At 40.2% G+C, this 143,636-nt stretch overlaps 2 protein-coding genes across 4 annotated transcripts; both read left to right on the top strand.

Annotated features, from left to right (window-relative positions):
* Positions 1-7,144: 7,144 nt before the first annotated feature.
* LOC308427940 (myosin regulatory light chain RLC-A-like) lies at positions 7,145-7,699 on the top strand. The gene has a single exon (XM_080926218.1). It carries the CDS (start codon positions 7,155-7,157, stop codon positions 7,671-7,673), a length of 519 nt encoding a protein of 172 aa, XP_080782344.1. The 5' UTR covers positions 7,145-7,154; the 3' UTR covers positions 7,674-7,699.
* Positions 7,700-28,459: 20,760 nt separating this feature from the next.
* WAPL (WAPL cohesin release factor) lies at positions 28,460-88,608 on the top strand. 3 transcript variants are annotated; one of them, XM_080926713.1, is made up of 19 exons: positions 28,460-28,889; positions 31,577-31,872; positions 44,558-45,610; positions 48,310-48,428; positions 63,974-64,069; positions 66,125-66,277; positions 66,548-66,684; positions 67,348-67,459; positions 70,473-70,700; positions 73,630-73,741; positions 74,402-74,499; positions 76,797-76,873; positions 79,826-80,001; positions 80,442-80,557; positions 80,674-80,838; positions 81,874-82,081; positions 83,477-83,565; positions 87,237-87,332; positions 88,020-88,608. In XM_080926713.1, exons 2-19 carry the CDS (start codon positions 31,599-31,601, stop codon positions 88,083-88,085), a joined length of 3,375 nt encoding a protein of 1,124 aa, XP_080782839.1. In that variant the 5' UTR covers positions 28,460-28,889; positions 31,577-31,598; the 3' UTR covers positions 88,086-88,608. The 3 variants fall into 3 exon arrangements, with proteins under 3 accessions (XP_080782839.1, XP_080782838.1, XP_080782837.1); XM_080926712.1 differs by having other exon boundaries at positions 31,577-32,097; positions 48,328-48,428; XM_080926711.1 differs by having other exon boundaries at positions 31,577-32,097.
* Positions 88,609-143,636: the final 55,028 nt, after the last annotated feature.

Here is a 143,636-nt window from a genome sequence, read left to right as displayed (position 1 = left end):
GATTGGGTTATACAGTGAGTCTCTGACTCAGAAAAAGAAAACAGTGGAATTCAGTTCCCTGTTTCTTGCCTACAAGCTGTCTCTTGTAATTTGCTCCTAACTGAAAGCAGAGGCTCTCAGCAGCATGAGTCTCAAGACTGGGCCCTAAAGCCGGAACTGCTTCTGCCTGACTCTCCCCTTCTGGGGAAACTGATTCATGGAATCTAACTGTCATGGGGAGGCCACACAGTAATCTGAATCTCGGCCTGTAAATCCTTTAGTGGGGTTGACAATTGCTTGGGAGATTCCAACAAGAACTGCTAATCAGAGCTCAGTCATCTTCAGGAGCAAAAGATAACATGGTTGCTATTCTCATAAGTCACCAAGCTTTGTGTGTTGTTTGCACAGTATTAAAATTGAGTTCTCAGCGTTACAGGCCTGGTAAGGGTATGTCAGATGTCTTCTACGGAACCTCTCGAATTCTCTTTAAAAATCTCATTGCTGAACCTTCAGTTGATTAATAGTCCTGTTCTCTGTGTGCAGTTAAGTAGAGTGTGGGTATGCATGTATGCACATGTTTGTATGAGCATGTGGAAGGCAAAGGACAACCTCAAGTGTTGTTACTTGGGAGTCACATACCTAGTCTTTGTTTGTTGAGACAAGGTTTCTCTGGCATAGAACTTGCCAAGTAGGCAGGCTGGCCAGCAAGAATCAAGTATCTACCTTTTTCTGTCTCCCCAGCTTGGAATCAAAAGTATACATGCCTGGCTTTTTAAAAGGGGGTGGAAGGGGTTGGGGATCAAACTTTGGACCTCATTCTTGCAAAGCAAGCATTTTACTATTGCTGCTGTTTCTGTACCCACTATGTGCTAAAAGCAACTTCATAGTCAGGGCCTCCAGGGCTTAAGGCTTTCTAAAACTAAATATACCACCAGATAACATCAACAACTAGAGACCTAGTTCATTAATTTATGCATTCAAAGCATACACATATATACTTAGTGGTTGCTTTGGAGACTATCAAGAACTTCTAAAGAACTATTTAGAACTTTCAGGGGGCTTGAGGAATGGTTCAGTGGTTAAAACATATGCTGTTCTTCCCAAAGGCCTGAGTTTGGTTCCCAGGACTTGTGTCAGGCAGCCCAGAACTTCCTATAACTCTGCTTCCAGGGGTCTGACACCCTCTTCTGGTTCCCATGGGTTCCAACTCACATGTGATGTGCACACACACACACACACACACACACACACACAACTAAAAATAACAAAACCAAATCTTTTTTTTTTAAGATTCATTTATTTATTTAATGTATATGAGTACACTCTAGCTGTCTTCAGACACAACAGAAAAGGGTATTGAATCTCATTACAAATGGTTCTGAGCCACCATGTGATTGCTGGGATTTGAACTCAGGACCTGGAAAAGCAGTCAGTGCTCTTAAGCACTGAGCCATCTCTCCAGCCCAACAAAACCGAATCTTAAAAAGGAACTTTTTAGAACTCTAAGCCTTGTAGAACAGGCCTTTGACTCCAGCATTCAGGGGGCAGAGGCAGACAGCTCTCTGAGTTTGAGATCAGCCCAGTTACAAAGTTCTAGGACTGTCAGGGCTACACAGCTTGAAAGACAGAAACAAACGAATAAACAAATAAAAACAAAAAACAAACAGGCAAAACAAAACTCCAAACCTATTTTCACTTACATTAATTTGAGCTGGCTTTAAATTTTGCAGCTAAGAACCTTGAATAGAGCCGCGGTTTATATTAAGCACTGAGGGGAAATCCTCTTCCTTGGGAAGGGTGGAGAGTAAAATGGTGGCTCTTAAGATCTCTGCCTCTTGGTCTTCAGACCTGTGACTGGCTTCTAACATGCTACTGAATAGGACTGAAGTGACAAAGTATCACTTCCAGATCAAGTTACAAAAGCACTGTGGCTTTCTTCTTCCCTTTCTGCTTTCTACATTTGCACAATCTTGTTCTTCTCACCCTACCCCTTTTGAGATGGGGTCTCATATATTTCAGGCTGGCCTTGAACCCCTGACTCTGCTGCCTCCACTTCCCAAGTGCTGGGATTATAAGCCTAAACCAACACTCCTGGCTGTTTGCACACTTTGCTGAAACAAGGTGGCATATTGTAAAGTTCCAGATGTGAAGGAACTGAGAGTAATTATTATTTTTTTAATTGAAAATACAGTCTTTTCTCATATGATGTTTCCTAATTATACTTTCCCCTCCCTTTACCCGGTTCCTTCCCACTTTCTCTCCCCTTCTTATCTATTCCCTTTCTGTCTCTCACTAGAAAAGAGTAGGCTTCTAAGAGAACAGCCAAATATGACAAGATAGAATCTAATAAAATGAAGCAAGCATTTTTATACTGATGTTAGACACGACAACCCGAAAGGAAGAAAAAGGCCCCAAGAGCAGGCACAAGAATCGGTGACCCACTAGGTCTTAATGTCAGGAGTCCATAAAAATATTAAGCTTGTAGCTGTAATATATGCACAGAGGAGCCAGTGTAGACTCCTGTAGGCCCTGTGCTTACTGCTCCGGTCTCCATGAGCTCATATGAGCCTTGCTCTGTTAATTCGGAAGGTTCTGTTCTCCACGTGTTCTTCTGTCCTCTCACAATCTCCTGTGGGATTCCCTGAGGGGATGATGGAGACCTCCAATTTAGACTTTCTCTCTGCATACTGTCTGGTTATGGGGTCTCTACATCTGTTCTCATCTGCTGCCAGAGGAAGCCTCTCTCATGCTGACTGGATGATGCACTGATCTATGAGGATAGCAGAGTACTATTAGGAATCAATTTATTGTTTCTTTGTTTAAGCACCTCTGGGCCAACAACTTGATTGAATGCAACCCAGACCCTCCACTAAAAGCCTCAACTGGCTAGGAGAAACAGCTAATTGAGATTCCATATCCCCTAATACTAGGAGTCCTTATTAGGATCACCTTCATAGATTCCAGAAAGTGTCCACTGTACTAGGTGACCACATCAACCCCAAGTCACCACCCCCCCCCCCAATTCCAGCTATCTCTCCCAGGACTCTCTCCTCCCATCCCATCTCTCCCCTACACTTCTGCTTCTGTCCCCACCTGTCCCAGTCCACCTATGAAATCTATTCTATTTTCCCTTCCCAGGGAGATCCATGCACTTCCCCTAGACCCCCTCCTCTTTATCTATCCTTTTTAGGTCTACCAATTGTAGCTTGGCTCCCATTTACTTAATGGCTAATACTCACTTGTAAGGGAAACATAAACGATATTTTTCTTTCTGGGTCAGAGTTACCTCACTCAGGATAATTTTTTTTCTAGTTCCACCTATCTGCCTGCAAATTTTATGATGTCATTTTTCAAACAGCCGAGTAATAGATAATCCAGTAAATGTATCTCATTTTCTTTATCCATTCTTCTGATGAGGGACATCTAGGTTGTTTCCAGTTTCTGGCTATTATGAATAATATTATGGATACATTTGAGCAAATGTCTTTGTAGTCGGGTGAAGTGTTCCTTAGGTATATGCCCAAGAGTGGTATAGCTGGGTGTTTTGTTTTGTTTTTTCAGATGGGTTTCTCTTTGTAGCCTTGGCTGTCCTGAAACAGGATTGTCTGTCCTGCTTGTCTGCAGACCAGGCTGGTTTCAAACTCACAGAGATCTGTCTGCTTCTGCCTCCTAAATGCTGGGATTAAATGTGTACCCCACCCCCACCTCCTGCCCCAGCTGGATCTTGAGAGAGATCGATTCCCAATTTTCTTAACAAGCACCATATTGATTTCCATAGTGTCTGTGCAAGTTTGTATTCCCACCAGCAGTGGAGCCATGTTCTCCCTGCTCCACATCCCTGATAGTGATTATACACCAACACTTCTTAAGCAGGTGAATTCTGCGAAGAACCCTGCTTAAACATGGCTCCTTCCCCAGCCAAGTTCTCAGATGAGATTACTGTTACAACTATACCCTGACTGCCACCTTATAAAAGACCCTGGTATAGATGTCACAAACTGTCCTCAGACTTGTAACCTGTCCCTACTGTGATAGCAAGGATGTATTCTTCCAAGTCCATATGGGGTGGGAAATTTGCTATGCCACAATATGTATGTGATTGTTTGTGCATGCTCAGCCCAGAGACTGGCACTATTAGGAGGTGTGGCCTTGTTGGAGTATGTGTGTCACTATAGGTGTGGGTTTTAAGATCCTCATCCTAGCTGCCTAAAAGCAGTCTTCTGCTAGCAGCCTTCAGATGAAGATGTAGAACTCTCAGCTCCTCCTGCACCATGCCTGCCTGGATGCTGCCATGTTCCCACCTTGATGATAGTGGACGGAACCTCTGAACCTGTAAGCCAGCTCCAATTAAATGTTGTCCTTATAAGAGTTGTCTTGGTCATGGGGTCTGTTCACAGCAGTAAAACCCTAACTAAGACACTATGATCTAATGTGATCATTATTTTGGGATGGAAGTTTGTGAATTATAGCAGATGGCAACGAAATAAGTAACTTTATCATTGCTTGCAACGAACTGCCTTTACTGAAGTCACTGAAGGAAAATTCTGGGAGACTCAGCCACTGTTACAAGAAAACAACTTTTAGGGAATGAGCAACTCAAGGATGACTTCGCTCTGAACTCTGCTGGACAATTTAAGGGAAGCGCTGGACATGCATGAGGCCATACATTTCTTCTTCAATTTTTATTCACTGCTGCCTTTCTTTCCTCTCTCCCTTTGCCTCTTCTTCCTTCCCTTCGAAGTTCAGTCTTGAAGGTGTTAAGCAGAGCAGAGAAAAGAAGGCGTGAGCGGCTGGAGGGAGGGGTTGGTGAGGCACAGGGTAGAACAATGAAGACCCGACTGGCTAAGAGGGACATTTAGGTTAGTAGGGCAGCCTGCCTAAGTGAGCCAAATGAGGACATCTACATAAGACTGTGACCTAGTACAGGGTGAACACAACTGGGAAGAGGGTATTGTCCAAAGAAGTAGGCAGCTCAGGCAGACTGTCTGCTCTGTGCTGCTGAAGCCAACCTAGGAATAGAACTTTGTTTCTCACGTTTCTGAATTCCAGAAAGTCCAAGATGAAGATGGCTGAACTTGATGAGGTCCCTCTTCCTGCACCTTCATGTGGCTTGGAGGCAAGAGACCTATTCCCCAAATACTTTTAAAATTACTTTTTATTGTTTTGATTTATTGTTTTGGGTATGCATGTGTGTGTGCGCGCGCACGCCTCATGCACACGCCCGCAAAGTGAAGGTGCCTGCAAAGGCTTGAGATGTTGATGATTGAGAACCAGCTGATGTGGGTGCTGGGACTTGAACTCGAATCCTCTGAAAGAGTGGTACGTGCTCTTAACTGCTGAGTCATCTCTCCAGCTTCATCCCTAAATGCTCTTTCCTAACTGCCTCAATTCTCTCATGAAGGTGGAGAGCTACAACGTAACCACTTTCTGAAAGACTCCATTTCCCAACAGTGTGACACTGATGATCTTGTCTACAATATACTAATCTTTGGGAAACTGAGACAGTAGAAACCTGGGTGAAGAAATGAAAGTGTGTTCATTATGTTTCATAACTAATTACCTGAGAATATAACAGGCTCAAACAACAACCCTTCAGCATCTCAGCTGTTCGTGAATCAAAATTCAGAAAAGGGAACTACAGGGATTGCTCATCAGGTAAGAGTATTCCCACACATAGACACACAGGCACACACACACACACACACACACACACACACACACATTTCCACACATAGACACACATGCACATAACTAAAAGTAAAAGAAAGATTTTTTAAAAATCACACACACACACACACACACACACATATTCCTACACATAGACACACATGCACATAGTAAATCTTTTTTTTTAAAGTAAATCTTTTTAAAAATCATATTTTTTTTCACTGATATCTGGGAATCTAGGGACAAGTTTTTTTTCCCCTCCTGGGCCTTTCCACCCAGGGTTTTCAAAAGATAGCCTAGTGTTCTCACAGCTTGGTAAGGAGTGTGTGCTGGAGTGAGTGGTCCTAGAGGGTGAGCCAAGAAGAGGCTACCTCCTTTGCAATCTAGCTACAAGTTCAGATAGCATCATTTCTGTCATATTTTATTCATCGGAAGTGAGTCACTAAACCCAGCCCACAGTGAACAGGGAGCGGGGTTCAGTTGCACCTTGCGAAGGGAAAACTATCATTGCGTTTGTGGATGATTTTAAGACCGCTGCAGAGTGCATCACATGGAGAGCTGGCCCAGTGTGGGATTTCAGGGTCCAGGATAATGAGGAAGACACCCATGTGGGACAGGCAGACAGACAGGGGATCTGGATCCCTGCTGTCTTTGATGAGGGCATCTAAGCTCTCGCCAGCCAGGTCGACAGCGGTGCCGGGTGATGGATTGTTCACAGGGGACTGGATTCATGAGGAAATAGACGAAGAACCGCTTTGATGGAGTGGCGGATAATAGCTTAATTAGTGAAGTGCTTGCCTTGGAAGGAAGAAGCCGAGCTTAAAAAAAAAAGCTAGGCACAGTTTATAATGCCAGTCCTGGAGAAATGGGAGGAATGTCTCTGGGCTTCAGCCTAGTCAACTTGGCAAATGAGCTTCAGACCAATGACAATGAGAGACCCTGTCTCAAAAAGAAGATGGTAGGCTCCTATTGGATAACACCTAAGGCTGTCACCTGTTGTCTACAGGCACAGGTACAGGGACACAGGCACACAGGCACACAGGGACACAGGCACACAGGGACACAGTCACACAGGGACACAGTCACACAGGGACACAGGCACACAGGGACACAGGGACACAGGCACACAGGCACAGGCACACAGGCACAGGCACACAGGCACACAGGTACATATGCACTACCCCACCACAGATAACACACAAACTGAAACAAAACAAAAGATGAATAACTGGGGATTGGAGATGTATCTGAGTGGTCGAACAGGTGCTTAGTATGGTCAATGCCCAGTGTTCAATTTCCAGAACACACCAAATGATATACAAGAAGAAAAAGAAGAGCAAGAGGAGAAGAGGAAGAAGGAAGAATTTAAGCCACGTTTCTCAAAAGGAGAAAAATAACAATCCTTGTGATAGAGGTATAAACTCATTGTTTATAAAATATAGGAACGGGGGGGGGGCCGTCGGGAGCCGTGGCTGGGGAGCGCCCCTGGGCAGGATTTAACCGCCACCATGCCAAGCAAAAGGGCAAAGACCAAGACCACCAAGAAACGCCCTCAGTGCGCAACCTCCAATGTGTTCGCCATATTTGACCAGTCCCAGATCCAGGAGTTCAAAGAGGCCTTCAACATGATCGACCAGAACCTGGATGACTTCATTGACAAGGAGGACCTACACGACATGCTGGCTTCAATGGGAAAAAATCCAACTGATGAATACCTGGACGCCATCATGAATGAGGCCCCGGGCCCCATCAATTTCACCATGTTCTTCACCATGTTTGGAGAAAAGTTGAACGGCACCGACCCTGAGGACGTCATCAGAAATGCCTTCGCTTGCTTTGATGAGGAAGCGATCGGCACCATCCAGGAGGACTACCGGAGGGAGCTGCTGACCACCATGGGCCACTGCTTCACAGACGAGGAAGTGGATGAGCTGTACAGGGAGGCCCCCATCGACAAAAAGGGGAATTTCAACTACATCGAGTTCACACCCATCCTCAAGCACGGAGCAAAAGACAAAGATGACTGAGGAGCTGCGATGTCCAGCCACGTGCTCCCTGTCGCCGTTGGGGTATTTCCGCCATCCCTCTCCTGGAGCCTATTGTATGCCCCAGCTTTCCTGCTCTTTGCCCGTCTTGTTTTGTATTTATTCTCAGCCACTTTGGGCCACATGTACCTTTATAATCAGACTGGAAATGGGACTTTCTGCCATTCTTGGATGAGAAAGTAAGGTAATTTAACTTACAGGCAGTCTTGACCTTTGTAATAACTGCAACCCAGAGTCAATATATTTTTTCAGAGAAAGTTTTCCACTCAATTTTTTTTCTGAATGATAATTAAACTTTCTGATAAAAAAAAAAGATATAGGAACATAAAAAGATATAGATTGTGTGTGTGCATGTGTTTCCCACTATTACAGTTCACTAACAGAACCTGAGAGGAGCAGAGTCTTGATAGCAATGAGTGCTTAAAGCTTAGCTTGAGTGTACTTAGCACCTACAAATATATTACCCCTCGACAAAACAAAGAAAACCCAAAAGCTTCTTAGAAGAGTGATGAGTTCCGGGCTTGAATCTGGGTATTTATGATGTGAGCCCGAAATGTCTTCTTGCAGTGCAAAGGCAAGTGTTTTCTCTAAGAATGTGAAAGGCACATCTTAAGTGCTTACGAGACAGATACAGAGGAATGCCTCTAGTCCCAGCTACGGGGGACACAGCACCTGGAGGACATCTTGAGTGTGAGTGGAGTCAGCATGGTGCGACTCCACTCACTGGAACAAAGGAAAGGAGGGCAGAATTTAATAGTGCCATGAGCCAGCTTGGAGCTACTTCCATTTTCGAAGTCTGAGACAACTGACTCAGCCAGAATCCATTGTCAAGGGGTAGGTATGAGGCTTAGCGGTGAGAGTAGTTATACAGCATGCGTAGAGTCCAGGGTTTGATCCCAACCACCAGATAAGTCAGGCCTAGCGAGCATACCTGTAGTTCCAGTTCTTAGGATGTAGAGACAGAAGTATCAGAGGTTCAAGGGCATCCTCATCTACATAGTTTGAGGCTAGCCTGGGTTATGTAAAACTCTATTTTCAGGGGACCTGATGGCCTCCGTGAGTGAAAACCTGCACACACTTGGTGCACATAAACTCATACAAGGGACTCATGCGTAAACACAAAATAAGGAAATAGAGATCAAGAGAGTGAGAGAGCAACAGAGAGAGAGAGGAGGGAGGGAGGGAAGAAGAGAGGGAAGAAAAATAGAGAGAGAAAGAGAGAGAAAGAGATAGAGAAGAAGAAGCCCTATCTCAAACAAAGTGACAGATAAGACTGAACTCTAATGTCTTTCTCTAACCACCATACATGCATCATAGTTCAGGCATGTGTGTGTGTGTGTGTGTGTGTGTGTGTGTGTGTGTGTGTGTGTGTGTGTGTATTGCCATGGCTGACCTGTGAACACACACACCATGAAAACTAGATGTAATAGCTGTTCTAAATTGGATCCTGTTTCCATAAAGGACTTGTTGGACATTTGCCAAAAGTTGAATGGGGTTTGAGGATTGATGTCTATTTCCTGACTCTAGTGTGGGTAGATTCCTCATAGGAAACACAAACAAGCTTATGTTTCATAATAGAATTAAGCCCTAATAGTCTAAGACAGCCATCATAAAAAAAAAAAAAAAAAAAAAACTTCTTTCTCTGTGTAATGATGCTACTTATAGGGCACTAGAATAATAATTGTTCATGTTGTTCTCTCTCTCCCTGTCTCTGTCTCTCTGTGTCTCTGTCTTTCTGTCTGTCTTTGTCTCTCTGCTCTGTCTGTCTGTCTGTCTGTCTCTCTCTCTCTCTCTCTCTCTGAGACAGGGTCTTGCTATGTAATAGAGCTGTTCTTGTTGAACACACAGTCCTCCTGTGTCAGCCTCTGGGATTTCAGGTTCATTCTACCACATCCAGCTTCATTTTTTCTTCTCCTGTGGTTTATATGAAGAACACAAGTAACTGTCTGGGCTCAGTCAAGTTGCTACAAACCAAATGTTGGCGCACAGGCCTTTCCCAGACGAATGTGAACTGGAGGAAGAAGGTAATTTTAGTTGAGATTGATGGAAAGGAGTTCTAAGCAATAAATCTATTCACGGGGGCCCCAGAACATTTCTTTGATCTACCAGTAGGAATTGGGCATGATACTCAGATGATTAATAAAAGTTTAGCTCAATTCTGATGTACTGGATCATGCCTATTCTACTGAAATTCATCCAGGAAGTAGGACAATAATCAGAAACCAGAAGGCCAACTGGGCTATCCTGTGTTACTACCTTGTGAAAGGACTGTATGTCCCTCCCCTGTGAGGAGATACTTATTTTGGCCAATGCAGTGTATGAATGACTCCTGTCATTTGGGGCCAGGATTTTTAAGAACCAAGATAGTTTGCCTTGGCTATTTTCCTAGCAACATCTAGATGGATCTGCTTAGTCATCCTGGGTCCCTCCTCTTAAAGACCTGGAATCACTCAAGAGGGATATTCAAGAGAGAGAAACTCTGACTGTTTCAAGCCACTGAAATCTGGGGTCATTTGTATAACTCAGCCTAAACTGAGTGATACATAACCCAAATCTGTCCTGTAGTTTTTCTCCTAGCTTCTGAAGAGCTATTTTTATCCACGGGGCAAATTCCCACAATAGCTTCTTGATCCATGGAATGAAGACATTCAAGTAGAGCTAATTCCCTACCCCAAAGCTCGAAACAGAAACCAAGCCCTGTGTTCCACCACAGCTTTCCTCTTCAGTTCTCAACCTTCAATTATTAAGGTGTGTGTGTGTGCGCGCGCGCATGTGTGTGTGTATGTGTGATTTTCCTAATTGTTTCACCTTTTTCATTTATTCCGTATATACTTTGGAATACCAATTATGTAGCATATATAAACATGCATTACATAAAACATTACTAAAAATAAACCCAGATTATCCTGATCTCGAATAAATTGGATTAGAACTAAGACTAGATAGGGTCCAAACATGTGCTTTATATAATAAGCTTCATGAGCAGTGTTTTAGACAGACAGACAGACAGATCAGCATTTCAAACAAGTCAGAATCTGTTGGTCACACTTTAAAATCAGATGTCACATGAAAATCTAGATGAATTGTTTCTTTGAAGTATGGAATTTGAAGTAGGGAAAGATATGGAAGTCTTGGGCCCTTTCTCCCCGTGGCTATGGTCAGCTGAGCAAGATCATCTGCCGACTCTTTCAGTAGAACCAGAGTTTTCCCAACTCCCATCGGGTTCTCCCCACCACTGAAGGACAATCCTGACATAGCTCATGAGCAGCTCCTATAGCTTCAAGTCCTATGGACGACTTTGCCCTTCTGTGGATGCCGAAAACAAAGAAAACCTAAATGCCAGTCATCTAGAGGGAGGCTGTACTGCTGAAGTGGTGGTGGTGGTGGCACTCTCCTGAAGCCCAGCTCTCGGGCTGAGGCAGGTGGATCTCTGTAAGTTTGAGGCCAGCCTGGTCTGCAGAGTGAGTTCCAGAACAGCTAAAGCTACACAGAGAATCCCTGTCTCAAAAACCAAAGAGAACAACTGAAGTGGAAATGGGCTCTTTGGAGAGTCAGTTGTGCTGAATGGCGTTTTGCTGGGGCAGACATGTAAAGGAGTGTTTTCCTGAAGGGGACACAGGTGAAAGGCTAAGGCAGACTCGTGAAGGAACGTTTTATTCCCAGTACCACAAAAAGAAGGAAGGAAGGAGAAGAGAAAGGAAAGGAAGGAACTACATATTCATAAAAAACCTGCACATGTATATTCATAGCACCATTCATAATAAAAGGGAGAAGGTATTTTGAGTGTGTACTTACAGATAAGCTTAATGAGCAAAGAATTATTCTATATATGAAGATCAGTGGCTCTAAGACTTCTCTCTGAGTTCTACTTCTTATGGTTTCAACTGCCTCTTCATAGTGCCAATACGTGGGCCTTTTGGAGACATTCTACATCCAAACTATAGCTTACAGTACATTTTAATAATTAGTGGGCCAATATTGACACAGGGTCAGTACCTAAATCCGTACTTTATTCAGATTTTTACCTACTTGCTTTGTTCGGCACAAAGATCCCATCCAGGATATCATGTCCCCAAGCCCTTTTCATTTTTCTTTCATTTTACTTCAGCCGTAGCCTCACGAGGCAACCAAAGCTGACCTCGACTCACCTTGTGGCCCAGGCTAACCTCAAACTTGGACCATCTCTGCCTCTGAGAGTGTTCTATACTGTGATTAAAGGTGTGCTCTCTGCTGCCCACCTCCAGGGCAGCAGTCGACATTCACCATTGTGCCTCCTCTGATTCTTAATCTTCACTGTCAGATGGACAGAGTTGAATTGCCTGGAAGACATACCTCTGGGCAGTGTCAGTAGGGGTGTTTCTAGAGGAATGTAACAGAGTTAGGAAGACCCACCCACTTTTAATGTGAGTGACGCCATTTTGTGAGCTGAGGTTCCAGAGTCAATAGAAAGGAAAAGGGGAGAAAGTGAGCTGAGGGCCAGTACTCAATTTTGTTTTTTCTTTGCAGACGTAATGGGACCAACTTCCCCATGTTCCTGCCCTGGGGCCTTCCTTCTACATCACAGTGGGATAGACCCTCAAACTGTAACCCCAAATAAACAAATCCTCCTCTCTTCAGTTGGTTTTGTCAGATTGCTGGTCATAGCCATGAGAGAACATATATCTCTGGAGGGTCCTGTGATGGTTTGAATAGGCTTGGCCCAGGTGATGGTTCCTCCCTTACCACTTGTAGTCTCAAAAGGATGCTACTCAGTCTTATATGAAGGACATTATCTGGACTAACTGGGATTATTTCTTAACTATTTGGGATTATTTCTGCATGAGAAATTTGTCTTGAATTAATCCCCATTTATTTTTAAATTTTTAAAAATTAAAATGTATGTATGTATTTACTTATTCAACTTTATGGCTCACTCACTGCCCTCTTCCTGGTCATCCCTCTCACAGTCCTTTCCCCTTCCCCCTCCCTTTCTCCTTTTAGTGAGTGTGGTCCCCACTGATGTCCCCTTACCCTGTTACTTCAAGTCTCTGGGAGGCCAGGTGAATCCTCTCCCTCTGAGGCCAGACAAGGCAGCCCAGCTAGAAGAACATATCCCACAGACAGGCAACAGCTTTTTGGGATAGCCTCTGCTATAGTAGACCAAGCTGCACATCTCCTACATATGTATCAGGAGGCCTGAGTCCAGCCAATATTTGTTCTTTGGTTAGTGTTTCAGTTTCTGAGAGCCCCAAGGGTCCAGGTTAGTTGACTTTGTTGGTTTTCCTGTGTAGTTCCTTTCCCCTGTGGGCTCTGCAATCCTTCCTCCTATTCTTTAGCAAGAGTCCTCAAGCTCCGCCCAGTGTTTAGCTATGGGCCTCTCTATCAGTCTGAGTCAGCTGCTGGATGGAGCCTTTCAGAGGACAGTCATGGTAGCCTCCTCTCTGCAAGCATAACAGTGTCATTAATAGTACCAAGGATTGGTGCTTGCCCATGGGCTGGATCTCAAGTTGGGTTGGTTATTGGTTGGCCATTCCCTCAATCTCTGGTCCCTTTAGGGCTTCTCAGTGGTGGAGGTGGATTTCTGGATGTGGATCTAAACGTGTTATATAACCCTCTCAGTTTCCAGTGTAGATCTCTGCTTCCTGGTCCTGACACTATCCCAACCCATGGAAATGTTGGAATTCAGACTCAGGACAAACAGCTGAGGTATGTATTTAACATACCAAAGTGTTCTCCCAGGTTTCCCCAGCACCCCCAGACCTTACCTGGCATACCTGCCCTCTATCCTGAACTTTCCAGTCCAGGAACTGGGCTTCCCTTCCCCTAGAGGCTCTTCCCTATATAACCCAGAGACTTTTCTCTGTCTCTCCTCTATATCCCCCCCCACTTCTACATGCATATTCTCTCTTCCTATGTGAGCATGCTTTCTTTCTTCCTCCCTTTCTTTCTTTTAAAGTTTATTAATTATATGTGAGTACATTGTAGCTGTCTTCAGGCACACCAGAAGAAGGCATTGGATCCCATTACAGATGGTTGTGAGCCACCTTGGGGTTGTTGGGATTTGAACTCAGGACCTCTGGAACACCAACAGCAGTCCTTGCTCTTAACCACTGATCTCCATCCCCCTACCCTCACCTCCCTTCCCCGTGGCAACTTCCCTGGCCTTGTTCCTTGGGATCAGTGAACCCGCCCCGGGAGCGGCTTTCCAATAAACCTGCCTTTCTATACTCTAATCTGGCTTTGAATTAGCTCATTTTGCTGGTGGAGAAACAAGGTATCAGGAACTACTCTGCCTGACCTTCCCTGCCATAGTGGGATGGACCTCTGAGACTTTAACTCAGAATAAGTCCTTCCTGCTTCAAATGGCCTTTGTCCAGTGTTTTGTCACAGACAAGAGAAGTGTAATCTATACACGGGCTGTGAGAAGCTAAGAGGCCAGAGGGAGCCTTCACATTTCGCTACAGTAAAATACATGGGGACTGGGCATGCAGCTCAGTAACAGAAAGCTGCCAGGTAAAGAATGCCCTGGATTTCATGCCCAGCACCAGAAAAGAAACAAAGAAGCAAACTGAAATCCGGTTGTGGAGGTTCTGTTGAGATCTGTCAGGTCTACATTTGTCTCGGGAGGCTAAGCAGGAAGGTTTCTTAGTTCAAGGCAAACCTCAGCTACATTGCAAGACTTGGTCATCAAAACATGCCAAACCCTCCAGTCCTTTTCTTCCTGCTTTTTGAAGGTGGTCACACTGTTGTATTTAATAAAAAGATAGGAAAAGGCAGGGATATGTTTGGTGGAGGCCTCGTATGGTGTGTGTGGGGGGAGGGGGTTCCTTTGCGGGTCTGTGCTGAGGCATCATCCCCCCCACCCCACCCCACCAGGGACCAGCCAAATGGTGGTATAGTGAATAGAGTTTGTTTAGGGCATTCAGGGCATGAGGAGGGGAGTTCAGTAAAAGGGGGAGAGAGAGAGAGAGAGAGAGAGAGAGAGAGAGAGAGAGAGAGAGAGAGAGAGAGAGAGAGGTTGAGAGGGAGAGAGGGAGAGAGGGAAAGAAGGAGGAGGAGGAGGGGGGAGAGAGAGAGAGAAGGAGGAGGAGGAAGAGGGAGGGAGAGAGAGAGAGAGAGAGAGAGAGAGAGAGAGAGAGAGAGAGAAGAGGCTGTCCATGAGCACGTGGATGGGGGAGGGGAATGGGGAAAGAGGGGAGCCAGAGAAAGAGAGAAGGGAAGGGGCAAGCAGTCCCTTTTATAGTGAATCAGACATACCTGACTGTCTTAGTCAAGGTTTCTATTCCCGCACAAAACACCATGACCAAGAAGCAAGTTGAGGAGGAAAGGGTTTATTCAGGTTACACTTCCATATCACTGTTCATCACCGAAGAAAGTCAGGACTGAAACTCAAGCAGGTCAGGAAGCAGGAGCCATGGAGGGATGTTGCTTACTGGCTTGCCTCCCCTGGCTTGCTCAGCTTGCTTTCTTGCAGAACTCAGGTCTACCAGCCCAGGGATGGCATCACCCACAATGGGCTGGGTCCTCCCCCCTTGATCACTAGTTTAGAAAATGCCTTACAGCTGGATCTCATGGAGGCATTTCCTCAAGGAAGACTCCTTTCTCTGTGATAACTCCAGCTTGTGTCAAGTTGACACAAAACCAGCCAGTACACTGGCCTTCCTTGGGAAGGTACCAACCAGGTGGGTCAGGTAGGCTCTGATGCTCAAAGACACACACACACACACACACACACACACACACACACACACAAGCAACAAACAAAAACAACCCAGATGCACAAAGATTTCAACAACCATGAAGACAGACAAACCAGTGGGGACAAAAGAGACAGGGTGTCAGAAGGCTTGGGAGTTGCCAAGGCAGCTGTGGCTGCAAGGAGGGTGGGGGCAGGGGAAGGAGTTGGTGGGGGAAGACAAGAGTAAAGGAGCACTCCCATGAACAAGGTCATTGCATCTGTCAGCCCTGGTACTGCAGTGGGGTGGCAGCGAGGCTAGCCTGACAGGAGCCCAGTGTAGGTCTGGAAGTTGGGCCTGGAGAGAGTTCACCGTGGAGTCTGATACAGTGCAAGACTGGAAGGCTCTGAACATTTCCCCAGACACGGAGAGTTAATTTGTTTTATATAGAGAGCATATATGTTTTCTGAAGGTCAAGAAGGTCAGAGCCACTGCGGTTTCTGGCAGCCCCAGATAATAAGAAGGCTGCCTGGGGTGAGACCTTGTAGCTTATCAACCCCGCCCTAGGTCTCCCGGCCCTTAAGTCACTTGTGCCTCTAAAGTCCTTGTGGAGAGATCTGTTATAATTGTCCTTATCACCTAGCAAGACGCCTGTTTTTTTTTTTTTTTTTTTTTTTTTTTTTTTTTTTTTAAACCATATCTAGGACTTTCTGGAAGAAACAAAATGCAGACAGATAAAGTGGTACACAGCCTACATTTGGGTGGAGAATGAAAATGTTTATCCATTCAACTAAAATATCTTGGGTTAGCAGCCTTTCGGAAGCACCGGATGCTGCCCCCAAGAAAAGGCGTCGCACAATAGGACAGTGATTACCATCACCCTACACTTCTTTGTTTTCCCGGAACCCTTGAGAGGGAGGAGGTATAGCAGATCCCTTTGGCTCAAGGCGTGGGTGGGAGGATGTTTCTTTGGGAGCCCCGGGACAGCGCAGAGGCCACCTCACGCTTGCCGGCTTCCTTCAGACCCCATTTGGTTGGCAGAGCCAGTGTACTGAACCAACGTGCCATCCCTTTATCTCAGCTCTGGGCAAGGCAGGGACAGCCTAGCAAAACAGCTAGGCCTCTCATCTGGCCAGGAAGTGTCCCTTAAGTCATCGGCACTACAAAGGAGGCCCTTGCTGGCACCTTTTTCTTCTAAATTCTAGGTCAGGTCCCATGTGCAAAGCAAATCCCCCGGGGAGAAGCGACCAAACGCGAAGCTCCCCATCCCACACACTCCGGCAACCGGGGGCGCATTCATTTGAAATGCTAATATTTTCAATGGTCTCTCAGCTCTCGGACCTAGTACTACCAGTAAGCAAGCTAAAGCCTTGGTGAGATTGAAAAGCCCAGCGACTTTGGCTGGGACAGGAAGCCGCAAACATCTGTTGATTTAAAGGAGGGAGGCAGGTGTTTTTAGATAAACGACGGAAAATTATTGTAGCTCCCATAGCTCAGGCCGCTCGCTTTAAAGTCTCCTTTGTGCGTGATTTCGGAGTGGAGGTTTTCCGAGTCCACTGACCCTTATGTGCACCGCTCCCTGTCACCTTTTCGATCGGGACAGCGGGCAGTTTGGTATCCCGTCTCGGGGTAGGAGGGCGAAAGCAGGTCGCGGGTGGAGGGATCGGGTGATCCAAATTCAAGTCCCGCCCAGGTCGCTGGCCTTTTCTGGGTACTGATGGACTGGGTCTCCTCTCAGCGAGGAGTTGGGTGGTAGCCACGGCGCCCTGGAGAACAGAAAGGTGACACAGAGGCCGTTGCTGTCGCTCATATTCTCTCCGTCTCTGTCTCTGTCTCTCTCTCTCTCTCTCTCTCTCTCTCTCTCTCTGTAACTCTTTCTCTTTGTGTCTGTCTCTCTCCCCTACCTCCCTTCTCCATCTCCAATTCTGGCTTGCGTTTCTTTGTCCGCATTCGAAAGTTTGTGGAGTTTTGCCAAAAGTATCCAGTCCTATTCCTTGCCCAGCCCAATTGCCATCAATGGTAACAGTACCCGCGAACACCTTGGGAGCTGCTGACACTGCCAGCCCCCAAGCCTTTCAAAGGGGTTAACTCTGCAGGAGGAGACGAAAGTCACGTCTGGCGGCTTTCCAGACGCGGTGCAACACTTGTTCTTCACTGTCTGGTGGCATGTGATAAATTGGGGCACACTTCCTGTTTGGATACGGGTCGGAATTTCGCAGATGGATCGCCTAAGGGCCTAGAGTTTCTGGGTGCTGGAGAGGGCTGCACAGGAGGTCAGCGGTTCTGGAACGTTTCCAGGTTCCCCACAATTCTCCAACTTCAGTGTTCTTTAATCCACTCAGTTCTCCAAGCAAGCACACTCCCTTATCTTTCACAAATTTTTGCCTCGAGCTGGGAAAACTCAATACAGGAATGATCAGTTTTCAGCTTGTGCAGTCAGCCCCCATACACAAAGAAGTGATAGGAAGGACAGAATTCATTCCCACTCTTCTCCTGGGAGATGCTCAGGGGTTCAGGGGTTTTTCAGGGAGGCTTGAGCTGGGGTGAGGGTGGGGGAAGGGTGGGAGGTTTCATACAAAGGGATGGGGACTTATGGGGAGCTTTTCCCCCCACCCAAAGGCTGGAGTTACTTACTGGAAGAAAGCCAATCCTCTTTTTCTCTGTCTTTCTGGGATGCTAAGAGAACTGGAGGGAGTGGAAAGCCGGTGGCAGGAACTTGTTTGGGTGCTGTTTGAGGACTCAATTAGTAAGGCTGGGAGGGCAGAATTCACTTCTTGGCCAAGACCTAGGACTGTGGTCTCAAACTCAGAAGCCTGGCATTGGAGAACAGTGGTTCTCAACCTTCCTAATGTTGTGACTCTTTAATAGAATTCCTCACGTTTTGCTGACCCCCAACCAGAAACTATTTTAATTGCTATCATAACTGTTTATGAACTGTGGTGTAAAATTCTGTGTTTTCCAATTTTCTTAGGCAACTCCCTATGAAAGGGTCCTTTGACAACCCTAAAAGTCATGACCCACAGGTTGAGAACCACTGTTGTAGACTGTTTCTCCATCCTTGCCTTTTACAAACAAGCTGATCTCCCAGCCAGACTGAACTTGACCTCTTCAATCTCGATTGTGTTTGTGGAGGTCACAGGACAACTGTGTGAGTTGGTTATCTTCTTCCATCACACAGAGCCAGGGAATGACCAGGCTCTGACCTTTTTCTTCAGACAAGCAGGAAAGTCTCAACCCTCATCCTTGTTCCTCTGTGCAAACTCAAGCTTGCAGGTTGGAAGGGCCAGGCAGTGGTGGCACATGTCTGTAATCCCAGCAGAGGCAGGTGGATCTCTGTGAGGTTGAGGCCAACCTGGTCTATAGAGCTAGTTCTAGGACAGTGAAGGCTACACAAAGAAACCCTGTCTCCAGAAATAAAGGAAAAACAAAACAAAACAATAAAAACTTTCAGTGCCTGTGACAACACAGGATTCATGCTTCTAACCTCTGGAAACAGACAGACGTGGGTTAAAACTCTGACTCTGTCATCTGGTTGGTGACTTGCTGTGTGGCCTTGGGAAGGTCATTTACCTGCTATAGTTGAAAGACCCCCACAGAGGGGAGACCCCCACTCAAGTCTCGGGATAACACAACCCCCCCAAAAACTCATGAGAGACTGTCCTTGCTGCAATTATTCGAGGTTTATTGATGAGCCAGTGCGCTGGGGTTGAGACTCATATTCCACGCAGGGGTAGAGGAGTCTGACCCCGAGTGTCTGGGAGAAGGGGTTTTTAAAGGAAGAAACCACAACCCAAGGGGGGAGGGAGTATGTTATTGGAAAATGCCAAAAATACCAGTGAAGAATCATAAGGGAAACACCCAGTTTCTCAAGATTGTTTATAAGGTGTTATTTTAACTTTTATGGTTTTATGGTCAGTCAGTTCCTGAAACAGAGTCACTGAACCTGCTATCCTACATTGTTGGCTCTACTCTACCAGCTGGGATCTTCTACTTTACCTGTTAGGGGGTCAGGATTTATCATGGTCTTTCATAGTGTCCTTCAGGTTTCCTCTTAATGGAACATAGGATAGTACATTAAGCCCTGAGAAGGAGATGATGAGATGTTGGCAGTGTCAGTGACAACACAGGCAAATATGCATTGTGGTTGGCAAAGACAATCAATAAAGGTGTGGGGGAGGGTCTTCTTTCTTGATGAGAACAGCACAAGTGCATCTGGGAAGTGGCTGCTCTCCTCACAAGCTCTCTGCAGTTCCACAGTGGCACGGGAGAAACTGTAGTGTTATTTTGTTTGGTCCTGGCATTCTAGCTTAGGTGTGCAGGAGGCAGGGGCAGACTGGCTTCTGGAACAGGTAACTCCAGGGACCTCTAGCTGGAGTCAGCTAATACATATCCACACTGCTGGAATCTTGTCCCAAGCAGGGTTTTCTGCTGCTTCCAGCTTTGGGAAGCCCTTGGAGGTCATTCAATTGCCTTCTGTTACTTCTGATATTATCACCTCAAGGTTATTAATCTCTTCTGTACAACACATTCAAGATCAATCAATCTACCTACCTACCTATCTATCTATCTATCTATCTATCTATCTATCTATCTATCTATCTATCTAATATCCATTTTTTCCATTTTCTTTCTAGAAAGAGCCATACCTTACTATAATGCCATGTGCCTGAGTTTTAAATATAGACCATATGGAATAAGACTCCAGGCTGATTAATTCACATTCAGCAGGATGTGTGATCTAGGAAAACGAATCATAAGTACAGAGGGGGAAAGATGTTCTGGGCAGAGGGGACTGTAGGAATCCAAGCATGGAGTGTTGATACCCTTATACTATTTTACTGTCTGGAGTCAGGTGAAAGGAAATGAAGGTATTTAAGGTAACAAGCAACCATATGGAGTTATTTGTGGGCACATCCACAGGTTATTACATTTTGGCAGCAGAGAGAAGTGATTTGTCAAATGTAGGACTTAAAAGTATCATTCTGGGGGCTAAGGAAAGGTAAATTCATTTTTTTAAATAAGAAAATAGGTTGGCACACACTTGCAATCCAGTTCACAGCAGGCAGAGTCAGGACTAGTTCAAATCTGAGGCCAGCCAGTGTAGGCTTAGATTTTCCAAAACCTACTTTAACTAGAGTTCTTAAGCTCTTCAACCTCCCATCTAGCCCACTGACTAGAGGTAGGGGAGAAAGAAGATTTATAGGAAAAGAGGGTTGTGGACCTGTTTAGTAGTTACTTGGGGCAATTCCACTCTTTGTTGTCAGGATACCAGCAGTCCAGTGCAATAGCAAACACCAAGGAGTATCCAACAGAAACAGCAAGGCTCTGCCATCTTGACACAAGTCAGTGGAAGTGTCCAGAATCAGCCGGAATACCATGGGAAGTTCTTTGGTGCCTTTCTCCCTACTAAGTGAAGACATGAGGAAAGAAGCAAAGTACTGCATGGTAGCCATGTAAGAGTCCTCTCGCTGTGGGGTTCTATTTGTATCTTTTTGAACGTTCTGAGATCCGTAAAGTGTCTGTTTTCAGTAAAACATCACATGCTCTCTCGAAAGACAGGTTCCATAAAGACATCACATGACACAACTAAGTTTTTTAAAGTTCCACTTTAAGCTGGGGCTATATAGCAGGACTCTGTTGGGACAATTAAATTCTTTCACTATTCTTTTCAGGTCAATGAGTGACCTGCAGTCATATGAGAAGACAGGAAGATTATATAGTAATTCACAGATTTGCTTTATTCTTTTCGACATACAATAACATGACATGTATAGAGCAGTGTTATAATTTAATACATGTATGAAATGTGTAATGATAAGACCAATGTAATTAACATTTCTATTCTCCTCAAATATTTAACATCCACTTGTACTGGGAAATTTCAATCTTTTCTTTTTAATGTAGAAAATAAAAAATTCCTGTAAACAATGGCCATATATTGTTCTTCATAGTACTAGGCTCACTTTACCTAACAGTAAGTATCAACTTGCCATCCAATCTTCTCTAACCCTCATGTCTGATGACCACAATTTCAGGAAATCAATGGCGTTTCAAGAAGGGTTTGTTTTTATTGTTTTTAATTGTGGTGTGTGCACACCCACACCCACAGAGGTCAAAGTCCTTGCATCCTCTGGAGCTGGAATTACAAGTGGTCATGAGCCACCCAACATGGGTGCTGGGAACCAAACTTGAGAAGAGCAATCTGTTCTCTTACTCCTGAGCCAAGTCTCACCCTGTGAGATCATTTTCTTAAGCTTCCTCATGAGGTATTGTGTTGAGAACATGAGGTATTTGTCTTTCTGAGTCTAACTTATTGCACTCATGATGTCCCCAGTTACAATGTTTGAGATTCAGAAAAATTATATATATATAGTTTTTATATATATAGCATATAGTGTAGAGTTCCCACAAACCCCCTCCCCTAACCCCACTCCAAATGCACCTATTATTAATACACCAATGTGGTGTGCTGGTTTCGGTGAAACAACATTAACTAGGTCTACAGTGAATGCTGGAATCACTAGTGTCACACAGTCATACATTTTGACACATAGACCTGTTACAGCACTATAGAAAATGTCACTTTCCTCAGTCTTCTGTGTAATAGGTCCCTCTCCAGCCTCTGTTTCCTCATTCCCAGCTGATTCTTTTTAAAAATCTCTGTTGTTTTGTTGTTTCCACATGTCACGCAGCTGGAATCAAAGTATTTGGCCTTTTAGATTGGGTTCTTGCACTTATCTGGTTGCATTTAAGGTTCTGCTATATCCTTTTACAGCTTCTCTATATACCTAGAGTTTTTCTATATAGCCCAGGCTGGCCTCAGATTTATGGCAGCACACCACAAAACAAAACAAAACAAAAAAAAAAAAAAAAACCAAAAAAAAAAAAAAAAAAAAAAAAAAACAACTAAATGAATGAATGTGAAATTAACTTTAATAGTGTACTCTATTTTTCCCAATGCATTCAAATATTATCATTTAAGTGGTTAATCAGTGAACAAATTTAAACAATTATATAACTGTTTTGTAGCAAGCCTCTGAAGTCTAGCATTATCTTACATTTTCAGCACGCCTCAGGTTAGACTAAACACATGTCCAACACTCAGTAGACACAGCTATGGCTGCCACACTGGACAGTGTTCTCTACCAAAATAGTGACAATCTAGTGTGGGAGTCAGAAGAAACAAGCAAATACTTTCGGAGAGCTTTATTAGGAAGAAAATATACTAATATTACCAAGAGATTAGAAGGCTGTTTTAGACTGCCTAGTAATCCAGAAAACCCTGTGCATACAGTGGCTTCAAGTTATATATGGGGAAATCACTGTTGGATCACACTAATGTTAGGTAACAAGCGGCTCCAGAATTCAGCTTAGTACAAAGAGTCATTGCTCATGAGAGAGATTACAGGTCAGTGGGGCAGCTCACAGTCCCAGGTGGGCTCATGCATGTGTCCGAATAGCTGCAGGCCAGAGAGGTGGCTCTGTAGGTCAGCTTTGGGGCCTGCTGTCTGTTGACTGGAAGTGGATGACTTCAGCTCTTTTCCATGAGGCTTCTCATCATCTAACAAGCAAGCCTCAACCTGCTCTCTGGGCAGAGGCAGCAGATCCAAAAGACAACATGAGAGCTCTAGGCTTCTTAAGCGTCAAATGTAAAATGTATCACCTCTGCCCTTTTCTTTCGACTAAGGAAACTTATAGGGTCTGCCCAGATCCCGAGAGGAGCTGCGGAGTCACACTGCAAGAAGTGTGACTTCAGAAATAGTCAACAAATTTAGGCAATATTCATTATTGACTGCTTCAGCTATATAAAAGGTTTTCAACCTCACCAGCTGTGAAAATTCTAAACCAGGGATAGGCATGTCAGCTCAATGGTGGCATGCTTACCTGGCATACAAAGGGTCCAGAGCTGGGTCTCTAGTACTGCATACATAAAGAAAATTCTAAACTATGTCCAGAAAGATAACTTTAGAACACAGAAGCAAAAACAGAACACTGTGGTTTAAAAGAAAAAAATTAAGCCAAAAACTTTAATGTATCTTTTGCAATGATCAATCGACCAAACAGGCAAAATATTAGTTGAGCTTTAGAAGCTGTTAGGATTTAAGGTAACTTAATGTCAGTATTTGGCTAGCAAATATTTATAGCCTACTTTCTGTGTCTGGCACTATGTCTGTATTGCCCTTCCTTCATACAGTTTATGTTGTAGTGACAGAAAACATACTAAAGGAAAATGTAAGAAAACCACAGTGACAGCTATGGAGAAAAACAACAGGAAAGGAGATACTGAATGCTGAATGGAAGATGAAGAAGAGATAGTAGAGTTGAGGGTTCGAGTCACATGATTTGAGATAAGTTGCAGAGGTTACAGTAAGCACAAAGGCCTGGAGCAAGAGCTGGTTTAACAGTGGACAGAAGGTAGGTGTGGCAAAGTGGGAAGGACTGGAGGTACTCAGGGACCCATCATGCAGAACCTTTGGGCCATGATAAGGATTTAGGAGGTTTAGTTTTAATAATGGGGAAGTATCCAGGCTTTTTGATCAGGTATCCTGCAACTTTACTGGTGAGGGTCCCAAGAAAAAGGCTGTTCGCTGAGACATAGGTCAGGAACTAAGATCAAGACCTCTTAGAGCTTGCTGGGTACCCAGTTTTGTTAGACAATAGTTCAAGCAATTTCCATTGCTGTGTCGTTTAACTACCTAGACAGTAGTTTATTCCCCAAGGGATGTTTCCCTCTCTAGAGAACAGATTCCAATTATCTTGGAAAACAAGGTAATTGGAACTATGATAGCATTCATCATCTCAGTTCTCACAATGAAAACCAAATGGAGCCACTAAATTATCTGAAATGACTGTTAATGTCTAGTTGCTTTTCTTTCAAGGTCCAACCCTGCAGGAAAGGAGGGCTTTAGTCAACAGCTAGTTAATGAATACATACTATGTGCAGACACTCTTCTATAGGGATAGAGCAGAAAACAAGATTTGATGAGGGCAGATTCTGGTCCTTCTCAGAACAGACAGTCATGCAAGATAAATAAGTGAAATAGGGTATGTTATGGGGCTATATATGTCCGAGGGGGAAAAATAAAACAAGCAGTGGATATTTGGGAATGGAGGACTATAGCAGTTTAAAATAGGCTACTTGGGCTTGGGGAGACAAGCTCATTGGAGGGACAGTTGCTTAGCATTTGTTAGACCCAAGCACTGCTTCCTCCACCCCGATTCATTGAACATCTAGTGGAAATGATCCTGGTATGAGACAAGCCACATGTAGGGGGAGTAGGAGCTGCTGTGGAACACTGGAGGTGTGTGAAAGGAGCTGTGTGTCGACAGGTAAGGGCAGGGTCTAGCACACATCCTGTAGCACTTTGCAACCTGAGCACTACACTACACAAATGCACACTTCACAATTTTCCCCCACATCCCAGAGCAAAGGAAAAATGGTGTTCATGTGGTCACTTCTGGTTTCAACATACTTTACTAGACTCTTTAAGTTATATTTTATGACAGTTTTCTGGAAAGGGCTGAGGATCGATTTGGTAAGGGTGGTTCTGCCTCTGCTTGTGCAAGAGCTAGATCATGGGCACAGAAACAGAAGAAATGCCTTCTGCTAGTTTTCTTTTCAGGAGAGAGTCTAAGAGCACTCAAGTAGAATTCCAGGCAGCGGGAGGGTCTTGTCGTCCCCAGGCAGCACACAGAGGGGCAGCCTGAAGCATCAAAAGATACAAACTGGGCTCAGTCTGAGGATTCTAGTTTGTTACATAACTATGACTGTGGGGGGAAAGAGACCCTCAGATATCTGAAGGGAAGAGGAGCATTAAGATGAAGGTGATGCTTAGTTTTTTTGATCAGGTGAGCATCACATGTCATCTGGGTGAGGACTGTAGAGGTAAAAAAAATCTGTTTCTAAGTCAAACATTGTCAGAGTATAGCAGTACACACCTGTAATTCCAGAATTTGGGAGTGGAGGTAGAAGGGGCAAGAGTCCAAGGCTGTACTGTGTGGCTGGCCCTGTCTCAAAACCAACCAGCCGACGACCAGCTAACCAAATAAATGAAGAAATATGTCAGGACTCAAGCAATATAACAAAAAGCTTCTGGCCTGTAAGCCATCCACCATCCCATTCTGGTGTGGCACTCAGGACCACAGCAAGGGAGCATTTGCCTTCCATGGAACGGAGGAGGTAAAGTTGTGGTACAGTCTTCTGGGGCTGAAGAGTTGGAACTCTCCTCAAGAGGAGCCCTATACGTGGCACAATCTGTCAGTCGTGATATGAGCCCCAGTGCAGTGCTGCTAGTTGTCACGTGTCTAACTTCACAGATCATGTACAACTCCTTCCCCCACTTCCCCAACAGCTTCCTGAATGCTGGCACTGCAGGCGTGTGTACCCTTACCCGGTTTCTTGTATAACTTATTGCTGTGTTTAAGAATAGCCACACATGGGGGCTGGTGAAATGGCTCAGCAGTTAAGAGTACTCACTGGCTGCTCTTCCAGAGGTCCTGAGTTCAATTCCCAGCAACCACATAGTGCCTCACAACCATCTACAGGGTCCTCTTTAGGCAGGTGGATGTATATGTGGCAGAGCACTCATATGTTAAATAAATATATTTAAAAAAAGCGCCATCCAATAAAGTTGAGGTTCCATTGTTAGCTGCAGTACATTAAGCAAGTGCCAGCCTTTCCTGTATAATCGGGAAGATGGTCTAGGGCACAAAAATCTCCAAAAACCCTAGCCTAGCCTCATGCTTGATGTGTATTAGATTCTTTATTCTCTTGTGCTTGTTTATGACAGGCAAGTGCTCTATTACCAAGTTATATGCCAAGCCCTGTTTTCCTTTCAATATCTTAGTCCTGACTGGCCTGGAAAGCTCAAAGCTCCTGCCTCAAACTCAGAAGGATTGGGATGGCTTGCCCCTTCCTCACCCAAACTCAGTGGATTATATGATGTGTGTCTACTATAAACCAGTGCTTGTCAAACTTTGATGTGTGAGCCGACTGCCTGGGGGAATCCCACTAATCTGCGGATGCTCATGTCTGGGGTTGGGGTGAGGCTGGGAATTATTCTTTCCCAATAAAGTAAAGGGTTATACCTAGATACTATATGGGGCATTCTTTCAGTAGTAGAAATTAAAACACAATTAAGCTCTATCACTTAAAACAAACCCTATAAAATGGTGGCAAATACTGTCTCTTAAATAATTAACCTTTCCACATTCCTTTCATTCAGCTGCAACACCACACTGGTTGCCGAACGCTAGCAGGGCTAGGCCAGAGGATATTTCTCTTGGTCTTGGAACCTCCTCCAGGAAGATCTTCCAACTGCCTCTCTCAACCTCTTTCGGCTTTTTGATCTTACCTTTTGCCTCTGATGATAATTACCCTCTAATTGGTACCCACCACCGTGTCATCTAAATAATTAACCTAAGTGCAGACTGCACCTCTGCCAGCCATCTTCAAACAAAAGATAAAGCAATATCCCAAGCTGATTAAAAAGACAAAATTGACCCAAATAAGTTGTATATGTCTACCATATATAGTGCAAGACCTGTTAACTGGTTCCTTAGGGTAAGTTAAGTTGGGCAGGTGGCTCACTGTGAAGTTAGTCTGAGAAAATACATACACCATATTAGGGAAATTGCAAACGCAAGAATGTAAGTTATGAAACTTAGCATCAAAAGGAAAACAATTCAAGTGTGTTGAAAATCCACCTTAAATTCCTACTGGGAAGGGCTCCCATTTTGTTTTTAAGAGGGTGGCAGAAGGAGTGCCAAGGGTGTCTAACCAAGGGCATACTGGAGAAGTGCTCTACCATTTACTTACCCTCCCATCCTCAAGTTTTGATTCTTCCTCTCTAGGATTTTCCTGACTACACTGGAGGGAGCCTCAAACTTGAGGAGACCTTAAAAGCAAAGAGAGGTTTGTCTTTTCACTAAAAGCAATTAGTAGTTTTCTAATTTCTCAGATGAGTGTCTATTAACTGCAAGGCTGATTGATGATTGACCACTCACTTCTCCTTAAGAGAAACGGACTGTATAGTGTTTAGAAAGCTATTTTCACATTGAAGGCTTAAAATAAAACCTCTCCAAATTTCTCAACTAGGTAATCAACGGACATGGGAAAAAAAGTCTCTGCAGAAGAAAACTTAAAATACTTCTGCACATCATTTATTACCTTCCTGTCCTGGACTAGTTAGTTAAAAACCAAAATCAAAACAAACAACCCACACCCCCAAACCAAAATTTTATTAATAACAACTTGAGACAAACACTGGTATGACAGCGTATGTGTACATATCCCATAGCTTCAACAACGAAGATCATCCTCATTTAATTTATTCCCTTCTTTCCCAGTTTTCAGAGGTTAGTCTAAAACAAAATACGCGCATCGGATCATTTTACCTATTAACAATTTTGTATGCCTTAAAAAAAAAATTAAAGCCACATTACCGTAAGCAATTCCTTAGTAACATACAATACTTGGGAGCGGGGAGGGGGGTTGTCACTGCTAACAGGTAGGGGAGAGTAGTGGGGACTGACAGGTTAGGAAAGAGAGGATGAAGCGCCGGGCTGACATGGATCGCGGTCGCTGGAAGACCGGCACCGACTGTTCCTGGTTTCGGTCCTCATTTACCTGCGTTGGCTCGTTCGCACCGGCAGACCAGGTCAAAGGCGGCCCCAAGTTCCCCGCCTTCAAGGTCCCGGCGGTGGCCCAGCAGGGTCGGCGCAGCTGCACAAGTCACAGTCCCCAGACACCAGAGGGTCCCTGGAGGGGAAACGATTGACACAGCTGCCTGCACTGTACCGCGAGCCTTTCCGCGCCGCACCTGCGTCTCGTCGCGTGGCTAGGAACTGGAACTGGCTCCCGAGTCGGTGAAGTCCAGCAGGCCCCGCAGCAAGAACTCACAGGGTTCGCCAGCTCCGGAACAGGGCTTTAGACACCAGGACCTTGCGGAAGAGAACTACAACTCCCGTCGGGCCTCGCGACCCAACCAATAGTGGTAGCCGGCGCGTGCGGGGCGCGGCGCCTGCGCGGCGGTTTGAGTAAGCGGCCGTACGATTGGCTGCGGGGTCGGGCGGCCGCGCGGGGCCTGTGGGAAGCGGAGTGACGGAGCGAGCGGCTGTTGGAGGAAGGAGGTGGGGGCCGGGAGCGCAAATGGCGTTGAGATGGTTCAGGGCCCTGTTCAAACTCCAGCGCTGACCATTCACCGGCGGAGGCGGCGGCGCAGGAGGCGGCGGCGGCCCAGCGGAGGCACGTAGCAAGCTCGGCACCGGCGGCGGCCGCCAGGGAGGCCTAGGCCCTGTCCGGCCGGCGCGACTGAGGTGGGGAGGGAAGTTGCGGGGCCGCCGCTTACCCCCCCTCCCCCGACTTGGCTTCCTATTTACCGAAGCGGAGCCACGGACTGTGACGGCGGCAGAGCCCCTCGCCTCTCTTGGCGCACCGGTCGGCACTGTTCTCTCGCGCGGGGCTCCCGCGTCCGCCCGTGGGCCGTTGGGAGCGGGAGAGGCGGAGGCGGCCCGAGGCCAAAGCACCCGCCAGGCGCCGAGGGTAAGTGAGGTCTCGGGCGGCTGCCTAGGCCCGGAGTGAGTTGGGGCGGGTGGAGGAGGCAGGGGCGGTGCGAGTCTCGTTGCTCACCTGGCTTCTAAGGAAGTTGGGCACTGGAGGATCTGAAGAACTCTTTCCCTTCCCACCTCGTATTTTGCTTTTTGAGTTCTTTTCCGGGCGGCTACTTGATTGACTTCTCTCCTCCAAATCCGGTCCGGTTGATTTGAGTCCTGAATTCTTTTCCCCCGTCGTTTCCTTCGCCTCTGGCCGTCACCGAGGCCTTGCTTCGGGGACTCGGTAGCAGAAGCTTCCGGGGCGTCCGAAGCGACATCCCTTTCCTAGGCGGTGGGGGGTTGGGAGGAGAAAAGTTTCCTGAGTGTCCAGCCCAAGGGGTGTCTCGGCTACTGCCTCCGAGCGCACTCGCAGCCTCAGGTGAGAATTTCTGTTTGCCTCTATTTGCCCCGTTCCACTTCCCTCTCTTAATTGAAGCCCCCTAATGCTTTACCTTGGATGTCTTTCCTGGGAGAGGCTGGGTTTCTTTACAGCTTAAGTGTAAGGAGGTCGTTTGTTTTGTATCCGCTTTCCCTAATTTAAATCCCTATGTACGTCCGTCAAAAGTCCGCTGGACTTTGGGGTGAGGCAAAGACCTCCCAAACCGAAATCACTTAGTTGTGAATCTTCATTTCCTTTTTAGTTAGGACTGTTGGTGAAATTTGAAGCCCAAACAAGATCAAGATAGTGTGTACGTAAAACGTCTTGCCAAATATATACGATGAATTTGTTCATATGTTATGCTTAGATAATGCCATCTCGGTAGTCCGCTGACTTTTTTTAATGGACCTTATGGAAAACAGTAAAAGCAATCATATAATGAACTCTCGTACTCATCTCTCTTGGATTCAGTAGATAATAACTCAACCATATTTTTGTAATTGGTACACTTCCCATTCCTTACTATTTAAAAAAAAAAAACCACTGATATTTCATCAGTATTTAATGGTGTTAATACAGCAGTGTATATTTATGAGACCTGATCTTTTAAAAATACAGTTGTCTTATCACTTAACACAGTATCAGATATTTATTTGCAGACCTTAATCTTGCACAGTGAATGCTTTGTGGTTTTAGAACTGTTTTTACCGTGAGTTTTTCAGATGTCGTAAATAAGATCCAAGTCTATATTTTTGATTTGGCTTTAGTCAGCATTTTTAGATGATTGCCATGTATGTGTGCCCAAAACATCCCAGCTTTGTTGGAATATATGTGTGTAGGTCTGCATATCACAGCTTAAAGAAATGACTTTATTTTCTTGCCTTTGGCAGCTGCCCAATTATACTTGGTTTTGTTTAATAGGCTATACTTAACAAGAAAGACAATAAAGCTTGTTAGTGTTCAAAACTACAAAATGGAAACTCTCTGAGGAAAGCTAAATTTTCTCTCAGCACAGATGTGTATGATGACTAAATTATTATTTTGTCCAATCAGAATTTGTTTCCTTTCAAACATTAGGGTGGTGGTGAGTCTTCTACTGAATATTTGCTGAACTAAATTGGATAGTGATTCATTAAGTTGTAAGAACTTAATAAAAATACTAAAGTGTGTCTTAAAAACATTTGAAAATATAAGTTAAATATTATTCTTATTGTAAATTTCCAAGTAATGAAGATTTTCCAAGCTCTAAAGTAATTGCTTACCTTCCTTCCCCCTAGAATTGATAAATTAATACTTAAACTGCAGAAGGTCAAAGTGTAAAGAAATGGATAATGATAAGTTGTGCTATAAAAGTACTATACCTTGTATTTTTAAAATATTTGATTTTTTTTTTAACTTGGAAAATTTTTTAGTATATTTGTAGGTAAACCAAGTGAGTGGGTTTGTAAGTTGAGAAAAAGAAAGGCTATATATTTTTATTTTATAATAATAAATCATGTACTTTTGTAAAATAGAGTTCTCCAACTTGAGAAAAATGTTACTCAGCGATGAGTAGAGCACTATGGAGATAAATGGCAGAAGAATTTACCTGTGTTTAAAGGAGCTTTTTTTAAAAAGATTTATTTACTATATATAAGTACACTGTCACTGTCTTCAGACACACCAGAAGAGGGCATCAGACTTTATTGCAGATGGTTGTGAGTCACCATGTGGTCTTAACCACGGAGCCATCTCTAGTTCCTAAAGGAGCTTTTTAAAAGTCAGTTAAATCACTTTAGTCTAAGAATCAGAATCTTTAAGCTTGGGTAGAAGCTACAGATTGAACCATATGAGAAAATAAGTTTTTCTGACCTTTTATGAAAAGTTGTAAAAATTTCAAAGAACCAAGTTTGGTCAACAGATATTGTTTAGATCCTGGAAACTTAATATATTGTGACAAGAGATTTTGTATTCAGGTATTTACTCTAGATTATTTTTCTTATTAAATTTGTATGAGGATATGGAATTTGAATGTTTTAAGTTAGATTCGTAGGTATTGCATTATAAGTTGGTTTAGTAGTAAGCTTTTTAAGGAAAAAACTTTGTAAGTTTCGTATGAATATGTCCTTATTGTAAAAACGACCGAACCTGATGTATGGAAGTAAAGGATGGAAAATTAACCTCTTCAGCTGATTTATTTAAACTAGGATTTTATTTTTATAGGATGCTTAAGACTTTAAAAATTTGCTGATTATATTTTCTTAAATTTCTTTTCACAGGGAATATGAAACAGGTGTCAAAATGACATCTAGATTTGGAAAAACTTACAGTAGGAAAGGAGGAAATGGCAGTTCAAAATTTGATGAAGTTTTTTCCAACAAACGGACTACTCTTAGTACAAAATGGGGAGAGACCACATTTATGGCTAAATTAGGGCAGAAGAGGCCCAATTTCAAACCAGATATTCAAGAAATTCCGAAGAAACCTAAAGTAGAAGAAGAAGATACTGGCGATCCTTTCGGTTTTGATAGTGATGATGAGTCTCTACCTGTTTCTTCAAAAAATTTAGCCCAGGGTAAGGGTTCATCTTACTCAGAATCTAGTGAAGCTGCTCAGCTGGAAGAAGTCTCTTCTGTACTTGAACCTAATAGCAAATTTAGTCATGTGGTGGGTGAAGACAGTTTTGCTTCTGATAGATGCTTACTTACGGAGGATACTTTAATTGGGAAAGAAAAGAGCACAAATAGAATTCCAGAAGACAATGCAAACAAAAGTAGTTTCGATAAGTTGATAACTTCAGGTAAGTTTTGATGATTTTATAAGCCCAGAAAGCCATTTTAAAGCCATTTATGTGATAATGAAATTCTAATTTATTTCTTGTGTATATTCATGTGTTTGGAAAGAAAAGAACAACTTTGTACAATAGTTACTTTCCTTGTTTTTGTGAGTTCTAGAGATAAATAAATGCAGATTGCCAGGCTTGCTTTGCTAGTCTCTGTACTGAGCCATCTCATTTGCACTTAAAAGGTGTGAGTGCTTGATGGGTGTGGTGGGGCATGCTTTTAATTCCAGCTTTTGGGAGGCCAAGGCAGCAAATCTCTGAGTTCTAGGTCAGCCTGGTCTGCAAAGTGAGTCCAGGACAGTCAGGGCTGTTACATAGAGAAGTCCTGTCCAGAGTCCCCCCACTTCCCCAAAAAAGGGTATGTGTGTGTTTTATTACCACTTGGGTTTTTTCCCCTGCATTTATGATTAGTTGAGGAAATTGATAAGTTTATTTTGTGTGTGTATGTCTCCTGCATATATGTTTATACACTGTGCATGCCTGGTGCCTTCAGAAGCTAGGAGCTACTGGAGTTAGACACCATGTGGGTGCTGGGAACTGAACCTGGATCCTTTGGAAGAGAATTCAGTGTTCTTAAATGCTGAACTATTTCTCCAGTTTTCTTATAAAAGTGTTTAAAACTTTAAAGAGATCAATCAGATTTAAATTTTAGTTCAAACAACATCTTAGAGACTTCTTACTTGGTATCTTTTGGGAACAGTCTTTTATACCCTGTGTTTGCTGGATAGTATTTTTATAATACTGTAAATTGGTTGGCTATCTATAAGGAATTTGTCTGTTATAGTCTTAATGTAAGATATATCAAGTAGTATAATGAAGTGTGACTTGTGTAGCTTTGCTAAAAATGCTGAGCTTTTCTACTTTTCTCACCTTTGAGTGAGAGTGAGCTAGCTTTTGTTGTCATTCTCTTGATCATCTGGGCTAATACTCATTAGGTTGTTGCTTTGTTCATATTTCTTCTAAAGCATTGATCTTAAGTGAAGCTTAGATTTAAGAAAACAAATCAAAAGAAACCTAAAATTGTTTCCAAATCAACTTCTAAAATTTATTAGACAGACACAATTTCTGAGCTAAAATGAATTTTTACTCAACTCTCCGAACTTTGTAAAGTTCAGAGAGATTAGGTGACTTTTTAAGATCGGCTTGTGGCAAAATTGGAATGAGTTTTTTTTTTTTAATTAATTACTTTTAGATTATTTTATGAGTCCTGTGTGCATTTATGTATATGCATACTTACCACCAAGGCTGGAAGAGGGCATCTGATTGCCTTGGGACTGGAGTTACAAACAATTGGAAACTATGATGTGAGTTCTAGGAGTTGAACTAGATCCTCTGCAAGAACAACCACTTAACTACTGAATGAGATTTCTTGATTGCCCAGATGTTGCTGAGCCTACTGTCTGAATTGTGAATTATTTTGTCATTTCTTTTTGATTTCAGATAGTTGTTTTACATAGGAGGCAGGTGGCCTGTAGAAAAAGAATGAAGGTGGCAGGTTGTTAAAGTTGTCAATGAAAGACCAAGAGAGTATGGGGCACCATTGACAGGAAGAGGTCTTGGTGGCAGAGGGTTGAGAAAAAAGAAATGTTTAATAAGGGGAATATAAAGAAGCATTTGTAGGAGGTATTTAATTACTATGTTCCTATGTTGATAGTGTGTTTTTACGTTTTACTCCAAATTGCTGTTGGAAGTTACTAGAAACTGAAAATACAATAATCTGTGGAATGAAATAACTTCCCACTTCAACCGTAGCTAGATTATAGTTCTGATGCCTGTACTTGGGTTGATCCTGATTTCAGACTCCATTATAATAAAATTTGAGGAGAAAATACATACATAAACGGGTATTTCAGAAAAAAAAATCTTGTTTTGCTTTTCTTGTTATAAATGTACACTTAGTGGTGAGGGACTAACACCTCAGAATGAGTTTATTTTCCCTTTTTCATTGACTTTCTAAAGCTGTAAACTCTGTCAATTCCTATATGGTAGGAAGCAATCTTGAAGTGTCTTTACTTTTTGTAATGGTGTTAACCTATTCTAAATGTATATAAATCAGTTAATTTTATACACTATGTATAAGTTCATGTATTTAAAAGTTGGCTCTGGGAGGGCTGGAGGGATGGCTCAGTGGTTAAGAGCACTGACTGCTCCTCCAGAGGTCCAGAGTTCAAATCTCAGCAACTACATGGTGGTTCACAACCATGGAATGAGACCTGATGCCCTCCTCTGGTGTGTCTGAAGACTAACAGTGTACTCATATAAATAAGTTAGTTCTGTAATAGTGCTTTTGAGCTTTATAGATTTTCTTTTTATCTAAACTTTTGGGATCTTCCTGGTTTTGCATTTTTGTCATATTGCTAGTATCTTTAATTTTACTCAGAAAGCTATTAAAAGTTTTATCAACAACTTGTTCAGACTGCAGGTTTAAATTAAGTTCCATATTTTCAGTGAGATATTTGTTCAGTCACCAGTTTCTGCAATGGAATTTTTAATCATTTTATAGTACACATTAAGTGCATCTTTTCCTTTGTAGAGAATTATGTGATTTTTTTAAAAAAATGATAATACATACAGTTCTTTGTTTTAAATATTTCTTAGTGGGTAGTACTTTTAAAAATTATGGTTAATATGGAGAGGAAATTCAGAGCCAAGTCTAATAAAACAGTGGTTTGAGTAGTAAGCTAGTCTAGTGAGTAAAACCTAAAAACCTGAGTTTCCATCTCTGGGAATCACCTAATAGAAGGAAAGACCCAACTCTGCATGTTGTCTTCTGACCTCTATACACTCAGTGTTCACCGTGATTTGTGTGTTCCCACCTGTGCACGTGCTCACACATAAATAGATATGTGGGTAAGTGTAATAAGTTTTAAAAACATCAATAGTTTCTATTTTGTAAACAGATGCTTAATAGATAAGGAAAGAAGTAGAAGGTATTACAAGCTATGTCTAATAACTCTAGGGAAAGGCTTAGTTGTTAAAGTGCCCTCCCTCAAAACAAGACCACAGAATTGCCAGTTTCAGAAAAATAAAGAACCTTGTGTATTCAATAGTTGGTATATGGCTGGGCATCTCTTCTCTCCTTGTGTCTGCTGTTTGTATTCTGATGTTAATTCTGCTTCCTCTGAAGAGGTTGTCCTCTGGAGCAGTGATCTCCTGTGAACCTTTTTCCCATTTTAACTGGTCTATAAAGGCTAGAGCCTGTGATTGGGCAATGGAGGGGGAAGGGTGGGACTGGAGGTTTGAGAGAGGGGAAGGAGGACTGAAGAAGGAGGAAGCCATGATGGATCAGAACCATGTGGCCAGGAGAAACCACAAGTAGCAAGGGGTCTAATAGCTGGGGAATAAGTTAATATAGTATAAGATTGGCCCAATCTAGGCATATAGTTTATAGTTATAATAACTGGATTGTATTTTTTTTTTAATATGGGCTTTTTGGGGTTGGAAATTCTAGGAACATGTGATACCATGGATTGAACCTAGGGCTTTATGCATACAAGTTAGTCATCTACCATTGAAAACCCCCTAGCTCAGTACGTGGCAAATTGTGTGTCATCCTTTTCTACATATTATTCATGTATGTATTTATTTTCAAGTAAATTAAGTGGTTCTGGTTTTATCTGCAAATTCTTATTTAATTTTATAAGCAAAGCATTCTGATTTCAGTTTGTTTTTTAAGCTAGTTCTTAGGTGTGGCACTAAAATGACTTTAAGCAGGAGCTAGAGTTCATCTTTTTAAAGATGTGTGTGTGTGTGTGTGTGTGTGTGTGTGTGTATATCTATTATGCATCATTTTACTCGACCTTTATATTTTTATTGTTTTTAAAAAACACAGTCTCACTATATAATCCTAGTTGTTCTGGTAATTGCTGTGAATACCAGAATTTGGCCTCTGCCTTCTGAGTGTTAGGGTTAAAGGATATACATCCATTCCTGGCTTAAGATTTATCTTTAATTATGTTTATGTGTGTGTCTGTGTTATGTGCACATGAATGCAGGTGCCAGAGGAATTGGATCCTTTGGAGCCTGTGTTACAGGCAGTTATGAGCTATCTGACATGGATGCTGGGAACTGAACTCAGGTTCTCAGGGAGAGTAATATTCACCTTTCCAGAACCCCTCCCCTTTTTAAAATTTATGTATGTGTTTGCACATGAGCATGATTAGAATGTGGAAGTTAGAGTACATTATTTTGGAGTCAGTTCTGTCTTCCTACCAACAAGCACTTTTACCAGCTAACTCAACCCACTGTGGAGTGAGGGGGTTGTTTTGTTGAGACAAGATCTTGTATATCTTGGACTGGTCTTGTGATAACTTCAGGAACAAGGATGACCTTGAACTTCTGATCTCTAGCTTCTACTTTGAATGCAAGGATTCAATGCGTTCTGTACCATACCTGGGTTATTTGGTGTTGGTTGTTGAACCACGGCCTTTTGTTGAGCAGGCACTCTATTACCAATCAATACAAGGGACTGGATTAAAACATTATTTATACAGGGTGGTTGTGGTGTGAACCTTTAATCTCAGCACTTGGGAGGCAAAGGCAGGTGGATTTCTGAGTTTAAGGATACTCCAGGACAGCCAGAGCTATACAAAGAAGCCCTATCTTGAACGGAAGGAAAAAAAAAACCTATGCACCATATGTGTACAGTGTCTGTAGAGGCTAGCATAGGGTGTTGGATCCCCTGGGACTGGAGTTACAGTTGGTTGTGGGTGCTGGAGCTTCTGGAAGAGCAGCCAGTACCTCTGAACCATCTTTTTACCCCAGGACTTAGAAAAAGGTTGCTGTTGCTTTTTCTATGGGGTTACTTTCATTTGTCCTCTTTGTTAGTCTGGACTCTTAAGAAAAATTATGTAGAGACTTACAATTCTGCTTGGCACACTTTCCTTGACAGCCTGCTGGGATTCAGTCTACATATCCTGCCAAATATTGAGATAACCATAGCATAGGCTCTTAATTTGCATGGTTGGTTACATAGCCGATAATTTTTTTCCCATTTGCTTAAATCTGTAGTGAGTATGTGAGCTTGATGGGGGTATTATCGGGACATTCTGATATTTGATTTTAGAAACAAAGGTAATTTTTAGAAAAGGGGAATGAATAGTTCTACTTTGGACAGTTAAAAGTAGGCTAGAATTGGGTTAGAGTGGTGGTTCAGGGGTTAAGAGTGCATATGGCTCTTGGAGAAGACCTAGGTAGCTCCCAGCACCTCCCAGTAACTACAGTTAGAGGGGAATCTAACACCTGCACTGTTGTGTATTTGCCCACACAGAGGGATACAAAATGCACATATTTAAGAATATTTTTTTAAAATGTGCTACAAACTTATCTGAGATGACAATTTTAATAATATCAGGAAGCTATTTATTAGCCTTTAGATAGTGAGTGTTTTTGGTATAAAATAACACCTGCCATGTTTCAAGTTTCATGAAATGTGGGTAGGAAGTCTATTCTGTTTACAGTTCCAGTTTTGTGCTAAGCCTTTTATATATCAGTCAATTATTAATCATAGCCTTGTAAATCTGGCTTAACTCCAATTATATAAAGAGTAAAGAATCATTCAGAAGTTGGATAACTTGAATTAAGTGGAATAGCTGTAAAGCATCCAAATTGCTCTTTTCATATGATATTGTTATATTCTGGTAGGAATGACCTTAATAGTAAACAATACATGATTTTAGAATAAAACAGCTGTCATAAGATCGATTTATCTTTTTTTTTTTTAAAGATCAGTTTATTTATTTTATGTATGAGTACAGTGTAGCTGTCTTCAGACAGACCAGAAGAAGGCATCAGATCACATTACAGATGGTTGTGAGCCACCATGTGGTTGCTGGGATTTGAACTTAGGACCTCTGGAAGAGCAGTCAGTGCTCTTAACTGCTGAGCCATCTCTCCAGCCCGATCGATTTTATCTTAATGTTGAAACAAATTAAGGTTCTTATTTGTTTCTACTTAAATAATTCTTTAGAAAGATTTATTTTTATGGGTATTTTGCCTGGCATATACATTGCACCGTGTGTTTGCCTGGTGCCATGGATCCCCTGGAACTGGAGTTAAAGACAGTTGTAAGCTACCCTGTAGGTGCTGAGACATGTTCCTCCCTCTAGAGGAATGTCCTGTGTTTCTAACCATTGGGCCATTTCTCCAGCCCCCCAATTTTCTTTTCAAAATAAGGCCAGAATTTTTAATACTTACTGAATAAAATGGATCTTATTTGTGTAGTTAATCCTTTTTGTGTGTGCTGTATACAACAGAACTCAACATACTCAAATTTTGAGGCAGATTTTTTTACGTGCTTTTGTTTGTTTTTGCAGTTGCTGGAGATTGTATGCAGGGCCTTCTACATCCTGCCACATTCCCAGCCTTCATTTATTTATTAAGTAGATTTTGATTTCTATTTCTCTCTGGAGACTTTAGTACAGACTGTTCTCACGTTGAAGATATATTTGAAAATGGTTTTCCTGCCTCTACCTCCAAAGTTCAGAGGATTATAGAGGGTGCCATCATAATTTTGTTTCTTATCTCTACCACCACTCCTCCCAGTCCCTCAAGGAAAGCCAGGATTTTTCTCAAAGGTAAGATGAAACAAGAACACAGGAGGCCATTAGCGAGTTTTCCCTCACATCCAAGAGAATACCAGCTATGTGGTAATGAAAACTGTAAACATATTGTCTTCTTGTATACTTTTTAGGAGGTGTACCATTGACTTGTGCTGGTCATGAATAACTACTTTTAGCACAATGAGATTTATTTTTATAGTACTTCACAGGACAGTCCTCCTCTATACCCCAATATATATATTCTGTTCCCTCAGCCTTAGAGCCATGAACAGTCAACCACACCTGGTTTTTGAGAGGGAGATCAAGGATGGAGCTTAAATAAGAGGCATTGATATGAAATAATACAAGTGAGACTAAGTATACAAATATTTGAAAATGTGGGATTACATGAAGTAATTAAGTTTGAATTGAGCTGTGAAAAAAATTTCTATACTTAAAAGGGGTGGAGAAAAGAAGAAGAAACTAAAAAAGAAAGCTAATAAGAAACAGCCAGAGCTGTTGAAAACTCAACTGAGTCTAGTTGGATTGCTGATCCAAAAGTTAACTAAAGGAGGATTTCACAGAATGGTTGTAGTGACCTAAGGACTGAGAAAATTCACATATGTAAATGTGCATGTTTTAAAGAGAAGAACTGGGACAGCTGGAAACAGATGGCAAGCCCAAATTAGATAATATGAGGAGGGGTTATTTACAAAAAAATAGGCAGGATATAGGAAAACCACCCTGGGTTGAGGCCCCAATCTTGGTTCTTCACAGTGAAGCTATTATTACCCTGACCCAAATGGATTAGGAGTTGAAGAAGCCTGCTTTATAAGGAGCAGTATCTTCTGTTCAACCTAATTATGCTGTCCTGGGGGCAGCAGCTCTTTCCTGGTAGAGAACCCTATGTAAGCCTAAAGATAAGGGCTGTTTTGTTGATGGGAAAGATAGGAGGTTGGTTTAATTTTGGCCATTCTGTGTAGTAGACCTACTACTGGTTGTGCTGGCAGTGCTGCTGTTGGTGGTGGTGCTAATAATAATGATAATAACTAGTAAGTTTTCTGTGTAATCCCATCTAGCTCCCAAGTGTTGGATTACAAATACACTACTAAGCCCAGTTTTTGAGTAGTACTTTTGAAATGGTTTTTGGTTTGTTTTTCTTCCCCCTCTCTAGTTCTCCCCCCTCCCTTCTCTCTCAGGGTTAAGTATTAAACCTAGAACCTGTAGTTAAGCACTGTACATTGAGCTACATCCTGAATCCTCACTTACTATCTTTAAAATGATATATAATCTCCTGTTTCATTAGAGTATTATATATTCCAGTTGAAAGAAGATGCTTTACCTTTCAAATCTTGATATAAAGTTGATTGAAGTTGGGAGCTTTTTTATTTTTTTGAAACAGTCTAAGTCAGGCTGGCCTCAGACTCTTTCTGAAACAGCAAATGACCTTAAATTTCCTATCCTCCAATCCCCATCCTGAGTGCTAGCATTACACTCAGGTACTATTCTGCCTGTATTTATTTAGTGCTTGAACTTGAACCAAGGTCCTGGTATGTGCTAGGCAAACTGTCTATCAACCAAGCTATATCCTGAGCTCCTGGTTCACAAATAATAGTTGATTCTCTGGCTTTTTAGGTACTTGTGGTTAATAGCCACATGTTCTCTTGACAGTGAAAAGTTGATTTTCTTCAAATTTCATTAATACTGTCTATTGTTTAGAGCCAGAACCCAAGACCTTGAGTATGGAAATGTACATTCTATCATTGAACTATACCTTCAACCAGCTTATATACTATGTATGATCCTAAAAACCTAAACATGTGCTGAGTGTAGTAACATAATCCTAGCATTTAGGACAGCAAGGCAGGGCAATCTCTAATTTGAAATTAGTCCAGGCTACATAGTTCCTGGCTAGTCTTGGTTACACAGTGAGGTTACACAAAAATAAACACAATGTGAGATATAAAATGCTGGAATGTATGTGTATGTAAGGTATATCATGCTTTTTTTTTTTTTTTTTTTTTTTTTTTAGTACATTTAAAGAATAGTTTTAGGATGTCCATCACTCAGTATTTGTAGATACACCTTGTTCTTTTTAGGAGGCTAACAGTTTCCCATTGTGTAGGTGTACTTCAACTGCCTTGTGTTTTTGTTTTTGTTGCAAGTAAATGTTGCATTAAACATCTTTGTAATTTTTGAGTACCATGTCACCTGTGTTAGTATAGTGGTCAGAGTTATTTCTAAAAGTAATTTTGAAAAGGTATATATATATATATATATTTCAAAGTTACAGCTTTATTGCTTTAAATTATATGTTAGGTATGTGTGCATTTGCATTTGGGTATGTACATATAAGTGCAGGTGTTGAGGAGGCCAAAAGCTTAGGACCCCTTGCAGCTGAAGTTACAGGTGGTTGTGAGTCACCTGGTAGGTGTTGGGGTTGGAATTAGGTCCTTGGGAAGAGCAGCAAGTGCTCTTACGCTGGACCATCTCTAGTCCGGGATATATACAACTTAAATTTTAAATGATACCACATTTCTTGCTAATAGTATGCACCCCTTCTCCCAAACTTGGTATCATTTTCTATCAAATTTTGTACCTGGATAAAAGTAGACAAATGGCTACTTGTTTCTTTATGTTGGATTGTTTTCACTTAAGAATATATAGTATCTTTTACACGTTTTTATTTGCACTTTGTTGATGATGATATTGGCTTCCTATTTAGCCCTTTTCTCAGCCAGCTACCACAATTCCCCCTAGAATGACAGTATATTGTTAATTGTTGTAGCTTTTTAGATATATATATATATATATATATATATATATATAGTTTTTAGGAACAGTTATATTGTAAAGTATCTATTTGGTTTGAGCATAAAATCCAAGGTCCTAGAATCTTACATAGTATCATCTTTTAATGAACTGAAGGCTGACAGTTATTAAGGCGCTTTAGGATAAATGGTGTTCACTAAGTAGATGCAATAGAGATTACAGGGTTGAGACTTTCAGAGTTACCCCTACCTGGAACCTCTAAGGAAGGGAAGAGGGCACAAGGGTTAAGTTGGTTATTTATGGCAGAAAGGCCAAGTTTTAAAGAGCTTCCAGATAACTGATTACGAGGTTTCCTGGAGGATGGTGTACCCTTACCCTCATGCCTAGTTTGTTCATCTTTCTATCTGGCTTTATTTAATTGTTTACTTACTCAAGGTTTATGAGACAGTGTCCCATATAGCCAAGGATGACCATGAACCTAATCATCCTGCCTTTACCTTTCGGTGCCACTATACCCAGCAACTGTTTTCTTCTCCTGAGGGATGATTTTGTTTAGAGACAGGACTTCCTGTATAAAATTAAGAATCTGTTAAATAAAAGTGGTCAGACTCTTTAGAGGATGTGAGGGTTGAGACAGTCTGTGTAACATGCCAGTTTTGAATTCACAATCTTGGTTGCTTTGCCTTGTGAGGGTTAGTGTCTGTTTTTTTGTATCTTTCTTGTGCCTTGTTTGGCTGATTTCCCTGGGAGGAGGTGTTCAGTGGGTGGAGTGGATCTGGAAGGAGAGGTAAGATGAAGAGACTGGGAGAAATGGAGGGAGGGGTAGCTTCAGCCAGGATGTATTATATGAAAGAATAAAACAAAACAAAACAAAAAACCCTCAAATCTAGCCATCATACTGCCCTCTCCAACCCCCTTTGGTAAATGGATTTTTTGTACAAATGGGTTTATCTGTTAGGAAATGGTTTTGATTTGGGAGGGTAGTTAAAAGCAATTGTAATCTGTAGTTTTGGATAAAAAGATGATAACCTTTCAAAAGCAAGTTAAGATTTTGTTGTTGTTGGGAAGTTAAATAATAGAGGAGTATAGGACACATTTTACGTGCTAAAATACTGCTGTAGAAAACACGGGCAGTTTCCCAAGTGGAACTCTATTGATTAAATTAGCTTTTACCTAAAACTATTTAAGTTTTAGGAGTTTAAAAATGTACTAGAGTAATAATTGACTTTGCTTTTGCTATATATCATATGTGGGTTGTTTGCTACCGACTGTTACTGTATGCTCTTATTGAATGCTGCATACTGAAACCATTTCCTTACAGAACTCCTTATCACTCTTCCTTACAAGTTTACAAAGATAGGCTAGCAGCAGTTACTACTTAAGTCACATAAAAGGCACCTTCTGAAATGCATAAACACAACACATATAGGAGAAATGAGGGCAATAAACTTAACCATAGTGTTTTTTAAAACTATAATGAAGTTTATTTTTAGATCTGTCTTTAAATCAGAATAATGTTTGAGATATGAAGATAGTAGAAGCCAGGTATACTGCACATGAAGAAGAAAGATGAATAGTTTGAGGCCATTTTGGGTTCCTAAAGGAACCCTGTCTCAAAAAACAAAAACAAGCTGTGTGTGGTAGCATGTCTTTAATGCCAGCAAAGGCAGGAGGATCTATATGATTTAGGGCCAGCAAGTTGTAGGCCAGTCATTGCTACATAGTGAAAACCTGTCTCAAAACCAAAACATACTACATCATTATTAACTCACCCCCCCCCAAAGTCCCCTCAGTGGAATATTATACAGCTATAAAATAAGCTAAGGGTTGGAGAAGTGGTTCCCAGCATTATAGCACATGTGTACTCACAGATACATTAATCAATAAACATGAGGTAGTTTAACGTAGTTACATCTTAGACAAGTTAGATAGGTGTTCTAACCACCAAGTTAAATTAGTATACTATTTTTTATCTTTTTCTTTTTAGCCAGTGTCTTAAGTTTCCTAGGATTGCCATGAACTTTGTATCTTGTTGGGATTATAGGCACACAGTTAAATTATATTTAAACTCATTAAGTAGCATCAAAATTATATAGTGAATTCATCCATATAAAACATTCCTTTTGACTGTATTCGAGAGTGTATTCGTTAAGACCTGCAAATAAGAAGAGTGTTGTAGCATATGATATGACTTTAATCTCAGTACTAGAAAGCACAGGCAGGCAGATCTCTCTGAGTTTGAGGCCAGTCTGGTCTACATCATGAGTTGCAGGACAGAATTATATAGTGAGACTCTATCTCAAAACAAAAGATTTGTAAATACCTTTTGTTAAATGTACATGTATTTTTCTTAAGACAGTTTTTTGTTTGGCATAGAGTAAATATTTGCCATTAATACTCAGGGAATCATGATACTAGTTTGAATCATATTGCTGTCTTACTTGGAAAGTAAAAAAGTAATTGCTTTTCTGATATTAAGTAATTCTGTTAAGAATTTAAGGCAACAAAAATGGAATTCCCACTTATAAAATAGGTTAAATTTGCAATACGGGTTGGTATTCATAAATAGGTGCTATAGACTACATAGGTACCGGATCCACTACTAAGAAGTTGTGTGGCTGTTAGGATTAAAGAAATATAGAGATACCTAGAGAAACTTACTGCAGGCAGGTTTCTTGACAAAATTAACATACTGTATAAGCAGCAGGTAAGTACAAATGCCCCTTTAAGACATGTGACTATCATTGTTACATGTGTTTAAGTTCTACTAAATTTAAGTATAGTTACTTGAAAGCATAAATATCATCTGTTATCCTCAGTTGATTCAATTTCTTAATAATGTTAGAATCTCTTCTGAGTTCAGCATAACAGTGTTAAGAGCCTGAGTGTCCAGACACAGGCTACTAGAAGACATGGCAGCTGTACCTGCTGACAGAGTAGGAGAGTCTGATGTGTAAACCTGTTTTTTTGGCTTTTCTTGCAATTTGAAATCTTAAAAGGTATTTCAAGATTATTTTATTGTACTGCTCAGATAGCCCTGCTATTTGCTAATGTACATACTGATGACATTTATGTTTTTAACCTGACAATTTTTTTCATTTTTATAGATAAAGTGGAGAATTTTAGTGATGAACATGAAAAAAATAGTCACCATTTTCACAAAAATGCTGAAGATAGTACTAAGAAACTCAACGCAGAAACCACAGTGGCTTCTGATTATAAAGCTGATGAAACTAAAGAAACAAATAATACTTGGAACTCCCAGTCTGGAAAAAGAACAGCGTCTCCATCTGAAAGTTGTCCAGTCAAAGGATCTGTAAGAACTGGTTTATATGAATGGGATAATGATTATGAAGATATCAGATCAGAAGACTGTATTTTAAGTTTGGATAGTGATTCTCTTTTGGAGATGAAGGATGAGGATTTAAAAAATCGGATTGGAGGATTGGAAAATCTAAACGAAGCCTTTGAAGAAGATATTATACAAAGTGTTCTTAGGCCAAGCAACTGTAGGACGTATTGTAGGGCCAATAAAGCGAAATCCTCACAGGGAGCATCAAATTTTGATAAGCTAATGGATGGCACCAGTCAGACCTTAGCCAAAGCAAACAGTGAATCAAGTAAAGATGGCCTGAATCAGGCAAAGAAAGGTAGTGTAAGTTGTGGGACCAGTTTTAGAGGAACAGTTGGACGGACTAGAGATTACACTGTTTTACATCCATCTTGCTTGTCAGTTTGCAATGTTACCATCCAGGATACTATGGAACGGAGTATGGATGAGTTCACAGCATCTACTCCTGCAGATTTAGGAGAGGCTGGCCGGCTCAGAAAAAAGGCAGATATTGCAACTTCCAAGACCACTACTAGATTTCGACCTAGTAATACTAAATCCAAAAAGGATGTTAAACTTGAATTTTTTGGTTTTGAAGATCATGATGAGACAGGAGGTGATGAAGGGGGTTCTGGAAGTTCTAATTACAAAATTAAATATTTTGGCTTTGACGATCTCAGTGAAAGTGAAGATGATGATGATGACGACTGTCAAGCAGAAAGAAAGAAAGACAAAAAAAGAACTAAAACAGCTCCATCACCTTCTCAGCAGCCTCCTCCTGAAAGCAGTGACAATTCCCAGGATAGTCAGTCTAGCACTAATAATGCAGGTAAGAGTTGCAAAATGTATATATAATGTAAAATAGTCTGTATTTAATACATAAGTTGTTTTTAGGCCTTAATTAAAGGGTAGGCTCTTTCCTTAATACGTAGTTTTAGTTTATTATGTATATGGGATTTATTTTTAATTATATGTTGCTGTGTGTGCCTGCATGTGGGTATGTGTGTGTGAGTGCAGGTGCCATCTGAGACCAGAGCTCTGGAGCTAGGTTTGTAAGTGTGACCTGGGTGCTGAATATTGAACTCAGGTTCTTGGGAAGAGCAGCAAATTTTCTTAACCACTAAGCCTTAGTTTGTTATATTACACTTTAGGAGAAGCATAGATTGCCTTATGCATAAATATAGCATTTTACGTGTAAATGAATAGGTCTTAAATTGTGTGGTAAACTGGGAAGTCTTAAATGTATTAAATTGGTAACTGTCATTTAAAGTTTTTTTTTATCTTGAATTGGGTTTTAAACCCAATCCAAATTACATATAAGTAAGCTCTCCCACTGAAACGCAATCATATGCCGGCATATGGGAATTTATGTGAGAATTTTATACTGTTGAGTCTTTGGGACAAAGATACTAAACATCTTGTTTTAGCTTTGGAAATTCAAATGCAATGCAGACATACGGATAGATTTTTGGACATTTAGAACTGTACTGATAACAGATGGTTTTAATGGGGGAAATACTCAAAAGAAATTAATTAAACTCTTCTTAAGTAGCACAAAACTGAAAAAACATTTAAAACATTCTCCAAGCTAGGTCTGTTTTTGCATCTTGGAGTAATAGAACTTAAATTCGGGAATAGGAAAAGTAAGATTCACTTTGAGAAATAAAGTTGATATTGAATAACATTTGAAAATTAAAGACCACTTGGATGAGAAATACCAAGTTACATTTCAGTTTTAATGTAATGTAAGAACCAGTAATCATTTTTAAAAGTTGATGCTCTTTTACTTTTAAATTAGAAGAAATGTTTTTTTTTAACTATTTGAGAAGTGATGTAATCCTTTAGTTTTTATGTGAAGACTCACTCACAGGTCATTGAACTTCATTGTACTAGCCAAGGATAGCTATGTTTGTTGTTTTCTTTCCCTCCAGACTCAGCCTCCCAAGTGCTAGGCTTAGGACTGTACACTGTGCACTGTGCACCACAACCAGAGATTATGCTTTATAAAATTTTATTTTCTTTGGGACTGGAGAGATGGCCCAGGGGTTATGTGTGTTTGTTGCTCTTAGTTCTCAGCAGCCATATGGTAGTTCATAACTTGAGTTCCAAAGGCTCTGATGCCTTATCATCTCTGCAGTCTCCCCAGTCAGGCATGTGGTTCATAAACATACATATAGGCAAAACTTTTGGGGGATGGTTTTGTGCACTGTGTATTCAAATGCAGATTTCTATACCCAGACATCTGCAGTCTGGACAATGTCATGGTCAAGCATTTCCAGTTTTAATGTCCTATATAAAAATTGTTTTCCATCACCTCTAATTGGCTAATAGAAAGAAAGTTGGTCAGCTAATTAGCTAGACAGAAGAAAGTAGGGTAGGACGTCTGATCTCAGTCGTGGTCCTGGAGACTGGATAAAAGAGAGAGGGAGAAGAAAGTGAAGAGACCATGTGGATGGATCAGGAGGATTCTCCATTAAGGTCTCTGAGATAGCAGCCATGGGGACAGACATGGACAAGACTCAGATGCAGGTGAAGGACCACATAGCTGGGAAATATGCAGCATGACAAGGTTAGAATAGCTTAGGACCTGCCCAGCTTAGTGCTTGAAGCTTGTTAATAAAAATACCAGGTCTCTGTCTTTTATTCGGGAGCTAAAATGGGTTAGAACAGATCCTGCGGTTATGAGGGAACAAAAGGTGTAAGAACCCCCTCCCCAAAGAATTAGTTACACAGAACACTTATACATAATCTTTAAAAATAATAATCTTTAAATTTTTTTAGAGTGGTTATTTTTGTAGAAGTCAGAGCCTCTTACACACTTTGAACTATATCTAGAGTGTTTAAATAACTTTGACTTTTGAGAATCGCACCAAAAGTTACTTACCTTGTATCATAGAATTTTAAACTCCCAGTTAGCACAGTTACCTACAGTAGGTACTAGAAGCATACAGCATTGACACCAGACTTCCTAGGTTTGGAATCTGAGTTTGCTTCATCAGCTCTGCCTAACTGCCTTCCAGCAAATATTCTTTTAAGGCAACATGATTTATGAACTTAAAATGTAGAAAAAATGTAAAATTTAGAGGAATTTGATATTTTTATGAATTTGTAAATTATATATCAGTGTTAGTATCTATAGATATCTGGCAGTTACATTATCTATGAAGTTCAAATTTTATTTTGGAAAAAAATTTAAGCCAGGCATGGTAATGCATGATTGTAATTGTAGTGTTTAGGAGGCTAAAGCAGAGAATTATTATTAGTTTGATCCCACTTTGGGATATATAGTGAATTCCAGGCTTAAAGGCCCATTCTCAGTAAAAGTGAAAATGATTGATTTTTGCTGTTAATACAAAAGACAACCAGAACACATAGATTTTGAAGTAGAGGGTAGGGTTACATCAGCCATTACTACTTTTAATCCTTTATTACTTTGCCCAACATTAATCTTTTTTTTTTTTAAAAAGCCTTAAACTTTCTGATAACTTGAAACAGTGGAACGCTAGCTAGTTTTGATTACCATTTCAGAAAACTTGGATTTTACAGAGGACTTGCCTGGTGCGCCTGAGAGTGTAAAGAAGCCCATCAGTAAACAAGGAGATAAATCCAAGGAAAATACCAGAAAGATTTTTAGCGGCCCCAAACGGGTAAGTAAAGCATTGGTGATTTTAATTAAAAAAAAAAAAAAAAAAAAAAAAAAAAAAAGTGAGTGTGTTTATTTGTATGTGTAAAAGGCTCAACCCTTAACTTTTTATTGGGAAGTATTTGTAAGCCATTTTGATAGTGTTTATCACAGATTATCTGTTCTGTAAATCTTTTTTTTTAAAGATTTGTTTATTTTATGTATGTGGGTACACTCTTCAGACACAGCAGAAGAGGGCATCGGATTCCATTACAGATGGTTGTGAGCCACCATGTGGTTTCTGGGAATTGAGTTTAGGACCTCTGGAAGAGCAGTCAGTGCTCTAAGCCGCTGAGCCATTTTTTGGAGCCCCTAAATCTTCTATAAACCAATATGCCGTTATAAAAAATGTAACTATATATCTATATAGGTATATATGACGTTAAAAATAATTTTTCCATACTCTAAAAACCTTGGTTGTTTAAACTGACAAGAGGCTGGTTGGGAGCTGAGACTTGTTGCTGTTCTGTCTTGTAATAATATTCTGCCACATATCGCTAGTCTGGAAAAAGACCAAAATTCAAAATACAGTTTTTACTAAATTCCAGTTGCTTTCATGTCATCCTCAGATTGAACATTTGTAAGTCTTCTGTGTATCTGTCTTTTTTACTTTTTCAGTTCTTTTAGCTATATTCCTACAGTTATACCATTTGTCAAGCTTGTTCAGTAATTGGGAACTATTTTGCATTCCATTTTATATTCTAAGCAACAATACATACTATCAATTTTCCCCATGTCCTAGCCAACATTTACTATTAGACAAAAGCTTCTATAAGCCTGTTGTAATGGTTCATGTCATGCTGAGATGCAGAGGCTGGCAAGTCTTTTAATTTGGGGCCAACCTTGTCTATTTATCTAGTTGAAGGGCAGCCAGAGATACATAGTGAGATCTTGTTTAAAAAAAAAAAAAAGTTACCATAATAGGTATAGAGGAGTCATGCTTTGTTCTTCATTTCTATAATAGCTACCGAGTTAGAAACTTCTTACATGATTTCTAGTCATAGTTAGTGAGTCTGTACATCATGTGTGTTTTTTTAAAATGTTCGTTCATCATGTGCCTGTGGATACCTCAAGACCCTATGAGGCATCTTCTTCCACTGTTCCCTGCCTTATTTTTGAGACAGGGTTTCAGTCAGCCTGGAGTTCATAGATTCAGCTAGACTACTACTGGCCAGCAAAGCCCATGGAATCTTTCTGTCTCTACCTTTGTAGCACTAGGATTACAGTAAAATTAAGGGTTATTTTCTTATGTTTAATTGTAGAAATAAAGTAGATTTTTCAAAAAATTAAAAGAACTACCATATGGGCCTTCTGTCTTACTCCTAGAGAACTCCTTACCTGCTATGGGGATGTTTGTACCCCCGTGTTCATTGCTGCTTTATTTACTGTAGCAAGGAATTTGGAATCAGCATAGTTATAGTTGTCCATCAAAAGATGAATTAATATTTGGGGAGGGTGTGTATAATGGAATAATACTATTTAGCTGTAAAGAAAACTAACCAACAATTGTAAGAAAATAGATAGACTTGGGTTAAAATATATAATATTAGCGTAGGCCATCCACTCTCAGAAAGAATAAACAAACATATTCTCTGAGGTCTAGCCAATAATACGTATATATGTAAACAAACGTGGGCACACAGTATAACATGTAAAAAAGAAAAAAATGCTAAATATTAGGGGATGAGAAAGGACTGAGTTTTTATTTTATTCTATATAAAAGAGAAGGTCCCTGAATTGTATAATCTTTGGGGCTAGTTTATTGTTTGATATTTTCTGTCAATTGGCAGTGTTTTGCATAATGTAAAATTTAGTCAAAAGAATTTTTTATTAGATATATAATTTGCAAATATTTTGTCCACTTAATGTTACACATCCCACTTTTCCAAATTAAAATTTTTTTCATTTTTTCCCCCCTTTTGTTGTCCCTGGTTTTGATGTCACAGGCATGAATTCATTGCCAAATTCAATACAGGTTTTCAAAACTGAATATTTTGTTCAGGGTTTTATAGTTTTATTTAGCTTTTTGGTCTATTTGAGTAATTTTTGTTTGTTTGTTTGTAAATAGGGTTTGGATCCTATGTGTTGTTTTTTGTCCTGGCTGTTCTGGAACTTGCTTTGTAGACCTGGCTAGCACCAAACTCTCAGAGATCTTGCCTCCCCACTTATTTATTAAAAATACGCGCCAGCACTGCCTAGCTTAGTGAATTGTGGTATATGCTATAAGATGGTGATGGTGGTCCATCTTCATCTTTAGGCATTGCAGCATGTAATTTAATATGACCTATTTGATGGTACTAAGAATATTTCTTAAATTTAGAATGCCTGCTGTGTTTTGTTCTTGAACTTGCAGCTAAAAGTTTTCTTCTTGCTAAGTGAATTAATTTTATGTAGCTAGGATGTAAATATATTTTTATTGTCTTATTTCTTTTTCTTTTATTTCTGTTAAAGCTCATTGGGTATCTTAAAAAATATAATTAGAGTTGTTCAGATGCACTTTTAGTTCTTACAAAATGGTCTATAATATATGTTTGTCTTAAGAGCAATATTTGTCAGTGGATAAGGGTGGCTTCAATCACAACATTTTTAAATGATTGTTTACTTTTGGGAAGAGGATTTCATATATAAGTACTGTATTTATATAGTTTCTACCTCACTTCCCCCTCCTTTTTACTTTCCTACTCCTCAACGTCTTGACTTCTTTACTTACTGATATATACACACAAAATATTTATGTATATTTAAATATGTCTTGCTGAGTCCTTTAGACTTGCTCATATGTATGTGTGTTTAGGGTTGGTTACTTTACATTCTTAACCTGTATCAAGGACCCCAAAGAACTTTTAATTACATGGTCATTATTAGTATTAGGTTAGATAGAGCCAAGTGTGGTGGCATATATTTATGGTCTCAGCAATTGGGTAACTGATAACAGGAGCATTACAAGTTACAGCTTTATGATTTTGGGCCACATAACAAGACCCTGTCTTAAATAAATGCAGTAAAATAGAAAAACAAACAAAAACACTGACTGAATATATTAGAAATGAAAAACAGACTTCATTTGTGTTTATTTACATTTCTTTTAAAATAATAAACTAATGATGTAACAATTTATATAAAAATTATTTTCAAACCAAAAATGTAGAAGAAAGAATTATACCTTTATTTTTGTAAATCTCTGTAAAGGCAGGCTTTACAAAAGAAAAGACACTTTTGAAGGCTTGGTGGGGTGAGTCATGCATTTACCAGCACTGGGGATGTAGAGATAGGTAAATCTCTGAGTTTGAGGCTCGTCAGGACTATCTGTGTCTTGGGGGAGAACAGTTGTATTTTCATGTCTTTGCATTCTGTATATGTTATTGTGCTATATTGGTTGAAATATTTGAAGAAAATCTAACCTAAACTTGCTATATCGTTATATTTTAGATAAGCTTTTGAAATGTATTTTATATTTGGTTCACTGCACCAAAACTTAAATGTCTTAAGCCTTTCAGACTGTTTACATTAGAATATTGCTTCTTCTTACATTTTATTCATGCAAGCTTTAAAACTATATATGTTGGCCATTTGAAAAACACTAGCCACCCTGAGGTATGCAGACTTTCTAAGGCAACACATTTTGTTATGTTCAATCAAAAATTCATGTTAATATCATCAAGCCAAAAAATTTTGTCAGTACTGGGAAGCAGTCAGATTCACAGTAATAATAGATCAAGGTCTCCAGAATTTTAGTTTTTGCTGGAGTTGATATTTTTTTCTCATTGGCACCAAATGCTTTAAAGGGACAGTGAGAGTCTCACTTTATTCTTTACAAAAATATTTTTGTCAGATACCTGTCTTAATAAGGGTGTTTGTCAGTCTTTGAAGTAAAAAAAATTTTTTCTGGTAAACATAACTAGATTTATACAGTTCAAAAGGTTGTTGTATGCACAAGTATTTTGTGCATATTTGTCATGAAATATTGAGACTTAATAAAATTGATAATTCTTAGGCTTTATACGAAGCTGACATTTATGGTTTGTGGCGGTAATGAGCAGAGGTAAAATTTGTAGGTTTTACAGATTCTTGCCAAGACACCAACAAAATGGCTTCAGTATTATCCATAGGAATTTCAACACACTGAGAAAGGCAAATAACATAATACTGAAATTATGAAAATAGTTTGGAATTTGTAGTCTCCTGAAAGAGTTTGATACATCTCTTCTGTCAATGGCTTCTACTTTGAGACCTGATGATTGATAGTATTCTACTTAGTTCTGTTTTCCAAATTTTTTATTGTGAAAAACTTCAGATGGCAAAACTCTGGAGTTAGTTCTTCCATTATGTGATCCAGGAATTGAACTGAGATTATCAGGTGTGCATGGCAAGTGCTTTTATCTGCTGAACCATTTTGTGAGCCCTGATATGACATTTTTTAATTTGGCTTACTTGTGTAGCCTGTGCACACATAAAAACCACATTGTAATGGACTAGTGATTGTTTCTGGGAATAATAAATAGTGAGTGAGGTTTAAGCTATATTTGCAGTTCTTTTGGCCATCAAATTGTATCTTATTAAGTCTTACTGCTCAGAAAGTGGTCAACGTAGCACTTGACCTGAGATGGGAGAGTTGGTATGAGTTTGAAGCTAGACTTGGGTACATAGCAGAGACCCTCTCTGAAAATTTTTTAAAAGCTGGGGATGATGACACAGACCTTTAATTCCAGTAGAGGAATGTGGATTTCAATGAGCTCAAGGCCAGTTAGTCTACAAAAAGTGTTTTAGGCCCATGTAAGTGAAATCCTATCTCAAAACAAAACAGTTACCTGTTAATTTTATGTTTTTTACTTATATAAGTTCAATATTTTAATTAGTTGAGTTCGTCGTGTATATTTATTTGTATTTAATTTTTTGGTAGCATTTTGTTTTTGCCTTATTAGTGATTTAACCTAAGGCCTCATGCATCCTAGACAAGCACTCTACCACTGAGCTACATCTGCATCCTTGTGTTCAGTTTTTAAATTTAGCTTTAAACTTAATCTTGAGAGATTTTACTTTGCTATTCAGAGTTTAAAACGGTAATAGTGTACATGTACTTGACCTGATTTTGGAATAATTTATCTGGCCTAAAGAAAATCAGGTCATGGAAAACAAGTTGGCAGCAGATCTATTAGTTGCTGTGTTGATGGACATAATATTATAGTGTCAGAAAAATTAAGGAAAGTACTGCTGATTTGTTTAAACTTAAAAAAGCTATATATGGGGTTGTACATACTTTAAATATATAATGTGAATAAAACGTTCTTTTAACAGTAGTTGTCTTTTATTCCCTGAAGAGACTTAAATGCTCTCTACTTTCATATGAGTAATTAGGATTCACAGTATACTAACTTCTCCAAGAAATTTTTATGTACACTGTCTTCCAGATACCCTAGGAGAGAAGTGGGTGTGAGTGGTTATATGAAATATTCTCAGCAGTTGTAGAGTGGACTCAACTTACATTTTGTCTAATGCTTCCTCTGATTCAATTTAGTTGCCATGGTTTTGGTATGAACACTAGAGGAGTTACTGTGTTCTGATTGCTTCAAGACCCTGTTTAAGTACACAACTGTGAAATGTAAATATACATACACTTTTTATTGTTAAAGACTAAGGACTTAAATAATGCCTTGTACTTAGGGCCTTGCTCGTGCCAGGCAGTCCCTCTCTTCTATATATATCTATCCCTACCCCATTATGCTGTGTTTTTGCGTATGATTTCATACCTAATTTTATAGAACCTAGAGTTCACACTGGTACTTTCCCTTCTGGTCCAACACCAGGGTTTTTTGTGTCCTTCATGTTTTTGTATTTTATTTCTCAACTACGATGAGAAATCTGGTTGTCATTATTGTCAATATGTTCAACCATTTAGTTAGCCCTAGTAATATTTGTCAATAAGTTTCTTGATCACATAGGTCATCTCTTTGCTTCAGTGATACAGACAGCCTAGCCAAGAGTTTCCTTTTCTCTACTTCATATTAACTTTCTTTAAAAATCTTAAATATTTATTTTATGTGTATGAGTGTTTTACCTGCCTGTATATACATATACCCACTTATATGCCAATTTGCCTAAAGAGAAATTGTCAGAAGAGTTTGTCAGATTCCCTGGAATTGGAGTTACAGAAGGCTCTGAACCACCATGTGATTAGTGGGAATCAAACTAGGTCCTCTTGAAGTGCTTTCAGCTGCTGACCTATCTTCTCCAGTCCCACATTAACTTTATTAAATATGTTGTCAAGCTGTAGAGATAGATGACTCAATGGTTAAGAGCTCTAACTGCTCTTACAGAGGTTCTGCATTCCATTCCCAGCAACTACATCGTGGCTCACAACCATCTGTAATGTATCTGAGGACAGCGACAGTGTACTCATATACATTAAATAAATTTAAAAAATGTTTTAAACACATTGTCAATACACTTTTTAACTTTACTGGGAATATAGGCAGGAGTTGTGTATAATAGAATTGAGGGCTGGCTGGGAGGTTATATGCCACAGAAAAATGAACAGCATGAAGACTTTTTAAAAAACAGTTTAAATAATGGCTTTAAAAAGTCATTTTCTGGGCTTGAGGATTGGCTCAGTGGTTAAAGGCATTATTGTTCTTTCAGAGGAAGGTTTGATTCCGAGCATCCACATGGGTTCTTAGTTCATTATTAATTCTAGGGATCTGACACTGTCTTTGACATATGCAGGCTCCAGGCATACATGTGGCACATATAAATACAAGAATGCAAGACAGTCAGTATACATGTTTATAAACACATTCATTCACACATCCCAAAAACTTAAAGTCACTTGCTAGTTAGGAATACAAAGGGATTTTAGGAATTGGACTTGAACATAACTGAATTTAAGTAACCTTGGTTTAAGTTTTAAGGATTGAACACTTGGAAATTCTGGTGAAATGTTCACCCATTTCTGATTTCTGGCTAACATTTCTCTGCTTTCCCCTTTTTGCAGCTGTCATACATGTGCTGATTTAGAGAGAACTGCTTGCTCTGCTCACTTTACATTCAACTCCTACTCACCCCTGTCTGTTGCTAAGACAATGTTTTTATAAAAAAATCAGCCAAAATTACCTTCAGTACTTGGAAGGTTGCATTTTTCTTGGAATGCTGGCTACCTTGTTTTGCAATTAAGACTGCTTCTGGGTCTTTGAAGAAACTAATGTAAGATCAGTTGTGGTTTCAATTTTCAAATATTTCTACCACTGCTTTTCAGTGTTTCTCTGTAGTTTAAAACTGGGCCCATCTGGCCCTATCTTTTGTCTGACTTTCTAAGGAACATTTTGGACTTAATTTTTTTTTCTTTCCTTCTGTCATTCAATATGACACTTGATAGTAAGCTTCTAGGCAGTTTGGATTAAAATTTACTTCTCTTTATAAGTCAAGAGTACATACTAATTTCTAGTATAAAACCGCAATTATATGAGCCTGCAATTTTAAAAGTTGTATAGCTTTATAAGTTCTTTTTTGTTTTCTGAAATTAATTTATATAGGTTGTTAATTTAAAAACAGAATCTCATAACTGAAGCTACTTTAAATGACAAGTACTCCCACATCTCATGCAAGAACAAATGTTCTTCCATACATTGCTTGTTTTAGTAGTTAGAATTCACTCTCCCCAAACAGCTTGTTTTTGTCCAATGTATTTAGTGAGTGTTGCTTTTCGATTTGAGGATTTACCTGTATTTGTATTTTGTATTTGAGGATTTACCTCCTATTTTTGGGTTCAGACATCTAGGTGATTGTGATTTCTAACAACTAGGCACCTGAGATTGAGATGTTAATGCATGTGAAGCCTGAATGAAAGGAAGCCTGGAACCCGTGTGATGAGGAGGAATGCTTGAGGAGTATAGAAGTTAAATGTTATGACTGCCTATTTATATTTGGTATATTGATCCAGAGTTATTAAGAGTCGTCAGATGGGTTTTAGTTGACTCTGGCCATGGAAGAAAGTCAATTCCTTTGTCTCTAGTTAATGTATGATGTTCTGTGTACTAGCTGATAAGGCATACCAGAAGAATTTTTTTAAAAGTCACTAGAATGTTTCTCTAAACTGGAATTTTAAATAGTTTTAGCATTATCTTTCTCTTATAGAAGTAATACTTGGATACTAAACTAGGCATTCTAAATTGTTGATCTGTGTAAGTAATGAGGTAAAAATACTTTTAAAAAAAGTTAAAATATTTTTTCTATATAATTTTCTTATTTAAAATACTACTAAAGTATTACTACTTTTAGTTTTCATTAGTTCAGTGTTCTTTTGTTTTTGAAGTGTGTGTGAGTGGTTTTTTTTTTTTTTTTTTGCTTGCATGCATATAAAGGGATTTTGTGTATGCCCAGTGCCCACAGAAGCTAGATCCTTTGGAACTGGAGTTAAGAGATAGCTGTGAGCCATCATGTGTATCCTAGGAATGGAATACGAATCCTCTGAAAGAGCATTTAGTGCTCTTAACTGCTGAAGTATCTCTTTAGCCACAGTTCAGGTGCTTTCAAAATTAAAAATAGGACCTGGAATGATAGTTCAGCAATTAAGATTACTGGCTGTTCTTTTAGAGGACCTGGATTTGATTTTCAGGATCCATGTGGAAGCTCCAGCTAACTGTAACTCCAATTCCATGGATGCCTTCTTTTTTGTCTCTCGGGTAACAGGCATGCAAGTACTGGCTGTTTGGTCTTCATGGCATGACTCTGTCATTCTGGAGAAATTCTTTACTTTTCTGAATAACTCAGCTTCATCTTATACATTCCTGAAAATTGGTTGGAGATGTCCCTAGGTATCAGGTTTTATGCACTAGGTATGCTTTCATTAATTACAGTCCCTTTAACAGAGATAGGGAACATGCATGTATGTTCATGCATGCTCATACATATAAAATACATACTCATGTAGATTCAAATTCATGCACATGTCTTGAGTTCATAGACATATCTTCAGTACCAACCCATCCCCACAATTATTTTTATTTCTTTTGTTGACAGTGAGCATTAGCATCACATTATTTAAACCTGTAATATTTCATAAAAAGTATTTGCTTATTTCACTGCAATAAAGCCATTAAGATATTCAGGATTTGGGGCTGAGGAGATGGCTCAATGAGTAAGTACTTTCTGGGCAACTAACTATAGGGATTAGACTTTGGATCTCCATCATCTGGGATAGGAGGGGCATGCATGGTAGTGCCTATAACCCTGTAGAGTTAGGAGTTGTGTACATCCCAGGAATTTAGTGGTCAGCCAGTCTTTTCAATTGGTGAGGTCCAGGTTCATTGAAAGACCCTGTCTCCTAGAAGATAAAGCAATAGAGAGGAACACCTGACATTGATTTGTGGCCTCTATAAACATGCATGTACAGGCACATATACTGCACATATATTCAGTTATTCAGAATTTGTTCACAGTCATGCCATTGTCTTGTTTGCACTAAGATCAATGATGTAATGTCAAACTGTTCACAAATTACTTGTGATTAGTTCTGTCTGCCTGCCTGCCTTTTGATCAGTTGGTCTGTCCTTGATTTATTTGAAATATTAGTAGGTTTCTTGCTGCTTTGCTTTAAATTTTAATTTTTCCCATTTCCATTTTTTATTAAATATTTTTTAATTTTAATTTTATTTATTTTATTTTATATGAGCACACTGTAGGTGTCTTCAGACACGCCAAAAGAGGTCATCGGATCCCATTACAGATGGTTGTGAGACACACCTTGTGGTTGCTGGGAATTGAACTCAGGATCCTTGGAAGAGCAGTCAGTGCTCTTAACCACTGAGCCATCGCTCCAGCCCCTCTGTTTCCATTCTTAGTGAATGATATGAACACCATTAACATTTTTCCTAAAGTAAAAACTATTAAAAAGATAAATTTAGTTAAAGGTCATTTCATTTGAGACCTGTTCCACCCAATTTTCCACCACTTGTAGGAAGCCAGCTTTTTCTTTTTTCTTTTTTTCTTTTTTAAATAAAACAAACAAAAACCAAATGTTTCTTACTAATGTTTTTAAAATTTATTTCCATTTCAAATGTTATCCCCCTTCCTAGTTTCCCTCTGAAATTCCCTATCCTACCCTCACCTCTTACTAACTTTCTAACAAAAAACGTAAAATTTACTGGTTTTTTTTGGAGACAGGGTTTTGTTGTGTATAATTTTTGCCTTTCCTGTAGATCTGCTGGCCTTATACTTGTAGAGCTCTTTCTGCCTCTGCCTTCCAAGTGCTGGGATTAAAGGTGTTAGCCATTACTTCCTGGCTGTTTGAACTTTTTTAGGATAGGGTCTCTCACTCACTGTATCCTAGGCTGACCTGAAAGTACTGTGTATCCCAAAACTCTGCTGCCTCAATCTCCTGAGTGCTACCACACCTTCTTATATGGGGTTTTTGTTTTGTTTTTGAGATGGGGTCTTAACAAGGTAACTTGGTTGCCTAAAACTTGCTATATAGACCATAATCCTAGAGAGCTTCCTACCTTGGCTTCATAATGCTGGAATTAAGGAGTGGATGCCACCATACCTGGCTTACACGATAGTTTTGTACTTTGCTTATTTTGCTTAGTAATAATATCTCTTGAAAAATTTGCTTACTATTGGTGCATATAGTTCTTCAGAATAGTAATTATGTGAGCATGTGACTTTAGATTGTGTTTTTACTTTTGTCTCATACTCTCACATGCTGATTGTTTATATTCTGTAAATTACTTCCTTTAAAATCATTTTTCAAAAATGTATACTTTATGTGTATGAGTGTTTTGCCTGCATATATATTTGTGTACTTTGTACGTGTCTTGCTCCTGTTTAAATTAGAAAAGGGCATTGGATCTCCTAGAACTAGATATGCAGACCTGTTGTAAGCCGCTGTGTGGGTGCTAATAATCAAATGTGGGTCTTCAGGAAGCCCGTTTCTCCAGTCCTCCTTTAATATTGTGTATATGTAGTTTTTCCACACCCAGTGTGTTGTTAAATAGATTTCTTGGCTTGCGTCCAGACGAACCACACCGAACCAACAAGGTTCTACATAGAGAGGTTTTGATAGAACGAAGAGACAGCGGTTGGGGTCAGGAGAAGAGGAGAGAGGAAAGGGAGGGAGAGAGGGAGGGAGAGGGGTTCTGTCTTTTATGGGGGTAGTGACATCATTTGCTCCTAGGTGGAGGTTGGCTTCTGGACAGGTGTATCCTGGGAATGCTTGGCTGTTTTCCATGGCGATGGATGTGCCAGGTCCCTGTCACCTGTGGGTGGCGCCATCGGTGTGGGTAGGAGCCGCCCTAATGCTAACACCAGTGTTGGCAAATAATTTATATATTCAGCATAATCTTAACCTCAAGGGAATGTTTAAAATTGTTTTCTTGAGGGCTGGAGAGTTGGCTCAGTGGTTAAGAGTACTGACTGCTCTTCTAAAAAGGTCCTGAGTTCAATTCCCAGCAACCACATGGTGGCTCACAACCATCTGTAATGGGATCTGATGCGCTCTTCTGGTCTGTCTGAAGACAGCTACAGTGTACTCATAAATAAATAAATCTTTTTTTAAAAATAGTTTTTTTGAGCTTTGATATAGTTGCTTTAAAATAGATCCTAAAGTAAATTTAAGTGAGAAGCATATTTCTCTTTGACTCCCTACTTTTTATGTAAACATCCTCTACCATGTTGGCTTCTTGTTTCTTTCTGCTTTCTCTTTTTTGGTTGATACTCAGGCACCATACCTAGTCACACACAGTTATGTATTGCAGCTCTTTGAACATCATTCAGATGGACTTATGCTGGTAGGATTACATTACTTTCTTAATGCAGTCCTTGTAGTTAAGACTGGCTGAAACATAGCCAGCTTACTATTTCTGTCATTATTATAGTCTTGAATTGGTTTTGTAAAAAAAACAAAGTCATACTATAAAAATGGTGGGAATCCTCTCCTCCCTTCTCCAACACACACTTTTAGAGGCATACTCAGTGGAAAAATAGCAAAATGCTCTTATTTATTATTTGCTATTCAGGAAGGAACTTTACTTAAGGAAAAAAAAAGATTTATTTTTATGTACATTGGTGTTTTGAGTGAATGTGTGTTTGTGTTAGATCACCTGGAACTGGAATTACAGACAGTTGTAAACTGTCATGTGGGTGTTGGGAATTGAACCCTGGGCACTCTGAAAGAGCAGCCAGTTTTCTTAACTGTTGAGCCTTCAGAATTCTACTTTCTTATCATTTATAATTGTAATTCAGTGAAACAGTCTGATAAATCACACTCTTGAGGTTGTCCTTATTAAAAAACCTTGTGTTTATGTTTTCATTAACACTATCACTCATGTGTAATTGACCCACATGGGGTTGATCTTGGGCTTGTGTTTTTTTAACTGTAGTAAATTACTGCATGTAAAATTCTTGTTTGTCATATACTGGAGAAATAAATAAGGATAAACATTGGATGTTGTAAGATGGCTTTTCTGAAACATGCTTACCTGGTTCCAACTCTTTAGAATGTTAGTATATTCATGGGAGCTGTCCACTCCTTGTTCTAAGTGTTCTTTAGATTGGCGAGCAGATAGAAGGCAGAAATTATCTGACTAAGAATAAAGTTAAAAACAGAGATTAATGTGCTATATATCTGCTTTTAAAACTAAAAAAAAAAGATGGAAGATAATCCTGGTAATCCAATATAAGTGACCTGATTAAGACTTAGCCGGATTTCTACATGGAGTTCATTATTTTTATTTTTCGTGGAAAGTTGATTGCTTTGTAGTTGTTCCTTTTAAAAACATTTTTAGCTACTCTACCATATCCCTTAAGCTATGGAAAAATCAGAATGTGGTCTATCAGATGCTCTGGTGTTTACATACACAATTCATATTGGATCAAGTAGAATTCTTGTACCATTTCTAAAATCTATTATGAGCTCAGGGTCAGTTTAGTGTTCTCTCCCTTTTTCTCTCCCTCCCTTCCTCCTCTTTTCCTAACACTCATATGTTATTTATTTAGGTGCATGTAATTTTAGTAGTTCTACCCAAAAATAAACCCTGCAACTGACCAGATAGATGATGGCTCAGTGGTTTCATGGTGGCTCACAACCATTCATAACTCCAGTTCCAGGGCAGAATTAGCACCTACTTTTGCTCTCCAGGGCACTAGGCATCCACATCATACATACACATAATGCACATAAGTAAATCTAAAAATTTAAAAACCCTGTGATTTTATAAAATTTGGAAATAAAAGTCAAGGGAAAAGTCTGATCAGATCTCTATTTTCTTTACACTACTAGCATTAAAATAATAAGCACCAAAACCTTTACAAGTATAGGCTCATCAAGTTTCATGCTAAAGATTATTAGTTCCTTTTCTTTTTTATAAGTTTTTAAATTAATTTCTTGAATATTTACTTTTTTACATATGAGTAAATGTAGCTGTCCTTAGACACACCAGAAGAGGGCATCTGATCCCATTACAGATGGTTGTGAACCACCATGTGGTTGCTGGGGTTTGAACTCAGGACCTTTGGAAGAGTCATCTCTCCAGCCCCCCTGTTGTTTTGTTCTAGTCTTTTTCTTAACCCTAAAGATTATTACCTAGAGTTAGTGTGTACTTAAAAGAAATAGAATGGCAGACTGCAGAGCTGGCTTAGCCATTGACACTGACTATTCTTCAGTGGGCCCGGGTTCAATTCCCAGCACCTACATGGCAACTTACAACTGTCTGTAATTCACACATGTGGTGCATGTATCTGTAAGAAAACAAAGCACTAACTCAGAAACTTTTAAAAAATCAGTTGAATTTTTGCACTTTGAAATACCTTTCCTGGCTTTGATTTTATTACAATGCTAGGAATGGAATCAGGGACCTTGTGCATTCTGGGCAGGTGTACTACCAGCTACACTTCAACCCAGGACACAGATTTGTACCAAAAGCATGTAATTGTGACCTGGGCTCTGCGTGTACTTTTGAGGTATTAGAGGTTGCTCCGATAAAGGATTTAATAATGAACAGGGACATAACTTGTATAGTGTTTTTCTGAGATAAACATGAATAGAGAGCTAGTTTTTAGAATTCATTTTAAATCTACTGCATGTGCATATGGCTCAGAAAACCTGATTATGTCATTGCATGATTTCATAAATTATTTAGGTATAAGAATGAATCATTAATTAATGTAAATTTAATTTATAAAAGTAATGGGAACAGTAATATTTGGCAATTCTTGAGGTAGGTTAGGTTTCTGTGAAAATACCTGCATCAGTCAGGTCAGAGACTTGAGGGTTAGAATGACAAAATTTAGTATCACATCTTTTTTGAAGAATAAAAATGGTATTATTCTTCTGTCTTGTCAGTTTTTCTTTTGAAATCAGTTTCCTTCTGAAAAAAAAAATGTGGTCCTATGCATTTAAATTTACAGGTTTTACTATTCTGGTTCTGAAGTTCAGAATGTTAAAACCGAGAGACTTTTCATAATTTTAAGTAAATTGATTTAGTAGTATAATACCCTGTATTAAAAATTCAAGACAGTTTATAATCTGTGAACATTCAATATGAATGGTTTTATATAATTTTGGTATGGAATTCACAAATGTTAGTCCACTGAACTTTAGATTGTTGTGAGAGAAGTTGATGTCTACTTTTATAAAATTTGAACAATTTTCAATGTTACAGTGTACAGTTGGTTCCACTGGTCTCACTTACGTGATTATGGGACATCTTTTTGCCTTTCATAAACTTCCTGACCCCTTTTGTTGGAAAATTATGAAGCAAGAATGACTAGTATGAGGAATAAAGTTTTGGTAATGAATATGTTGAATGAAATATGTTAAATCCTAGACTTTCCTCCCTCCCTCCCTGTACCGGGTTGGTCAGAGATCCACCTGTTTCTGCTTCCTTAGTAGGATTAAAGGCGTGTATTATCACACCCAGTGTATACTAGACTTTAAAAACATTTACTTAAATAAAAAATACTCATTTACTTGTGTGTGTGTAGTGGGGGGGAGCTGGTACTGCTAGAACTTTTACTCAATGAGATATTTCTTTATCCCCAAGAAAGTACTTTATACAAAAAAAAAGAAAGAAAGAAAAGAAAAAAGAAAAAATAGTTTACAATGCCAAAGCTTCTGTTACCATTACTTTGAGAAAGTAGATTCGCATTAAGTGATGATTTGTTATTATGTCTAAGTAATTTATGCAGTGACCTTATTAGATTTTCTGGGTAATGTGTATAGAGTAGATGAAACATAAACTAGTTCTCTGTTTTTATGTTCCTGTATATAATTTGTGTTTGTTAGCAATTGCAAGTGCTGTTTTTCTTCCAGTTAGTTGGTTGCATAGAAGAGAATTACTAATTCTGTACTAAATAACAAAGTGATTGTGTCTGGTATAGACATGGTTATAGCACTGTTTTTGGTCTAAGGATGTATGTTTATGCATTTCAGTTATTCTATATAAATGAGACCTTTTTGTAAGGGATACAAAGTGAGGTGGAAGCAGTTGATTTTTTTTTTCTCTCTCTCTCTCATTTCACTAGTCACCTACAAAAGCTGTATATAATGCCAGGCATTGGAACCATCCAGACTCAGAAGAGCTGCCTGGACCACCAGTAGTAAAACCTCAGAATGTCACAGTAAGTAAACTTTTTTTTCCTAAAATAAATTGGAAATTAATCTATATAGTTACTATCTTAATTTTTGTTCTTACAAGGTTATAATTGAAAACTTTACAAATTAAAACTTTGTAGGACATCAGGGCCAATTCTAGGTTTCATATTGAGACCCTATATCAGAAACTAAACAACAAACAAATAAAGCTTTTAATCACGACTTATGTTTCATAGAATTTATATTATTGGGGGTTTAAGAAAAAATTATTCCTTATGAAGTGTTAGTATTGATTATTGTGTGTTTGTGTGTGGTATTGTGTATGTATTTTTGTGGGTCTGTGTACATGTGTGTATGTATTCAGTAGAGGATAACTTTTATGAGTAATTTCTTCTAGCATGTGAGTTCTGGCTCCCAAACTCAGGTTGTCAGACTTGCTTGTCAATCATTCTTACCTGCTAAACAATCTCATTGGCCTTCTCTGCCTAAATTTTTGAGAAAGGGTCTCATCAAATTTGGCTAGTTTAGCCAGACTGGTGAGCTCCAAGGATCCACTAGTCTCCTCCACAAACTGCTGGGGTTTTGCTTTATTTGTTTGCTTTAAAAAAAAAAAAAAAAAAAAAAAAAAAAAGAGTATAGATACTAAGGATTCAGACTGTCATATCCTCATGCTTGCATGGCAGACACTTTACCCACTCCCAGCCTATTTATTAATTGTGAAAATTTATAATAAAGCTAGGCATGATGGCCCATACCTGTAATCCTAGTACTTGGAAGGCTGAGGTAGGAATCACCACCTTGTTGCCAACATAGCAAGACCTCTCACTCTTTCTTCCAGAGCTGTGTTGGAGACTATTCTACAACATGTGCTTTTGTTTTTTAAGTTTGGGGCTGCTGCCTTTTTAAGAATTATTTTTATTTTATGTGAAGAGTGTTTTGCCTGAACATTTATCATTGTTTATTTTCTTTGGGGTTTTTTTGTTTTGTTTGTTTTGTTTGTTTGTTTGTTTTTGCTTTGTTTTGTTTTTTGTTTGAGACAGTGTTTCTCTGTGTATCTTTGGCTGTCCTGGAACTCACTTTTTATATCAGGCTGGCCTTGAACTAAAAGAGCCTTCTAAGTGCTGGGATTAAAGGTGTTCCTCACCTCTGCCCACCTATCTATATTTATATATCTTAAAGTGACTTTCATTTCTTAATTTTCTTTACATAGAGCTAAAATTACATTTTTAATAACTTTCCAAAAAACAAACCTTTTGTAAAGTACTCTTGCTAGGTATCCTACCCACAATCCAGACCACTAGGAGATGACACGTTGGTCATGTTGAGATACCAGAGGAATGAGTTCTTAGAAAAGTAGCAAAAATTTGAGGTTCGAGGGACATGTTTTTGTGTTGCTAGTGACTGAACCCAGGGCCTTGTGCATAAAGTAATGTTCATCCTCAGCTCTAAGAATAAAACCACCTCCCACCCCTCCCACCAGAGCTGAGGACCAAACCCAGTGCCTTGGGCTTGCTAGGCAAGCACTCTTATCACTGAGCTAAATCCCCAACCCCAGAATAGAACTCTTAATAAACACAGTATAATGTTTTCTGAGTTGATTGTGAAGTTACCCTCATATATGCTAGTATTTATTTGTGATTCTGAATTGAAACATGCTTTTTTTTTTTTTACAACTTACTATTTTTGTTCTGTATTGCTTTAGTTTCCTATGCTGCTTCTGTGATTCCTTTGCTGTAGTTTTTCTGAAGCTTTGTCTAACTGCTTATCAATGCTACTTATGCATGCATTTGTGGTTCTATATTCTGTTAACAGTCCTGGAAGCAAAGAAATGATATGAAATGTAAAGTTTTTAAAAAGCTAGAAGTATTTATCAAGTGGTTCTTTTGTGTATAAAACAAAATTTAAGTCTTAGTAGTGCATGGAATTTAAATTATCTCTTAGGACCTTTCAGCAGCCTCCCTCTTCCCCCTTAAAAAAAAATTTCATTTACTTTTTAAAAAGCTACATTTGTCACATAGACAAGATGTTACCTTTTAGAATATATTTGCTTAGAACAACTAATTTAATACCTTTATTAATAGGTGAGGCTGTCTTCAAAGGAACCAAATCAAAAAGATGATGGAGTTTTTAAGGCTCCTGCACCACCACTCAAAGTGATAAAAACTGTGACAATACCTACTCAGCCCTACCAAGAAATAGTTACTGCACTGAAATGCAGAAAAGAAGACAAAGAAGTAAGCAGCCATGTACCGTTTCACTGCACGCGGATAGATTTTTATGTGTAACAATTAGCCTTCTGTCTTAAACAAATATCAATACATTGCTAGCGGCAGTTTGAACCACAAACCTACCTTATCCTCCTTGTCCAATACTAGTGATTCAAAACATTTTTGTTGCTATCTAATGAATGATTTTATAGGCATTTTATTAAATACAGTGAGCCTATAGATTTAAATATGCTAGTTCAAAGTTACAAAGAGGTGGGCTTATTTTTTTCTTGGCAGTTATATACTGTTGTTCAGCACGTGAAGCACTTCAATGATGTGGTGGAATTTGGTGAAAATCAAGAGTTCACTGATGACATTGAATACTTGTTAAGTGGCTTAAAGAGTACTCAGCCTCTAAACACACGTTGCCTTAGGTAAGATCTAAAATTGTACATTTTATAATGTGCATGTTATGTCCTTAAAATTTTCAACTAGATGGGTTTAAATTTGTTAATAAAGTTAGGCATTTAGAAATTTTTGTTGTTGATAATTAGTGATATTTTGAAATGCTTTATTTTTTTGTACTGTATGGATTACAGTTTCCAGCTGCTAAAAGATTAAATTGTGTACTAAGTAGTCCGAGTTGGGTTTTTTTTTTTAGTCATCTCAGAATTTTAGCCACTGAATGATAGATTGATTTGAGCAGTGACTTGGGTCATCTTTTATATGGGGCAATAGATTGTATACCTTACCTTGGTTGTGTTACGTATAGTCAGTTGAAATACATTCAATCAAATATAACTACTTCTAGTTTTAAAATAATAGCAGTATTATGAATAAGAAAGGGAACTAGAATTGGTGATTGGAGGAATGCACTACAGATATCATGGTACTCGTTTTTATGAATGCAGTATGCCCATTCATACTCTTATCTTAAGCCTTGGTACGTGTTTTAAAATTTTGATTTGCCCATGGTTTTTATATTTTGTGTTGTCAATATTTTAAGCCTTTTACTTCCTTCTTGCTTGGAATTGTGCAAACGACAACTAATGTGCTAGCAATTTTTAGCTGCCTTAACGTAGTCTGTTTCCTTCTAGTGTTATCAGCTTGGCTACTAAATGTGCCATGCCCAGTTTTCGAATGCATCTGAGAGCACATGGGATGGTTGCAATGGTCTTTAAAACTCTGGACGATTCCCAGCACCATCAGGTAGGTATTGTTTAAGCTTCTGAGGTTGAGAAGTATTACTAAAAAGTTATAGTTTTTGTCTATATAAGTGAGTTAATTTAATTTAATTTAGAGATAAGTAGAGATGATGGCCATACATTTGCCATGCATTTCTCGACATTTTCCTTGTTTATATTAAAATACTATTTATTTGTCAACATAGTGAATATTTTATACTATAAAATGATCTCTTCTATTCAGAAGAACTTTTTAATATTGTTTGATAGTAATTGCATAGGAAAGGGTTTTGAAATATAATCATGAGGCTGGAGAGATGGCTTAGTGGTTAAGAGCACTAATTGCTCTTCCAGAGGTCTTGAGTTCACCCAGCAACCATATAGTGGCTCACAACCATCTGTAATGGAGTCTGATGCTCTCTGCTGGTATGCAGGTATACATGCAGATAGTGCACTCATATATATTAAATAAATATAAACAAATCTTTAAAAAAATAGAGCATGACTTAAACAAATACTTAGTTCATTGTTGGTTCTGGAAAATGGCTGCATTGTGAAAAGGAATAAATGATAAAGATTAACCAACCAAAGTTAACTCTTAATGTCATATTAAGTTCCAAAAATTAGTCATTACCAAACCTGACAGTGATATATTGAGGTGACCTTGTATGAAAGGAAATTACTTTCTAAATACAAATTGAGTGGCACAAAATTAATCTAATACCAATTCTTCTAAAACTGAAAGTAATGAAATTAAAGTGAGTGGGCATTCCTTTTTGCCTAGATTGTACTAGACACAGAATAATAAGGACAAAAAGGCACAAGAAATGTGTTGTTTGCTTGCTTCATTGACAAGTTAGGTATAGACTTAAGACTTTTTTTCTTAATGAGTCCTTAAGGTCTTCACTGTGATACTATATTTTCCAGAAAAAATGCTTTATAAAAAGAAAGGCCAAAAACAATATTTAGAGAGCCTATACTTTAGACAGTTCAAAGTCACAGCCAAGTGGTTAATTATACATTATATTATTGAACATAATAATAAATACAGACTTACTCAAATGTTGGCATATCCCAGATGAACAGTATTACTACACAGCCATCCCTTGATATCAGTGGGAGACTGATTCTAGGACAATATGGCTAAATATTTACACATTCATATATATACACATACATACATACATACATACATACATACATACATACATACATACATACATACATACATATATATATCCTCCCTAACAATGTCATTTCTGGATTACTTTGAGTATCTAGTTAAATTTAAATGTTATGTTAGTAGTTTTTATATTGTATTATTTAGGAAATAGTATCAAGGAAAAAGTTTATACATATTAAGTACAAATATTATATTTTTGATCTGTGCATGGAATTTTTGGATATAGAATGCATTTTTAGGGTATTTATCTACCAAAGACTGACTGTGCTAACATTAATCTAAGACATATCACCTTGAGTATTTTAAGCACATTTTGTTAATGTTTTATTAAAAACAGTTACTAGGGGCAAGGAATGTAGCTCAGTTAGTTTGCATGCTTGCTTAATAAACATGGAAGCCCTGAGTGTGACCCCTAGTTGATATAAACCAGGTATTATGTAGGCCTGTAATCCTAGCATTTGGGAAAGGAGAGACAGGAGGACCAAAACTTCGTTATCCTCAACTACATAATGAGTTCAGGGTCAGCCTGGGTTATATGAGATCCTGTCAAAGAAAACGAAACAAGCCTGGTACACATCTTTGATCCCTGGACTTGAGAGGCAGAAGCAGACATAACCTTATGTGTTCAAGGCTATCCTGTCCTACTTGGTTTACACAGTGAGTTTCAGTGCTACATAGTGAGACTGTGTCTCAAGAACTAAATCAACAGATCCAACAAAGATGTCAGGCCTGGTGGCACTTAAGTAAGTAGATCTCCAGGCTAATTTGGTCTCTGAAGTAAGTTCCCGGCCAATCAGGATTATATTGTGAGACCCGGTCTTTAAAAAATGTGTTGGATTAAAACATTGAAAATAAAAATCCAGCCAGGTATAGTGGTGCGTGCCTTTAATTCCAGCACTGAGGAGGCAGCGGTGGGTTGATCTCTGTGAGTTTGAGGCTAGCCTGGTCTACATATTGAGTTCCAGGACAGCCAGAGCTATATAATGAGGCCCTGTCTGGAAGAGCAAGACAAAAGAAATGAATCCGGGCATGTTTGTTTTAAAAGTTATTAATTTATGAGTGTTTTGTTTGCATGTATGTCTTACTAGGTGTGTGCCTGTTGCTTGCAGAGGCCAAAAGATGGCGTTGGATGCCCTAGGACTAGAGTTAGAGATTGTTGTGAGCAAGCCACCATGTGCTTGGAATAGAACTGGGGTCCCCTGGAAGAACAACTAATGCCCACTATTAACTGCTGAGTCATCTCTTCAGCCCCCTTGTTAAATTTATTCCAGTCCCCTGTATACTGATGGAAAAAATGTGTTTTGATGCAAAGTATAAACATGTTTGTGTTACTAAAGAAACCAAAACTTGACATACCATTATGTTACAAAGAACATTAAGCTATGTTGCAAAAAAAAATATTTATGTACTACATAATACATAAAAAATGTTCTATATGCACCTGATTTAGCAAAACTTTTCAAGAAATATGTAGTCATGTTCAGAAAAATATGTAAAAGATTTATTATGAGTACACCATAGCTGTCTTCAAACACACCAGAAGAGGGCATCAGATCCCATTACAAATGGTTGTGAGCTACCATGTGGTTGCTGGGAATTGAACTGAGGACCTCTGGAAGAACAGTCAGTGCTCCTCAGCCTGATAAAAGGGATTTTAATCAGGGTTTTGTTTTATCAAATAGATGTTTCCCTAAGATATTTTGAAAGAGCAATGAATCACGCATTATCAGAGTCTCCATCAAAGCCAGCAAAAGGAATTTTACACTTTTTTGTCTATAAATGTCAGTAATGTCCTTGTTTCTGAAGTTGTTAGTAATTGTTTTCACGAATATTTCTCTTTTGGGGTCTGTTGAAGAATCTGTCCCTCTGTACAGCTGCTCTCATGTACATATTGAGTAGAGATCGTTTGAACATGGATCTTGATAGGGCCAGCCTAGATCTCATGATTCGGCTTTTGGAACTGGAACAAGATGCTTCTTCAGCTAAGCTACTGAATGAAAAAGACATGAACAAGATCAAAGAAAAAATCCGAAGACTCTGTGAAACTGTGCACAATAAGCATCTTGATCTAGAAAATATAACGGTAGGTTGTTTCCTTCTGTAACAAATTAAGATTACATTTAGAAAGTTTGATTAGTTACAGTGGCTTTGTGGATTTTGACAAACCATTTAATCTTTAGCAGTCTTGTTTATGGCCTTTGTTGACAAAGTTTTCTATTAAAGTTTAGCTCTGAAAATCATTTGGACAGTGTTATTTTATTCTTAAAACTTGTAATTTTTTGTTCACTCAAGAACTTTTACATCTACTTTTAAAGAATAATTGTATTTTCTTGCATTCTTTGTTTTTATTGGCTCATCTTTCCTGATATTTCTTCCTGTCCAGAAACTCATTTACCACTATCAGCCTACCACAGAAATACTTGTATGTCTGTTTATTGTTGGATCATCAGTGATAGCTAAGAAGAGCATCTAACCTAGATCTCCAGCAACAGATGAATAGATAAAAATATGGTCTGAATGGAAATTGATTTAGCTGTGAAGGAAATTAGTTTTAATGCTATAAAAGAATTATTTTTAACCTAAAATTTTTATATAGTATATAATTGAATAAATACGTATCTTTTTGTTCATCCGCATTTTGGTTTCAAATATTTTCTGTTAAATGATAATATTTTTAAAAATGAATTTGACTTGTTTTAGTGAATATGTTAGGGTAAGTAAGTATCAGCATGAAAAATTCTGACAGTATATTAAATAATTTACTTGATTGAAATCAGAGGACAGGACTATTTTAAGGTGTCTCTTCAACTCAGTGTCGGCTCTTCTTAAGTATGGTTGTTTTAAAATTGTACAGTAGTCTTAAGTTGCTTTGTTTAAAGAATACCTGCCTTCATGATTTAGTGATACTGTTTGGGCCTGGTTAATTTTCAGTGTGGTTTTTTTTATAAAGTGTATAGCCAAGAGTGGTGGTGCACGCTTTCGATCACAGCACTGAGGAGCCAGAGGCAATAGAGTCCACAGCCACTCGGGTCTACAAAGTGGGACATAGAGAAACTTTGCCTCAAAAAAAAAAAAGGTTTATAAAATTAAAAAATACCTTTTAAATATATTTGTGCTGTTAATAACACATGAAGAGATAACAGCAATCATTTTATGTAAAATATTCTTTTTATTTTAGTTAAAAATGCTTAAAATAATAGGTTATTTTAAAAGGTTAGCTTGTGTATGCTGAATATAGCCTGAGTTTTTACTAATAATTTTATGTCCTTCTGACATAGCATTATGGTAGCATTAGGTTTCAGCTTTACTGTCAAGACTCATGAGCTGATAAATTCATCATTAAATTACTGTTTGCAGGGCCTAGAATGAGAAATGAACCCAATTGAATGATTTTGTTGTGTTGTATTCTAATTCTTTATCCTAACAAATTTCTTTGTCTCTAAAAACCTTATTAAAATGTTTAGATCCAAGTTTGTAATCTAAGATTCTCATTGGTAAATTTTGTTTTATTTTTAAGTAATATATTCAAGTGTCAAATATACATGACAAGGGGAAATGTTTTCCCTTGAAGTATTGGTTGGGGTTGGGGGACAAACAAAAACTTCTTTTAAGTCTTTGCTAATTATTCTGCCTAGTTCTCTTTTTAAAGAGTAGTACATTGCAGGGGCTAGCAGGCTGAAGGATGACTAAAGCACTGCCTCCAGCCTGCTAATTATTTCTTATATTAGGTTAAACTTCCTTTATTTTTTTATTTTTAAAGATTTATTTATTTTACTTATGAGTACATTGTTGCTGCTTTGAGACACACTAGAAGAAGGCATCAGATCTCATTACATATGGTTGTGAGCCACCATGTGGTTGCTGGGAATTGAACTCAGGACCTCTGGAAGAGCAGTTAGTGAGTGCTCTTAACCACTGACCCATCTCTTTAGTCCCCTTAACTTCCTTTATTATATCAACAACCAGCTTAATCTGTTGGGAGGTGGCTTTAGGCTTTAAAACCATGGGCTTATTAAAAAAAATACACACATACACTGGTTCATATAGAAAAATGATCATGGACGGGCATGTGCGTATAAGCACATACATGTACACACACACACTTGTTATGACAAGAAATATCCTAGCTGCTGCATAATCCTGTAGTATAAAGTTTAAGGCATAGTATAATTTTAATAAAAGCCAACTTTACAGGAAAATAAAAAAAATAATGAGCAGAGAAATGGAGGACAAAAGTGTGGTTCACTGATAAGTATGTGGGAAAATGCTTATATTTACTATGTTCAGAAAAAATAAAAACCCAAATCGTTACCACTCTGTAACTTCAGGCTGTTTAAATTAATGACCATTGAGTTTGAACATTTAGGGTCACTGACATTCCCATACTTTCCTCCTTTATTTTATTACATTCTTTTTGGCAGGTTAATTTAATAATTGATTTGTTGTTTTTTAAAAAAAATGCCGGATGTGGTGGTGCATGTCTTTAATCTCAGTGCTCTGGAGGCAGTGGCAGGCAGATTTCTGTGAGTTCAAGGTCAGCCTGGTCTACAAAGTGAGTTTAGGACAGCCAGGGCTGTTTACACTGAGAAACCCCAACTCCAAAACCAAAAAACAAACAAAATTAATAATGTCACATCTGGTTGCTTTTAAATGAATATTTTTTTCCATAAAAGCAAGCCACATAGTTAAACCACAGTTTCCTGAGTATAGACTATTCTGATAAAATTTGTTTATTCGCCTATTAAAGCACTTAGTATTCATTTTTGACTTAATACATTTTAGTAAAGTAAAAGAAATTCTAAAACCTGGTGGTGTCACATGCCTTTAATCCCAGCATTCTGGAGGGAGAGGCAGGCAGATCTCTTGAGTTTAAGGTCAGCCTGGTCTGGAAAGTGAGTTCCAGGGCTGCCAGGGATATACAGAGAATTCTGTCTCAAAAAACAAAAACAAATCAGGAAAAAAGAAAATTATTTTAAATCTCAGTATTCATTAATGGTATTTATGATTTTTAGACTGGTCATTTAGCTATGGAAACATTGCTGTCCCTCACTTCAAAACGAGCAGGAGATTGGTTTAAAGAAGAGCTCCGTCTTCTGGGTGGTCTGGATCATATTGTAGATAAAGGTTTGTGTATATAAAGGTTTGTGTATACACACATACACACAGTTGTGTATATATATATATATAATATCAGTTCCAGTACTTGGGAGACAGACAGGTGCATCTTTGAGTTGGAGGCCAACCTAGTCTACAAAGCCTAGTTCTAGGACTGCTAGGGTTATACAGAGGAGAAATCCTGTCTTGTAAGTACAACAGTTAGAGACTGTGATTAAGGCAACTTCTAGAAGGAGTTTATTGTGAGCTTACAGTTTCAGAGGGTGAATCTCTGACCATCATGCAGTAAGCAGGCAAGTGCTGGAGCAGTAGCTAAGAGTTCACATCTTTATATAAGCACTGAGAAGAGAAGCGTGGAGAGAGATAACTGGGAATGTCCTGAGTGTTTTGAAACCTTAAGAGCCCATCCATATTATAGGCCTTCTCTGACAAGCCCACACCTAATGCTTCTGAACAGTCACACCACTATTGACTAAGCATCCAGATACATGATTCTATGAATTCCATTATCATTCAAACCATTGTACTTAGCATCAGGCATAAAATCATGTTCCCATTCCAACATATATATTTATATGTATAGCATGTGTCTAAATAACTTTTGATGTTAGCTAAGAAATAATTATTGAACTTTTATATTCTAACTTTTGTCCCTTTGTTCTTGCCTAGTAAAAGAGTGTGTGGATCATTTAAGTAAAGATGAGGACGAAGAGAAACTAGTAGCCTCATTATGGGGAGCAGAGAGATGTTTACGAGTTTTAGAGAGTGTAAGTATGGACAGCTGGATTGGGGAGTTATCTCTACTTGTGATTGTATAACTACCTGATGTTTTAAATATCCCGGGGTTTTACCTTTGCTTGTCTGAGTTTTAGTTGTAAGGATTCTTTTACAAAGCAACTGTCAGTAAATGGGCATTTTATTATTTTAAGAATGTAGTGTTTTGCTGGATATGCTCATACATGCTTATGATCCTAAAATTGGGAGGGAAGATTGTGATTTCAAGCCCAGCATAGGCTACATAAATAAGATCCTGTCTCAAAACAAAAGCTTTTATTTGTATACTATTGCTTCAAATCAAAGGTACATACAGGTATGCTTACATGTACCTAACTGTATAGTTTTCTTAATACTATTTCTGTGTTTCAACAAACATAGTCATGGTTTTATTTTAGTTAGTATACTTTTGTCTTTTTAGTTTTTGAGTTATAATAACCACAACTAAAAATATTTGACTTTGGAAAATAACACTGTTGGGTGACGGTTAGTTTGTTTTGGTCTTTGGTGATTTTGAATGACTTAACCTAGTCCAGCATAGACTACAGTTTTACTGATAGTGAATTTTAGAATGTATAATTGCTGACTAGGTAGATTGGTTAAGTACTATTTTTAAAACATGGAAGAGCTCTTGGCATACATAAATAAAATTGTTCTTTCTAGGGTGCTGTTTACTGTTTAAATATAGGTTATGCATTATTTATTTTATTTCAAATATTTTAAATGGCTGACTGTATTGGCATACACCTTTAATCCCAACACTTGTAAGGTGGAGGCAGGTGGGTTTCTGTGAGTTCAAGACCAGCCTGAGCTGAATTCCAGGATAGCCAGGGCACGTAGAGAGATCCTATCTCAAAACAAAGGAATAAATAGGTATTAAATTTAAAAGTAAAATATTTTTAATATATTTATGAATTTTAAAGTATCAAGGTTGTACATTGGAGGTTTTCTGTCAAAGTACTTGATGATTGTGAGTAAGTTAGGAGAGTGGTGTCTCTTTATTTTATGATAAATGAGTAGTTTTTAGTTGGGATCCTACTGTGTAACTTTAGCTGACCTAAGTTCACTATGTAATAGACCAAGATGTTTTTGAACTCAAATATGAGACTGCCTCCTGAGTGTTGAGATTAAAGATGTGCGCTACATTCTGGTTAGTAGTTCTCTTATTTCAAATATTGAACCTATAGGTTTCAGGTATTTCTCTTTATCAGGGCTTTATAAACTTTGCCACCCATGACCCATTTTTGCCTGGAACATTTTAATGTGATCCTCAATATATTAGCAATGCCAGATAGGTATATAATGCAAAAAGTTTTAAAATTAAGCCCAAGACAGAATTTTGATTAACATTTTGGTTTTAGTTTTGGTTGATTGGTTGGTTTGTTTTTGGAGACAGTCTTTATATGTAGTCATAACTGCCCTAGAACTTGCTGTGTAGACCAGCCTCGCCTCAGACAGAGATCCACCTATCTCTACCTCCTGAGTGCTAGAATTAAAGCTTGCACCACCATGGCCAACTATTAAACAGCAATTTTGTTTTTCATTTATTTTTAAAGATTTGCTTATGTTATGTATATGACTACATTGTAGCTGTCTTCAGACACACCAGAAGAGGGATTCAGATCCCATTACAGATGGTTGTGGGCCACCATGTGGTTGCTAGGAATTGAACTCAGGACCTCTGGAAGAGCAGTCTGTGCTCTTAACTGCTGAGCCATCTTTCCAGTCCCTAAACATCAATTTTTACAGTCAGTCATTCTGACAAAGTATGCAACCTAAAGGTATCTGGTTTGATCTACTCTAAGGAAATCATTAAAAAGTCTTTATTAATATTTAACCAAGTGACTTATAAGACCGGAAAATTTTGTATATATTATAATATGTAGCATAAAACAGGTGTTTCTTAGCTGTTTGAGCAGTGTTTGTTGGTGTGTGGCATGACAGCACGTATCACACAAAATGTTCATGTTGTATCTTAGAACTACATGAATTCATCAAATGAGCCATGGGTGGTAAGCATTTCTAACAATACTTTAGGATTCATTATGCATTTGATTTTTAATAAATTTGGTTGTTGATAACACTGAGGAAATTTTTTATGCTGCCAGCCTTTGCAGTCCCCATATTTAATTACATCTCTGTGGGTCACAACTAGAGTTTAAGAAATTGTTCTTAGATGGCAAGATCTGTTCAACCTTTTTATATTTTAAGTTATCAGGTAAACTCTGGTATTATTTTTATAAATGAAAATTATAGATTGTCATAGTAATTTTATATCCATTCTTCCTAGGTAACAGTGCATAATCCAGAGAATCAAAGCTACTTGATAGCCTATAAAGATTCACAACTCATTATTTCATCGGCTAAGTAAGTTTTATAAACTCTCATTACTTATTTTAAAATCCAGGAAATAAAGACATTCTATTTTTTCTTAAATTGTGTTGTCGATTTTTATGAATAAGTACATTATAGATAAAAAAAAAAAGAGTATAGATTTTTGAGGTAAAATGGTTTGGTAAGAATTGCAGCTCCTTTATGTTAGCTATAACCCTGGTTGAATCACTTGTTACAAATTCTTTATGCGGAGGGCAAGAATTGTACCTAGCCAGTAGGGTGATTTTCATCATCAGACAAGTAGATATATCTTAGCATATACCATATGTACATTTTTTACAGTGTGCATAATACATGCAAAGATGACTGTTAATACCTTTTAAATGATTTTAAGGTATATGTATAATATATATGAAAAAGTCAAATTCTTTATGTAAGCCTAGTAGAATATTGTTTAATAAATATTTAAGGCCTTTTGTTTATAGTGGATTGTAATTCCATTTTTGCCATTTATTCATATCTAATTTTCCAGATCTTTGTATATCTCCTGGCTAGCCTTCATCACAATTAGGGTAATGCTGCCACCTCAGTCCTTCTGTGTCTCTAGTCCTGGTTCTGTCTGATTACAACAGCTTCTTCTTGGTATTGATGTCCTAGATTTTGCTATCTCTGCCCTAGTTCTCCGGCCTTTATCTTAGCCATCATGCCACTGGGATTTAACTTTCTGTTGGTTTCTGCTTTGAAAAACCAATCTTAAGTTGCAATTCATATGACCCTTGATTGTCTTTGTAAATTTCCTTATAAAAGGAACAACTTTTTTAGTGTGAATGATCTGGTTTATCTGTGTGTTAACCTTTTATTTGGAGAACTTGAAATTAAGAGAAGTATAGACTGAAAAGTGTGATAAATTCTTATTACTCAGCTTGAATAATACATGGACGAGCCTTGTTTCTCTCTAACCTCATCTTCTGTGTGTGTATTATTTTGAAGCAAAATCATGCTGTATCATCTCCATTTCCTGCTTTATTGTGCTTTTGTGAGTTTTATATAGGACATTATCATCCTTAACATATGCAATTCTCCCTTATCAAGGAACTTACTTGAAGACTAAATGTTTTTCATTGCATTTTATTGGGCAGGTGGATGGTGGTTGGGGTTGGCTGGTTGGTTTGTTTGTTTTCTGGTAGTAGTAAAGATGGAACCAATGCTTATTCCAGCCAAGTGGTTTGCCATTCAGTCCTAGTCCCTGTTTTTGGGGTTTTTTGTTTTAATTTTTAAAAAGTATATTATTGATTTTAAGTTACTTTCTTATGCTTCTTAGTTTCTGAGTAAAGAGGTATTTAATGTGACAAATTTCATCTTTTGCATAGGGTTTTCTGGTGAAATATTTTTAGAAGTAGTGATAAAAGTCAGAATTTGGTGTTTTGGAAATAGCATTCACTTGTACATTCAAGAAAACTCTCATAGATACTTAGTAATACTTAGCATAGACAATTTGGTGCTAATAGCAACAGGAAAATTTTGTCAACATCCTCAAACATTAAAAAGCAAATTGTAAAACACCAACCTTTGTGTGCACATTGAGAGATCTATTGATCTAGTTGCATATGTAGCTGAAGGTACCAGTTTCTGGCATCAGTGTGAGAAGAGGCTTTTGGTCCAGGGAGGGATTGTTCCAATGTAGGGGAATGCCAAGGCAATGGGGTGGAGAGGGTGATTAGGAGGGAGTTCACTTTTGTGAAGGCAAATGGAGGGGGAAGGGGGATAGAAGCGGGGGCAGGGAGGGGGGAAGGGATAACATCTCAAATGTAAATACAGAGTATCTAATTTTTAAAAAAATGAGAAAAAGAAAAAAAGCAAATTGTTTGGGTTTGACCCTAAATGAACATTTTTCTAACCAAAGAGTTGTAAAATATTCTAAACCTTATTGGATTTCCTCATTGCATATTAAAAATAAGCTTGGAATAGATTAAGTATGTAGAATTTTTCTTTAAGGGTTTTGTGTGGCATGTAATTCATGAAAAATAAACTGGCAACATCATTTTACTTGATCTGTGTTAGACTTGAAAAAACAATAGTGGATTTAATGGTTGAAAGATGCCTTGGCAGCTGGAGAGATGACTCAGCAGGTAAAGACGCTTGCAGTATAGACTTGACCAAAAACCACAAAGAAGTGCATCTATTCTGCAAAGTTGTCTTCTGACCCTCACATGAGTGATGTGGAACCTTTGCTTACATACACATGTTATACACACATATTAAAAATAAAATTTACAGATAGACCTGTGTAAGAATTCTACTTCATTGTTATTGTGTGTGAAACTTGGGAATCATTGGATTTAGCTGTCGGAAGACCTGTTAATTTGAATGTTCAATTAAAAATAATGATTTGTCTTATTAACGTATATCAGGCAGTTGAATAGTCATCTTTATCAAGTGATTTATTTTATATATGATACCCTACCTGCTGAAAAAAACATTACTTTCCTTATTTGCTAAATGACAACTAAGTGGAATTGAAAACAGGCATTATTTTTTACGAGCATCATCTTGTAGTTGAGGTATCTGTATAATGTGACAGCTCCTGCAAGTAATGCACAAGTTTGTTTTATGAGTGTCCCCTCCTACCACCAGTTGTTGTGGTAATTGTTTGGTTTGAGACAGGATATTATTCTTTTTTCCCAGCTAGTAAACTCCTAGGCTAAAACAATCCTTTTGCCTCAGCCTCCTCTATAGTGGGGACTATAAACATGAACCACTGTGCTCAACATGGAATGATACAACTTTAACTTTCTTTCGAGAGAAATTTTAGTGATAAAATTTATCAATAATTAGCAAAACTGTCAACATGCGGTACTTTATTAGATGTTAACATTGTAGCTTTCATAACAAGAAAACAAAACAGAAAACGAGTTTTTTAGGTCCCAGTAAATAGAAACTAACTTTTATTATACCATAATTGTATACATTTTATTTTCTTTTAAGAGCATTACAGCATTGTGAAGACCTGATTCAGCAGTATAACCGTGCTGAGAACAGTATATGTGTAGCAGATAGTAAACCTCTGCCTTACCAGAATGTAACTAACCATGTGGGCAAAGCAGTAGAGGACTGCATGAGGGCTATCATTGGGGTATTGCTCAACTTAACTAATGATAATGGTAAGTAATAATTTCTTATTATGTTGCATTTGGAAATAAGCTATTCTGTTTTTTATGTGATTTACAATATTCCATAATGTAATTACTCCTATAGTCATTCACTACATTTAGAACTGCCTCACAAATTAGCTTTTAAATATCAGAACCCTGTATTTCATTAAAGGGATAATCATTTTAAAATTAAGATGTAAAATTAATACTAGTAGTTAGGTATTGTGGTCATGCCTATAATCCTAGCACTTGGGGAAGCTAAGTGCTATGAGGTTGAAGTCAGTTTGGACTACATAGCAAGTACCAGGTCAAGCAGGATTAGAGTAAAACCAGGATTAAGAGAAGAAGAAAGGAAAACAAAACCCAACAGCCCAAAAAAAAAAAAAAAAAAAATCATTTAAATTGTGGTTATTAGTGTGATTAGGAAGGTTTCTGTTTTCATTCTTCAGAGTGGGGCAGCACAAAGACAGGAGAACAAGAAGGACTCATAGGCACAGCGATGAACTGTGTCCTTCAGGTTCCAAAGTACCTACCTCAGGAGCAGAGATTTGATATTCGAGTGCTGGTGAGTTGAAGTGTGGTCACTTACTTGACTGTAAGTTTATATATATATATATATATATATATAAAGCATTCATTAAGTTCTTACTTGTGATGGTTATATTTTTAAATGTTTTGTAGGGATTGGGTCTATTGATAAATCTGGTGGAGTACAGTGCCCGGAATCGACACTGCCTTGTCAACATGGAAACATCCTGTTCCTTTGATTCCTCCTTCTCTAGTGGAGAAGGAGATCATAGTTTGAGGCTAGCTGGACAAGTTCATGCTGTTCAGGCTTTAGTACAGGTAAGCAGCAGTGACATAATTGTATATCATAAATTCTACAGCTTCTACTGTGCACTCAGAAAATGAAAGAAGTCAACTGACTTCAGCCTTACTGTCCACATTTGCTGGCAGGTTCCCTAGGACCTTGAGGTGTTTCTTGAACCAGTTTTGAGAAATGCTTTTTAGTTTTGTCAAGGTTATTATTCTATACATACTGCCTTCAAAGTCTATATTTAGCACACGTTTTAATGTCTGCTTAGCATTTGATATTTAGATAATTCTCATTAGTAACTTTGTACTTTTCCCAAATAGTGTGAATGGGTATTTAGGTGGTTTTTTTGTTTTGAACACTATAGCAACAAAAGGAAAAAGTAATTGAAAGCAAGGAATTTGGTATGATCTCTTGTCTGTATGAGTACTTAATAGATAGGAAACTGAATGGTCTTCCTTAGGTACTTCTAGTGATAAAAATGCTAATGATGTTAAGACCTAGCTCTTCCTGAGAACTTTTTAATTTATTAACTGTTTATATTTTAGCTTCTTAATTGTTCTTCTGGTTTTTCTTTAATGTCTGAAATGGATAGGGGTTTTTTTTAATTTGTTTTTTGTTTTGTTTTTGTTTCCTCTTTAATTTTCTTAGAAATGTTACCTGGGTTAAAGATAATTATGAAGACTTTTAATCTTGGAAACACTATACAAATTGTTACTAGATTACTTTAAAACAGCATTTATACTTCAGTTTTTGTTTTCTGTAAAATGTAGGACAAAAGCTTTTTAAAAATGAGATATTTGTATTTAATGGAAAGTAGACTATGTACTTGTTAGTACTCAATGTCTTAATTGTTTTTTACACTTTCTAATGTCTCCTGTGTTTCTCTCACGTCTTTAGTTATAATTGTTGTACGTGTATATTTTTAATTATAATTGTGTATATGTAAGTTTATAAAAGCAATCATTTGAAATCATTTGGTGTTGGTCATGTGTGATTAGTGCTGACCTCAGGATTGACTAATCTGTTGATACCTTTTTAATGATTTTCAAAAATAATTTTATCAGCTATTTCTTGAACGAGAGAGAGCAGCACAGTTGGCAGAAAGTAAAACAGATGAGTTGATCAAAGATGCTCCCACCACTCAGCATGATAAGAGTGGAGAGTGGCAAGAAACCAGTGGAGAAATACAGTGGGTATCAACCGAAAAGACAGATGGTGCCGAGGAAAAGCAGAAGAAGGAGGAGGATGACGAAGAACTCGACCTCAATAAAGGCACGTTAATCTGATGTAATCATATAGTCACAGTGAGAATAATGGTTTTTTGTTTTTTTTAAGTTTTTCTTAAATATTTGATTTGTATATTGTAAATTTAGTTAATGTCTTTATAGTTTGTCTAGCTTTGCAATTACAGTAATTCTTCCTGTTGATGAGCATGGTGTGTGCCGGTGATAGATCACTTTTTTTTTTTTTTTTTTTTGGTACTTGTCCTTTACTCTCTGTAAAGAGTAGCAGCTAAGTTGGGCATGATGGTACACAGCTATAATTCTAGCACTTGATAGGCTAAGGCAGAGGAATGTGACGTGGAGGCCAGCCTGGGTTTTTTCAATGAGACCCATGTTTCTAAAGCAGGAGGGGATGAATATCACAGGTTTTTTTTATCTGCCCCACCTTAAACTGAGATTCTGTCAAAATTTACAGTAGTAGTTCTCAGAGTGTACTAGGCAAAGAGTAATACATACTTAGCTAGAGGCACTGTCTTTACTAATGAATTTATTGACTGTATTGACTACCTGCTATTTCTAGGAATTAAATTTGCTTTATATATACATTCTTCAAAATAGCTATTTGTAACTAAACTTGAGATTTGGTTTATTGAGAAAAAAATCTCTGTATAGCTCTGGCTACCCTGGAACTTTTTCTGTAGACCTGGCTGTGCTGTAATGTCCAAGAACTTCATGGTTAAGGCCTGGGCTACCACTGCCCACTAAGGTTTTGAAATTTAATATATTCAACATTTTCCACTAAGACTGATTGTGAGCCTATTTTTCTTTTTTGCTAGGCTACTCCTTCCCCAAATTCTGATACCCATAATCTCTTCTTGAAGACCAGTGGTTGATTCTATCTTACCAACTTATTTCAGTTGGATGCATTTTGTGGCATTTGGTGAAACTTTTTTATAGTCTCTCTCTCTCTCTCTCTCTCTCTCTCACACACACACACACACACACTATATATATGTATGTGTATGTATATATATGTGCATATAACTATGCATATAGGCATTTCATAGTCTTACTACATTTTGTTTGTTTATCTGTGCATTGATGAACCCCTTTGGATTTTTTTCTACTTTTTAACTAGTATAGTGATGTTAATTGTTTTTCAGTGTGGTAGCACCAGCCCATCACTAATATATGAGGGTTATAGTTTATTCACACCTTCAGGATTACCTTGAAGGATATTTTTTTGTCATTTTAGTTGATGAAAATTTTTTGTTTCATTTCCAGCTCTCTTAAACACTAATTATCTGTAACATCTTTTTCATTTGAGATAGTGAATTATACAAGCATCATTTTTAGTAGCTTTTAAGGTGATAACAGAATAATTGACATTACAGGGTTTATATCAGTTTTGCACTGTAATAATTCCTTATTTAACTGTTTTCAGCCCTTCAGCATGCTGGCAAACACATGGAGGATTGCATTGTGGCTTCCTACACAGCCCTGCTTCTTGGGTGTCTCTGCCAGGAGAGTCCAGTAAGTAAATAGTTTAGAAGTGCCATCTGTATCTTTAAAAGGGTGTTATGTAACATCTTTGTGCCGTTACCTGATGCACTTAGTTTAAAATGTTTTTCTGTTCTTACAGGCTTTTTATTTCAGAAGAGCAGCTGATTGTACAGTTACTTAGTTTTATTTATTTTCCTGTGGAAAAAAATGTTAAGAATATGTCTATAACTTCCTAGTGGTTTCCTTTAAAACTTGTTTTTAAAATAGAATGTGAAGATTTTTATTTCCTTTCCATTTTAGGCTTTTGTAGGAAGATTTGTAATGTAGTGGATTGTTTGTCTTCATGGCTTTTTTAAAGAACTGATACACCTATCAAACTCAAACTATTTAAGATATTAAAAAGCAAGCGAAGAGGGAGGGCTTGGCATGTAACTGTTACTAGTGTGCTGGATTAGTGTGCCTGAGGCCTTGGGTTTATACCCTAGTACTGCCTGAAGTGCTTATGGCAGTTATGGCAACAGTCCCAGCATTTGAGAGATGAAGGTAGTTGGATCAGCAAGATTATCCTTGGCTAAATAGTGGGTGTGGTGTCCCCCCATCCCCACCCCCTTAGAGACCTGGTCTCACAAAAACTTAATCAGAATACTTTTAATGTCACAAAATGGTTTACAAGAAATTGAAATTGTTTCGAATGTCACAGACTTTAAAATATTTCTTCACCTTTTTAGGATACATTCTAAAGAAAGAATGATTTTTGTTATAACAGGGGAGTTCTATGTGTGGATGATTAAGTCCCTGTTAGTACCTATAGTTGATATAAAAGAAGGGAGAGTAGAAAACCTGTGCTCAGCTGGCCAAGTCAAATTTGGCCCATTTTAGTGGCTCAGTGGAGTGATTTGTCCTGCACAGGTTTTATTTTCCTTTTCCCTAATTAAAAGCATTTACCATGAGCTGGAGAGATGGCTCAGCTGTTTAAAAAAAAGCACTTGCTGCTTTGCAGAGGATTGGGTGTTTGATTCCTAGCACCCATGTCAAGTGGCTCAAAACCATTTATGAGATCAGCTTCAAGTATTTAATGGCTCTGGCCTCTAACAACATCTGCACTATATGCACAAACCCACGTGCACACATATATACACACATATACACATATATACATAGAATTAAAAATCACCAAAATAAAATGTATATAAAAGCACTTGTTATGGTCATAAGTGACCATACCTAAGGTCCTATCTGTTAAAATAATGTGCCATAGGACCTTTTCCTCACTCTTTTTAAGACATTACCCTTGGACTTCTTACCATCTGTCTGGCTGATCATTGGGCCTCTTGTTTCCCTCTTAACCTGTTTCAGGCTAGGAAAATGTTAGTAGATTATGTTCATCATTAATTATTTCAGAGAAATGTGTGTCTGTATAAGTTGGGAGTCACACAGAAATGGAGGTTAAAGGCATTAGACTGTTGCCACTGAAAAAATAAATCTGAACATAAAAAATACAATGTGAATAGGATCTTGGAATCACTGTTAGTATTCCCTATGGAATATGTGGCACAAGTGGATAGATGAAAGATCGGTAATAGTTGTCTTAATTTCTAATTGCTGTGATTAATACATTGGGATAGTCAAGTATTGATAATAGATCTTAATGTTTGTGTTAGTCTGATATGTGACTATTATTATGGATATCTGTAGCTTTTGTGTTTCTAAAATAGGAGTTTCTGAATTTGCTGACAGTGTTGTGGGTTCTCATAGCCATGGATGAATTCTTGTAATTATTATAATTATAAAACTAGATGCTACCACAAATAAGAAGTGAACTGGCTTTCTCGTTATGGAAGTGGAAGAGATAAAGCAAGCATATAGTTATGGGCAGTAAGCCACCATGGTTCTGTGACCCCATGCTTAGGAAGTGTAAAAGTCTGCTCATTTTCTGTTATCCACCTTGACTACCAATTTGCACTTGGTACTTTGTTTGCAGTGGTCAGTCTCCTCACTGTTGGTTCTTTCTTTGCCTCTCTGTATTCTTTGACTCTTGATAGTGCCACAAGCTCTAGCTTTCTTCAGAGCTCTTGCTAATCATATAATTTATCTGTTTTGTCAACAGCAATGGAATGGTGGATTTGCTTGCTACTTTCAAAACATACAGTTAAGCCTACTTCTCTAACCAGCATGCCTTTTGGTTAGCTATTACGTTTTAAAAATAGTCCATGCTATATTATTCCCCTTTGTACCTTCTTTTTATATAGGAGTAAAGAAGAATTTGAACTAATGAAGGGCTTTTATTCACATCATGGGAGCTGTTTATGCTTTATTGTAGAGACATACTTTTTTACTGATTAGTCCTTCAGAGTTACCTCAGCCACTCTTTTCTCCACCAATATGGAGGTTGTTTAAATGTGATGATTGGTACTTACTACTTTTATAGATCATGGCTATTTTATCAGGTTTCTAAATTTAAACTTAAGTGTTGCCTATGTAGTAAGCAGTTTTCTTTATTGCTGTAAAAAGATCATTACCAGAAGAACTTGTGGAGGAAAGGGGTTATTTCATCTTATAGCTTACAGTCCTCCATGATGGGAAGTTGCCAGAAACTCCAAGGAATTCTGCTTACTGGCTTGTTCAATTTTCTTTCTTATACAATCCAAGACCACATGCCTAGAGGTAGTGCTGCCTGCCCCATCAGTTATCAGTCAAGAAAACACCTCCACAGACTTGTCTACAGGTCAGTCTGATGGAAGCAGTTTCTTAGTTGGTGTTCTCTTTCCCACGGTGACTCTAGTTTGTAGCAAGTTGACAGAAAACTAACCAGCATGCTCCACATGGATGTCTGTACATCAAGTATGTGTCTTGTGCCTGGAGGCCAGAAGGGTATTAGATCCAATGAAACTAGATTTGGAGACAGTTATGAGCCACTATGTGTGTAGATGCTGGGAATCAAATTCAGATTCCCTGGAAAAACAGCCAGTGTTTTTAACTGCTGAGCCTTCTGTGTAACCCTTATTTTAGGGGTTTATTACATCTTTTCTCATGTGCTTTTCTCATTATTTCACTTTATAATTGTATAATTTATACAAGAAAGAGAACTGAGGCTGGTAGTAATTTCTTTTAGAAAATAATTAGTTTCTTCCTTTCACCCATCAACAGAAGTTAAATTGCAGGCTTTATTCTTATCATATCTTCATGCTGCTGTGTTCTTTAGCATAGATGAGCCTGCCCAGAAGGTCTTTTTCTTTTATTCTTTCTGAATCTTTAAGCTTTTTGTTGCTGTTTTGCTTTTGTTTTTCAGGACAGGGTTTCTCATTATAGCCCTGCCTGTCCTGGAACAGGCTAGCTTGTACTCATAGATCTATGTGTCTGCCTCTGCCTCCTGAGTGCTGAGATTAAAGGCATGCGCCACTGCCTGGCTAAATTAAGCAAGTTTAAATATAATGAAACAGAAAATATATATATAAATCAGGTCACGTAATAGTTTTCTCTTTGTAGCTTTTGCGAGCTTTTCCCTTTTTGTGGGTAGAGTGGTGTCGAGTGGGGAATTAACCTGAATGCCTGCACATAGGTAAGTGAATGTGGACTCTGAGTAGCCTATGAGTTTTGGGGTCCTTTGTAGATGTTTCCAGGATATGTAGCAGAGCCAACAGCATTAAGTGTTTTACAGTTTTATTTTTATCAGCTTGACTGTTTTTAATCTGTTTCTTCAGATCAATGTAACTACAGTAAGGGAATATCTTCCAGAAGGAGATTTCTCCATAATGACAGAGATGCTTAAAAAATTCTTAAGCTTCATGAATCTTACTGTAAGTAACTTTTATAGCGTATTGTAGTTTATATTTGATTTTTTAATTATTTTCTACACAGTATCTTTTTTAAAAAAGATTTATTTATATATATGAGTACAGTGTAGCTGTCTTCAGACACACCAGAAGAGGGCATCAGATACATTATGGTCGGTTGTGAGCCACCATGTGGTTGCTGGGATTTGAACTCAGGACCTCTGGAAGAGCAGTCAGTGCTCTTAACCACTGAGCCATCTCTCCAGCCCTCCAGACAAAATCTTACACTGTAGCCCAAGATGGCAATCCTCATGTTTCAGCCATTTAGTGCGGGACCAGTGGGACCTGGCTAATTTCTGTGTTTTTCAATTTAAATATAATACATTGCTGGTGAAAATAATAATCCCGTTGTGTTAGACCCTTCTTTCTTGTGGCAAAATATTTAACATAAGCAGCTCACAGAAATTTTTAGTCCATTGTGGCAAGAACCACCTGTGGTGTCTAGATAATAGAGAAAGCTTTCTTTCCCCTTTTATTCCAACTGTGCTGCTAAGCTGTGGGATGATGCTACCCACAAACTGAAAACTGTTGTGGAAAAATGCTATATTATGGTTTAATTTCAGTGTACTCTTACTAGTTAGACTTTATTTGATAATTTTTAAAAAACATTTTGTTAAGTATTAACCATCATTTCTCTCTTTTCCTTCTTAGTGTGCTGTTGGAACAACAGGCCAGAAGTCTATCTCTAGAGTGATTGAATATTTGGAACATTGCTAGCTGCTTTACCTTTGCTTCAGGTGCTTGGTAATGCTGGAGCTATCCTTAGACAAAGAAAAGACATGAAAGAAGCCCTTGAAGATATACCAAGAACATTCATCAGTGTCATTCATGTTTGGATTTTTCTGATCACCCGATTTCTTCATCATGCATTCTGCATTTGCTAAATGACAGTTACTACATCAATCTGCAGCTATCAAAAATGAGGGAAAAGGTTCAGGCTGTTAACAATCCCATGCAGTATTTAAATACACTTACTTGGCAGAGTCTATACCCTCTCCTTGTTTCCTTGTTTTGTTTCGGCAAGGTTTAAAGGGAGATTTGTGCTGCTGTTAGTGCAACTGCTGTGTATGTTGAGCCACTGTTGTCATGCCAGTCAGGTGCAAAGGCAGCTTAGCTACTGAGGTATTGAATGTTCTGAGGACATTCTAGACAACAGCTTAGTTCCTTTTTCAGGCTCATTTGCTTTTGCTTTTTGTTGAATGATTCCAATCGTAAATAAAGCTTTTAATAATTTTGTGAATTTTTTTGGTTGTTGTTCCCTGAACTACTGTCTATATTTAAAATTAGATGAAATCCAAAGATACAAGGGATTAATAGTATATTTTTTTATTCTTGATTAGGTTTGGTGTTGAACTATTTTTCACTTCTGAGACCATGACCATATTCAATGTCATACCATTATGTGTCATAGCTATAGGCACAAGAAAACAAATAGCAGTTTGAGGGAATATTATATTATATAAGATAATGTGCCCTGATAAAGGATTAAGCAAAAATAGACAAACCCAGGGTAGTTTACACTTAATGCTAGGGAGGCTCTTGAAACATTGTTAAGTTTTGAGGGAACTTCTCTAGATATATTTTCTAATGTTCAGTACAGTAAATATAAGGAAGCTAAAACACCAATGTGGAATTCATTTTTCCAGATAGCGTGTATATTCTTCTATAGAGTGACAGGATCAATTGCATAAGCGCAAAGCCTTAAAATTGCTGGTGTAGAGAAGACCCTTTTTTATTCAGATTCTATGTTCATAGAGCAATTGTTTAGAAAACGGTTGTGGAACACACAGAACATGGTTTATAGGTTAAATTTCATAGTTACTTTTTCCTTTTTTCCTTTTTTTTTTTTTTTTTTTTTTTGTTCAGACCACTGGTTATACATTTTCCCCTTTTTATTAATTGGCCTGAGGACAGGCTTTCCAGAGATGTTTCATTAATACTTTTGATTATCTTTCAGATAGTACATCATGTTTCTTCATTGGATTTGTAAAACTTGAAGCCATAAAAATATTAGTTTGGTGTGTATTGGGGAAAATAGCTAAAAGTCTAATTTTGACTCATTTTAGACTTTGTTATTTCCTTGTATAAAGTAACCAACCGGGGCTCTTGTATCAGTGCCAGCTGTAATGTTTTTTAAATGCAGTGGCTGCCTTCTATTGTCTTCCTATTTTTGATAATGCAGATTGTTGGGAAATCTATAAGGAAGTAACTGACTCTAGGCAAATTGTTTTCTTCCTTCTACCCACCCAGACCCCTGCCCATCACCTCTTCAGAACGCAGTGTGCCAGTATACTGTTGAAACCTTGGAGACTGTATTTGCCCTGAGTATCAAGCTAATTCAGTGAACTTTTTTCTTTTAAAGCATACTGGTAAAATGATGTCCACAAATTTTCTTAGATATATTTTAATTAACTGTTTTAAAATACATTGATATTTATTAATGATTGGATTTGGGGAACAGATTTTTGACTGGCAGATGGTAAGGAACAGAACAGTAAATAGTTGGAGGAGATCAATCAGGGCGAATTACATTTTTTTCTGTTACACTGGTGATCATTTGATATTTGATTTACCTCAGTGTTTAACAGTTTTTGTTTTGTTTTAAAAATACTAACTAATTGTCAAGCACTGATAGAGATGCAGGTTTGGTGGGGTGGGTTGTGAGGAAGATCTCACCTTACCAACTGCAGTGCATTTCTGTGTTTTTAACCCTCAGAGAACTCTCATTTTAGGGTACTTGAGGCTGACTTGCAAATTAACTAAAGTTTTAAGGTAACCTTTTTTCCATTGTAAATATTTCTGTAAATACTTCCAGTTGGATATTAGAACAGTAGGATACTTTTCTGAATCCAATCCTATTTTTATTTTATACAGTATTTCTCAGCTGTGATCTTTGGAGCAAAAGCCAACGGCAGGAAAAAATAGTTTGTACCAGTTTCATGAAGTATGTCTTTGGGTTTTTGTAAATAATTTTAACTCAAATAAAATTGCTACTTTAAATACACACGTTGTCTTTAACATAAGTCTATTGACCTGTTTTGGAGGAAGAAGTCTCAGAACTTGGTAAGGCCGACACTGTCATTTGAGCATAAGTACCCAGCTTCTCTTACATATTGTATGTGCTTCTAAGTACTGGTCTGAATGAATGTAACCACTTAGCACTTTGGGCTGGTTAGGGATGGTGGTTTTCTGAGTGTATAATTAAATCCTTAGAATTTCCTCTATGTTACTTAAAGACTTGGCTTTCAGAATATGATTGTGAATTTTTTTTTTGCTTTTGCCGTTTGATTGCAATTTTTTTAAAAGCTTTTAAATTTTTTTTCTTTTGTCAGCCTTAAAGATTTTTACATTTACAAGTAGATTCCTCAAACTTGCATTGCTTGCTTTAGTCAGAAGAGTCAATTTCAGGATTGTTCCCTGAATTTCTCACTTCCTCTCCCCATTTATACACAAACACAAGTGTAAGACCACGTGTAAGAGTGGACAGATGATGCAGGTTCTAGACTTGGAAAGACCTAAATCACACACATGGAGTTTAACAGCTCTGGTGGTCGCTGTTAAATTGGAGCAAATTCTTAAAACTATAATTTACCCAGTCCTTTATTGAAAAATGGGAGACACTACTGACCTACTTAATGGTCGTGAACCATCATGTGGTTGCTGGGAATTGAACTCAAGACCTCTGAAAGAGCAGTCAGTTCTCCTAACCGTTGAACCATCTCTCCAGCCCTAATGTTCCATATTTAATGTAAGTGCTGGTTTTTACTTGTTTTTTCCTTTTACTATTTCACTGTAGAAAAGTAAAAGTGCTATGAAAATGAAATAGAATACTTGTCACTATTAAGGGCATTTGTAATACTAGTGGCATCACATTGCTGCAGTTAATTGATGGTTTGTGCCTTTAAGACCAGATTACTATTTTCTGGTACAAAACTTTGTCTTGTCAATCTCTTCATAATGAATCATAAAGCAGAGGAAAATTGAGCAAACTTCGTGCTTTCTAAAATGTTTGCATTTTTTTTTTTTCTTAGAATGGTCAAAAAGAGGTTTGGACAACTCACTGTTGATGGCCTCCAGATGGATATATAATTAATTACCTTTATGTAGAATGTTTTTGAACGTAGAATTTGAACAAACTCTTTAGTGTTTTGGTCAAATCTCTTCCTCTGTCTAACTTCTGTGTGTGTTCATTTCGAAATCTCAGAGTGCCATGTGCTGGTTTTAAGGAACATAAACAGAAAGCCAAGTTTTTTGTTTTTTTTAACCTAGATTTTATATTCTCTAAGAATTTGCTTCCTGTCTGAAGTGTCATAGTACAGAGAATTCATATACCAAAGATGTCCAGAATATCTATTGGTAATGACTGTTACATTGAATGTGAACACACTAAATAATTGCAGTTAAGGCAGAGAGTTTTGAGACTGAACCAGGAGATAGTAAATGAAGGGCACTGTTACAGGAATTCTTGATTTAGTACATGAAGTAGTTTGAGGTCAGGGTGCATATCATGCTTAGAGCAGACAGCACAGAAAACTAGATACAGCTTGAGTTTCTAGAATAATCAAAGTAGAACACAAGGCAGAGAAGGAAAAACGGTAACAAAAACTAGCAAGAAATAACAAAACAGTGCCATAAGATAGCTCAGTGGTAAAGGTCCTTGTCTCTGTGCCCTAAAACATGAGTTCAATCCCTAGGACACACCTGTGGAAGCAGTGAATTAATTGGCTTGTACAAGTTGTCCTCTGGCTCACACAAAAGTTAATGAAATCAGGAAACATACGAGAACAAAGAAAAAGTAAATTATCTGCAAGAGGCATATGTCAATGTTGTCCCTTAAATATTGTGGTATCTTTAAAGCTCCAGTTAAAGGTTGAGAATGGGAAACAATCAAGAGATGCTGAATTTAAATGAAACATGAAAGTAAAAAAGGAGAAAATATGCCATGCAAAATGCTAATGAAGTATTTATGTAAGACGTAATTTAGGGCAGATTAATGAATTTCTCTAAAAACAGATGTAATCATGAGGAATATACAAAAAACAAAACCGCAATGTACCCTGAAACCAGGCATATTCTCACCACCACATTCCATACCCTGGCCCCCATAGATGTGTTTAAACACACGAGTCTCTGGGAGCTATACCTAGTCATAACAAAAAATACATTCAGTCTAACTTCCAAAGTCCCCATAAGTCTAGCAGTTCCAACAATATCAAAAGTTCAATGTCTCTTCTGAGATTCATCTACTTAATTGTGTTCCCCAAAGCAAGACAGAAAAGCAGCTGGGCAAACTAAACAATGAATTTCCATGGCTGGTGTCAATTCTGTCTTCAGATTTCCCACTTTTTTTTTTTTTTTCTTCATCTTTGTTGACTCCAACAAACTTTTTTCTGGTCTGTTTCCACTCCATTAACAGCTTTCCTCAACGGGTATCCCATGGTACTTGGCATTTTTAACATCTTGGGGTCTGTAAATCCACTTCAACTTCACAACTTGTTTCAATGTCTGGGAACCACACATGATCTGGGCTCCTCCAAAGGGCTGGCATCACTTGTCCAGCTCTGCCCTCTGTAGCACCCTAGGCTCTGGTTGACTCCATTCCACTGCTGCTGCTGTTCTTGGGGGTCATCCCATGGCGCTGGCATTTCCAATATGCTGGGCTCTTCTGCTGCAACTAGGCTTCACCAATAACTTCTTATAGGCTCTCTTCATGGTGCCAAACCTCAGATTCTTTGCATGACCCCTTCAGTCCTGCGTCCTCAACTGCAACTGAAACTGCACCTTTACCAATGGCCTTCCGTGGCCTCTCACAGAGTGCCAAACCTCAGCTGCTCTTCATGACCCTTTCATACCTTCAAACAGGTGCCACCTGGGTGACTCTTAAACATTTCAGCTGCAGCAGGAGATACAGCCTTAGTTATCTCTGGAATACAGATTTTCTATGATCTCAGAAAATACACTTCCCGGAAGATTTCATCTCAGTTATGCTGGTCTTGATCTCTGCTAATTTCTTAGCTCCAGCTAACCAGTTTTAGTTGTCCCAGTAGTCCCTTCTGTTTTTGACTAACACCAGAGCCACATGGCCAAACCTGCTAAGTTCTGCTCCTTGTTGGAGCTAGAACATGCCCCCTTGTCATATCACCAGCTTTCTGCTTTCCAACTCCTTCACTGCCTAAGCTTGGGTGTCCTGGAACTTGCTCTGTAGTTTGACCATGAACTCAAGAGACACTGGGACGAAAGGTATGTACCACATTCCTGCACTTAAATAAGCTTTTCTCTACTTGGAACTTGCTCTGTGCCAGGCCAGACTTGAATTTAAGAGTTCTGCTTGCTCTGTCTCCTGGGATTAAGGTTTGTACCACCATGCTTGGATCTAAATTTAGCTGGGTGAGGTCTTATCCCATAATCACTCCCTTAATCTGTTTATCTTCTTGAATACAGGATTCAGCTCCATTTCACTTCTAGTGTTACTCCTTTACTTGAACCAAACATTTTATATTTTTTTCCTTTTCCAGCTTGCTCCTTTTCATTAAAAATGCCCTTTATTAGACTAAACCAGAGAAAAAGTCTCTGCTGGGCTTTTTTGTAACTTTATTAATGGAATTAATATAAATCTCTTTACCTTAGCCTCAGGTAGAATCTTCAGACAAGGCAAAAGGCAGCCACATTCTTCACCAAAATACCACAAAAAGTCTCCAGGCCACATACTGAAATTCTTCACTGAAACCACTTGGGTCAGGTCTGCACAGTTCAAATCACTCTCAGCAATATGCCTACTAGGATAGTCCATTAAGTCTACTTAAACCATTCCAGTGCTTTCCAAATCCAAAGTCCCCAGATCCATATTCTTCCAAACAAAAGTATAGTCAGGCCTATCACAGCAATACCCCAGTCCCTGATACCAACTTCTGTTTTCATTGCTGTGAAGAGACACCATGACCAAGACAACTTATATAAGGCCAACATTTAATTGGGGTTGGCTTACAGGTTCAGAGGTTCAGTACATTATCAATGAAGGAACATGGCAGCATCCAGGCAGGCATAGTGCCATCTTCATCTGAACTCTGCTAGGAGAAGACTGGCTCCCATATGATTAGAAGGAGGGTCTCGTTGCTCACCTCTACAGTGGCACACGTCCCTTTAACAAAGCCACACTTATTTCAACAAGGCCATACCTCCTAAGAGTGCCACTCATTGAGCCAATCATATTTAAACCGGCACAAATAGATACTTAGTTTTGTTCTTTAAAATATAAGCTGGTTGCTGTAGCACATACCTGTGTCCCAGCTATTCAGGAGGCTATGCCAGGCCAACCACATAAGTTCAGGAGTTAAAATCCTGCTTGGACAATAATGTCTCAGTAAGTATGTGATTAGATGTGAAGCTACAGAAAATCTTGAGTGGATGAATGACCTTAAAATTCAATATACAAAATTATATTGAACATAATACTTGCATTGCATATGGAAATTTCACCAAGGACTCATAAAACAGACTTTGATGTACTTCAGATGGCTGAAATATACAGAGAATATACCTGCGGATCATCAATAATAAATCAAAGCCAACAGAAGTACAAGCCATATTCAGATTTTAAGCAGTATGGATCAGTAAGTATGTAAAAGCAAGAAAAGATTGTGCCAATTAAATACAGCACAATGGAGGTTTTTTCTTTTTTCTTTTTTTTAATATTTTTTGCCACATCTAAGGCAGTGCTTAAAATTAAGGTTATCACTTAATATGAACCTGAAATGAAAAAAGATGAGGTAGATAAAACCCAGTTTTAAGAAAGAAAAATTAGAAATCAGTATAATAAACTTGAAACGAACTGAAAAGCATTTTTTTTTCAAGTTAAGTCCTTACAACTAAACTAAAACTGGCAGTGTTGGGAATGAAATAATACAAAACTTATGGATATTCCAAAAAAAAAAAAAAAAAAAAAGATGTTAAAAATAAGCCAGCCATCTTTATAGCTAAATTTTCTAAATTAATTAAGAAACTTAGAACACTGACAAGGTCAGGTCATGTTCTGTGGTATGTATGTGCAATCACAGTATTTGGGAGTTAGACGAAGAAGAATCAAGTTCCAAAGGCTGTGTTTAGGGAGATGGCTACTTGAGACACTGTCACACACACACACACACACACACACATACAATTTTGTGTGTGTGTGTGTGTGTGTGTGTGTGTGTGTGTATGCATAAAGGCAAAACTGAACATTAAAAACCAAGGAAACACCACCAACCAAAGAGTACACATGGATGAACCCATGGCTCCAGCCGCATACATAGCAGCGGATGGCATTGTCTGGCATCAATAGGAGGAGAAGCCCTTGTTCCTGTGAAGGCTTGATGCTCCAGTGTAGGGGGATGCCAGGGTGATGAGGTGGGAGCGGGTGGGAGGTGGAACTTTGGAAAGGGGATAACATTTGAAATATAAATACATAAAATATCCAATAAAAAAGAAAAAAAAAAGCAAGGCAACATAACCCCAGTGTTACCAGTCCCACAGAAATGGTTTCTAATGAGAGATGAAATCCTAGACATAAGTATATCCAATGAAATTAAAAGAAGTCACAATCAACTGACAAAGAAGCTGCTAGAAGTTATAAATGCAGAAGTTAAGTAGAGCTAGAAAGATTGAATTGCTGGAGACAGAAAGCAACAAATTAAAAGGTTTTAGGGAGTCATTGGTAGAATGGATAAAAGATTGGACTGAGTGTTGGGGATAGAAGGCAAGGTAGATGAAATGTTCAAAGATAAAGTACAAATAAGATGTATGGGTCACTATTTAAATACCAAACCCACAAATTCTGGACCTGGAAAAAATGAGAATTTCATGCTGGAGGAATAGAGACCATTATTTTCAAGAACTCAATTTTATTGTAGTTTCCTTGAGTCTAAAGAGATGCCCATTCATGTATAGGAAACACAACACCAAATAGATAAGAATAGAAGAAATTTTCCTGTTTCATAGTTAAAACATCAAATACACAAAGTATTAAAAGCTTAGAGAAAAGTACCAAGTCAAATATAAAGACAGACACATCAGAATAACACTGATCTCTGAATAGAAATGCTGAAAGCCAGTAGGGCTTGGGATGAAATATTTCAAGCTCTAGAGCACAAAAACTCAGACTATTATACCTAGCAAAACTATCATAGCTGAAGAAGAAAAGAGCTTTTTGTGATAAAGCAGACCAAAGCAATTCATGATTACTAAGCTTGCTGTACAAAAGGTACTTGAAGGAATCTTTAGACTGAAAAGAAAGATAAACATCATGGAAGCTACAGGAGAAACAAAACAAATGACAACAAAAAGCACCAGTAAGCAAATAAAGCATAGGTTAGAAATTAATATTAACAGATAGACTGCTAGATTGGATTCAACAGGATCTATTATCTCCAAGAAATGCACCTGACCATCAGATGCAACTTTGTTAGGAGAAGAAAGAAAAAGGTATTCTAAGGAAATAGAATAGGTAACAAAAACTTACTTCAAAATTAGAACATAAAAAAGTCACTTTATGGTAAGTCTTCCCAGTTTTTTGAGGCACTGTGTGCTTTGGGCTAGCAGGCCTGGGATTCCCCTGTTTCTGTTTCCCAACTCAGAGAAGTGCTGGGAATACAGATGTGTGTCACTGCATCTGACTCTTTTTACATGGGTTCTGGGGAGCAATCTTCAGCTCTTAAGGCTTGAGCATCAAGCATCTTTACTTCTTGAGTCATCTAGTTGGCGATCAAGATGAAAACATCATGTAGGCAGGATACAGCGAAAAGGGGACACCTTTGTTATAGATCTTAGATTGTTAGGATGTTCTTATAATTTGAAGTGATGGAAGCCGGGGTTCTGTATATTACACAGAGTTTACCTAAAGGTCACAGGATATGAGGTCACACACACACAGGCCTTAAATAGCTATTTTTGGGAAATAAGGTCTCTCTGGATAATTTGGCTTCAACCTATAACATTCCAACTCCCCACAATCACATACATTCTAAATAGCCAATCAGTCTTCTAATTAGAATTAAATTAGAATTCTAATACAGATACAGTGAGTGTTCTCTTCAGTTCCTGAGAATGTCAGTTCACAAATCTCATACTAGAAGGAAAAAGCTGAAGCGCTAGCATCAGAGAAGCCAGAGAAGAAACTCTCCTCTGAGAGAAGAGTTAACCAGAGCCAAACTCCACGACAGGCCACAAACTGGCAGTTTGGGAAAAGTCCAAAACAAGTCAGTTCCAGAAAACAAATAAACAAGCAAGCAAGCAAACAAACAAACAAACAAAAACAAAAAACAAACCACTCCTCATGGGCAGCCAGTCAGGAAGCTATTCCACCACCTTGCCTGAGCCAACCTCACAGGCAGCCAATCAGGAGGAGCTTTAGAAGCTGCTCCACCATCTAGCTCGAGCCAAGTATAGTTAATCAGCAAAGGTCTCCCAAATCCCCAGAGCCACAACCAATCTCAAAGGCACCTACCTGTACCCTTTGGAGATAGAACTAACCAATCAAGGGAAAGAAAGGTAAAAATCACCCACTCCTACACTACCAGGCTTTAAATTGACCCTGCAAAGGCCACACCTGTCTTCCATCCTGAAGTATGGTGGACCCCTGCACACAGGTTTCCTGAAGAATAAACACTCGTTGCTATTGCATACTGTTTGAGTCTGGGGTATTATTCTTTGAAATCACAGACCCTTACACCTCCTAGGAAGAGACTTCACACAATTCTGACAGCTTAATATTTGTATAGCTCCAGGCCTTTGCCTCATCTTGTTACCCTACTAAGGAAGAGGACGAGGAACCAGGAGTCTATGTCTCTTCACTTTGGCCAAACTGGGGTGCAGCAGAATCCATCTGTCTCTATCTGTTTTCTAGTTTTTTAGAAGATGCAGTGAGGTTACACATCTAAATGTCCCAGATAATAAATGCCTGACTTAGCTGTTGGGTTTGGAGGAACACGAAGTGTCCGACAGTGTATGTTTCTTGTGCTCTCATGTAATAAACTGGGAAAGATGGACAGTGTATGTTGCTTGAGGTTGCTAGTTGCTAGGACCTCAGGGTTAAGCACTGGTGCTAGAAGGGAAGATGCTGATGCCCTTTGAATGACTGTTGACATCTTTTTAGGGTGTTTCTGATAAGTTTAGGTATAAGGGTGGAGCTTATCCCTAGGAGCAGGAACTGGGTAGATTTTATTCTGATTAACAGTTGGATTGTTATATAACTTGAGTGATCTGTTCTGGCTTGGGTTTTACATGCCATAATTTTAAACATGCACATGCTAAGGTGGTAAATAGGGGATTTCCCTTTACTGGTTGTTTCAAAGACAGACTATCCTCTATATTCATATCATAGGCTTCCTGTCTCTTCTGTAAAGACCAAAAATTACAGACAGAGTGGTAGGATGTTGGCCAACCAGGAGGGGAAAGACACGTGCTTCCAGGGGAGTTTCCTGGAGACACTGGTGCCTGATAGTTCCTACCACGCTATGTCAAATCAGGTGTTTCTGACCAGCCAGTGACTTTACTGCAGTTTTGGTTCTGAATACACAGTATGAATGCACAGGCCGGGCTTCATACATGGAATGCCACCAAAACAAAAAACATACAAAAACAAAAAACTTTGGAAAACAAAAAATAGAAGAAACTGCCTGAAATACCCTGGTTCATATTAGAGTCTTTTCATATTAGAGTCTGTTGTAAGATGTGACTTGCAGTGCTTGGATCATATAAATAAAGTTTTCTGCTCTTACAGGAAAAAATACACAAAACAAAACCTCTTACAGTTTCTTCCCATCATTTTGCAGCACAGCACTATGAAGCTGGTATCTTTGGATTGTAATATACTAGAATGTTTGACTTTAAAATTTGTGGTTTGAGGGCTGCAGGTGTGGTTCTGTTGGACAAGTGTTTGCCTAGCAAGAATGGCCTGAGTTTACTTCCCTTCCCAGTACCACATGGAACGGGGCATGGTGTTACACACCTATGATTCTAGCTAGTGTTTGGGAGGCAGAGGTGAGATGACCAGGAGTTCCAGGTCATTGTTGGCCTGAGTTTTAGGAACTCTTGTCTCAGGACGATGACAATGACAACAACAAGAACAACAACAACACCTCCCTGCTGCTATGGTTGCTGATTTCGAGTTTCATTAAAATAGAGACCATCAAGATGGCTGGCCTGACAACCTGAATTTGATTTTTGAAAGCCAAGGAAGGTGGAAGCAGAGAACTGACTGGCACATCCATCATTACTTCAGCCTCAGTACACACACACACACACACACACACACACACACACACACACACACACACACACTTGTGCACATACATAATCAATCAAGGTAATAAAATAATTTCTCATGTACATAGAGAGAATACCTTATGTCTGTATGATTGTGCACCTATCAATAATAAATCTGATAGCTTATGGCTTAGGCAGGAGATAGGACATCTGGGAGACAGGAAGGATTCTGGGATAGTGCCAGGACTAGGAAATTCACCTGGGAAGATGTGACGAGACAGATGCATGGTACCTGAGCATGGGTAACCAGCCATGTGGCAGAATGGATATGAAAATAAATGGGTTATTTTAAGTTATGGTCTAATCAGAGAAGAGCCTAGTTATATGGCCAAGATATCTGTAAATATATTTTGAATCTGAGTCTTAATTTCTGGGAGCATGGGGCTGGGAGGAAGAACCAGGACATAAGTTCTACACAGGTGTAAAGAGGTCACGGCTGGAGAGTGTTTCATAAACCCTCCTGTGCACAATCAGTCTCTGAAGATACTGACTTGGAAATGAGCCTTTTGTGATCTTCAGCTGCTGCAGGTGAGGCTCCTCTTGTTGCTTTTACTAGCTTTGTATTCATGATGGGAAGAGACCATTGTGTCCAGTTAGAGTCACACAGAGGCAGAAAGAACCAGGATTAAATCCATGTCTATCTGATGCCCAAGCCAGCTAAGTTCCCAGCACCCCAGTCCATCCTCCTCTGATGATATTACATCTTCTTGGCTCTGTTGATGGCAGGAAACTGGTTTTGCTCATGTTTCAATACACAAGATCTCAGGAGTGTAGCTTAAAATAACTTTATCTTGACAAGTTGCTAAAATAAATTCCAATTTTGTCTTAGCAAGGAAAATCCCATGTAAGGTTCTAGAGACCTGAGTTCGATGGTGCATACTCAGAATCTCAGTACTTGGGAGACTGATTCTGCAGGCTTGTGAATTCAAGGCCACACTGGACAAATCGGGAAAACACTGACAAACACGAATAAAGGAAAATGAAGTTCCAAAGAAGCAGTAATTTGAAGCATTAACACTCTAAGAGGATTTTGGTCAAGAACAACAAAATTAATCTTAGAGGCTACCTCCAGGACAAGTGACTGATAAGCTATTTGCACTTTGGACAGACTCTCCTGATCAGTTAGAGGTAGTCAGAAAACTAAGCAAATTATTAACTTAGAGGCAGCAAAACTACAGGAGGAAATGTGACTTGCTGGGTAATATTTATATAGCTGAAAGAGTTAACACTGGACAACAGTGACATTAAAATAATCTTCTAAGGGGAACAGTCAATGGAAAATCTAGAAAACTCAGGGTAAGTGTCATGTTTATAAATATGGAAGAAATAGGTTTGAGGACCTGCCTGGGCAGACACTGCGCTCTCTCTCTCTCTCTCTCTCTCTCTCTCTCTCTCTCTCTCTCTCTCTTTCTCCCCCTCCCTCTTCCCCTCTCCCTCTTCTGCTCCCCGTCTCTGTGTAACTCTCTCCATTGCTTCCCCCTCTCTCTGTGTATGTGTGTCTGTCTGTCTGTCTCTGTCTTTATCTCTTTCTCTGTCCCCTCTGTCTTTCTCCATCCCCCCTACTCTGTCTCTCTCAATGGTAGAAAGTTAACCTACCGTGAACGAGGCTGTGGAATCCATCCCAGGATTGTAGTATTGTACAACCACCACCCAAATGGAAAAACAAGCAAACAAACAAACAAACACTTGTCTGGAACTTAGGTTTAGACATCAGTATCACCAGCACATCTGGACCCAGCTTATGGGGTGGAACCCACATCCTGAGTTGAACCTATAGACCATGAACAGGTTTCTGAACTGCTTGAGCATGAACTTTTGCATGACTGGCCATGTGAGCCTTCAGATGGTATTTGGTGACTAAATTAAGACAGTAGAGGATAAATTTGGGACCTTACAGTTGTCAGCATTTCAGAGAGTTGCATGGCATCCCGTGGAAAAATGCACCAGTTAGACCCAGATACTGCGGGAGTACTTACCGCTCCTCCAGCCTCTTCTGCTTCATGCTTCTGTCATCTGGGATGAAAACTTAAGCGCGGTTCTTATAAAAATAGCTCTCTTGTCTCAATCACCTGCTATATATATACTAGACCTGGTCAGACCACATCCTGCACGCAGCCTTGGGCTCCCTGAACAAGCCTTGTCTGCCATGCATGAGCTCCTGCGTGTCCAGACGGAAACAGCACACTCAGACTCATAGTAAAGACATTTATTTTTAGGTGTTATGAGTGATCTATTGAAATTCTGCAGAAGGAAAAGTAGAGTGGAGAAGATCAAAGTGCACAACTGAAACCCCAGCCATGTTCTGTCTCCATGTGCTGCTCTCCTCCTTGGACCACATTTCAAGGATGCTTTCAGGTGGATAGCTAATGTTACATTAGCGCTTGTAATGTACCTGGTGCAGCCTTCGCTTTTTTTCCTTTTTCTTCCTTCCTTCCTTCCTCCTTCCCTTCCTTCCTTCATTAACACAGGGTCTTTTGGTACAGCCTAGGTTGGCCTTGAACTCATTATGGAGACCATGCTGACTTAGAAGTCATGATCCTCCAGCCTGAATATCTCAAGTGTTGGGGTTACAGATATGCACCACTGAGCCTGGGTCAGGGTTTTGTTTTTAATCGTAATTTCAGAAGAGTTTAGTTATCAGTTCTAGGGATCCATGTCCATGCTTGGGAATCCATAAAGTGTGAATGAGTTACTTCTTCCCTCTTATTCCTCAAGGCTAACTGGGGATAGTCACCAGAGAAGACTGCCTGGGCATGGGTTAAAGCAATAGAAAGTCTTCATTAGCCAGCCAGTGACTGCACTGGGTGTTTGGGATCCTGTTGGAGCATTAAGCCCTTCTTAGGGTGAGCTTTTAACGCACACACATAGATACACTCCCCAAAACAACGTTAACAAGAACAACAACAAAAACTCATGTGCTGACATATTTCCATTAACAGGAACTGTTAGCCAGAAGCATAAATACAGAAGCCAAAAAGCAAGGCTAGTACACTCTGAGACTTTCCCATCACTGTGGGCTTTGATGGATTAGGTCTTTGTTCAAGTTTAGGCGGGTGTTCTCATCTACCTGGTGAGTTTTACAGCCTGAATGGCATGTCCATTATGGAGTCAGTTGTCTGGGTTCCGGTTACAAGGCAACAAGGAGTTAAAGCCCACAGAGGATTCCTATGGACCTTTGTGGAGGTTAGAACTCTTTGTAATGTAGCACATTGGACTTTAAGGCACCGGAGATTAATATGATGTCATCTACGCTGGTGCTATTTGTGCGCCTGGGCTGGTGTAATTGGCTCAAAGTGAGTCACAGGCGTGCAGAAGCTCTCCAAGGGCATCTCCAGGAGAGGCCAGTCTGGCCGAGCGTGGGGGATGGGATTGACCGTCTCTAGGGCTGTGCCACTCCCTCCTGCCCAGTGCTGGAAGTGTGTCCCTTTTCTACAGCTGAAGGAGTTGAAGCCGGGAAACATCAAGGGTCACAGCTAGAAGACAGAGCTAATTGACTCCCTTCCCCAGTTCTCCAAGCCTGGGCTGTAGCCACACGGCTTCTAGTGTGTGTCCTCTGCCAGGTCTAAGGCACACAGAATTGCCCCCTCTGAGCATTGTGGGTATTTTCAAAACCATTTGCCAGTGCAGAGACTGGCGTGTGCCACCTATACGGACTTTGACCTTCCTTTCTGTTTGTCTTCACCTTTGTTGGTATGGAAGCCTTAGATTGGTGAGGATTAAACAGAAAATCCAGGAAGAAGCTAGTATGGGGAGGTCTGAGTCAAGAAAAGCACCCGATTTATTTGCCTTTTCTGGGTTTTCTCAGGTGAGGTACTCCCTCCCCTCTCCTTTCCATCCCTCTCCACCTCTCCCCTCCTCTTACCTCTCTTCCCCTGACTCTCTGATCTCTCTTCTACCCTCCCCTCCTTTCATCTCTGAGCTACACTTCCAGTCTTCTTGATTACTAGAAAGAAAATCAACTTTTTGGTTCAACTTCAGTCTCCCTAACCAAAATACCCAGGCATTTACTCAGGATGACTTTTATAGACATAGAGACCTTGATGCTGATGTGCAAAGCTTCACACCTCGTTAGCAAGTGAGTCTCTTGAAGGGCCCAGGCAGCCAATATCTAAGAGCCCTACAAAAAAAGGATGTCTCAAACCAGTCCTAATGACCTGACATTGGTCAAATGAGGACCAAGGCTGAAGACGTGAGCCACCATGTGGTTTCTGGGATTTGAATTCAGGACCTCCAGAAGAAGAATCAGTGCTCTTAACTGTTAAGCCATCTCTCCAGCCCCAAGGCTAAAGATGTAATTCAGCACCATAGCATGTGCTTGACATACTCAAACTCTGGGTTTTATCCCCAATGCAAACACACACACTAACAGGCACATGCACACCCATGTGGGCACGTGCACACAGACAGGTGCACACACATACCTGTTTTACCTGAAAGCCAAGGTGTGGTTTATAGACAACAGGCATTATAGGACCCACATAGAGAGGGAGGCTTGTTGGAGCCAGTAGGTCTTCTTGAGCTGATCTAGAGAATTGGAGTGCTACCCCACAAATCACACGTGACAGAAGGGCTGTTGTTTTAAGTCACCCAGTTTTGGTGTGCTTCGTTACATGGCTATAACTGGGCTAGACAGATGCCAGGCTGGAAAGATTTACAGACAAACATGATTAACTGATTTCCCAGTGTTCTTCACATTTCTGAGTCAGAAGAGGTCCACCGAGGAGGGGAGGAGGGGTTGAGGCAAACATAGGAAACTGAGTCAATACGAAGAGGAAAGTCAGTTTTGTGGCTGAAGGGTCATTGGCACATGGCGCTAATTCAGAAAGCATTTGTCACATGAGGCAGCCAGCTTTTCTTGTTTTCTTATCTCCAGCCCACCTGAAAACTACATTCTTCTCAACTCCGTCAGCAGCTTTCTTGTTTATTGTGTGAGTCATTCCAAGCTGTGTTTGTTCTGAGATTCAGGAATCTTTCCCTGGTGAAGGTTGGCTAGATAAGGGGCAGGCCCACCTCTGTGTGGAGCATTCTTAAAGCACCCTTAACGAATCTGCTAAAATCGGCACGTCAACGGTCATTTCTTCGTGTTTAGACTTTATGCATCCCCGATGTTTATTTTCTTGTAAATAATTAGACTGAAGGATGCATTAATTTAACTACCCAATTGGCAGCCGTTGGACTTCTCTTGCTATCTTGGCTGTCCCTGGACAAAACAACTGTCAAGTAGCCCACTGGGTTACCCTAGAGCTTGATGGTCACTCTGACTCTCCATAGATCCCTAGAGGAAAAACCTACAATTGCACTGAATTGCTTTGGCTCCCGGAAGTGACACTTTGGGGACTTCAGGCCTGATTCACTTTATATCCACTTTTTTTTTTTTTTTTTGCAATGACAAACCTCAGTGAGTTCTAGATGGCCCTGCAGACGGCTCTGCCCAGGTGCACTTCTGGGTGGGGGGGGGGGGTAGACCAACAGAAGCACTGCAGAGACTGGAAATCAAGGAAGGGGCTATGCTGATTGGTCCAACTGCAACCTTCATTTGCATGGGAGGTTTGTTGTGATTGGTGGAAACAACCTCTCCTCTGGCTTTGTAAACAGGCCATTGAGTTCACCTGATGAATCAACTGGAAGATCCCCACCCCCACCCTATACTTGTCTTTCCTGACGTTACAAAAAATGGGCCTATCTTGAGTGGTCCTTTCTTGTCCAGTTGTAGAAGTGTGGCCGAGCCGGTAACAGGATGAAGATTAGCCGAGAGCAGAATGACCGTGATGCCCAGGTGGCAGATAAACAGCAGCAGACAGTTGAACTGGTTGGCGGGACAAGCGTCAAGAGCAGCAAGGCGGTCCCCTGCTTGACACATGAACAGTGGCTGAACTGTTTGTCTCACGATAGGGAGGAATACCCTTGACTGTCACCTCTGACGCACAATCTTAGAGTGTCTTTTGGCTTATGATCACAGAAAATAAATTTGATCAACTTCTGTTTTTATTTTGTGACAGGGTACCGAACTTAGCCTCCTGAGTGTTAGGACTGTGTACCCCAACACTTCGGCTCTTACAAAACGTTTCATGTTTTATGTTACTCCTACCGCATGATTTATGCCTTGCTTATTTTGGAATAATTTTTTATTCAAAATATTTTTATTATGAAGATATGATCACTATACTCAAGATTAAAAAAAAAGAGTAAACAAGGAAAAATAAGCCTTAATTTTCCTCCTGTGATCGAGGCTTCAGGGGTATGCCACCTTGCTTGTCCCTCACCTGTATTCAAGAGCCCTTGCCAAATGGGACCTTTCTTAAGTTGGAGGCACTAGGCGCGTCCTCCAGCAGCCCGCACACAGCGCCTCCTTGTGGTGCTGGGAGCTGTCTTTAGAGCGGAAGGATGCAGGAGACCGAGGTCCCAGGGAAGGGGACCAGTGGAGGGGGCGTTGGAGCAGGCGATCTGCGGATTTCTTGAGGCTCCGAGGTCACCCAAATGCCGTGCCCGCGGGACTCCGGGTCCTGAGCGTCAATAGCGGCTGGGTTAACGGGGACCCAGCGGATCCAGACAGCAGAGCGCGAGACTTGGCGCCTTCTCCCTTCCCACAGCTTTCGTGTGACTGGTTCCGTTTTTTATCCCCGCTCCCCCTAGGGTATGTGTGGCAGGCCCAGGCCGGCGGGTGTCCCCAGATGGGGCAGGTGTCTGGATGTCGCACCAAGTTGGAGCTGGATGTTCAGATGCGCCCTGTGACCCTGGCAGCCTCAGTTTCCCCAGGATGACTGGCGTTTCGGGTGGTCAGCAAAGAGGAGCGGGGCAGAGCATTCAGCACACCATGAGAGCCCAGAGGAGTGCATCCGTCCTAGTTCCACCTCCTAGGGCTCCAGTCTGTCCCCACCCTGACCTCGATTTTCCTGGAGGTCGACCTGGGTAAAGCAACACAAGCCCGAGCCCGTCGGGTGCGGGCTTGGCGGAGGCTTTCACGACCCCAGCGGGCACTATGCCTGGAGGGCACGCACGCGCAGGCTGCCAGTCAGAAGCCGAAGGTAGCCTCCTCCCAGGCGACTGTCCCCTGGGCCATCTCACCTCAGCATGTTTTGGGTCTAGGAGTTGGACTTGACTGGCTTGAAGTCAACCTTCCCAAATGGAAGGGCCCGCGAGATGGCTCAACGGGTGTAGGCGCTTGCCACCTGGCCTGCTCACCTGAGTTTTCTGCGGAAGGAGAGAAGCAACTCCACGGAAAGCTGTACTCTGACCTCCACACATGCGCTGTGGCAAATGCGCGTATGCTCCCCCACCCCATCCTCCCCCCCCCATTTTAAAAATAAACTTAAATCTCCAATATACTGAAAACTGAAGAAGTCACGATGGGAAACTCTTCCATGACACTCCCGCTATCTACATTCCATAGATTCTCTTTCTCCCTCTAATCAAATAGAGATTAAAGGACCCACCCTGCCCCGGCCTAAGGGACTTCCTTGAGTAAATAATTCTTAGGAGAATAGAGGAATGTGCTGACTGATAGCCATCTGACCCTCTGGAAAGTCCCAGTTAGGGTCCTGACGAATATACTCACTATTCAACAGGTTTAAAGGTCAATATGCTTAGCCAATAAATTTAAATTATAACCTTGTTGATGTAACCTATATCCCTAAGAAGTATTAAAAACTACTTATAACAATCTTTCGGGGTTGCCTCTCCTCATGGTGTAGGACCACCCCAACACGCTGGACTAATAAACCTCTTCCTTTTGATTGCTGCCTCCGTGTCTCTTTGAGGGGGGGGGGTCTCCTGGATACAAAGGCTCTCTGAGTCTTTCAAAACCACAAATATACAACGTACAGAATAACAAACATACCCCTGGTAAGCACCACCCAGGCAGGGAAATCCTATACCTCCTGCCCCTTCTGATAGCCACCTGTTCCTGATAGCCACCTGTTCCTGATAGCCACCTGTTCCTGATAGCCACCTGTTCTTGATAGCCACCTGTTCCTGATAGCCACCTGTTCCTGATAGCCACCTGTTCCTGATAGCCACCTGTTCCTGATAGCTGCCCAAGTTCTTCAGTTATGTCATCAACACGTTACAAGGCCAGTCTCGTTCTTCATAACGGTTTTAAGAATGTTTGCAGATCCCTTCTCTACCTCTTAGCATATGTAAGTGAAAGAAGCTGATCTGTAGAGATTTCCAGTCTGGATTTCATCGGCTGCATTTTACAATGCAGTCCAACCATTCTCTTGGTTTCCCTTATAGTTGACCCTGGATCTGGCTTGCTCAGATGTCAGATTCAGGGTTTTCAGTAGGACCCCGGGGTGCTCTTGCGTTAGGAACTGCATTTTGTCTGTTCTCCAGTAAACCGTAATAGAATACCCGAGACAATTAACGTAAAAGGAGAAAAGGTTTATTTTAACTCATGGTTTGAAGGTTTCTGTCTGTGGCTAGCTGCTCCCATTGTTTTTGTCTTTCTGGTGAGATAGTGCAAGGTGCACAGGCTAGACCAAGCCGCCCACCTCATGGGCTCACAGAAGCAAGGAGAGGGAGGAAAGACAAGCCCCAACATACCTTTTTAGGCGCACCACCCCACACCTCACGCCTTTCTGCTTCTTAAAGATTCCATCCTTACTTGGGGTATGGCTACCACTCATCCACGGCAGAGATGTCAGCTGAGCTTAGTGCTATATCGACTTATTTGTTGGTGTTTGATGGAGGTAGGATGGTTAACAATGTGACTGCCTTCCCATCAGCCAGATAAACTCGATACAGTGATACTTCTCACTATGATGGGGGCTGTGTGATGGAGTAGTTCCTAGAGGAAAGGCGGGCACATGCTTGTTTCTGTGCAGGTATCCATCTTCAAGAGAATCAGTTGCTACCCTGTTGTCCCTTTTTAAAAAAAAGATTTATTAATTATATATGAGTCCACTGTAGCTGTCATAAGACACCAGAAGAGGGCATCAGATCCCATTACAGATGGTTGTGAGCCACCTTGTGGTTGCTGGGATTTGAACTCAGGACTTTTGGAAGAGCAGCCAGTGCTTTTAACCACTGAGCCATCTCTACAGCTCAGGGGATTCCTTTTTTGACTTCTGTAGGCACTAGGCATGTAGACATGCAGAGGAGCATTCGAATGAAAGTGCACACACACACACACACACACACAACTGCATGTCTAGCTGGAGTTGAAGCTAGGTAACAGCTCATCTAACCTGAGCAATCCAGTGACCCCCTCCCCCAAAGTGGATTAGAAAACTTTTTTTTTCTTTTTAATATCAGAACTTTCATTGTTTGGGCTCTGGGGGGAGGGAGGTGTTTGGGATCAAAATATGAGTTATAAAACAGCCGAGATGAGTATACGTTTTGCTAAGTCAGGCTTCCTGCAGTAGCCAACAGAAGCAAATCCCATGTTGATGTACTGCTGTCACTAAGGTAGACACAGTCCCACCGACAATGCTCCATGCAAGGGTCAGTGTAGGCTCCCACAAAGATGTGGAATCTTCCTGGCTTGTGGAGAGGTAAGGTGCCTTCTCTCTAGCCTCAGAATCTCCTGGGATCAACAAGGAAACAAAGCCAGGCACACAGAGTCTGCTTTTGACTAAACGAGGAAGGTGGTGGCGCTTTGATCTCCAAACTTGGTAGGAGATTGCTAAAGGAAGTGAGGGTGTGGAGGGGAGGGGAAAGCCTGGGTCAGAACTGCAGTAGCCAAGCAACTTCTGTTTGGAAATGAGAGCCAAACTCTTGGAAAGCTGGAAGAAAGAACTCAGACCTGTGCCTCCTGAAAGGAGAGAATTCAAGCCAAGCAAGGAACTACACAGAACAATGAAATAAACACCCCCCCCCCCCAAATACCTACACAGAGAGGCTTCTTGTAGAGGAGAAAAAACTTTGGCCTCCTCAGAAACAAAATTGAGCCAATCTACCATTTACTCTTCTAAGGGTCAGGTACACCCTGTGTTGAGATGGTTTCACCTGATGTGAAGTTGTGTTTGGGAGCTCAACCAGTAAACTCAGAGATGTCCAGAAGACCGAAATTACTAACCACTCCTTGCTCTAGTCCTTACAGAACTTGCAGCAAGCCCAAAGAAAGATTCAAGAAACCATACTTAGAAGATGGACACTCGGTGAAGCCATTAGTGCAAGCAAGCCATTACTTGGCCTGACCACCGTTCCTGGGCTTACCCTGCTGTGTATGGCTGCAGGAATCTGCGTAGGGGAACTATGCAGGTGGTATTGAGGTTCCCCAGGGTGATCTTAGTCTTATTTACAGTTGTTAGGATTGGAGATGTAGCTTATTGTTTGGTTAGTTCTAGTTCCAATATAATGTGGGGGCTGGGGTCCAGACACGGCAATCCTGATCACAATTGGGCTGAGAACCGAGCAGACTTTGTAGCATCTGAACACGAACACCGAGGGGCTGGCTTCGACTGTATCCTTGACTTTAGTTATCAAAGGAATTCCTGGAAGAATTGGAGTTTTGGGACTTTCCTCCTAAGGGGGAGTCAAGTTATGGGTTGTTGACAGTAAAGGAGACCCCACTGTTTGCATTCTCGTGCAGATTAAGCCACAACTGTTCATCTGAAGTGGTTTAAATATGCGTGGTTCAGGGAGTGGCACTATTTGGAGGTGTGTCCTTATTGGAGTAGGTGTGCCCTTGTTGGAGGACTTATGTCACTTTGGGGGTGGGCTTTGAGACCCTCCTCCTAGCTGCCTGGAAGACAATCTCCTGGCTGCCTTCAGATCAAGATGTGAAACTCTTTTTTTTTTTTTTTTTTTTTTTTAAAGATTTATTTATTTATTTATATGAGCACACTGTAGCTGTCTTCAGACACAACAGAAAAGGGTCTTCTTACAGATTGTTGTGAGCCACCATGTGGCTGCTGGGATTTGAACTCAGGACCATCTCTCCAGCCCCAAGATGTGGAACTCTTGGCTCCTTCTCCAGCACCATGTCTGCCTGCACACTGCCATGATGATAATGGACTGACCCTCTGAACCTGTCAGCCAGCCCCAGTTAAATTTTTTCCCTATAAGATCTGGCTTGAAGAGTTGGGAGAAAGACTGAGGGCTCCAAAAAGGACACTACAGAAAGACCAACAGAGTCAACTAACTTGACCCTTGGGAGCTTCCAGATATTGAATCACCAACCAGAGAGCAAGCACAGGCTGGACCTAAGTCCCTTGCACATATTTAGCAGATGAGCAGCTTGGTCTTTATACAGGTCCTCCAAATAACTGCAGCAGGGGCTGCCCCTGAGTCTGCTGCCTGCCTGCCTGTGGATCCCGCACCCTTAAGTGGACAGCCTTCTCTGTGGGACACAGCTTACAGTGGGAGAGGATGTGCCTATTCCCACAGCAACTTGATGTGTAGGGTGTGGGGTGGGGTGGGGTGTGTGTGTGTGTGTGTGTGTGTGCATGTGTGTGTGTGATTGACATCCAGATGGGGTCTTTCTGTTCTAAAGGGGACGGGGGGAAGACTTACCTGAAGGGGTACTGGGAAGAGAGAAAGGGCTAATATTGGGCTGTAAAGTGAATAAATTTAATTAAACATGAGAAATTTGTATCAAAAGTTTTATGACAATGGTATCTCTTTGTTTTATTACCAAATTATATGTGCTATTGTAAAAACTAGGGACTGTCAGATAAAATGATGTAACTGGCCAAGAAAGAAAGAGTTGCCTTGGTCTCGGTGTCTCTTCTCAGAAATGGAAACCCTAAGATATCCCCATTCTCATTCTCCCTACAGTTGTAACTTTAACTCTCATTGTGGGAGATTAAAAGCTCCAGAGAACTCACTGCTCACGTAAGCATAATCCTAAGCAATCTAAAAAATTTTATTTCCAGGCTGAAGAGATGGCTCAGTGGTTAAGAGCACTGACTGTTCTTCCAGAAGTCCTGAGTTCAATTCCCAGCAACCACGTGGTGGCTCACAATCATCTGTAATAAGATCTGAAGTCCTCTTCTGGTGTGTCTGTATACTCATATACACAAATAAATAAACAAATAAACAAATAAACAAACAAATAAATAAATAAATAAATAAATCTTAAAAAAAAATCTATTTCTACCCAGAAGCTTAGGTAGACTCCTTAACAGAGGTTGTCCTTCAGAACGGAAGCGTCTGGACCTCTGCATGAAGCAAGGTCACTCTGTGGCATAAGGAGAATTTTGTTGTTTCTATGACAACCAGTCATGGATACTTTAAAAAAAATTAGCCAAAGTAACCTTTAAAAGGGAGGCATGGTTAAAAATCTGGTAACTGGTACTAATCTTGATCTGGTTTTCTTGGTCAACTACTCTATTCTGCCTACAGACATTACTGGGCTACTGATCCTTTTGCTCCTAGCTCTCACTATAGGGTGCAGCTTGCTCAATTGCCTACTTAACTATGTAAAGCAAACAAACAAAAATTCTGTGAAATTATTAGTGTTTAGGAAATGATAAAACCCCTGTCCCAAGATGAGCTCACGATTTGACTCATGCTCATTAAACCAGTGGGGAATTTAACAGGCCTGAGACCATAACACAGCTGATGCTGTGTTAGAAGCATCACTCTGACTTTAGGTCGCAAAATAAGACCCTGACACCCGTGAAAAGGGAACAAAAGACCTAATCCAGCAAAGACCTAGTCCATAGCTCCGGGATCTGGGAAAGTCCCTAAATGCACCAACCTTGCTTTTTTGGCTTTTGTAAGTGTGCTTTTCACTAACAGTTCTTGCTCTCTAAAGTGTGTCAACCAGGATGTGGTTTTGGTGCATAACAGACAAAAAATAGTGAGGCGTAGGGCTGCATGATTCAGACAAACTCCCCATACAATCACCCGCTTTGAGAGTGTTTGAGTGTTCTCTGGGGGAATTAACCAGCAACAGAACCAGAGAAACCCAATACAGTGGCAGATGCCTGTAATCTTAGCACCCAGGAGGTGGCGGCAGATAGATTAGGAGCTCAAGGTCATTTTGGTCATATATCAAGTTTGAGGCCAGCTCTGGTTATCTGAGACTCTCAAAAACAAACAAAAAATTAGAAAAACAAACCAAAATGATAAAACTACTGAAACTAAAATATGTCATTGAAATTAGAACTTCAGTGTTGAATATTGAACTGAATAGTAGATTGATATAGTATTTCTAAAGTTGTGATGATACAAGCCTGTAATCCCAGTGCCCAGAAGGTGGATCTTCATGAGTTTCAGATCAACTAATATTACAGAGTGAGACCCTGTATCAAGGTGGACTCTGCCCTCCCCAAAAGAAAGGATATTTGTGAATTAGATCCTGTAGAGCAGAGGGTCTTAGCCTGTGGGTCATGACCCCATTTGAAAAGTCTGTACTTCCAAACGTATTTTCATTGTGATTCACAACAGTAGCAAACTTACAGTTATGAGGCAGCAACAAAAACAATGGGGGTCACCGCCACACAAGGAGCTGTATTAAAGGGTTGTGGCATCAGGAAGGCTGAGAACCACTTCTGCAGAGAGTGATGGAAGATAAGAAATTGGATACATACAGCAAGAAGTCTAGGGGACAGAAAACGATTCTCATATGTATTGAAATTCTAAGATGAGAAAATGGAAGTACCTGTCATGAGGCAATCTTTAAAGTGGCTCATAGAATCACTGACAGATGTGGGTATTCAGTGGCGCAGGATTATGAAGGATAACATCAAATCTTGACTTAGTCCGTTTTAAGTAACTATGACAAAATACCCAAAACTGAGTCATATCTAAAGAGAAGGGATTTACTTAGTTCACCATTCCGGAGGCTCAAGAGATAGGTGCTCCATTCTGCCTGGTTCTGGGGAAGGCCTCATGGCAGACGGTGTCACAGTAATGGTAGGGTATGAAGAAGTCATGGGTGAGAGAAGACGGAAGGCACTCGTGACAACTGACCTTTCTTTCTGACAACTCATTGTCTCTGGAGCACTATGTCCTTGTGACCAACAGTGGTCCCTCTTAAGATGCTATCTCTGTGGCTGCATGGTTTTACACAGGCCCTGCATCTCAAAGGCTCCAGCACCTCAACATCATTGTGAAGGCCAGGCTCACACATTCGGACCTTTGGTGGACATACCAAACCATATGCAAACTTTGAGGCTGGGCATGCAGTGCAATTCAGAATGTCAAAGACAAAGGGAAATCTATTCAGAGTGTGGGGGTGGGGGCCAGAAAGCCACATACAGAAGGACTTGATTCAAGCAAACAGAAGACTACATTCCAAGGAAGCAGTGTGTGCCTGTCACTTGGGACCTGAGCTGAGGCAGGGCTAACACTGGGTGTGTTTGCACACACCTGTAATCCTAGCATCTGGAAAGAGTTGGGAAGTTAAGAGTCTAAGGTCAAGGAGTTTGAGGTCAGCCTGGTTACTATGTGGCTCTGCTTTAGACAAATAAACAGATAAAAGAAGGGTCAGAGGTCATCCAGGGTTACATAGTGAAGAGACAGAGAAGAGCAGGTATCAGGACATAGGGAACAGTGTCTGCGGAGTGCCTAGGTTTAATCCATAAAATGACCCAGATCAGATTCATCCTAAACCACTGCTCATGGAATGGGCAAAGTTCAGAAGGAAATGATGACTGAGAGTTTGTTTCTCTGAGCTTCTCCCTGGGAACATGGTAGGGTAGAAGCCAGTTAAATCCAGAAAGGAAGAATGTTTAGTTAGGGTTTCTATTGCTGTGAAGAGGTACCATGACCATGGCAACTCTTCATGAAAAACATTTCATTGGAGCTGGCTTACAGTTCAGAGATTTAACAGTCCAGAGATTTAACAGTCCAATGTGGTGCAGAACTAGCTGAGTGCCACATCTTGATCCAACCAGAAGAAAGTGAGGTATACTTCCTCCAGCACAGTCACACCTACTCCAACAAGACCACGCCTTCTAATAATGGTGCCCCCTATGGTTGGTCCTATGGGTGCCATTTTTATTCAAATTGTCACAAGCAGCGAGTTGGAAGAAAATGGGGGGGGGGGGTAAGAGTAAGGACGCTGAGGAAGGCCAAACAAACATTTTTCTAAACAATCAGAGTAGTCAGCGGTGGATTGGGGAGGGATAAAACAAAGTGAGCAAGCTAGCCTGTAAATATGGGAGCTCTCTGAAGGGACTGACATCTCTTAACTCTTAGTACTATGTGGCTGGAAGGACTCCTGATTAAAGTTAAATTATGCTAAGTGAGCATATCAAAAACTCAAGGATGATTCACAAAATAGAAATAGAATCTATTTCTCATATGAAACACAAAGATTTGTCACATACTAATCAACGGAGGGTCAACAAATCCCACTCAAAGAGTTGGGAGCATGGTGCCATCTAATTGTTAATAAAAATGAAAAAGCATATTTCAAATTAGCATAGGAACCAAAAAGGAAAGTACAGCAGGTATCAGAAAGTATGCAAAAGAAAACTCTGCTGTGAATCAAAGTCCTTAGCATGTGGCCTGAGTAGTGGCTTTGAGGGTGTTTTCAGAAGGATGAAAGAGTAATTTCCAGATGGGGAGCAAAGCTGTAAAATATTTAATAGGAAAATATCAGGAACTGTGTAGGAATGATTTTTCTGGGAAATGACTTTTGCAACCTGCCTTTACAAACTGAACTTTTACCTGACCTTGTAACCAAGTTAATGATATGCTTCGAGATCACTTAAAAACCATGTACTCAATAATCTGTTCACACAGTGTGTGCTCAGCGTGTTTAAATTTAGCTTGCCTTTAGGAACAATGTAATCAGTCTTATTACGCCTTAGGTTTCCTCACGTAATCAGCTTTTTATAAGCTAAGAGGAATTACACTTCTGGTTTTAAATAGCTTTTCAATTTCTCCCTCATGACCTTTCATGTTCTTAATCCAGACTAACGTGCCTGTGAGGTGTGTGTGCTTGTGTATACATGTGGTGTGTGGTCTCTCTCTCTCTCTCTGTGTGTGCATATGTGAGGTGTGCATGTGAGGTGTGTGTGTGTACATGTGGGTGTGGCATAGTTAGCTTTAAGATTACTGCCCAAACCAGCTGAGTTGAAAGAGACTTATTAACTTCGGTGAATGTTGAATGGATCATGTGGGTATAGAATGGTGCCTTAGGCTTTTATTGCTTCAAAGAGACACCATGATCAAAGCAACTCTTATAAAAGAAATATTTCATTGGGGCTGGCTTCCGGTTTCAGAGGTTCAATCCATTATCATCATGGCGGGAAGCACGGAGGCCTGGCCGGTAGTAATGGCTGATGGAGAAAGAACTGAGTCAGGAGGAGAGCATCTTCTGCAGGCATCCAGATGGGGACCTGGATTCTACAGTGGGCAGAGCTCAAAGTCTAGGAGACCTCAAAGCCCACCCCCACAGTGACACACTTCCTCCAACAAAGCCACACACACTCCAATAAAGCTACACTTTCTAATAGTACCACTCCCTGTGGGGCAAGCATTCAAACACGTGATTCTATGGGTTGGGGGAAGGACCAAACCTATTCAAACCACCACGCTTCTGTCTCAGTTAGGGTTTTATTGCTGTGAAGGGACAACAGGACCAAAGCAACTCTTACAAAGGACAACATTTAGTTGGGGGTGAAACAACAGTTTCAGAAGTTCAGTCTAATATCAACATGGTGGGAAACTTGGCAGTATGCAGGCTGACTTGGTGCAGAAGAGCGGAGAGTGCTACATCTTGACCCACAGGGAGCAAGTAGGAGATTCCTGTTTCCCACTGGGCAGAGCCTGAGCACCAAGAGACCTCAAAGCCCACCCCCACAGTGACACATGTCCTCCAACAAGGCGACACTTCCAAATAGTGCCACTTTCCAGGGCCAAGCATATTCAAACCACCTCTGGTGGTAACAGCTGCTTATGAATGTATGTGCTACTCCGGGTTAGTAGAGGTCAATCAGCCTCTTCTCGTGTTAAACTCCCGTGAGATTCTCTTTTCTTTGATGTGTATTTTTATTTTATGGGTGCTTTGCCTCCATCCGCGTCTGTGTACTATGTTTGAGCAGTGTCCACGGAGGCCAGCAGAGGGCGTCAGATTCCTTGGAACTGGAAACAGCAGGCTGTGGGCTGCTACCTGAGTGCTGGGAATTGAACCTGGGTCTTCGGAAGAGCAGGTAAGCGGTTAACCACAGAGCTATCTCTCCAGCCCCAGGTAAAGATGCTTTCGGACAAAGTTCCTCGTCCCTTTCTCAAAGCAGGTTTGATGTGCTGCTCTGTAAGTCTTCTGTTCGGGGAGAGTAGAGAGATCTGGCTCATTCGCGCGCTGTTGATTCACTGTGGTGGGTCTGGTCCCCTTCTGCAGCGTTTCCTCTGCTCCTAACCTGGACTCACAGACAGTGGAGTCTGTCCTTTTGATGCCTTTATTTTTCCTCTTCCAGGTGATGCCTATCTTTCAGGCCCGGACTCCTGCACTCCAAAGGTATGAGGAAGGCACGGGACCACTGGAAGGCTCTTCTCCATCCTGCCTCGAGGTTTCTTCTGGTCCACAGGGACCCGTTCCCCGGCCTCTACTACTTTCCCTTTTCTTGAAACTTTCCCAGGATATCAGCTCATCCATGAAGCTCAGTTCCCCGAAGAGGATAACATCGAACTTCTCTGGACTCTAACCCCTGCGCCCCCCACCCCCGCTTCACCCCAATGTGTGCTAGTAGTTTTCTACATTCATCTCCTAAGCACGTCGGGCACCTCTACAGTGTAGCTTTGGCATCCTTCTCTGCTTGGCGTCCAGTATGCTGAGGCCAGCAGAGACACAGATTGGCACCCCAGGCCCTGACTTGCCCATTCTGCCTGGACTCACCCTTCTTGCAACGCCCTGGGACCCGCTTAAGCTCAACACTTGGCTCCAATAGCAGGACGCTGGGTTTCCACGCCTCTCCCCCATCCAGGCGTCTTAAAACTGCATTTCCATCCTCCTCCCTACAGTTTTCCTTTTTGCCTTTCTCCTGATTTCCCAGATCCAGAAAGTCTAAACGGTGTAGCCAGAAACCACCAGGGAAGCTGGAAATGCTGATGCAGAGGCCCAGCCATGTCCTGCGTCCGGGGAGGGACAGGCCCAGTGGTAGGTTCTCGAAGCTCTGGGGGATTTTAGTGGCCCCTGAGGGATAAGCGGGACCTCAAAGCAGTCAGTGACTTCACTTCTCAGAAAATATCTCCCTCGCACAAGGATGCGCCTGTGTTGCCAGTGCGACAGCTCCATCTGGTGTAAGAAAAGGGAATTACTTTAAAAGAGAATGGAGCCTTTTTTTTTTCATCTTTGTAAAGGTTTATGTTAAAACAATATCACATTATGCAAATGCTGGAAAAACAAACAAATACATAACAACAAAACCAAACTTTACTAATTTTCAAGTGGAGAAAAAAAAAGAAAAGCCATGCTCCATAGCCTAGACTTGAAAGGTCTCTGTATTCCAAACTTGCCTTTCTGCACCTTTGTTTCTCATCCAGCTACTGCCTCAAACATCTCATACCACACACACATACACACACAGAGGAAGAGGGGTGGGAGTGTGCACCTGCCTTGAACTTCAGTACACCCAACTGTTAGCATTTTCTCTTCCTTTGCCTGGAACGACACATTCATCAGTGTCTTCCAGGATGACTTCTGTATCATAAGGCCGTGTTCAGATTCCATACCTGAGATGATCCTGGCCACTCCCTCTCTAGACCTCTCCCTCCTTTCCTCCTGCAAGTCCTGTGTCGCTCAGGCAGAGTTTTACATTAATCGTGTGTAACTTTAGGTTAGTTTGCTTGTTTCATTTTGTGACACACAAAGATGCTCCTCCTTGAGAATAATGTCAAGTTTCTCGAGAACAAAGCCCAAGATTTTTCCATTATATATTTTTTTTCACCTTTGATCATTTAATGATTGACAAAGGAGCCAAAACCACCCAGCAGCAAAAAAAGACAGCATTTTCTTTCTTTCTTTTTTTTTTTTTGAAAATGTAACTTTTGAATTCTTTTTTTTTCTTGTTTGTAAATATATGTATATATATTTTTGTTTTCTTTATTTCTTGGACTTCATACAGTCTGTGAGTTGTTTCTGGGGGAGTGCAAGCCTCTGGGGTTAGCATCCCACTATCAGTGACTGCATATTATGTCTGTTCTTTTGTGACTGGGTTATCTCACTCAGGATGATATTCTCTAGATGCAGCCATTTTCTTAAGAATTTGGTTAAGTCATTGTTTCTGGTGGCTGAGTAGTATTCCATTGTGTATATGTACCACAATTTTTGTAGAATGGAGCCTTTCAAAGGGCAGGAGAAGGCTGGAAGAAGATCCAGAGACCAGCCTGGGTTACAAAGTGGTCTCAAAAAGCCCAGGGCTGGGTTTGTATCTCAGCGGTAGAGCTTTTGCCTAGCATATCCAAGTTTCATTGAGCAGCACCTAAGAATGTAAACAGCACAAACAAAAACTAGTTCATTAAAGAAACTACAACTGCTGGTGGCTTACAGCTTTTTCTTTTTCCTTTTGAAACCTTTTAATTGGTACCCCACTCATCTCCCCTCCCCTCGGACCGGCCCTCCACCTTGCAAACTGCCCCCCATAGAGAAAAAAATCGTGTGGCAGCTGTAGTGTGTCACAGTGTGTCCCACAGTGTACCCTTCTGCACACACGTCTTTGCTTGTTCGTAGCAATGACCTGTTGGTTTGGTACGAGGCTTCTCACTTCTGCTACTCAATACTGGATCCTCACTGGGACGCCTCTTGGAGATGCTGTTGTTGCCCTAAGTCATGGAGATCCTGTAGTTTGGATCTGTAGGACTGACCCTTCATGTACCCCAACAGTTCATCGATAGGGTAGATGTTGGGGTGCCTGGGTCCGGGCTTGAGGAGTATCTGAGCTGGACAGCCTGCTGGGTTTCTCACTCTCAGGATCTCAGGGCTGGCACACCAGCAACCCTTTGCAACCAGAACCAGCTCTATCCTGCTTCCCAGGGGAGGGGCAGGGCCTGCTCTACCGAATGTTGTGGCCGATGAGGGACAGAGCCAGTTCTTACGCTTTTATGACCCCCACTCGCCATAGATGGTGAGGCACGGAGGTGGAGAGGCTGTCTCACCCGTGTCTACACCACTGCTCAGCAAACTAGAGGCAGGGCAGGCTCTCCTGTGTTCACACCCTCAGGGCTGGCTCACCTGTAATCCCCACATCCAGGGGCAGCTCTAACATGGTGCCCGGGTGAGGTGCATGACCTGCTTTCTGAGTGCTGACAGCCTTTCCTAAGCCGGTACCGAATGACTGAAGATGGGAAAGGGCCTTCTTAAAAGCTAATGGCGTCCATAGTAGCATTCCCACTTTACAGCTGAGGAAGCACCGGTAAAGTGGTCACACCGAGATTTAGAGGTGGAGCTGAGGGTACAAACTAAAACCAATCTGGCTGGACTGTGGGGGACCAGAGCCATGCCAGTTGCTGCGAGGCCTGCAGAGGGGACAGCAACAGGCTGGGAATCTCCTCTGAGTCACAGGGACTGGAGGCAGACACATTTGAAAATCTCATTTGCAACTGAGACAGGGTCTTTTTGTATATCCCTGGCTGGCCTGGAACTCATTATGCAAACCAGACTGACTTCAAATTCAGAGAACTGTGTCTGCCTCCGCCTCCACCTCCCCAGTGCTGTGTTTAAAGGCCTGTGCCACCACACCCAACTTCTGCTGCCTTTAGTAGCTGTTGCCCTCAGAATGGAGGCTGGCAGGGACATTTTATCAGGGTCCGTCACCAGCAGAGAGCATCAGTTACCACCAGGCCACAGAAGATTTCAGCCATTGGAGTAAGATCTGCTGTTTCAGCTTCCCTTGACAATTCTCCAGCAGGCAGTTTCCCCAGTGACTTGATTATGAAATCCTGGTGGTCGGACTTTCCTCTCCCGGGTGTCTAAGAACCGGCCAACCCACTTTTCCAGGCAGCAGCCCTCCCGTGGGCCCAAAATGAACCAATGCCCCCGTCTTAACCTAGTCTAACTCATTAAAACACTCACTCCCAGAACCCACCACCTTTGGGCTGTCCCACGTTCAAGCTCTCTGCTTAAGAGGGAGGCGTTTAAAAGACAAACAGGATCGTAATGCTTTGCTGACAAACAAAACTTAACCGTACTTTGGGGAAAGTCCCACGCCTTCGGTTCAGCCCTCCCACATGGCAGTCAGGAATCTTTTCACTGTTGCTTAGATGATGGCACACCATCTAAAGCCCAAGTTCCCTCCACCCTGAGGCTGCAGGTCCACCTGGGCCAAGGGTGCTGCATCCTGTGGGTGTGGCTGAAGGGGCCCTCACATTACCCAGTGGAGAGAGTCTAGGGGTGGAGGAGACTTCCAGTATCCCAGCCCCTGGCTCCTAGGCTCTGTCTGAAGCTCTGTTGTCTCCTGCTGTAGCAGTAGCAGTTGAGGTGGCAACAGCTTCTGGTCCTACCAGTGGAAGAGAAGAGGCTCCGCTAAATTCCCGGGCTTCTCCGTGGTCCCTGACCCTTCCGCTGGGTATGACTGCAAATCTCTATGTGTAGGGAAGGTCAGAGGAGCTGAAAGTCCGGTTGAAGGCAGTTAATAGCAGTCTAAGGCGAGAACACAGGCCGTGGTGTGTGTCTCTGTAGTGGAGTGTTATCCTAGCCTGTGTGATGCCCTGGGTTCTAACCAAAGTACCAAGAGGAAGAATGGGGGCGACAGCAAGTTTCTCTGGATGCAGGGGACGAGGGTGGGATGATGAACTACTTAGGAGTCAGTAAAAGTCGTACGGAGGTGAGGAGTGAGGATAGGCTGGGTCCTGGGCCTGTGCTGAATCAAGAGATGAGGATTTTCTGGTGGGTTGGATGCGGTATTTGAGGGAAGAAAGGATCAGGATGTCTCTTCGCTTCTTTTGTAAAGAGGCCGAATCTCAGTCCCATAGACCCCAATCCCACAGGACCCTAATCCCACAGGACCCCAGCCCCACAGGACTTCAGTTTCACAGGACCCTAGCCCACAGGACCCCAGTTCCACAGGACCCCAGTCCCACAGGACCCCAGTGCCACAGGACCCTAATCCCACAAGACCACAGTCATAGAGGGTAACCTACTAGGCCAGCCTGCACTCACAGGCACCACCCCCTTAAACCCCACAGGTTTCTAGGATTACGGGCAGCCTGCACTCACAGGCACCACCCCCCTTAAGCCCCACAGGTTTCTAGGATTGCAGGCATGCCCCAGCAGACAGTGCATCTCTCAGGTTTAAGGATGGAATGGCCCGACGGGGTAAGACAGAAACACAGGTTTGAAAGTATCTGAACACCACGTTGGCGGCCCTCAACGGCACTGATTGGGTAGAGAGACCAGTGTTTGCCGAGGGCCAAGCTGGAAATCAGGATCGGAGGGAGATGGGGGTGCAGGTCCAATTGACGCAGGAGCAGAAAGCTGCAGGAAGAGCGGTAAGTGGAGGAGAGCTTGCCTTTCCAGGAACATGTGTGCGCTGCCCATGGAAACACGAGACGGAGACTGGCCATGAGCACGCAGGTGCACATAGCTAGGAGCGAAGGAAAATGCTTCCGTTTATTTTTATTTTTTAAAGATTTATTTTAGTTATATGAGTACACTGTTGCTATCTTTAGACATACCAGAAGAGGGCATCAGACCCAACTGGTTGCTGGAAATTGAAATTGAACTCAGGACCCCTGGAAGAGCCGCCAGTGCTCTTCATCACTGAGCCATCTCTCCAGCCCCAGAGATGCTTCCTTTCTAAAAGCCTGTGGAACTGTCACGCTTTTGTCAAACAGCACTGGAAGCTCGCACACAAGTTTGTGAATGGATAGAACGGGTAATTAGGCTGTACTAGCCAGGCTTCTCCGTAAAGAGGACACTATCAACCCACAAGAGTCTCCCCAGCACGCCCCTAACCAGTGCCAACCACAGGGAACCAAGTATTCAAATATACAAGGCTGTAGGAAACATTTCCTTATTCAAGCCGCTACACCGTTGCAATTCTCAGACATGTCCGCCTGACCCCAAACATGAAAACCATAACGTTCTACCCCTGCTCATCAAGGCCCATGGTCATTGTAGAGCCTCAGATGTCTAGGCAAACTGCATATTCTCATGTTCTCTACCGTACTAACTGTTCTCTCTTACTGTAGGTAGGGTGAGCAACGACCGCACTGCAACCTGAATGCTACCCTGTCTTGAAAATGTCTCCACCAAACAATCCAGTCCATTGCTTTAAAATTCGGGGCTGGAAAAGATGGTTCTGCAGCTAAGAGTGTGTACTGTGCTTACAGGAGATCCATATTGGGTATAATTTCATAATTATAATTTCATAATTATAATTTCAGCTCCAAGGAACCCAGTACCTCTGGTCTCTGTAGGCATGGACCCACACATTAAAACATTTAAAAGAGGCTGGAGAGATGGCTCTGTAGTTGGAGCACTGACTGCTCTCCCAGAGGTCCTGAGTTCAAATCCCAGCAACAATGTGGTGGCTCACAACCATCTGTAGTGGGATCAGATGCCCTCTCCTGGTGTGTCTGAAAAAACAGCTACAGTGTACTTATAATAAATAAATAATAATTATTTATTAATTAATAAACAATTATATCATAATTTATATAATTAATGATAATAAATAAAATATAATAAATAAAAGAAACTACATTGTGTTACATTGTGTGTGTGTGTGTGTGTGTGTTCGTGTTTGCTCTGGTTTAAGGGTTCTGGATTCTGACACACCATAAATACTAGACTATTGTCAGTACTCATATTGGTTTCTAATGCCATTATAATGAATGAATACAAGATGGAGAGGTGGGAGAGATGGAGGAACGAAATGTGTGTACACGGTGGTAACAGGAGAGAGAAAGCCGCAGCCGACAGCGGGCATGTCCTTGCTGAGTAGGGCTGGCATGGTGGTACGCCACAGCCTGGAGCTTTTGAAGATTTAGCCGCCCCCAACCCACTGCCCAGCTGCATGATCTCCTTGGCTCTGAGAAATATCCAAAATGAAGAATGGCTCATTTTCTGGATTGAATCCTCTTTAAAGACCTTGATGGTCCGTGCTACCCCCTTGGAGGACATGTTATCTGTGGTCTTCTGTTGGAGGCTGTGTTGAAGCTTGAGATTCCTGTGGATGTTCGTGGTCTGTCTTTGGAGGCCATGCGATGTCCCAGGCCCATGCCACTACCAGAGGCCAGGTGGAAGTCTATAGTTTGTGCTACTTCAGGAGGCCATATTGATGCCCATGGTCTGGGTTGCCACCGGAGGCCATGATGTCAGTGACATGTACTGCCACCCGAGGACATATTGATGTCCTTAGTCTGTGCTGCCACCAGGGCCATGCTGATGTTCCTGGTCTGTACTGCCGCCAGAGACCAAGCTGAGGAGCGTGGCTTGTGCCGAGGTCTGAGACCATGTGGATGTCTGTGGTCCATGCTGTCACCAGAAATCATGTGGAAGTTCATGGTCGATACTCCCATTGACAGTGAAGGACAATGAAACTACTTTTGCAGTGGTATCAATGACTGTGGACCCACAGTTGGACAAGGGACATGGGAGGCTTCTGAGATAACCCCTATCTCCATCCCGCCCCACCCCCAGAAAGGGCCAGCTTAGGCAGACAGTCATCAAAGAGAACTCTTAAAAATTGTGATAGGGATGCTGAAGTGTAGCTCTCCACAACTGATGGCTTCTGGTCAGGGGTGAGTGGGGGAGGACTCGGTTTTCCTTAAGGGGCCGGCTGCTGGGACTTTGACCATGCCCCAGAGAGTATACAAGGCAACACAAATTGGACATTAAAATTTTATTTTTATTTTTATTTTTTGGGGGTCACAAGGGTGGAGGAGTGGAGTTGAGAGGCCTGGGAAGTGTGATTGGGGTACATGATGTGAAATTCCCAAATGATCAATAAAAATATCCAGCCTCACTTAGGTCCTCGGGTCATGAGTAGATGCAGCCAGATTAGCATGGGTGGAGCCTAGTCTGTTCCAATAAAGTCATGATCCAATAATGTCTTGTTCCAGTAACGTCATGTTCTCTCTCTCTCCTGAGCCCCAGGGTCATGGTTTTGCCAGTGTTCTGGTCCTCCATGCCCACATCATACAGTCTGTTCAGCTTGTGGAATCTTAAGGATTTTTTTTTTTTTCTAGCTGGAAGCCTCCAATTCTTCTACATTCCTGATGTGAATCACTTTTAAAGACCACGAGCCACATGGCCAGGAAGTCAGAAGGACAGCGCTTCTCAGCACCCATTCTGTGTATTAATGGCTTATCTCGCTACTGTGATCAAAACTTGACAAGAAGCACCAGATGGGAAGTGGCCTTTATAGTTTGAGTTTGAGAGAATTATGGTCTATCATGGTGGCAGAGGCATAGCAGCCAGGGTTTGAGGTCACCTGATTTGCACTCAGGAAGTGGAAGGGCCTCTCGTTCCTCTTCTCCCTCCATCTCTAACTTAATAGAGATTTGGTGTTTACTAGCAACATGAAGTTAGGTTAAACAAAATCATCTTTACAGTCATTTGTCATTAACTATAGCATTTATTTCTCTGCCAGTTCATATGTTCATGAATTGTTCATGCATTGGTGCTGTAAACCCTTTTCAGTTTACTGATTTTAAATATTCATTTACTTTATGTGTGAATGCACATGAATGTGTGTGTATTTGTGTGTGTGTATATGTGCATGTATGTGTGTTTGTGTGTATTTGTGTGTGTATGTGTGTGTATGTGTAAATTTGTGTATATATTGTGTGTGTATGTATGTGTGTGTGTATGTGTGTGCATTTGTGTGTGTATATATGTGTATGTGTGTGCATATGTGAGTGTGTATGTGTGCATACATGTGTGTATGTGTGTGTGTGTGTGTGTGTGTGTGTGTGTGCAGGATCCTCTGGAGGTCAGAAGAGGGCAGCAGATATCCTGAAGCTGGAATTATAGGCTGTTGTGAGTCATCTCGTGAGTGCTGGGAACTAAGCATAGGTCCTCTGTCAGGGCAGTAAACACTCTTAATTGCCGAGCCATCTCTCCAGCTCTAATCGTTCACTGGTGCTTTAAAAAAATACTATGTTTGATGGTGATTTGTTTGAACACAATAAAGTACAGTAGTAACTGATCTCCCCTTCCTGGATGAGTGGGCAGATGATTAAATATTGATGTCAGCATCCTTGAGTATATTCAGATGAGCAACACACAGCTTCTGCTTCTGTTGAAAATGATGCTGCATTTGATTGCGGTCTAAAGCTTTGAAGCACTGCTTGGCATCTCTCACCATTTAAACATAAGAGAGTTGATGACGTGCTGGTAAGGTGAGGCCTAGCTTTTCTCCACTAGGTCTCTTCACACTAACCCAGTGGTTACACAGTTTTGTTTTAGGGATATTTCGTTTTTTAATAATGGCTTTTAGCTGACATTCATGGGAAGAATGAATCCTTAGAACTGTGGCACTAGTGGAAGGAAATCCTATCTCAGTGTGTTTCTTTACAAAGCTGTGTCACACCATCCTTTGGGCCCTCTTGCTGGAAAAGTAGAATCAAGTCTCAAATAATGCCTTTTAAATTGTATCCTCTAGTATTTTAGATGTAGGACAGAGCTGTATCAGCCCTCTGTGGATGGAAAATAGCTCGTACCTGCTCTATGATACGTAGTAGTAGAGCTGTTTTTAATGATGTTGCTCCAAATGGTTTTTTCCCATTGATGCATAACATACTGCCATTATTGGTTTTTTTATATAAATATATATTTACATATATATTTACACACACACACACACACACACACATATATATATATATATAATTTGAATTTTTGGAAACTTTAGCTGTGCTGTCAACTTTGGAAAAAAGTATCCCAGTTTACTGTGTTGAGTTGGCATTGTACAGAAATTAACAGCCATATTGGTCTAGAAATTTGTGCAGGGGTAATGTATTGAATTAAATATGTAAGGTCTTATCTACGTGGGTTTGATTACAAAAACTAATAAAGCATTTTCTAAATAATGAAAAACACACCATGTTTGACCCCCTGTTACAACAGAGGTCTTGTCAACACCCACTCACAGACCACTGACATTCTCCTAGTGACTTTACAGCCTACCCCCACAGCTTTTCCTCTCCTTGTCAATCAATCCTGGCCCATATTTTCACTGGAAGCCCCCTGCTCTGCCAGAACTCCATATAAGTCTCTTGTCTGTGGACCTCCAACTCCTCCCAGAACCCTTTCAACCTATTCCCAATGGACCCTCCTCTCTTCATCACACTCTCTCTGCCCACACCACAGGCAGAAGCCTCCTGTTCCACCAGAGGCCACACTGGCACCCAGAACTCTCAGAGAACCTCTGGATAGATCAGAGCCACGCTAGCAGCCAGAACTCTACCCTCCAACTTGGGCAGAACCTAGCTACTTGACCAGAGGCCACCCCAGCCATCAGAAGTCCATTCCCCAACTTGGGTAGGAATCTTCTACTCAACCATAGGCCACTCTGGCCAGAAGACCAGAAAAAAAACAGAAACCAAGAAACAAAAACTCAAGAAACTAAAACAAAGACAAACTGAGAATTCAGCCCCTAGACCTACAATCACCCCAACACAGATGCCTAGACACCAGTGGGAGAACACAGATGCCAGGGCCAGCATGGAGCCCAGCCACCCTACTACAGCAAACCATGCATCTTCCAACACAGCTGAAGCACAAGTAAATGATCTTAGAACCAACTTCATGAAGACAGTAGAGGTCCTTAAATAGGAAATAAATAAATCTTAAAAAAAAAAAAAAACCCAAAGGGGGGGGATGAATAAATCCCTTAAAGAAAGCTAAGAAAACTTAACAAAGCTAAACAAAACCAAACAGTTGAAGGAACTAATAAATCTGTTCAAGACCTGAAAATGAAAATAGAAGCAATAAAGACAAACAAACAAACACACAAACAAACAAACCATAAACAGAGGAAATTCTGGAAAAGAAAATCTAGGTAAGTGAGCAGGAACCACAAACAGAATACAAGTGTTTGAAGAGAGTACCTCAGGCATGATAGAAGAAATAGATAATGTAAAAAAAAAATTCCTGACATAAAACATCCAGAAAACCTTGGACAACATGAAAAGGACAAAGTTAAGAATAATAGGACTATAAGAAGCAGAGGCCAGACAGTGGTGGTGCACACTTTGAATCCAAGCACTTGGAAAGCAGAGATAGGGAAATCTCTGTGAGTTCAAGGCCAGCCTGGTCCACAGAGCAAGTTCCACAACAACCAAGGCTGCACAGAGATACACTATCTCAAAAACCAACCAAACAAAAATTCAAACAAACAGAAAAAAGAGAAGAATCCCAGCTCAAAGGAAGAGGAGGAGAAAGAGGAGGAGGAAAAGGAGGAGGAGGAAGAGGAGGAGAAGGAAGAGGATGATGATGAGGAAGAGAAGAATCCCAGCTTAAAGATCCAAAAATATTTTTACTAAAATCATAGAAGAAAAATTTTCTAACAAAAGAAGGACATACCTATAAAATTAGAAGAAGTTTATAGAACACCAAATAGATTGGACTATAAAAGAAAGTCCCCTCGCCACATAATAAATAAAACACTAAGTACACAGAACAAAGAAAGCATATTCTTTAAAGGATAAAATCCAAGTAATATATAAAGGCAGACCCACTAGAAGTATACCTGACTTTTCAATGAGGACTCTAAAAGTCGAACGGGCCTAGACAGATGTGCTGCAGACTCTAAGAGGCCACAGATGACAACTGAGATTTATATACCCAACAAAACTTTCAATCACCATGTATGGAGAAAACAAGACATTCCACGATAAAGTCAAATTTAAAGAATTCCTGTCCACAAACCCAGCCTAAGAGATGATGGTACTAGAAGAAAGACTCCAACCCAAAGAAGCTAACTACACCCATAAAAAACAGGCAACAAATAATCTCATACCAGGAAAACCCAAAGAAGGGACACACACATACACACACACACCCTACCACCACCACCATCATCACCACCACCAAAATAACAGGAATTAACAATCATTGTTCATTAATATCTCTCAATATTAATGGACTTAATTCCCCAATAAAAAGACAAAGGCTAAGAGAATGGATGTGAAAACAGGATCCATCCTTCTGCTGCATACAAGAAACACAACTCAACATCAAAGATAGACTTTACCTCAGAGTAAAGGATTGGAGAAAAGATTTTCTGAGCAAATGGACAGGTGTAAGAAATAAGCTGATGTAGCCATTCTAATATCTAACAAAATAGACTTCAAATATAAGTTAATCAAAAGAGACAGAGAAGGACACTTTATACTTATCAAATGAAAAATTAACCAAGATTATTTTTTAAAAAACCTTTCATTTTCTTTTTTTAAAAAAGATTTATTTATTTATCATTTATATATAAGTACACTGTAGCTGTCTTCAGACACAGATCTCATTACAGATGGTTGTGAGCCACCATGTAGTTGCTGAGAATTGAACTCAGGACCTCTGAAAGAGCAGTCAGTGCTCTTAACCACTGAGCCATCGCTCCAGCCACCACGATGATTTTTAAAATTCTTTTAAAAATTCTTTTTATGGGATATTTTCTGTATTTACAATTCAGATGTTATCCTATTTCGATTTTTAAAATTCTTAACATCTATACCCCCCCCCCCCTGCAAAAGGCACCCGTGTTGGTCAAGGAATCATAACTAAAGATTAAATCACACATTGACCTCACACAATGAACATGGGAGAAATTAATACCTAATTCTCACTGATGGTCAGGTCATTCAGAAAAAAGCTAAACAGAGAAATACTGGAGCTAACAGATGCATTGGACCTAATGGAACTGATGATATTAACAGAACATTTTATCCAAACACAAAAGAATACACCTTCTTCTCAGCACATCATGGAACTTTCTCCAAAATTGATTATATACTCAGTCACAAAGTAAGCCTTAACAGACATAAGACAATTGAAACAATTCCCTACATCCTATCAGATCACCACAAATTAAAGCAGGATTTCGACAACAGCAGAAACAACAGAAAGTGTACGAATTCATGGAAACTGAACAACTCTGTGGAATGACCACTGAGTCAAGGCAGACATAAAGAAGGAAATTAAAGACTTTGTGAAACAAATGTACAACACATCCAAACTTACGGGACACAGTGAAACCAGTGCTAAGAGGAAAGTTCACAGCACTAAGTGCCTTCATAAAGAAACTGGAGAGATCTCAGGCTAGTGACTTAAAAGCATACTTAGGACAACAACAACAACAACAACAACAACAACAACAACAACAAAGAATCAAAAATATCTGAAAGGGTTAAACAGCGGGAAATAAAGTCAATAAACTAAAAACAAAGAGAACATTACAAAGACTCAGTGGAACAAAGAGTACATTCTTTAAAAAAAAATATCAACAAGATATATGAACCCTTAGCCAAACTAAGTAAAAGACAGAGAGAATATTCAAATTAACAAAATCAGAAACAAAAAGGGGATATAACAACAGACACAGAGAAAGTCCAAAGAATCATTAGGTCTGACTTCGAAAATCTATATTCAAAATAAAAAATTGAAAAATCTAAAAGAAATGAGAAATTTTCTTGATAGAAACCACTTACCAAAGTTAAATTAGGATGAGACAAACAGTTTAAACAAACCTATAACCCCTAAGGAAATGGAAGGAAATAGAAACAGTCACTCAAAGTCTCCCATCCAAAAAAGCTCCGGGCCAGATTGTTTTAGCACAGAATCCCACCAGACTTCCAAGGAAGAGCTGATACTAATACTCCTCAAATTACTCCATCCACAAAATAGAAACAGAAGGAACATTGCAAAATTCATTTTATTAGGCCACAGTCACCCTGTTTCCTGAACCATAAAAAGATTCAACAGAAAATTTCAGACAAAATTTCCTGATGAACATTAATGCAAAGATACTCAATAATATACTTGAAAATTGAATCCAACAACTCATAAGATCTTCCACCATGATAAAGTAAGCTTCATCCCAGATGCAGGGATGGTTCAACATATGGAAATCTGTCAATGTAATTCGCCATATAAACAAACTGAAAGAAAAAAAAAAAACCCAAATGATCATCTCATTAGATGTTGAAAAAGCCTTTGACAAAGTCTAACACCTTGTTATGGGAAAAACTGGGGACACAGGGACATACCTAAACACTTTACAGAAAGCTTACAATTTACAGAAAGCTTACAGCCAACATCAGATTAAATGGAGAGAAAGTTAAAGCAATTCCATGAAAGTCAGGAAGAAGACAGGGTTGTACACTCCATATCTATATAATATAGTTCTTTTTAAAAATATTTATTTATTTAATGTATATGAGAACACTGTAGCTGTCTTCAGACACACCAGAAGAGAGCATCGGATCCCATTACAGATGGTTGTGAGTCACCATGTGGTTTCTGGGATTTGAACTCATAACCTCTGGAAGAGCAGTCAGTGCTTTTAACTGCTAAGCCATCTCTCCAGCCCCCTAAATATAGTTCTTAAAGTTCTAGCTAGAGCAATAAGACAGCTAAAGAAGGTCAAGGGGATAAAAATTGGAAAAGGAGTCAAAGTATCACTATTTTCATATGCTATGATTGTACACATAAGCTATCCCCAAAATTCTATCACAGAACTCCTATAGCTGGTAAACACCTTCAGCAAAATGGCAGGATACAAGATTGACTGAAAAAAATTAATAGCCCTCTTATATACAAATGAAAAACAGGCTGAGAAAGAAATCATGGAAACAACACCCTTCACAATAGTTACAAATAATATAAAATGTCTCAGGCTAACTCTAACCAAGCAAGTGTAAGAAAAGACCCATTTGATAAGAACTTTAAGTCTCTGAAAAAAAGAAATTGAAGATGTCAGAAGATGGAAAAAATCTCCTATAAATTAGTAAGATCTATTATATATATCTATATCTATCTATCTTCTTTATCTTCTATCTGTCTGTCTGTCTGTCTGTCTATCTATCTATCTATCTATCTATCTATCTATCTATCTACCTACCTACCTATCTTTCTATCTATCTATCCATCCATATACCTTTCTCTATATATTATCTAGATATAAATCTATTATACATAATAGATCTTACTGATATATCATATATGTGATATATATATATATATATATGCACATATATGTTTTTTATATATTTAAAAATGGTCATTTATCAAATCAACACAATCCCCATCAAAATCCCAACACATGTTTTTCTTTTTCTTGAGTTTCTCATCATGCACCCTAATCTCGCTCATCCCTTTGTATCTGCTCTCTGCCCTTGGGACCTCTACTCACCAATAGGAAACAACAAACAAACAAAGAAAACATCTCATTGTGGAAGCTGCATGTGTCATGGTGTGCCACGCAACATACCCTTTTGTCCAGATGACTTCACTCGCAAACGTTTAATGTGAGGAGTCATCAGTCTGGCCCAAGGCCTCTGGCTTCTGCTACACTGTCAATACTGGATCCTCACTGGGACTTCTCTCAGATACCCTGTTTTTGCCTGTGTCATGGAGATATTGCAGCTTTGGTTCTATAGGAGTGGCCCTTTCACATGCTCCAGCAGTCCATAGATGGGGTAGGTGTTGGGGTGGGCCAATTCAAAGCCGTGGTGGTAGCTGAGTTGTCCAGCCTGCCAGGTCTCCTGTGCCACCAGAGCCATCTCTCCTGCTTTTGCTCAGGCAAGGACTGAAACCAACTCTGTGGAAGCTGGCAAGGGGCAGGGTGGGCTCCTGTGCTTCCGCCATCAGGACCAGCTCTGTTCAGCCTTTGGACATCAACATGGGCCCAGACAGCAGTCCAGACAAAGGATGTCCACATGGCCTATGGTGGTAACATGGGCCATGGACATCAATAGAGACCTCTACTGCTTTAGGGCCATGGACCCAGACACACCCTGGGCTCAGGTGGCAGTGTAGCCTACTCACATCAGCTTATCCTCACCACCCTCATGCTTCCCCCTATTCATAGTGCACAGACCATTCTGTATCCCTTTCTCTCCCATATCCACTGCACACTTGTGTGTCTTGTGATGGTGGGCAGGCCTCTGGGTGTCTTCCACCTGCCCGTGTCTCTCTCCAACACAATTTTCCCAGGCTCCAGAAAAAAAAAAAAAACCCAACTTTATATGGAAAAAAAATCCAGGATAGCTAAATCAATCCTATACAATAAAACAACTTCTGAAGGTATCACCATTTCTGATTTTAAAACAGCATGACATTGATCTAGATACCAACAGGTTGATTAAGGGAGTCAGAGCGGAGAACCAGGCATAAACCCACACAGCTATAGATACCCGAGTTGTGATAAAGAAGCAAGAAATATACCATAAGAAAGAAAGCATCTTCCACGATGTGATGGTCTAGCCATTGGTATGTGGAAGGATGTGAATAGATCATCCATAGCTACTACTCTGCACAAAGCTCAAGTCCAAGTGGATCCAAGACCTCAACGTAAAACCAGACACACTGAGCCTGGTAGAAGGGGAAGTGGGAAAAAAGCTTGAATGCATTGGCACAGGAGACATGAACAGCAATAGCACAGGCTCTAAGATCAACAATTAATTCATGGGATCGCATGAAACTGAAAAGCTTCTGTAAGGCAAAGGACACAGTCAATAGGACAAAACAGCAAAGCTACAGAGTGGGAAAGATCTTCGTCACATCCGACAGAGGGCTGATGCCCAAATATAGAAAGAACTCAATAGGCTAGACATCAAGAAATCAAATAATCCAATTAAAAATGAGGTACACATTTAAACAGAAAATTCTCAACAGGGATCTCAAATGGCCAAAACCCCAAATCAAACCAAACCAAACCAAACCAAACCAAACCAAACCAAACCAAACCAAACCAAACCAAACCAAACCAAAAGATGCTTAAAGAAATGTTCAGCGTCTTTAGCCATCAGGGAAAAGCAGAACAAAATGACTCTGAGGTTCCATCTTACACCTGTCAGTATGTCTAAGACAAAAAACTCAAGCAACGGCCCATGCTGCTGAAGATGTGGAGCAAGGAAACACTCCTTTATTGCTGGTGGGAGTGTAAGCTGGTATAGCCACTCTGAAAATCAACATGGTGCTTTCTCATCTACCCCAAGACCCAGCTATACCACTCCTGGACATATGCCTGAAAGATTCCGTCCTACCAGAAGATGTTTGCTCCATTACATTCATAACAGCTTTTAGAGGAATTGTCATTAATGTAAGCATAAATAGTGAATTAATCAGGTGGCTGAATTTCTTTACTTTATGCTATTCCCCAATAACCACATAGAAAAAATAAGATTTAGTCAAAACTATACCTGAATAGCTGAACAGTTAGATGATCTGCCTTTATCTCCTATGCTAATCTGACTCCTTCCCAGTCCCATCCCACGATACTTCCATATTATTATTATTGATCTGGCTCTTTGGACTGCTTCTTTACAACTCCAATTCCTCCATCCTGCCACCAATCTGACTTTCCTTCTCCCCCTCTTTCTTTCCTCTGCCCGATGGATGTCCTACCGTATTCTGCATTCTGTCCAGCCACTGGGTGACTAGCATTTACTGACAAGGCAGAGAATAAACGGTAAGAAATATTTAGAGAGAGCCACAGCAAGCTTGCCACAGACCCTACAGGAGTTCCTGGAGGACAGATAGCATGGTGCACTCTGGGATAGGGTCCTTTCCGGTCCAGCGATAGGGCCAGGTGACCACCATCAAGTTCAGGACTTGCCTGCAAATGGCTGAGCTCCCAGAACAGCCCCACAAGAGCTCATCCACCTGGGTCCACGGAGACAGAATGGAGTCACTGTCATCAGAACTCACTGCCTGCCTGCAAAGAGCCAAACACCTAGAAGCAAATTTCTTCCTGAGCCCACTGGCCTTCATATCCACAGGCAGGCTCCAGTCAGAGACAACAAGATCACCTATAATCACAGATAATAAGATGGCAAAAGGAAAGCGAAAGAACTTAAGTAATGGAAACCAAGACAACCTGGCAACATCAGAACCTAGTTTTTCCACCACAGACCAGAAAAGCAAGACTTAGACTTGAAATCATACTTCATGATGATGATGAAGATCTTTGAGAAGTGCAGGACTAACCGCCTTAAACAATTACAGGAGAACCAGGAGAAGTCACTCAAAGAACTACAGAAAAACATAACCAAACAGATGAAGGATTAAAAATGGAAATAGAAACAATAAAGAAACCACAAAAAGAGACAATCATGGAGATAGAAAACCTAAAAAGAAAAATCAGAAGTCACAGATTCAAGCATCACCAACAGATGACAAGAGATGGAAGAGAGGATCTCAGAGGCAGAAGACAACATAGAAAACCTAGACACAACAGTCAGAGAAAATGCAAAAACCAAAAAGCTCCCTAACCCAAAACATCCAGGATATCCAGGACACAATGATAAGACCAAACCTAAGAAAAATAGGTGTAGAAGAAGGCAAAGAATACCAACTAAAAGGCACAGTAAAAATCTTCAACAAAATTATAGAAGAAAACTTTTCTACCCTTAAGAATGAGATGACCATGAACATACAAGAAGTCTACGGAACTCCAAATAGATTGGACCAGAAAAGAAACTTCTTCTGACACATAATAGTCAGAACACTGACTATTCAAAACAGAAACTACACCCAAGAAAAAGCAAAAAAAAAAAAAAAATAATAATAATAATAATAATCATGCAAGGAAACCAAAAGAAGAAAAGCACACAAACATAAGTTTACCTCTAACAACAAAAATAACAGGAAACAACAATCACTACCTCAGAGTAAAAGACTGGGAAAAAAACCTTCCAAGCAAATGGGCCCAGGAAACAAGCTGGAGTAGCTATTCTAATATCAAATTAAATATATTTTCAACCAAAAGTTATCAAAAAAGATAAGGATGGACACTTTTTACTTATCACAAGAAAAATCTATCAAGATGAACTCTCAATCTTGAACATCTATGCTCCAAATACAAGGGCACCCACATTTGTAAAAAAAAAAAAAATCTTACTAAAGTTCAAAGTATATATTACACCAATACAATAATAGTGGGAGACTTCAATACCCCATTCACATCAATGAACAGATCATGGAGGCAGAAACTGAACAGAGACACAGCAAAATTAGCAGAGGTTATGAACCAACTGGAATTAACAGACATCTACAGGACATTTCATCCTAAAGCAAAAGAATATACTTTTTTTTTCTCAGTACATTATGGTACCTTCTCCAAAATTGACCATGTAGTGGGTCACAAAACAAGCTTCAACAGATATAAGAAGATCGAAATACTCCCACGTATCCTATCAGATCACCATGGACTAAGGCTGGTCCTTAATAACAACAAAGACAACGAAAAGCCCACATGCACATGGAAGCTGAACAATGTGCTGTTCAATGATAACATGGCCAAGGATGAAATAAAGAAAGAAATTAAGGATTTTTTAGAATTTAATAAAAATGAAAGCACAACAGTACTAAGAGGAAAACTTATAGCTCTGAGTGCCTCCAAAAAGAAACTGGAGAGAGCATACATTAGTAGCTTGACAGCACAGCTGAAAGCTCTAGAACAAAAAGAAGCAGATACACACAAGAAGAGTAGATGGCAGGAAATAATCAAACTCAGAGCAGAAATCAACCAAATAGAGACAAAAGAACTATACAAAGAATCAACAAAACAAAGAGCTGTTTCTTTCTTTCCTTTTTTTTTTTTTTTTTTTTTTTTTTTTTTTGGAGAAAATTAACAAGATCGATAAACCCTTAGCCAGACTAACTAGAGGGCACATAGAGGGTATCCAAATTAACAAAATCATAAATAAAAGGAGAGACTTAACAACAGAAACTGAGGAAATTCAAGAAATCATCAGATTCTACTACTACTCAACAAAACTGGAATATCTGGATGAAATGGATAAATTTCTAGACAGATACCAGATACCAAAGTTAAATTAGGATCAGATAAACCATCTAAACAGACCCATAACATATAAAGAAATAGAAGCAGTCATAAAAGACCTAATACCTATACTCTCCAAACTATTCCACAAAATAGAATCAGAAGGAACACTTCCCGACTCCTTCTTTGAAGCCACAATTATGCTTATACCTAAATCACACAAAGACACTACAAAGAAAGAGAACTTCAGACCAATTTTCCTCATGAACATTGATGCAAAATATTTAATAAAATTCTTGCAAACGGAATCCAAGAACACATCAAAACAATCATCCACCATGATCAAGTAGGTTTCATTCCAGGGATGCAGGGATAATTCAATATATGAAAATCCATCAACGTAATCCACCATATAAACAAACTCAAAGAAAAGCACCACATGATCTCACTAGATGCTGAGAAAGCATTTGACAAAATTCAACAACCCTTCATGATAAAAGTCTTAGAAAGATCAGGAATCCAAGGCCCATACCTAAACATAGTAAAAGCAATATACAGCAAACCAGTAGCCAACATAAGACTAAATGGAGAGAAACCTGAAGCCACCCCATTAAAATCAGTGACTAGACAAGGCTGCCCTCTGTCCCCCTACCTATTCAATATAGCACTGGAAGTCCTGGCCAGAACAATTAGACAACAAAAAGAAGTCAAAGGGATTTACACTGGAGAGGAAGAAGTCAAAATATCACTATTTGCAGATGATATGATAGTATACTTAAGTGACCCCAAAAATGCCACCAGAGAACTTTTACAGCTAATAAACAACTTCAGTAAAGTGGCTGGATATGAAATTAACTCAAACAAATCAACCTCCTTCCACTACTCAAAGGATAAACAGGCTGAGAAAGAAATCAGAGAATCGACACCCTTTACAATAGTCACAAAGACTATAAAATACCTTAGGGTGACCCTAATCATGAAAGTGAAGGATCTGTATGACAACAACTTCAAGACTCTGAAGAAGGAAACTGTAGAAGATCTCAGAAGATGGAAAGACCTCCCATGCTCATAGGTTGGAAGGATCAACATTGTAAAAATGGCCATCTTGCCATGAGCAATCTAGAGATCCAATGAAATCTCCATCAAAACTCCAACTCAATTCTTCATAGCGTTGGAAAAAGCAATTTGTAAATTGGTCTTGAATAACAAAAAACCTAGAATAGCAAAATCTATTCTAAAGAATAAAAACATGTCTGGAGGAATCACCATCCCTGATCTCAAACTATATTACAAAGAAATTGTAATAAAAAACTGCATGGTATTGGTGAAGAGCTAGACAGGTAGATCAATGGAACAGAATTGAAAACCCATAAATGAACCCACACACCTATGCTCACTTGATGTTTGACAAAGGAGCTAAAAACATTCAATGGAAAAAGGACAGCTTCTTCATCAAATTGTGTTGTTTAAACTGGCAGTCAGAATGCAGAAGAATGCAAATTGATCCTTTCCTATCTCCTTGTACAAAGCTCAAGTCCATGTGGATCAAAGACCTCCACATAAAACCAGGTACACTGAAACTATTAGAAGAGAAAACTTAGAACACATAGGCACAGGAGAAAATTTTCTGAGCAGAACACCAATGGCTTATGCTATAAGATCAAGAATTGACAAATGGGACCTCATGAAATTGCAAAGCTTCTGTAAGGCTAAGGACACTGTCAAGAAGACAAAATGGCAGCCAACAGATTGGGAAAGGATTTTTACCAATTCTATATCTGATAGAGGGCTAGTATCCAATATATACAAAGAACTCAGGAAGCTAGACTCTAGAGAATCAAATAATCCTATTAAAATGGGGTACAGAGCTAAACAAAGAATTCTCAGCTGAGGAATATCGAATGGCTGAGAAGCACCTAAAGAAATGCTCAGCATCCCTAGTCATCAGGGAAATGCAAATCAAAACAACCCTGAGATTCAACCTCACACCAGTTAGAATGGCTAAGATCAAAAACTCAGATGACAGCAGATGCTGGTGAGGATGTGCAGAAAGAGGAACACTCTTCCATTGTTGGTGGGGTTGTATGCTGATACAACCACTTTGGAAATCAGTCTGACAGTTCCTCAGAAAATTAAACACAGTACTACCTGAAAATCCAGCTATTCTACTCCTGGGCATATACTCCAAAGATGCTCCAACATCTAACAAGGGCACATGCTCCACCATGTTCATAGCAGCCTTATTTATAATAGCTAGAAGCTGGAAAGAACCCAGATGTCCATCAACAGATGAATGGATACAGAAAATGTGGTAATTTACACAATGGAGTTCTATTCAGTTATTAGAAATGATGACTTCATGAAATCCGTAGGCAAATGAATAGAACTAAAGATTATTATCCTGAATGAGGTAACCTGGTCACAAAAGAACATACATGGTATGTACTCAGTGATAAGTGGATACTAGTCCCAGAAAGCTCTGAATACCCAAGAAACAATTCACAGACATTATGAAGCTCAAAAAGAAGGAAGGGGGCTGGAGAGATGGCTCAGTGGTTAAGAGCACTGACTGGTCTTCCAGAGGTCCTGAGTTCAATTCCCAGCAACCAATTCTCAGTAGTGGCTCACAACCATCTGTAGTGGGATCTGATGCCCTCTCCTGGTGTCTGAAGACAATGGCAGTGTACTCAAATAAATAAATAAATCTTAAGGACAAAAAAAAAAAAAAAAAAAAAAAAAAAAAAAAAAAAAAAAAACAGATGAAGGAAGGCCAAAATGGGGATGCTTCAGTCCTTCTTAGAAGGTAGAATAAAACATTCACAGGAAGAAATGTAAGATCAAATAGAGGAACAGGGATTAAAAAAAAGATCACTCAGAAACCGCCTCACCTTGGATTTACCACATATACAGCCACCAAATCCAAGCACTATAGCTGACCCCAAGAAGTACTTACTGGCAGGAACCAGATAAAGATGTCCCCTCAGGGCTGAGCATGGTTGCAGCTAATCATCAGACTGAACTTGGGGACCCCAATGAGGGTGCTAAAGAAAGGAACTGAAAGGGATTGCAACCTCATGGGAAGGACAACATTATCAACAAACCAAACCCTCAAAAACTCCCATGGTCTAAAGCACCAACCTTTGTGCACACATTGAGAGACCTATTGATCCAGTTGTATATGTAGCTGAAAATAGCAGTGTCTGGCATCAATGTGAGAAGAAGCTTTTGGTCCAGGGAGGGTATGTTTTCCCAATGTAGGGGAATGCCAAGGCAATGGGGTGGAGAGGGTGATTAGGAGGGAGTGCACCTTTGTGAAGGCAAATGGAAGGGGAGATGGGAGCGGGAAGGGGAAAGGGATAACATATCAAATGTAAATACAGAGTATCTATTGAAAAATGAAACAAAAACCAAACCAAAACAAGAAAGTATTTACACAAACAAGACAAGAAATTCTTGGTATAAGCATCCCAGTGCCCTATCTGGATTGAAAGAAGATATAAGGGTAGAGAAATCAGCATTTGAATAACACAAGGGTAAACTTTACATAGTCTATGAAGACATTATGCTTACAGTTAATAACAGCCCGAAACAGGAAACATCATGGATGTCCCTCAACTGAAGAATGGATAAAATATGGTATATTTACATAATGGATTATTACTCAGTTGTTAAAAAAATAACGTCACAAAATTTGCAGGCAAATGGTTGGAATCAGAAACAAAACAAAACAAAACAAAAACCCCACCACCATCAACAATAACAAAGAACAAAGAGGTAATCCAGGCTCAGAAAGACAAACATGGTTTGTACTTACTTGTAAGTGGACATTAGCTGTTGAGTCAAGGATATTCATGCTACACTCCACAGACCCACAGAGACTAAGTAACAAGGAGGGCTCCGGGGGAGATGCACGGATCTCACTGAGAAGGGGAGATAGAATAGATTCTCTGGGTGGACTGAGGATGGCTCGAGGGATGGGAACAGAAGAGATCAGGTTGGAAAAGGATGAAGAGTCTTGTAGCTGGAGGACAGTTTGTGGGTGAGGTAGACTAGGTAGTAAAAAGTTGGTATAACAGACTCCCAGTAATCCATGAGGGTGACCCTAGCAAAGCCCCCAAGTAGTGGGGGACATGGAGTCTGAACTGGCCATCTTCTGTGACCAGGCAAGCCTTCCAGTGAAGGGATGGGGACACCAACCCAATCTAAAGATTGTCAACCTACAATTTGTCCAGTCTGTAAAGTGTGCTGGAGTAAAGGTGGCACAGAACTTATGGGAGTGGCCAAGCAATGGCTGCTTCAATTTGAGACCCATGTCATTGTTAGAGGGAGCCCATGCCTCGCACTGCCTGGATGGCCAGGAACCAGTGGCCAGATAGCCCAGTGACCGTCACAGAACCAAACATGACTGGAAAAACCAAAAGTCAGCGAAATGATTCCCGATGCCGTTCTGTTATTCTTATGGGCTGGAGCCCAGCATAACCACCATCAGGGACTCTTCACTCAGCAATGGATGGGAACAGCTGTAGAGACCCACAGGCACGCATGAGGCAGAGCCTGCGGGAATTGTGCAGAAGAGGGAAAGGGAGGATTGTAGGAACCAGAGGGGTTGAAGACATCACAAGAAAAAGGCTCACAGAACCAACTAAATAGGGCTTATAGAGAGGTTCACAGAAACGGAACCAACAATCAGAGAGCCTGCATATGTCTGACTGAGGCCCTCTGCGTAAACGCTGTGGTTGTGTGTCTTGGTTTTATTGTGGGGCTCCTAACAGAGGGAGACGGGGCTACTTCTGATTCCTTTGTCTGCTCTTAGGACCCTTTTCCTCCTACTGGGTTGCCTTGTCCAGCTCTGATATGAGGGTGTGTGCTTACTCTTATAACTTGATATGCCATGTTTGGTTGGTACCTCTTAGAGGCTTGCCCAATTCTGAAGGGAAAAGAGGGAGAGGGTATCGGGGGAAAGGGGAGGTATGTTTTGTGTGTGTGTGTGTGTGTGTGTGTGTGTGTGTGTGTGTGTAGGAGTGGGAGGAGAAGAAACTGCTGTAATATATTGGAGAATATATTTTAAAAATACCATTTTTGTTTGTACATTTGTCAGTCTTGCCTATGTTTCCTTTTTTTTTGTCTCAATCCCTTGGGTTTAACTACGTTGTACTTTGCCATGCAATCTCTCTGAGAAATCATTCTGACACTCTCTGTGGCCATCTCTAATTCCTCTCAAAGTTAGCATCTGTCCACTAGCCAGACACGGTGGTGTGTGCTGGTAATAAACAGACAGGGACAGGATGACCTCAAGTTTCAGGCCAGTCTGGGCTACATAGCAAGACGGTGTCTTAACCTCTCTTCCAGCAAACTTCTGCACGGCCAGTTCCCCAGCCTCTTCTCTCCATATTCCCGGCCAAAGGTATGTCTCACCTTGTTTTCAATTCTGAGCCTTTCTCTCTCCACAGACATCACTGTTGTGCATTGGTTCCTTGATCTGGGATCCCATTCTTTCTGCTTGAAATACCTCCTCTAGCATTTCCTTTAGTGAATATTTATTTCTGAATGAACGCTCCAAGACTTTATTTCTTCTTCATTCTTGGAAGATATTTTCTCCTCCATCTGGAGATTTTTTTTTTTAGTTCACTGAAGCCGACATCCCATTGTTTCCTGCCTCTTCCCCCTCTTCCTCTCTGTTTCTCTGTCTCTCTCTTCTGTGTGTGCACATGTTGTAGAATAGTCAGATGTCTGCCCCAGGCATCCTTTCTTCTTCATCTGCCTTTTTTCAGGTCTCTGTTTTTTTTTTTTTTTCACTGTGGTGTGTTGGGTTATGAATTTCCTGCTGACTGGGAATTCTAGGGGCACAGTGTCTCTGGAGAGAGGTTGGATTGGGGGGGGTGCAAAGGTATGATGGCCTTTGAGCACATGCTGAGTAGTCTGACTTCAACAGGGCCAAATGCAACATAGTTGTAAGTTGTGGACCCTCCTCGAACTCATGATTCTTCTGCCTCAGCCTCCTGAGCGAATGTGGCTGGGTTGCCCTTGTTCATCTGAGGTGACTGATTGTAACCAAACAAGTCCGGTCTGGGAACTCGATCCTCAGGTGTTCTCTGCATTTTGATCACTGGTGAATCTCTGTCACACTCTCCATCCACTGCGAAGAGAAACTCCGAGGAGGAGCGAGAGCTACACTACCTGTGGTGTGAGGATAAATAGACTGCAGTCACAGGCTACATAGATTTAGGGAAATGGCAGCAGTAGATTTTCCTCCAGGGTCTAAGACTTCTCTACCCCATAGATACTTTGTTATGCTCAGAAAACCAGGAGTTACTTCCTACTGAGTTCAATTGCACAGTTCATGGTTACTCCCCAAATAGAAATGCCACTGTTTTACCGTTGGGGAGATTGTGGCTGCCCACCATTGTTGTGGCTCTCAGGCTTCACAGCCTAGTGATGTCTGTCTGTTCTTCTTTCTCTTTTCTTTTTCCCTTCCTTTCCCTCCCACCCTCTTTCCTCCTTCCCTCCCTCCCCCTCTCTCTTCTGTCATATATTACATACTGACCCAGTTATTTTCCCTTTTTCCTCTTCTTCTAGTTCCCCCTTCCCCCCCTCCCCCCCAGCCCGCTCCAAACACCCATCCATTCCTCCTCCATTTCCCTTCAGAATCGGCATGCCTCCAGGGTTATCGACCAAACATGACATATCAAATTGCAATAAAACTAGGCATCTCCCCCTATATTAAAGCTGGACGAGGCAACCCAGTTTGAAGATAGGGGCTCCAAAAGCAGGCAATAGACTTCCTTTCATTAAGACCAAGACTCAAGCTTCACCAGGATGAGGTTCCTTATGCACCTCGAAGCTCTGTATTTTCAGCAATGGCCAGCAGAGGGCAGCATTGCACCACGGCTGCTCTGGGAGGGCAAGTTTGGTCCAGCTTGGCAACCACAGTTGTGCTGGTGGGTTCCCTTTAAGACGGTGGTTGCTGGAGTGGGGGCTAGAGAGTGGGAGATCACTGTCTCCATTCGGCTTGAGGCTTTTCTGTGCCTGGTGCTCCTCCACGGGTTACCGAGTAGCTGCTAAGGTTGTCCTCTGAGGATGCTCATTTCCATTTGAGGTCACAGGCTTACAGTCCAAAAGAACAACTCATCTCAGAGGGGCGCATCTTAGGCTTATGTGGTGTCTTTTTCCTGGAAGTCTCTCC

This window comes from Micromys minutus (assembly GCF_963924665.1).
Source record: "Micromys minutus genome assembly, chromosome: 12".
In the NCBI taxonomy this organism is placed as follows: domain Eukaryota; kingdom Metazoa; phylum Chordata; class Mammalia; order Rodentia; family Muridae; genus Micromys; species Micromys minutus.
Note: the sequence above shows the minus strand (reverse complement) of the source record. Positions and strands in the feature narration are given on the sequence as shown.

Bases quoted from the DNA above. Each gene is read 5' to 3' on its own strand.
- WAPL (XM_080926711.1), top strand. From the start codon at position 31,599: ATGACATCTAGATTTGGAAAAACTTACAGTAGGAAAGGAGGAAATGGC. The intron at 80,002-80,441 runs GTAAGTAATAAT...TTCATTCTTCAG, and splicing joins CAACTTAACTAATGATAATG to AGTGGGGCAGCACAAAGACA. The intron at 82,082-83,476 runs GCACGTTAATCT...AACTGTTTTCAG, and splicing joins AGAACTCGACCTCAATAAAG to CCCTTCAGCATGCTGGCAAA.
- LOC308427940 (XM_080926218.1), top strand. From the start codon at position 7,155: ATGCCAAGCAAAAGGGCAAAGACCAAGACCACCAAGAAACGCCCTCAG.